Raw genomic sequence first — 128292 nt, forward strand, 5'->3', positions numbered from 1 at the left:
CTAGCTGCACACATTCTATGGAAAACATTCATATTTATGTTAACACAGTTATAATTCAAAGCTAATTTGATAGTTTCTGCTGCTTGCATCTGAGCTAGGAACACATTTCATGCACATTTTAACTTTTGTAAATAAATAAATAATGACCTCTTTTCCTTGGTTATTTGTGAACCACCTCAAAGCTTTGCCTCTGCTCACCTGAAACAAAATAGAAAATGAATTATCTTTTAAAAAAAATACTTATTAGAATGTAAAACTGCCTTTCTGCTACAACATAACGTGTTGCTGGTTATGTTCCACATTCTGGAAATAACTGACGTTTACTGTGAAATACATTAGCTTTCCTTTTTAATGTTCAGTGTCAAAGACTTAACAGTCTTTGATGTTCAAAACTCTAATAACAACATATTTCTATATCTGTTGTGACACTGATCCTATATGATTCTAGTGAAAAATAGCTGTATTAGAGGAACAAATTATAAAAAATGAAAAACTTTGATAACCACAAGTGTCGTATCCTTGAATTAATGATTTGCTAAAGTACCTCTTGATTTGGTTTGGGTATTTAGCTTTCTCACATTAAAAAATACTAACTGTATTTACCCATATATAGCACTTTGAATCGTCTTGTTACTGAAAGGTGCTCTGTAAATAAACTTGCCTTGCCATAAATAAAGTCCAGCAGTTCTCGAAAGATGGGATTTTGACAGCGATGGGTAGACTTTTCGGAGCCTCTGTAACTCCACTAAAAGTAAAAAAAAACAACAAAAAAACAAAGTATAGTTTCATCCATGAAAGGCCTAGTCAAAGTCCAGATCTAAATCAATTTGAGAATCTGCGGTAAAAAAGATTGAAAGTTGATATTGACATGCATGTGCTGACAACGTCCCTACACACACTAACCTGGTAGAAACCCAAAAGACTCCCTGCCGTAATTTGTAGCATTGCAAAGTATTGACTCAGATAAGCTGTGTATTAATGAACTTCACAACTTTCAGAACGTGATTTGTAAATAAATTTAAAAAAGCCATTATTCTAATTATGCTTCATGATTATGCACTACCCTTTGTTGGTCTATTGCGGACGTGTCCAAAGTGTGGCCCAAGGGCCTTTGCTGCCCCAAGACTGATTTTGTGTCACCTTAACAGCATTTCAAGAAAGATTTGGTCCACCAGGACAGGTGGCTGGTGTAGATGGAAACTTAGTTATTATTTATTTTTAATTAGAAACAAAATTATTATAGAAAAGAAAGGGCCCAGAACACGTCCTTTAATCGAAAATGTTAGGTACAACACAAGGCATTTGTCTTTTCTAACCAAACTTCTTACATTCTCTTTGATTTCATAATAAATGGGACCACATATATCCGATGACATTTACTCAAATGCAGAGTCTGGTGCATTATAATCTGCTTTGAAAATGCAGCAAGTGTTTAAAAAAAAAATGCAGACCCATATCCTGTTCTTATATTGCTAGAGCACAAAATCATTTTGTTTCTCTTAAAGCAAAAAATAAAGTAAAGCAAAAAGGCAACATCCATTTTTAACTTCTGGATCTGCAGTGACATTATGCTGGTGAAGATTCTCAGTCGCCCAGGTCATGATCGATCCAAAAGAGGTTAAAAAACCAAAACAACTGGACTTCTATTCTGATGCTGATTCCTGGATGGGAAGCGAAAGGTCTTAAGCTTAAGAATAGAAGTCCAGTTGTTTTTATTTAACCTTTTTTTTTTTGATTAAACAATGACATTGTTACTTGAGGAGAAAACGGGAAAAGTGATACAAAAGTAATGTTGCAAACATTAAACAAAGTTATTTATTTACTTGTGATGATATGAAAAACCAACCAACCAAAAAAATAAATAAAAATCTTTAAAGAGCTAAACAGCGCCCTCCTTTGGTGTCAGCACGAAACTTTCTAAATGGGTTTTTTTACTTTCTGATATCATCCCACGTACCAGTGGCCCCTCTGGCTTCTACATGAACGGCTTAACCTAAAGTTTATCATGTAAAGACATGACTTTGACGTCTAATTGCTGAGAATGCTTCATGAATGATGGGCATAAAGGAGAGGCGCAGACTCTCTCTCCATGTGTCAAACGCACTATTTTAATCCGCAAGTGTGACAATATTTAAGTACGTTGACGCAAGAGCGTTCCGACTACTGTAGAGAATACCCAGGAACATGTGAAGCTTTATTATTATTATTTTTATTTATTTATTTTATTTTATTTTTTTAGCAAAGCTCCCACCATCTGATCTGATCTCCACCCATCCCCAGGGAGTGCTTCGTCATTGTAGCTGCGTCACCTCCCCTCTCTCTCTCTCTCTCTTTCTCTCTCCCTCTCTCTCTCTCTCTCTCTCTCTCTCTTTCTCTCTCCCTCTCTCTCTCTCTCTCTTTCTGTGGAAACCCGATCGATTAGTTTCTGAGTTGACCCAAAAGCGAGCAGCGGGATTGCGACATGGACTGAAGGTGGGCAGAGCCCACAGAGGAGCCACCTATCAGCTCAGGTATGACTCGTCTGTTGCGGGACGCCGCCGTGGCACACCTTGTCTGGAGCGAGGTGCTGTTCTCTGCCTTGGCCGCGCAGACGGCAGGCGGTTCGGGTTGACTTCAGACAGACGAGCCTGCTCTGCGGGATTATGTCAACCACGGCCAGGTCAGGGATATTTTTGGCCCCAGACTGGAGAAAAGAAAGAAGCATGGGGGTCCAGATTAATGCAGCGTTTCAGTGGCATAATAAAAATGAGAAGAACTGGCGTGTTCTGGGCCTTAAATTTGAATCCGAAGATAAAGCTGCAAGAAATGAGCTAAAAATGCACCGTTTATGTAATAATGATAGCAGAAAGTCAAAGGCAAACTTGTTAATGACATTTTTTTTTAAAATATATAGGCCTGTCTGAGCAAGCGCCTTTCTGTGCTCCATCATTTGTTTTTTTTGCTTTTTATAATAAACGTTTCTAAATAAATTAATACTATTGTTCTTTTAAATTAATCCGTGTGATTTGTCCACTTTAATGAATCTTTATTTTTCATGATCTGATTCTCTGTTTTCTTCGTCTTCCCACACCGACTGGGGCTGCCAACACCAACCTGTAATGACCTGCCAAAAACATGTGAGTACCAAATATATTTTAAGCTTAAATGAAAGGCATTTGAGCTGCTGATGGATTTTACGTTGCAGTTCTGGTATTGCAAATTAATCACAGACCCTTGCTTTAGCTCGGGAATCTGAACATGAGGCCGTAATTGTGTTGCTCGGCTCTACGCGTGTGTTAAGCATTTAATCTGAATTTCAAGGCATTTCTATACTGTCATACCTGCTCAATATTAAAATGTGTTTTGATGCCTTTAGCTCTTATATACTCTAATTAGAGCAATCGTTCCTCCATAGTTAATGCATAGTACTTAACTATGTTGTTATCCTCATTATGGAAGGGAACACCACTTTTATTTATTTATTTTATTTTTTTCCATGACTTATCTGACCAAGATATAGATCAACAGTTGCAGGGAAAGTTTGGCGGTAACACAATTCAACAGCTATATGTTGACCAGCTGTTAATTCAGCCATCAGCTGAACCAGCTTTGGGAGGGGTACAGTGGCTGAGTCAACCCGAGGCCTTCAAGCGCAAACACGTCTTTATCTGTCAGGACCACATGCTCCCTGGGCGCTTCACCCTTCACTGATAAAGCAGTCGGCCTGATGTGGAAGCCCTCTCTATTAATTGATGTTAAAGTAACCCATCTATCTTCCAAAATAACAGCAGTGTTTGTTTGTTTTTTTTTTTTAAAAAGGGAGTTAAGCCCAAGAATCATATTATAGTTTTTTATTTTTATACAAACGAATGCAATAGGAACACTGCACGTAGACATATAAAAAAACATATACAAATTATCATTCTAAAGCAAGTGAGGAGAAACAGAATAATTAGGATGTTTTTACTTCATAAACTCAAAAAAAACCAACAGATTTTCTTGTGAATCACCAAACTACGGTTTGTATGAATCCTGTATGTGCGAGCGGCTTCACATCTGCGCTGCATGGAGTCGACTCAGGATCGTTGGCACACTTTCCACAGTTTCCTCTAAATTTCTTGGCTTTGCCTCAAAAACAACACGCTTTACGCCACCCCACAGGTTTTCTGGTAGAATAAGGTCCGGGGATCGGGCTGGGCAATATGGGCCAAAAGTTATATCTCAATATTTTTAGGCTGATGTGTTTTTCTTTTCATAAAATAATTATAAAAAAAAGGCATCTCTGAATCAAAGCTTTATCCCCAATGTCTCACAGGCACATTTTTTAACAAACAGCTGTAGGTAAATATAAGAAACAGCTGAAACAGAAAAAAATGTATAATTCTAACACAACCTAGACCCTCTCGACATAAACGACATAGTGTTATCTTATATCGCTTTTTATATTTCTTGATATATTTCCCAGCCCTGGCTGATGCAGTCCATAACACTATCTTGTCTGTCTGGAGTAGTGGTGCTAGTCAGATTTCCTTTTCAGCAGAAGGCATCGTAACCTCTTTTCAAACAGAGCCATAATCCCTGAGATAAATATAACGATGCCTGGGCCAGTGTAGGGCAGCTGGAATCCAGTGGGTGCGGCTCATTTGACAAACTATCTGCTCCGCCTGGACCCAAAAACAACGGTCTTGCTTTCACAAGCTGTATATGTTGCACCTATTCACTTTGAGCCGGCAAACGCGTTCTTTGGACTTAAACCTCAAACCTCAAGATGCCACCCTGATCAGCAGATTTGTATATGAATATGTTAATGCTTGTGGCTAAATCTGGCTATGTAAAGCAGAAAGAAATTCTGTTTATTTACCAATCGTTTGTTGTCATCACGTCTTTTATTCACTAATAGGACTTTGCATTTTGTTTTTTTAGATCTTAATGATGCAGAGTACAGTAATTATTGTGTCAATTTTGATATTCGTCTCTTAGAGTTGTCAAATTTTTGTCATTGCAATACCAATATAGGAAAGAACTAGTTTGAGCGACTGAATATTTGCTAGTGATGCGGGAATCTAATGATAATCAGCCAATTTTTACTTAATTGGTTGTTAAAGCCGATTGGCAGGTCAGACCTCAAAGAAAAGCAGAAATAGATATTGGCCAGTGTAGGGGCAATTTAAAAGCCACATCGGGGCATATTAAAGACGTGTTTTTTAAAATAAATATATATTAGTGATTATACCTATTGTGTTGCTAAACTTTGAAGTATTAGACGTTGTTTTAAGATGTTTTACAAGTCTTGGCAAACTGTGTTGTTGTTTCGGTGCTGAAACAGGAGCTCTAAAAATGACATTGCAGCATCAGCATCATCGTCTCACAATTTGGGATCTATGTTTGCAGCAAACTGAAGGCAGAAAAAGACATTAATGCAAGACATTTAAGCTTTTATTATTTTTTTGCCCATCATATTGTCGTAGCCAGCCTTCAACCAAACATACTGCTGGTTGCAGCCTTTGATCCAAGGCTCAGAACGTATTGATTGTTCCTCAAACAAGAGTAAAGGGGACGAGAGCTTTCAGTGTGGGGCTCCTAAACCTTTTTCTCTGGGCACTATGACAAATGTGCACTGCAAACCTTTTTTGTCTTATCGAGCTGTTGTGTTATGATTTTATTGTCATTTGTTTTGTTCTTGTTTATACTGCTTTCACTTTAATTGTATCTATGTTAACTATGTTGCATAGAGATTTGGATCGTAAAATTTATCAGTTTCATCAAGGACAAATGGCTATAGACAACGAATAGATGGATGAATACTAGCTGAAACATTTGAGTGTTAATACAGTTTGAGAAAACAACATGATTTGGATATTTACTTTTTTTTCTATGAACCTGGAAATTCTGCTCCAGCAATTGTCTTGTAGTTTATTCAATTCAATTCAATTCAATTTTATTTAAATAGCGCCAATTCACAACACGTTATGGCAGTGGTTAGCACGCACAACCCATGTACAGAGGCTTTAGTCCTCGACGTGGCTGACCCAGGTTCGACTCCAACCTGTAGTCTTTTGCTGCATGTCTCTACCCCCTCTCGTAACCCCTTTCCTGTCAGCCCACTATACGAAAAATGAGCCACTAGTGCTGTAAGTCCCTATCTAAACCCAGCAGGTTGCATCGTGTCTTGAAAAGCAGCGTTCGGTCCTCATGAAAGAGCGTATAGCCAATGTGGACAGTCGTCTGCGTTGTCGATGGCTTTTTAGCAATCCCTCATAGGGAGCATGCATAAAGCGACAATGGAGAGGAAAACTCCCCTTTAACAGGAAGGAAAACCTCCACCAGAACCAGGCTCAGTGTGAACGGTCATCTGCCTCGACCAACTGGGGGTTAGAGAAGACAGAGCAGAGACACAAAAACCACACGAGCACACATTGATCCAGGAATCCTTTCTATGTTATATGGTAATGGAAGATAGTCTTCCCCCCTGCATGATGTTACAGCAAACAGAACACCAGACCAGGTGTACCTACTATGAAGGGAAAAAAAAGACAGAGAACAAAAAGTTAAAAGTTGAAATAACAACAAACAATGCAAATTGGAGAACAGTAGGAGAACTCAGCACAGTGATAAAAATAGATCTTGATGTCATCCAGCAGCCTAAGCCTATAGCAGCATAACTACAGAGATGGCTCAGGGTAACCTAAGCCACTCTAACTATAAACTTTGTCAAAAAGGAAAGTTTTAAGCCTAGTCTTAAAAGTAGACAGGGTGTCTGCCTCACGGACCAAATCTGGGAGTTGGTTCCACAGGAGAGGAGCCTGATAGCTCCCATTCTACTTTTAGAGACTCTAGGAACCACCAGCTGACCTGCAGTCTGAGAGCGAAGTGCTCTGTTAGGAATATAAGAGGTAATCAGAGCTCTGATATATGATGAAGCTTGATTATTAAGGGCTTTATACGTTAGAAGGAGAATTTTAAATTGTATTCTTGATTTAACAAGAAACCATTGAAGGGAAGGTAAAATAAGAGAAATATGATCCCTCTTGTTAATTTTCATCAGAACTCTTGCTGCAGCATTTTGGATTAGCTGAAGACTTCAAACTGCATTTTGTGGACTTCCTGAAAGAAAAGAATTACAATAGTCCAGCCTTGAAGTAACAAATGCATTGACTAGTTTTTCAGCATCACTCCTGGACAGAATGTTTCTAATTATGGCAATATTCAGGAGGTGAAAAAAGTCAACTTTGGAAACCTGTTTAATATGGGATTTAAATTACATGTCTTGGCCCATTTAATGCCATCCGTTTTTTGAGAACTCTGGTCCAAAGATGACAACGTCTATCTTGTCATAATTTAAAAGCAGGAAATTTTAAGTCATCTAGGTTTTGATGTCATCAAGACATGCCTCAAGTCAAAGTAAATGATTGAATTTGTCAGGCGTCATCAGCATAACAGTGGAAATTAATTGCATGCTGTCTGATAATTTTACCACTCAAAATCATATATATATTTGAACCAACCTAATGCTTTCCCCTAAATCCCTACAGTATGATCTGTATTTTGTCAAGTCATCTTGATCAAGAGAGGGTTTCTTAAGTAAAGGTTTATTAACAGCTACTTTAAAAGCCTGTGGTACATATCCATTTACTAAGGATAGATTAATCATGTCTAAAATAGGGGCATTGATCATAGGGAATACCTCCTTAAACGACTTGGTTGGGATTGGCTCTAACATACAAGAAGAAGGTATAGATGAAGCTAAAATTTTAGATAGCTCAGAAAGCTCTACTGCTGCTAAACAGTTGAAACACTGATCAGGTTTCCCTCTGTGATTATTAAATTATTTTTTTCTGATTCTGAGGTTCTAAAGATTCGTCCAACGCTGCCTCACTTACTGAGGATGAGGTGATCATGTTTGGGAGAATGCCAATGATTTTATTTTTAATAGAATCAATTTTATTTATGATGAATCTCATAAAGTCATTACTGCTGAGAGTTGAGGGAATGGATGAATCAACAGGGCTATGACTCTGGGTAAATTTGGCAACTGTACTGAAGAGAAACCTGGGATTATGTTTATTCTCCTCTAATAATGATGAAAAATATGATGCTCTAACTCTGCAAAAGGTTAGGGTAGACTGTTTTTCCAGATTAGGTAGGATTACTCTGGATGTGGAGAATTCCACTTTCTCTCCAATATCCTAACATTGTGCTTCAAAGAACGCAGGATTTTGGGGAACTAAAACAAAAACTTCATGATGGGGAAACTGTGCATTTGACCAGGATAGGCTTGAAAACAAGGATTCTGATTACAATACCCACAAAGAGGAATCAATTTAGAGGAGTATGTAAATGAAAAAAGGAGCCTCCATTTAAAGAGATTATTATAATCCAAAATTGCGCCAGCTTTATGCAGACCCCCACTCCATGGTGCTACAGTAAGCTCCTTGGCACAGTTTGTGTTTGAAGTGTTGATGCTTCCAGGGTGAAAACAAAACATTATTACTTTACGTCTAAAAATTTTACGTCTCAAGCCCTAAATTTAACAATCATGAAAGTTGCTGTAACCCTGATTAGCAGAAAGGTCTTAGAGAAAGAAGTTAAAAATCAGAGTAGAAACTTGATGCCAAAAATCCTGTGTGGCTGCCATTCATGTTAAAATTAGCTGTTCAGTTAGTGAACTTGTTAAGAGTAGAAAAGAAAGTTTTATATGTCCCTGAGTGGGGAAATCTAATGTATCAGCAACATGGGGAAAGAGGCCAATGTAAGTGTACAAGTGCGCCTAGAATGAAGAATAGTTCAGTGATAAATGGAACCCAGCATACATTTACCCACCCACTGCCCTCTGACTCATCACATGTTTGTATTTGTTTGTATTAGCCTTGCAAATAGCTGATACCAGAGGTGGTTTGAGTAGCCAAAAAGCTACTCAAACCACCTCTGGTATCAAATAAAAGCTCAAATAAAAGTATTCTATAAGAAGACTACTGAACGACTGAATAACTAATCATAATGACTGACAGAATATCTAAAAATAATGACATGGACAGGTGAAAAATATAAATGTATGTACAAATTCTGATATTTTAAAGACTAACATAAAATATATACAAACAATAACATAATTGCAAAAAAAATTTTTTCACATGGAACTTATGAAGCCATACTTACAGCAGCTAATGTATATACAGCATGTTAGAACAGTACAAAGTATTTCCAGTGATAACATTTACTGTTTACTGTTTGTTCAAATGGCTCAATGAGCTCAATAGGTGGATAAATAACACTAAAATAACAAAGCTTGTGTACAAACAAGAAGTCTCACTTTAACATAAACTGTACGCGTGTCTTTCTGGTGGACTTTTGGTGAAAACTCTGTTCTTTATTTAATGAAGTTACTCACAGTGAGTAGAGCAGCCATAGACTATACCCAAGTGAGAGTAATGAAGTCTGTATTAATATTATTCAAGTAAAAGTAAAAAGAGCAGTAAAACTACTCCTAAAAGAATATTCTGTTAAAAAAGTTACTCAAGTAAAGGTAACTGAGTAAAGGGAGCCACCTCCCTGCTACCAAAGCGTGTTCTGAGAGCCGCTCTGTCTGCCGACCTGCTGTATTTACTTTCTCCACCAGGTGGCAGTGTAAACCAGTTTGGCCAGCACCGCAGTAATCCGACTGAACGCATCGCAGGAAGTACTTAGTTGGCCTAGAATCTCTCCTAGAAATCCTTGTGTCGCTGCGCTGCGGAGCTCTGGGATTGGTGAAGTGTTTTTAAACAGGATTTTGAATCGCAGATAACATTTGGATGTTATCTGCGAATGCAAATAGCATTTTTATTAGCCGCAGAAACCAAGTCTCTCTCGCTCTCTCTCTGTTTTTTTTTTCAGGAGTAACATGTGATTATTTATTTCCAAACTCTTTCCTGTGGCAAAAATCTTTAATAAGGAGTTAAAATTCCAGTTTATGGTAAAACAAAACAGCCATGTCTGCTTGCAGAAAAAGTGTATAGGCACGAACCATTCCCAATGCATAAATCTTTCATAACATAATGGTGCTCTATGAATATTAATGCCCAGTTAACCCCCCCTCCCTCCTTCCCCATCCACACCCACCCTTGGAGTCTCCGAGATCTCGGCACGCATAAAACCCCTGCAACCAATGCCTCCCATACGTGCAATCTGATTTTTAAATTTAAAGCCTGTTTGAAAGCTGTGCACGGCATTTTTACATAAGACCCGGAGACAGGGCGATGCTGCCGCGCATGAGTGGATCTGTACCTAGATGCAGTTCGGATAGTCAAAAGGAGAGAGACGAACCGGGCGGAAACGCTGTGATGGGGGGCCGTTATGTAATCAGCGAGTGGCCGTGCCAGGGGAGGGATAAAGATGTTCGAAACAAACAAAACAGCCAAAGCACTCAGCTGGAGCGATGCACTGCACCGTCGTGTGTTTGCCTTTTGAGCAGCAGAGGATGAAGAGGATGAGTTGTTTGTGTCAGTGTTTTTTTTCTTTTCTTTTTTTTCTTGGGTGTGTCCACAGTGTGAGTGCACGTTGAGGAGTGGGTCGTCTCACTGTCTGTGGTTCCAGGCTGTCACTGTCTCAGGGGACTGTGGGTCTGTAAAGTGCTGCTGCTGCTGTTCTCCTCCCCTCTGCTTTCCGTCTCTCCTCCCTCTCCGGGGCCCAGCTAAACACCTGCTCCTTGCAGCATAGGCACAGGGATGGGCAGGGGTTTCCAAGCAACTGTAGGCCTCTTTGTTATGGTTCACCAGGTTGCTCTATAGATTCAAAACTAAAGGAAAGGGAAACAGATTTTCCCCCAAAAAATATATAAAAAAAACAACAACTACAGTGCACGCCTTCCTGTTTGCTTGTTCCCTTTGGGTTGTTTTTTTTTTTTCTGTAAATGTTTAACACCAATGTTTGGCGTGCTGCGTGTGTAGTAAGTTTGCTCTGTGATCAAAGTCTAACAGATACCACTGAACAGAGTTTCTCTTAGTTCAGATTTGTTATTACCATCTCTTCCCGCTTGCTGTCGGGTTTACAGCAATCGCTTATTGAATTTATGAAATAACGTTTACAGTGGCAAAACAGTTCCTTTTTGAAATGACAGGAGTTTGGCTATTTGAGACAAATGATAATAATAATAATAATAATAATAATAATAATGCAGAACCCCGTGCGGTTGAGAGAATAATAAACCCCTTTTTCCTCCACACCCCCCCCCCCTTCCCCACTCTGCCTATAAGCCGTATGTCCCTAATGGGGTCAGGCAGATGGGTGGGGACCGTGGCGGGCTTCATGAAGACAGCTAGTGTGTGTGTTTCATCAGGCGCATATGCTCGTTTTTGAATTATGGCGTGCTGGTCTAACATTTCCTGATGTAAACTGTATCACTTCCTCACATTTTCCAAGAATATCTCCCTTCCTGTACCTCACTGCACTATAAAAGGGGATTTTGGATGGAACAAATACACCTATTCATACCGAAATATCCAATAATGGTTGAATTCTAACGTAGACAATGCAACTAGACATTAGGAGGATGTTAGTTGCTTTTATTTATTCTGATGTAATGTTCAGTAGAGTCCAACAGAGAACACCAGGTTGCCACTGTATGCTTATATGGGTTAAAGTCTGAATCAATGTGTAACAATTTAGTTAAGGACAGGACTTGAGACTGGTTGAGGGTTTGTATTGGACCGAGAAGTTAAGTCTGTATATCCAGCTGGAACAAATTCCGTGTTAACTTCTAATGTCACACTTGCTGTTGAGCTTTTAACCCCGAGACAGGTTTTTATTTTCTTCTGCACATCACATAATAGTTTTGGCTGTCAAGGAGATGGTTTATGTGACAGATTAGAGTAAATCTGAAGAAGTTTATTCACATTTCAGTGACTTTTTATGCCTTGAATGCAGTTTAATGACCGCACTGAAGCTGAAGTCATGCTTGCTAGAAAGCTGCAGTTCTTAACCCTGAGTAAGTGTTTGCTAGTGAATGGGAACTTCTTAGCTCTGGTAGGCATAGCTATATTAGAATGATTGTTACCATTTTAGTGACATTTTATGAATTAATCACAAACAAATTCTTATTTTTTTTTTGTTTACTTTAAAGAAACCAAATCATCTCATGAATGAAATGGTGACAGTTTCTGTTATTCGTCATTGTACTGCCAAGGATGAGACATCAGAGCTGTCTGCTTTAATAGAGGCTTTCCTCTGCATCCATAAAACTAATTTATGTGCACTATTGGCTGCAGTGCTTAAACTGTATCAATCTGAACATGCAGGTTGTAAATGTGTACAGTAGGAGGATCATGCGGGCATTGGGAAACGTTAAACTCACAATATTAGACTGTTTCTTTATGCTCTTTTGATTGTCCAGAGGTCTGCATATCCATTTTAATGAAACATAAGCTGACAGATATCGGCTGTTGTGTCAGAAGTTTTTAAGTCAAAGCCTATCAGAGTAGCCTGAGCTGCACATGTTTGCAAACATTTCCAAGCTATACGTCAAAACACAGAAGATTTTTTTAAAATCTGATACAGCAGAAAAGAAGTCACTTTCAAGGGATTCCTTCCAAGGTTGTTCATGTTGAGGAAATGTAATAAATATAGTAACAGCATTAGAAAAACTGAAAGTTGCCGGTAATTTCTGTCCCTGTGACACACACTCTTACAAAACTACTTGAATTTAGAACATCTTGAGATATTTTCATGAAACATTTCACAAGCAATCCTTGATTAAGGGGCTGGCTTTCTGGTGGATATAATAAATGTCAGTTAAATGGCTATTCCCTTTATTCTGCCATAAGGTTAGGCTTGTTAATGTGGAATGTATTATCAGTACTAAAAAAGCAACCACAAGATTTTGCCTGGAAATATAAAGGCATTCTTCTCATATTAAATAAGACTCTACCATTTATTTCCGAGTTTTCCCCTCTGAAACAGCAATTCCAGTTGACAAAGTAAACATATTCACAAAACGATTCAGAATAAATCTCATAACACCCAAAGCTGTAGCACATTCTTGAAGTTTTGGTCCAAATAAAAACTTTTAGTTTCATGTACCTGAATTCAAGAAGGATTTCAAGAGATGGCTTGGATCTTCTGAAGTGAAGTTCTGTGGAGTTATTATAATATTGTTTGAAATTGTAGAGATGTAAATAACTCCTCAGAGTGCTGGAAGGTAACATCAGGGTCTGCCCAAGGCACAAGCAAACTAAGCGGCTGCTTAAGGACCTTGGGCCACTAGGGGGACCCCAAGAGCAATTTAAAAAAAATAAAAAAAAATAATATATATTTGCTTGTAATGATTTCTAAATTATTATAGTAACAATTACAGACACTTTCTTTATAAAATTGTGCATTTAATTTTTTACAATAATATCCATGATCATGTAGAAATCATTATTTATACATGCAAAAGAAAAAATTATTCATTGGTTCTTGGGTTCTCCCCTAGTGGCCGCAGCAGGTCACGTTGCTATGGTAATATGAGCTTCTCGCCATGCAATGCACATCCAAACATCCAAAAGCACAGGTGCAAGGCAAGTAGGCAAAACGTTGTCACAAAAAAAATGGCATGTCCTTCAGGGGCAGAGAAAAGAAAGAGGAAGATGAGTAAAACCAAAGGGTTGTTTGCATGTCTTGGTAATGTTTATGTTCAATATTTATCAGAGATTTATGTGGCTATTACTAGAAAATTAGCTTGCTAGTGACCTTTAACGGCTTGGGTAAATAGTCAAATACTTTTGCTAACATGCTTATTTTTGTATAAAACTGAGCTTTAATTTTGATCGAGTAAGTTCTCAGGGTTAGCCGTTTGAATCGTCTTGTTATTGAAAAGAGCTAAATAAATAAACTTGCGGCCTTTTCGGCTTTTTCTTTTATTTTGGCCTCAAAACAAAGTTTTTGCTAATGTTTAATAGCAAATCCCTATTATTGGCAGAAATAGAGGGCCCCAAAATCAAACTTCTCTTAGGGCCCCATAGAGGCTTGGGCCAGCCCCTGCTGAATGTATCAGCAGTTTTATCAAAACATCACTGGTTGGGTTTTTACTCTCAATCCAATGTTAATTAAGTAGAGCCTGTGCATTTGTAAATGACAGATACAACATGTATATATTTAGATATTGCAAGTTTTTCTTTTTATATGATACGTATTTAGACAGTACAATTAGGTTATATTTCTCTTGAGCAATAATGGATTTACTGACCGAAGACGCCTATAGTTGGTGTCTCAGAGGGTGATCAGTCTGAACTTTACTTTTAAAAATCCAAATTATTACTTTAGTTCCTAATGTAATAATATGACCTTTCATTAAAAATCCTGTGTTTTGATGTGCCACTCTTCTAAATATTTTTCCAAAGTATGAAGAAAAAACAGTTTATTTTAACAGTGTTGTTGCGCTGGGACTGAATTAATAAAATAATTAAAATTGCTGGTGACGTTTAACAATAAAGATGTAAAGCAATAATGCTGCAGCTTCTGCTTCTGGACATTGAACTCTGTTAATAATTGCTCTCTTCAGCTACTTTATGACTACTGCTACACAGTCACAGACAGTGGCCAGAAACCTGGCCGTTTCAAATAGCCCACGAGAGTATCAATTGCCTGTCAAACTTCAGAAAACAGAATTTCCTGTTCGATCTGGATTCCTGCAGCTCTGACCAACATTTTCAGTGGCACAGGGAGGACCGCATGAAAGTTGTGCCCGTCTCTGTGTGGCTGCTCGTTGCGCTGAGCCAGAGACTCCGCCCCTTTACGAGCATCAGGACACCTTGAGCACAACAAAGCATGTGTCGCTGCGAAACGTCGTTCCTCCCCTGAACGTGCGGAATATACGCCAGCAGATTATCGGATATTTTTGGGGCTCCCTTTTCGACTCCCTTGATGCTACACCCAGAGTAGGTAAGCCCAGTTTTAAGGTGCAAAAGGTGGGTGCGTTTGAACGGGTGTTTGTTTTTGTTGTACGTTCGGCGCCATTTTTTTCTAACACAGATTTGTTTTTGTTTTTTTAAAATGCCCCCTCCGAGCTCGCGCTTGTCCAAGACAGCCCCGCAACTGTGTTGCGATAAAGAAAAAAAAATCTAAAAAAAAAAAATTCATAGTTGTATTTTGGGGAAAACTATGCTTTTTATTTGTTACGCCACATTCAGACTAAAAAAACAAACAAAAACATTTACAGCATTTTAACTTATAGGACCCATTCCAGACCCCCAGCAGCATTAAAACTAGTCCCTCTGGGCAGAGGCAGCGCTGTTGTTGTTTTTCTATGTTTACGTTGGGTGTATAAATATGAGTGGACATGCCAGATAACACTACATTTAAAGATCACTCAGCTTGCTAACAAAATAAATGGTAGTAATAGGTGTATGTGTGCGTATTTAAGTTGCAATATGGTAGTCAAATGATATTTTGGTCCATTTTCTGTTGATGCCCTCGGTTCACTAGTACAACCCGCCGTGCAAACTAGAGCTATTTTTAAATGCTGTGTAAATATAGCGGGAAACTGATGTCTCTGGTCTTTATAAATCAATAAAAGTTGAGATTTCTAATGCTTCACGATGGTGGTATAATAGCTTGAGTTGAAATCGGTGCTGCAGGGGTTGAATCTCCTATGTGACTGGAATGGTATATAATATAAGGGACATTTCTGGACATGAACTGGATCTGTCTGTCTTGCAAAATGCTTTAAGATGGCATTGTCGACTGGCGCTATAGAAATACACCGCATTGAAGGGATCTGCTTGTATCTGGGATGTGCCTCAAACGCTCTGATGTTATTGGGGGGGGGGGGGGGGGGGGGGGGTTCTGTCTCTCTCTCCCACTGTTTCAGTAATGCTTTGCATCTTACTTTCTTTCCGCTTGACCTGCCTTGCTTTTGCCTCCCCGAGGAATGTAGGGGTTAAAAATACCCACCTCATCTGTAAAAAAAAAGAAAAAAGAAAAAAAGAAAGAAAAGGCGGCAGCTTGTGAAAACTGTGTAGGTTTTTGTGCAGCCCTCCCTCCGTTTAACGCGCTCAACAGCATCTCATCCAATAAGCCTCATCTCCATTGATGATACGGCTGAATATTTATAGTCAGATAATCTTTCGCGAGGAGCTGCAGATGTGACGCAGGGCGGGGGATGAGGCAGAGTTAATGCAGCAGGACTAGGAAGTTTTTCTTTTTTTGTTTATTTATATATATATATATATATATATATATATATATATATATATATATATATATATATATATATATATATATATATAAATTACAAGCAACAGAAGTAAACCCAGAACTTAAAGGAAATAATAGCAATGACAGCCTGGTAAGATCTCCCGTTCGGCTGAATCAGCTGCGATGTAGACGCACAGAAAGCACCTGAGGGGATGTTGAACAGTGTTTGCGGCTCTGCTGTATGAGAGTGAGGTCATTAAGGTCCCAGAAGGGCTTGCTGGTGTAATCCTCTTTTGGGAGTTATGATGCATTCGGACAGTTAGGCATCCTACCCTGTTCTATGAGGCGATCCAAGCAGGAAACCTACCCCACACCCTCCATTACTATTCTTCTTCTTTCTGAATGAAACGTGTAGATTCAGGTCGGAGTCCACTGAGGCACCTTCCTTTCAGCTCCGCTTTTAAGATCTCTCAAAAGTGTTCCCAACTTCTTTTTTTTTTTTTTTTCTCGGTGCGTGCCATTAGCTGATAGCTCTGTGGGCTGAGTTTGATGCCCAGAATGGCTTTAAAATTGCTTTCAGCGAAGCCACACTAAATCAATCATGCTGCCTCAGTCTTTTCCCATGTCGTTTCATGTTACAGCATCCGGCTCACAGGCCATCTGTATGTATTGATCATTCTGAGACAGACAAAGACCTGGGCTAAGTTTTCTGTTCAGAGAAGATTTATATTGTATTTGTACATTAGTTTTTCCTATCAAGTTTTCTTTTTTTATTTTATTTATTATTATTTTATGGTTCTATGGTCATATTGCCTCAATGATATTTGGTATTTTGGCAGTTTTTGTTGTTTTTGGTGTAAAATCTTGGATTTGGTGAAAAATATCTATTTTTTTCATTGGTAATAATTCTGTGTCTTTGCCATTGTCACACCCGAATTTCCCCATTGTGGGACAATACAGGAATTCTCACCTTATCCTCTTACCTTATCTAAAAAGGATCCTTTCTACACTGTGTGCTTGGAAAGAACCATCATTCAATTAATAGCTCTTCTGGGGACAAAGCGTAACAGGGTTTTGCTGGCAGGCAGCTGGTTGAAAGAAAGCTGCTACACTTTTCCCAAGCTTGCAGGATGGAGACAACAGTTTGCCGGTTAGGGAAATATTTCTGTTCCTAAAAAAATACAGTCATGATGTTGAAAAAGATGCGGCACCCATTACGCTTTTTAAAGTTACACTGTTTTAAAACTACAGTTGGCTACAATCTGAATATTTTCTTCTTTCCTATTTTTAAATAAAACAAATTAGATCATGTTAAACCATTTTCTTTTAAATCTTAATGTTATTCTTCTCTGAGGTTATACAGTGATAATTTTATAGTGATCTATAACCTGGCCAGCCAGATTGATAATGTGCGAGCTCTCCGTTCTGCACATTATCACTGCTTCTATCGAATCCATTCGGGAAAGGAGGGACATTGAGCAGAAATTTCCGAACTGATTGGGCAAAGCAAAAAATTTCCTTCCTTTTGCATTGTAGCCGTGTAGGTTAATATTACAGTCATTACATCCTCCCAACCAATCACAAATTCAGACCCAGAAACCAAGCTCCGCCCCCTTCAAAGAGTTCAGAGAGCATACATTATTTTTTTGTTTTACTTTTTAAATAAACTTGCAGTTTGGGTAAAAAGTTGGTTGAATAAAGGGTTGCTTTTTAATTCAGTGTTTGTGTATTCTGTATCTTTTTTTTTTTTTTTTTTTTTTTTTTTTTTTTTTTTTTTTTTTTTTTTTTTTTTTTCCCCAGTGTCCTGTCTAGCACTATGGCAATAGGAATTGATATCTCAATGCCAGATGGAGCTCGACAGATTTTGCTTTTACAAGTGGAGCAAACAGCTTTCGCCATAGTGCTCCACTTGATTTATGCTTTTAAATAGCTTTATTATGATTCCTGCAAGGAGAATTTCAAATTATATGGACATGACAATGGGAGAGTAAAGGAAGAACAAAAAGTGAAAGAAAAGAAAAAGAGTAGAGGTGAAAGAAAGAGGAGATAAAAGGAAGAGGATGATAAAATGTCCTCTGTCTGCTCCATCACCTGGAAAGAGACACAAAAAGAACAGCACAACCAATAGACATAAAGCAACAGATACACTCGAATAACACCTAGATGCCATTGCTAAATCATATATATTATTATGTAAGCTGACATATGTAATGTGATATTTGAAAAAAGAAAGTGACACAACATAAATAAATAAATAAATAAATTATAAGATTACTGTATATAAGTGAACACTTAATACCTGGGACCCAGCACCAGTGGGAGATGTGAAAGTGCACTAGTTTAGGTGAAGATTATCCAGAAATAGCTTGATAGTGATTGTGGAGAACCAAAGACCCACCTTCCCCGAGCACAGAGGCAGGCGTCAGGGGACCCGTAGCCCCGGACTCCCAAAGGGGCCCCTAAAGCAGGTCGCCCAGGAGGGGCCGACACAGGATATCTGCAACCCCCCCCCCAAGGAAGGGGGGGGTGTATTCTGTATCTAAAAAAGAAAGGTCGCTAAGCAATAGCATAAAATGGTCAGGGCTGCACTTAAAATATATGTTTTGAATTTGTTGATAATTATCGGTATCGAGAAATATGATTTCTGTTATCGATGTGCTTCTTTTCTATATCACCCAGCCCTAGCAGCAGCTGCGCACCCGTTCTCCTGCAATGTTTATGTTGGTTCAGCTGTGGGCTCAGCCGCTGCAGCGGTATGTCCCGCCTTAAGCCACAATACTGCACCGTGATTGGTCCGAACCGTTTTTGGTTCGGTCACAAATGGTAGAAGCTGGAACGGTACAAGATGGGTTCTCGTTGTTTGTGAACGCACCAATACCATGATAATTCAGTTTGCAGGCAAGATTACATGACCTAATCCTGTTTACAGACTCTATGTACCTGTTTTGATAATCATTTAATTACGATCTTTGTGCACACCACCCTCATAGAAATGTGTAGAAAAACATTAGAAGTTCCCTGCTACACCTGTAGCAGTCTCTGGCGATATGATGTTTGAAAGTTAAAAACATGCACGTGCCTACAAACAGGCTGGCAGATTCCCTTATTACTGTATAGACGACAACGGAGACCAGGACGTTTTCAAGACTAGCGTTGTTGTGCTGTATGCGAACAGTAGAAATGCAACATAACCTTTCCCGTACAAGAAAAACAACGTCCCATGCACAGGGACAAGACTTCCACCAATCTGTTTGCAGGAAATCAGAACCAGATCATTTTCCACTGATTGGCTCTGATTGACTAAAGATTGGCAGGTCAAATACAATTTTTTTTCTTCACTTAGTCAAAACTAGGAAATCTCACAATGTTTGGTCCACAAATCCATCAACCATATGAGGGTGAGAATTGAGGTGATGATTGGTCTTATTGTCAATGTGTTACGAAATCTTTAATGGCCCTTTTCTGTAAATCCTTCCTTTTTGGGTACATTTTAAACTCCTATCTACTGAGAGAGAGAGAGACCTATTTGCAATGGCTAAGTAAAGGAAAATGGAGGGGTTTGTTTACAGATGCAAAAGGTTAGCATGTCGCATCCAGGCGGTCCTCTGCAGTTGTGATATTGCGCAAGCAGAAATTGCACTGACAGTTGCATTTGAATATGTTGTGCAGCTCTAACACAGAGTTTTTTTTCGTATACCCAACGAAGTGTGTGTTGCAGGTCAGGGTTGCATGTTGACAGAACATCCCATCAGTTCTGCAGAGCCCACCTTTATACGTTGGCTTGCATACGGGTCCGTGTTTACTTAGAGAGCTGACAAGTTAGTCTTTTATCTATATTTTTGCTGAATTCTTTTTGTCAGCTAGGTAGGTGGGACTCCACATAAAACCATGAATCAGCACAGTGTACCACTATCTCCACCTCTACCCCCCCCCCCCCCCCCCCCCCCCACACACACACACACACACACAATTGCAGGGGCAGACAAAAAGAGTCGATAGAGACGGTGAGATGGATATTGCAGGCAGGTAGAAGAAGATAATCTCACTTGGTTACTTGGGGGCTGATTAACTCTAAACTCCTTCTAATTCCTTAAGCCTGCTCTCAGCGTCCAGGAAACATGTTTTCTTTATGTTCACTCATATGTGCTGAGAACTTCTTTTAATATTCGGCCCGGTCGTTTAAAGAAAGAGCAGTATTAAAGGTTCAGAGGAAAAATAAACGGATCGGTTTCAGCTTTGTGCACGACGAGGACAAAAGTGATGTGTAAGCGCGTGCCTCTGTGCACACATGTTTGCACATGTGCACATGCGTGTTGTGTGAAGCAAAGCGTGAACAAAAATAGATATATGAGCTGGGCCAACTATTGAGTCCCCCGCATGTTGCGCACATGTAGCTATTTTTAAACTGTTACCTCCTCCTGCTTTGATGCACAGGCTTTAAATGAGATCAAGCCGGTTTTTCTGAAGTGCATTGAAAAGAAAATGCATCTCGTTTATTTGGGAAGTGGATCAAACGTGTCTTTATCTGCTTGGCTTTGGATTGGATTTGATTTAGTTGATTATTAATATTATTGATCCAATTACAAATAGTTGGATCTTTTACCTTTTTATTTCTGTTTTTGTTTTTATTTAAATGTCCACTGATTTTGGCTCATATTTGGTGTCCATATTATATTTTTCTGTTTATTTATTTATTCTCAATACACGACTGCATTGTCCCAATTCCTTTTGTTGATTTAAGTCATGACTTCATTGACAAAAAAACAACTTAGTTTGGCAATTTCTAGTTTGCATTTTTTATAATCCTCCATCTTTTTTTTAACCTGTTTCAGAGCTCTTTGTTACATTACTTTCTATTAAAGTTGCTCTACAACTGAACTTTGATGGGAAATATACATGCTTAAGTTTTAAATCATAGGGAAAACGCTTCCTGTTAAAATTGGTGTTAACCTAAAATGAAATCCCTCAGGACCTCCCGTCTCTGTGCTCGCACCTGATCAGGCGGCTCTCTGTCAGCTCTCTCTTGCTTTGAGGGTGGCCCACTTCATCTGTGGTTCATCTGATTACAGGCTCTAATTGTGTGTTATTGAGGTCAGTCTTATTCTTTTTTTTCTTCTTCTTAAAACTATCGCATTACGTCGCTATTCCTCGCCTCCGCATTAAAGTGCAGGAATTATTCGTCGCGTTACCAGAGATTGATGGCCTGTCTGGAGAGGCAGCGCCGCCGCCGCCGTCTAACTTTGGTCCTGACGCGGGTCGGCCCTGCTCAGCTGGCTGATGGCAGAGATGTTAGATGGGCTAACACAAAATGGAGGAGGCAGCAGACTCAAGCTCAGCTGGTCCATTAGGACCGTGTCTGTTTCCTGACACTCAGAATTGAGATGACGGAGCATCAAGACGCCCGCAGGAGGCCGGGGGCATTGATGCGTGAAGGTGTGCGCGTCTGTGTGTGCGCGGCGACCTAGGGAATAGACCTATAGAGTGGTGGCGGTAGTGGGGTCTTATGGGGGGAAGGGCAGGGTGGATTAGTAATAGAGTGCGACGCAGTTATTGGTCACTGGACACAAACAATGGGAGGGCTAAAGAGGATTTGGTCTGCTTGTGTGCCCCCTCCTCCTGTCCTGGAGTGCCAGTGGGAAGTGTATGGTATAGCGATCCGGGATGCGCCCCTTTGGGCGTCCCTGTACATCTGGAGGATCGGCCTTGTCTGTTACCCCCTCCCACCCCCCCAACTTTGTGAAAAAAAAAAAAAGAGGCTGGGCCTGCATATCCAAGAGACAAAAGCATTAGTTACCAGTTAGACAGTGGCCAGACATGATGAGTGTCTGTCGTATCAAAGCGAATCGATTGGACAGTGAAGCCCCGTAACTGATATGTATCATTTAACAGAAACATTGGGTGATTGTGATGTCAGCAGTGCATTCTGTTTGGCCTGCTGGGTAATTTAATCAGCAAGTTTCTAAAAATATGAAGTTTGACTCGTTGGTGCTTGAAATAATGATTCACTCAGACTCAATGAGACTAATCATTAACATTTTAGTGAAACAAAAATTGATGGGATCGCACACTGTCTCTTTGTCCTGCATTGTTTACATTTCAATTGTTGTACTGTTTAATTACCGCTGCACTTTACCCTGTAGCTTTATCCTGTAATTTACCTGATCCTGCAATCTACTGCAATTCACTGTAAATTTCAAGCTGTATGCAAACAAAATTTCGTTCTGTACGCACTCTGTGCACACAGAATGACAAATAAAGTTGTCTAAGTCATGTCTTTTACAGACTTCATGTTTTTTTTGTCAAACATCAATTTTCTGATTATCAAATAGATTTTAATGTCAGATAAAATTTTCAGGGCAAATGCATAAAGCAAGTTACAAGTTTTGTTTATTAAGGGAAAACGTATATCAATAGCAACCTGTTCCTATGTAGGGAAAAGTAATAATCTTCCTTGTGTTATAAAGAATTACCTGTAACTAACCACACTTTTGGGGAAAAGCTGATTCAGTTAAATTGGCCTCAGACAGGCTTGATTACTGCCAGACCAGCTTAATAAATGTAATCTTAATCGTTTAGGCTGACAACATAAAGCAGTCAAAAATATCTCAAAATGCTACATATGCCACTGTCTAAGGAAATCATAAGGACAGATAAGAAGCAAAATCACTGACAGCCTTCTGGAAAAAGTTACAAAGCCATTACCAAGGCTTTGGGTCTCTGTTGAACCATGAGGAGAACTATTACCCCACAAATTAGAAGAAAATGAACAAAAGAATCCAGAACAACATCTAAAGCACTGCTGGCCTCATTCGCCTCAAATCAGGCCAGTGTCCATAATTCAGCAGTTCACCCTAACCCTAAGACTTGTGGGAAAACGTTCTGTGGACTGAAGATAAAAAAGTGGGCCTTCTTCCAGTAGGTGCGTTTGATCTGGCAATCACCTAAAACAGTCAGACATGGTGGTGGTAGTGTGATGGTCTGGTCTGCTTTGCTGCTTCAAGACCTGTAGGACTTAAATTCTGGTCTTCACCAGAACATTCAGAAGAAGAACATCTGATCATCAGTGTGTGATCTTGAGCTCAAACAAGCTTGTTTTCTGCAGAGGGACAATGATCCAAAGCACATCTGAAAGTCTAGCTGAATGACAACCCCCCCTCCCTCCTCCCAAAAAAAAATTACAAAAACAAAACCACAACAACAAAACAAATCAGGTATTTGGGGTGGCCTAGTCAAAGTCTGGACTTAAATCCAGTTAAGATGCTGTGGCAAAACCTGCCTACGTCCCCTTAACACTTCAGTGGGGCTGAATTGGACGAATACTGCAAATTTCTTGACAGTGATCGTGAAAGACACATTTTCAATTGTCCCAAATGCTTAGTGTCAACTGTTGCTGCAAAAGGCGGCACAACTAATGAGATTAAGGGGCTATTTCTTTTTTGTTCTTTTCCACTTAAGCAATCATAAATTAAAATCTTCTTTTTGTATTTACTCAGACTGTCTTTCCGGCATTAAATTAGTCTGATCTGAAACATTTAAATATAAAAATAAAGCAAAAACAGAAGGCACCCATAATGGGCCAAAGCTGTTTTCACAGCACCGTATATCAGTGTTCTCTACATACATCATCCTGGTTACTGTGTCCCAGAGTGTTTGTTGACCTGATCAGAAGAGGGGTGTGTGCGATACCCAGAGCCAGGCATGCCTGCTGAGGACGACCCAGGCGGCGCTAATATGCCGACCCTGAGCAGAATGCCTCCATTGTGTTGGAGCGATTTAATGAGTCCGTGATAGGCCATCAGAACTCCATGTTGGCTCAGTCTCCTACAAGGAGGCCTATTGTGGGATGGGCTGGTGGTTGTGTACGTGTCACTGCTAGATTGTGAACTATGGGTCCCGGTTTGTTGATAAAAGAAGTCCGTAATGAAGTTTGGCAGAAGACAGACGGTGATTCATTTGAACAGCAGCGTGGATTATTGGAGAGGTTTTGTTTTACGCCTTGTAGAGTCTTATGAATTAGACTGGAGCTTCTGGGTTCATGTTATTGCAACAACAAAACATGTCCAACGTGTAATAAAGAAATATGCCTACATGAGCACCCTTCATATATATATATTGGCACCCCTGGTGGAGATGGGTATAAAGGTTTTAAAAATGAATCCATCTTCTGTTGCTGTACCATGATCTGACAATAAAGAAGTTCCCACAGTGAGCTTTGAGCTTTGGGGATTTTCTATACCCACCATACCATCGTCCTCACTGTGCTTGGTGTCATAGACGTACTTAGCTCTTGTTTGTCACAGTTTTACTTGTTCTTTTTAATACTCTGACTGTTGGTATGAGCAGGTTTAGCAGAGCAGCTATTATCTTACAGCCACTTCCTGACCTACAGGTCACATCTGTTCTACTGGATTGCAAAGTTCTCTTGTTTTCCTCCTTATGAGGAGTGTGTTCATCAAAGAGGAAAATAATAATTAAGCCTTGAATTATGGTTTTGCAATAAAACAATTGAGATGCTTTTAACACCTCTTTTAAGATATTTAAGTAAATAAGGTGCTGTGAAATGCAATCTTTGCAAATGTCTTTATATCTTGCGTTCAAGGAGTCACACTTTATTGGTATCTTTAAAAATGCTCTTGAGCATTTTTGAGCATTCTGGCAATCTTTCCCCCCTTTTTTAACAAGGCAGTGGGTGCTGGTTACTTTACCTCTTTGCAATTTAGTGTTTTTCAAATAAATAACATCCACCAGCACTAGGGTCCTAAGGAAGATTTTGGTTTGATCAGTGGTAATAATCTTGGCATGCTGCAAAAGAGTCAACTGGTCCAAATGGTAAGCAGAACTAAAAATACATTAAAAATACGGCCTAATACTAGGTTTTGTGTAGTTAAATCAAATTATATATTATATTTGAACTTTATTATAACCACTTATCTTCATAACTCTCCAAATTATCTAACAACAAAGAAAAATGACCTGATGTGCAGAGGTTTGTAGTATATAATAAAGTAAGGAGGGGTGACATGGCAATGCATGGGTATGGGGATAGAAAAGATAACAGTAGGGGAAGGGGCAAATTAAGCCAAAGCCAGTCCAGTACCTTCCCATTTTAGAAGTCTGTTTGTTTGTCGGCTACACCACTTGATTCTGACCAATGAATTAACTAAAAACAGTGTTACCAGGTAAGACAGACAGCTAGAGTGAGAGCCAATTTTTATCTCTTATGAGAGGATTTGTTGTCTGGATTGTTTTGAGCATTCAGGGGTAAGACATTTTTTTTAAAATCACCAACAAGCTGATTCCCAGAATAACTACTATCTAAAAACATAACTTAAAGTAGATGATCAGCAGCTGGATGATTATTATCAGGTCTTCACTAGATTTCTTTCCCCCTTACTCTTAAAGACACGATGTAAAGATGTTGTTCATGTGCTTTCAATGGCTGTGTTGGTCAAAAGGTTTTAGCAAACGTAAAGATGCACATCCATGCTTCACCACATGAATATAACTTAGGCCAGGCAGCACAGTCTCCTCCTAGAGATGCACCAATCAGAGATTTTGTTTGGCAGATACCTGATCATCAATTCACCAAAGCTTCGAGCTACCGATGTGGATTTCAGTGGATTCAGATTTCTGTTGAAGGAACATAAACAACAACAAGAAAATGCTTTTTACGATTTAAAATTCAATCATGGAAAAATGTTTATTATAAAATAAAACAATGGCTTCTTACAAAACAACCTTAAGGTATTGGGCTATTTTTCTCTGCTTCCCTAATAAAATCAACAGAATCAGTAAAATCTCATGGCTATGGGACAGAGATAATTGTTATATCTCCTTAACAAGACAGACTATTTCTTTTCACCTATTTTCTAGCTATTTTTTAGCATACTTGAAAATGTAGCGTCTCTGTCATTAATTCTTTCTACAAGATCCATTTGGAACAGAGGACACCGTTCAACATATTACTTGATAGTAAAAAGCTTGGGCTGTTAGTTTACAAATTAATTTGTAGCTAGCGGTCCAATCAATCGGTAATTATGGTTAGGAGAGGAGAGAACGTCACATGTGTGAGAGAGGGAGCAGTCTGTGTTACACAGCTGTAAAACGGCACAACTTTGCTGCCGTATTTAGATTTCTGTTATCAAGAATCAACCGAGAGCCTTTATTGTCATTATGAAGCTATGACAAAGTTTACCAGAGGCCCATGTCTTAGACTTTACATGCGTTACACAATTTAAAACACTTGTAGAAGATATGAAACATCCTTAGAATAACAATACAAGCATAGAAACGTCATGTCTGTTGAAGTCTGACTCCGTGGTGTAGCGCCCTGAATGAGCCGCCAAGATGCTTCTGAATAAAATGCAGTTTGTGGTTCATTTGACTCGATTTGAATCACTTCAGTGACACTAGAAATACCAGTTTTCTTCACTAAGTAACAGCTTACACACCGAAGAGTGTTGTCGGTGGAACCTGGTACCTCTGAGCAGAAAGATTTGGACTTTTTGTCACCGACCAACCAGTCGGTCACTAGACGATTTTTTTCATTGCATCTCTATTTAAAACATTTGAAATGTACAGTTTCTTTCTCCAACCTTTTTTACGGCTCTTGTTTGTGGCGCTTCATGAATCACCGTGCCGAAAAATGTGCTACACTGGGCTGCGCTGTGACCTTTCTCCATCTCTGACTCCCCTCTGTTCTCCTTCCCAGTGGCTACCATGACAACAGAGGCGAGTGCTGTGAACGAGGCCGACACCGAGGGCAAGCAGAAGAGCGGCCGCGCTCCGCAAGAACCCGAACCCGTGCAGCAGGAGGCGACCGCGACTGAGCAGGAGGGGGAGCCGTCAAGCAAGAAGGCCCAGGAGCAGGCGGCTGAGCCTGGGCCTGCACCTGTAGCCACCTCCCCTGAGGAGGAGCAGCTAAAGCCTCGTACCAGGACCTCTGCCGGCAAGGGCCTCTCGCGCCTCTTCTCCTCTTTCCTCAAACGGCGCTCTCAGTGCTCGGAGGGCGAGGGCTTCGAGGCAGAGAAAGCCAGCGACGAAAAGGCAGACAAAGAGAAAGCTGACAGCCCTGAAGGAGAGAAGGTGGAAGAGGTGAAGAGTGAGGACAAGGAGACTAAAGCTGTGGAGGACAAACCAGAAACCAAAGAAGTTAAAAAGAAAGAAGAAGAGAAAATACAAGAAAAAGAGGAGATAAAGAAAGTGGAGGAAAAGGTTGAGAAGAAAGGCAGTAAAAAGAAAAAGAAAGAAGGGAAGAAGAAAGCCGAGGAAAAGGATGAAGTCAAAGTGAAAAGGGACGAGACACAAAAGGAGGAAGAAAAGTCAGAAAAGCAAGAGGAGAAAAAGGAGGAAAAGGTGAAGACAAGTCTAGAGAAGGAGGAGGCAAAAGCTGAGACAAAAGAAGAAGAAAAGAAGCAAACCACTGAGGTCAAAGACAACAAAGGGGCAGAGGCCAGGAAGAAAGACGAAGGAAAGGTAGACAAGAAGGAAGCAAAGAAAAAGGAAAAGGAGGAAAAGCTGAAGAAAAAGGAAGAGGAAAAGGCCAAAAGAAAAGCAGAGGAGGAAGAGAGGATAAAAAAGAGGGAAGAGGAGAAAGCAAAGAAACGAGAAGAAGAAAAGGCCAGAGAGGCCGAAAGGCTGAAAAAGAAAGAGGAGGAAAAGGCTAAAAAGAGGGAGGAGGAAAAGGCGAAAGAAGACAAGACAAAAAAGAAGGAGGAGGAAAAAGCTAAAGAGGACCAGGGAAAAAAGAAAGAGGAGGACAAACCAAAAGAGGAGAAACAAGAGGAAAACTTGAAACAGCTGGAGAAGACAGAGAAAGAGGAGGAAAAAACAGAAGAAAAGCAGCAGAAGGAGGAGGAAAAGGGGAAGAAAAAGGAGAAGGGGAAGAGCAAAGGAAAGAAGGAGGACAAGGAGGAGAAAAAGCCAAGCGAGGAGCAAGTGAAAGCGCCGATTGCTGCTCCAGAGCCAGAACTCAAAATAGAGCCGGACACTGAACAGGCTGCGGATCTGCAGTCAGTGAGCAGCGCTGAGACGCAGGTGAGACGGGCTGAGAGCGCAGTTAGCGCCGCGCCGACTTACTGTGGGACAAGCAGCCGTTTCTGTTACCCAACTTATAACAGACGCGTACCAATGAAAGAAAAAAAACATTCTCACTGTAAACATCAAATATCCTCTAGCCTTAACTGTGGCGCAGAGCACGAAGAAAGGTAACAAGAAGCAGGGCTGGACACAGGCATGGTTACTGCTACCGGGTTATACCCAGGTTTTTTAAAAGTCCCACTTCAAAAACGTTTATAATTTTCAGTCCTGTATGTAAAATCCTTTAAATGAGATACCAGAAAGAAGTGCCAGACGATACCAGTCTGTGTGGAGCAGCAGAGCCGTCTCCCACCTGTTGCTTTGTGCTTCCTTCTTTATAGTTTTCATCCTAGTGGGATAAAAAAAAACAGCCAGTAAATGTAGGCAGTAATCAGTTTTATGCCTGAAGTGCTAGTTCTGTGTATTGAAATCACACTGGCAAAGCATCAAATGTTATGTCATTATCCCTGTAGTGTAATCATTGCTTTTATGCTTTCAATGAAATCACTCAGAATACATTGTTAATATTGGCTTCACATTTTTTGCATAAAGGCATTGATACGGTATGTTTTATACCCTTACACCGGTGTTCGGTCCATGCCAAAAGCAGAACCAATCACAACACTGCAAAAAGAGAACTAAAAGTAAGTGATTTTTTTTTTTAAATCAGTGTATTTTTCTTTGATTAGAGCAGGTAAATAAGACTATTTGCCAATGGAATAAGATTTTCGCACGTAAAAGAGGAACAATTCATCTCCATCATCCTATTTCAAGTGCAGGATGTCTAATTATCTAATTTTAGGGGTAAAAATACAAATATTCTTATCTAGCTCCTCAAATCAAGAAAATATATAGTAATTCCAAGAAATTTTAACTTACTTTTAGTTCCCTTTTTGCAGTGAACCTGCAGGGTCGCATTAACTTGTGGTTAATTTGGACAGCAACAAACACCCCTTTCATCCATTGATGATGATGACGTTCTTTATGCAAATCTTGTCTGGTACTTTTATGAGTGAAAGGTGTACCTCCCAGAGTTTAAATTCTAGATAATGGTTGTGGTGTTTTTGCACGCTACCTTAGTGTCACTTTTAGCACCACATTACTAAAATTTCTTCGAGTCAGTTACTAAAAACCTTGATATCAAGTTTGTATAGAGTAGCCAAGCATACGGACGGGAAGTGGATGTAAACAGTTGAGATGACTTTCCCTGAAGATAAGAAATGCATTAAAGGCTAAAAGTCGAAAGAAGATTTTTATTTTTTATTTTTGCTGTTTAAGAAGCTCGACTGGAACTTGTAAGCAAAAATCTTCCATCTTGGGTTATTCGTGCTAAACTAACTTGATGCCTAAAATGCATTGTACAGTTTCAAAAATGACATTTATTTACTCATTTCTGCACATTCAAGCACTCCATACACCTTCATGCTTTTACACTAAAGCTGTAGTGGAGATATGTTTTTGGGGTATAAATAATTCTGTGTGCTCAGCAAAACGTCAGCTAAAAGCTTGGTTTGGCGCAGAGTTCACCCGTGCAGGTAGCCGTAAGATTATATAAAGCTGGCATAAACCCCTGCTGCCGTCGTTTACATTGCATGTTTTGACATGTTGTTTTCCATTTGTTTCGTTTTATTTTAATCAGCCTGCTCCAGAGGAGCAAAAGGAAGAGTCGGAGATAAAGAAGGACCCTGAACCAGCAGCAGAAGCAGCAGCAGAAGAAGAAGACGTGAAAAAGGAGGGCACAGAAAAAAAGGAGGAGCCAGCAGAACAGCAGGAGGTGACCGAAGGAGAGGAAAAAACAGCAGAGCAGGCGAAGAAAGGGAAACCTTCAAAAGAAAAGAAGACGGAAAAGAAGACAGAAGAGGCCAAAAGCCCCAAACGTCCAAAAACCATGCAATGCAAAGTCACCTTACTGGACGACGCTCTGTTTGAGTGTGAACTTGATGTAAGAGAAACGCCAAACTATAACTTGTTCACTAATGTTTATATGATGCTGTTCCCTGTAAATGATGAATGCACGGCTATGCAGACTGACGGGTCTCTGTTATGTCCACACCACTAGAAACACGCTAAAGGTCAGGAGCTTTTAACTAAAGTGTGTGATCATGTCAACCTGCTGGAGAAGGACTACTTTGGCCTGGCCATCTGGGAAACCCCGACCAGCAAGGTAGGCGTGTTTCTGTGTTTATTTTTATTTTGGACATTTTAGAAAAAAACTAAACCAGATGAAGACACTGACCAAAGACCTGTGATCGTTTTTTTTCCCTTCGCCTAAAGACGTGGTTGGAACCCACCAAAGAGATCCGGAAACAGGTTTCAGGTGGCGTCTATGAGTTTACATTTAATGTGAAGTTCTACCCTCCTGATCCAGCCCAGCTTACAGAAGACCTCACCAGGTATATATATACACATTTCTATTACGTTTGCAAGCAAGTAGTTTAAACGCTACTTCAACTAACAAGTTATCTTTTACATGTTGGCCTGAGGGTGCTGACATTATAGGGAGAGTCGAGGACTTTCTAAGTGAGGTTTTCTGTAAATAAGCAGACTGATATCTGCCGTGGTGACAATTTTGACATTTTCACTTAGTAGAAATACAGATTAGTTGTAAGAGGTTCAAGTTTACCACTAGTCTGAGAGATGTCGAGACCAAAGTGAACAACTATAATCTCAAAAGCATCCTGGTTGTTTATGCAAATGCATTTTAGGAACTTTTAAATTGTCGGGCTTGCGTATGGGGTCAGTGGTTGTCCATAGATGATAATGGTGATGAAGGGGGCGTGCCAATAATTTATCTTCCAGTGTGAAACGTACTGAGGACAGAGCATGTAAAGAATATAAGAGTTACTGTCTGACAGAAAAGTAAGTGATGTGTGATAGAAAAGCAGAAAACATAGTGGTTTACGTTTGAATATTTTGATATTGGCACGTTTCACACAGGAAGATAAAAGTTGACGCACTGCCTCCATCTTTAATTTCCCCTATAAAAATACTAGGGATATCAGGGTTAACTAGTTCACAGCAGTATGTGGAGGCGCATGTGAACTCATGAGCAGAGCGGCTGTGAAAATGTGCAGTTTGGAGAATTAAATCCCAAAGTATCGTTTTTCTCCTCCCTACACTGATAAAACAGGACCAGTTTAATAATCGGATACTTTAAGCTTTTATTTAGAAACACGTTCCACCCAATTTACTGGGTTTTGGGGGTTATTCCTCTGACATACTCTGTTGGAAAGGAGACGACGATGAGCACAGCTCAGGAGGTGTCAACAACAACGGCGACGTAAAGATGGTGGAAGCGATAGTAATGCACACACCAGCTAACTTTAGATGAGCACAGCTTACCTTAACGCAGACTTGAGACGGCGGCATGCAGTGAGTCTGGAGGTCCGTCGAGGAGCTCTGAAACTGGGGAGCAACTTTTTTCCAGTCCTCGTCTTATAACACCTCTGCTAATTTAAAGACAGTTTCAGATACAACCAGCTGCTTTAGAGAAATACAGCCTTATATTGTTCCAGAGAACAGGGCTTTCACCGCTGCAGACAGGGAACTAAAAGGAAGTGAAATCTTCTTGAATTGAGTGTTTATGTCCTTGATTTGAGCAGGTAAATAAGATGATCTGCCAACGGAGTGAGTATTTTGACCCCTAAAATAAGATAGATATACTACACTTGAAAAAGGATGATGGAGATGAGTTGTTACCTATTATAAGTGCAAAAATCTTATTCCATTGGCAGATCGTTTAAACTTGCCTGCTCAAATCAAGGACAAATCAAATACAAATACACTCTTTTTAAGAAAATGTTACTTACTGCACATTCGACTTGTTATAAGTTCCCTTTTTACGTTTTATTTCTTTTTTTGTTACCTCCTCCATGCCTCAGAAGTGCCTAAGAGCAACACTTTCACCACAGCTCCTCGCATTCAACTGGACTGTGTTGTGATTTAGGGGTAAATCGTGTCGTATAACCTCGTTTCTTCCATCTGTGAATCTAAACACGAATCAGATCCGGTGCAGTGTGTTGAGAGATCATTGACGTCTTTGTAAATAACCACCCAATTAAAATGTGACAATGGTTTAAAGGTTATTAAAATAAGCGTTTTCTTAAACCGCTGTTTATTTTAATATTGGAGCTGTTTTAAGACAGAAGTATGTCTTGGTGTTTACCGGAGTCAGGCTAGGTGTTGGCTTCGACCTCTGGGATTAACCCGTCTGAATTTATTCATCATGGGTTATCTACTGTTAGTATGATATTAACCGCCTATAATCTTTCAACAGAACCTCACTTGAACAATGCTGAACTATCCATTTTAATTTCTTTCTTCTGCAGATACTTCCTGTGTCTCCAGCTCAGGAAGGACATTTTGCTTGGCGTTCTCCCTTGTTCCTTTGTCACCCTCTCCCTGCTGGGCTCCTACACGGTCCAGTCCGAGCTGGGCGAGTATGACCCTGAGCTTCACGGGACGGACTACGTAAAAGATCTCAGCCTGGCACCCGGGCAGACCAAGGAGCTGGAGGAAAAAGTGATGGAGCTGCACCGCACTTACAGGTCAATAAAGGGTCGTGGACAGCGATTTAAAGGAAATTATCTGTGGGATGATCTTCATTGCAGTCATTAAGTACTAATGAGCATTTTGTAGCTCAGCCGAACAGTAAATGTATATGTTCAACCTTCGAATGGTTCTCCTTTGAAAACATTTCCCTTTCCCCTGCATATTAAGGTCAATGAGTCCGGCCCAAGCAGATTTGCTGTTTCTGGAAAATGCCAAGAAACTTGCGATGTACGGAGTTGACCTGCACCAAGCCAAGGTGGGGAATTCTTGTTAATTCCAAATGTTTATTTGGAATTAAAAAAAATGTCTGTGGTAATATTTGACAAATAAACTGCAGATGCAGACTTTTCTCTTTCCTGTTTTTTTATTTTTAAAGTGCATAGTATATATAAAAAAAAGAAAACAGCAGCAGTCGTGCTTTGCATCATCAAAATTTAATGACAAAATTGATGTCATGTCCCTCTGAGATAAAGATGGAGGGATTATAACATTACATACCCCAGTGACCTCAAACTACATTAATTAGGAAAGGAAGACTGCCCCCGTGTGACTGTTTGCTGTAAGTGCCAGGAGATGATGACACTTTATTTTGTTTTCTTTATCTCCTGCAGGATCTGGACGGCGTCGACATCACGCTGGGTGTTTGCTCCAGCGGCCTGATGGTTTACAAGGACAAGCTGAGGATCAACCGTTTCCCTTGGCCCAAAGTGCTCAAAATCTCCTACAAACGGAGCAGCTTCTTTATCAAAATCAGAGCGTCAGAGGTACGCCCCATGCATTCAATTAGGTTTTAATTCCAATCCCAACATTAAAAAGAATTCTAGAAAAACTGAAATCTCATAAATCTTTGAGTGAGAAATGTATTATGTCTGTGATAAACTGTGGCTGATAGTATATTCTTGGTTTTCTCACCCATTTTTTTCACCTTTAAAACTGGACTAAAAATCTTACTGTTCACCTGTAATCGTATTATCTTATCAACATATATTCGTATTATTGGAGTTGATGCTTTAATGTCCACACAGGCATATCATTTTGAGATGCGCACGTAAATGTGATCGTCATCATTTACAGCCGCTTAAACCATCTATTTTGCTGTGGGATGCAGGCAGTAGCATTTGATTTTGACTTGTTTCTTCTTCTGCAGCAAGAGCAGTATGAGAGCACCATCGGCTTCAAGCTACCCAACTACAAAGCCTCAAAGAAGCTTTGGAAAGTTTGCGTGGAGCATCATACGTTCTTCAGGTAAAGATAAATCTCTCTGCACCCTCTCTGAAGGAACGTTTTCTACCTGGCAACGAAGGATCATTCTCAGCTTCTCTCTGTCCTCTAGACAGCTAATTGCATCTCAATAAATTTGCAGTTGCTCTATTCAAAATGTTCAACCCGTTTATTGTTTATAAATTGATAGAATATATTTTTCAGGGGTGTGTATCTGTTTTTTTGATGAATATGGCTTACAGTTAATGAAAATACATAATTCAGTTTTTAGAAAATTTTTATATTTTTAGATTAATTAAGAACGATTTCCAATACATAAATGTAATGTAACAGACTACGCAATTTGGAGCACTGCTGACTTGATAGTTGTCTGATTGACAATCACGGTTATCTTTGAAAGTACAATCTCTGCCGACTTACTCAGCAAAATATTATAACAAAACGTTCTTTTACAGACTGTTCCTCCACCCATTTTTTTTTTTGTTATAATCCAATAAATGAGTTAGTAGAAAATGCCATTCTAAGATTTCAGACATTATCGATTCCATTGCTCCCATTCAAGTGAAGGTTGTCTCTGGTAGGAAGAAATGCTCTATTAGTGAGATTTGAAAGAAAACTTTGTTGTGGGGCTCAGCTTCACGTTTATTATGAAATCTACAAAGAGAGGCTGCAAAGCTATCACTCATCAATAAAACATGCGAGGGAAAAAGTTATTTGCAGAAATCATAAACGAAAACATCAACAATGCTCGTGCTTTATTCACCTCAATTGAAAGATTTACAAACCCTCATGTGATTATACCACCGGAGCTCCACTCTACCAGGGCCTGCAATAAATTTGACAGTTTCTCTGCTGAGAACATTTAAAACAGTTAAAGGGTTAATCTGCACATCCACACCAAATGGAAACTTTACACCGTTGAATTACTCACTTTATTTCTCACATTTCTGATTCTGATCAGTTTAAGAAAAAAAGACCTGAAAAAACATGTCTCTCCCCTCCAGGGTTTCATCAGTGGAGCCTCCATCATCCCGTCGTTTCCTTGTCTTGGGTTCCAAGTTCCGCTACAGCGGCCGTACTCAAGCCCAAACCCGGCAGGCGAGCTCCATGATCGACCGCCCGGCCCCACGCTTCGCACGCTCCGCGAGCAAGAGGCTGTCGCGTAACTTAGACGGAGGTAGGTGGAAGCGTGTGTCTGAAACCGTTTTCTTGCTATGAGCCGAAGGGGTTGACGAGAGGCTTTCTGACTTGTTTCACCCTTGCAGCTGGAGATGAGACTCTCCAGTTTCTGCAGCTGCTCTCTGCGTCAGGCAGGTCTGAGCTTGATGATTGGTCATTGTTGATGGCTGCAGAGAAATCCCTGCCTTCTGCTGAATTTCCAGGTACCAGGATGCGCATGCAAGCGCATACGTCGCTGGTTTCTCACTAATTGCTTTCGCCGTCATTGCTTTCATCAACATGCGTACACGTTTTCCGTTTATTGCTGTTCAGCTTGGTAACGGTCAGATTTTGGACTGGACTCCGCTATTTTTGGTTGCTGTGCACCGTAAAAGAAAAATATCCAGCTTTCCTCTTCTATTGCTCTGTTCTCAGTGATTTCAAGTATTGAACTTGCTCTTCCTCATTGTAAAAGTGGAAAACTGAATCTCACTCATCGCTTGCGACTCATAATACCTTCTAACTGAAAAACTCACTCTTCACGTCTGCAGCAGCTCTCATTATTAGAGGTCTAATATGCGGTTTTGCTCTTGTTCTAGGAGATGAGAGGCATATTTCATTTTGCTGGCACTAACTTCATGTTTTTGGTCTAACAATAGTCCAGCTTGTCCAAAGGGGAAAACATGCTTGCATCCAACTAGGTTAAAAACCTGCTTGAAGCACCGTGAAGCATCCGCAACAGTCGTCGTCTTTTCTTCAGAATTGCTGCATAAGTTCAATCACCTCACCATCTCTTCACAGTCAGATGGGCGTCCACTGAGTCCTGGGAAGAAGGACAGTCTGTTCACACAGTCACAACAGGCTGGAAGGTCTCTGAGGCCGCAGACGGCGGCTCTCAGATTGTCAGTGAACAGCAGCAGTGGCTAAAGGAAGGCGAGTGGTCCGACCTTCTGTGTCGTCAACCTGTAGCCGCTGTCCAGACTTTTGATTTTGTAAAAGAGCAAGGTATCTGCACTAATAACCACCAACAGATGCTCGTCCATATTTTTATTGTTTTCTATTTTAACCATAATGTGGTTGTTTTAAAGTGTTTAGATCTAGTCAGGATTCAGTATGGGTCGGTATTAGATTCCCACAGCATGATAAACTCAGCACTACTGTTTTGCAAAAAAAGCTATAACTGTTGATTATAATATTCAGTCGACGTGAATATTTTTAGTCAACACAAAGTTTTAGTAATGTATTGTTTTTATTCTCTAAAACCTTTAAGGCAAAGCTACAGCAATTTTTCTTCACATTGCTGGATGTGGGAAGAGTCGCCTGGCTGCAGTGTGTGGACATATTTGTATGCCTGTCGGCATGTGCAGGATGCATACGTCCTGTCCCGTTTGGGTCCTATCATTGGTCGGTTTCATCCATTTCAAAAACAAAAATGGTGGCTAAATGGTCTGCTTGAAACGTTTTCAAAGGCCTAACGGGCCTAAAGTATAGATGCACACGCAAGGTATGATAAAATGGGAGGTTTGGGACATTCTGTAAAGTCTTCTGAGGAACTAGAGCAATGAAAGCGTGATGCATGATGAACATCTGAAGGGACAACCACCAGGGCCTACTGATGAGCTGTGATAAATACTACATGAATGTGGACATTTTTGATCTGCTGCAGCTACTCTAAGATCTTTGAAAAGGTTTCCTGATCACTACATTTTCTACTCGATAAATGTAATGTAGACTTGGACAAAGGTTCAGTTGATTAAGAGCTCTACCCCTGCAGACTTTATGCAGGCGACTAAATAAGTTTTCCTTCATTCCGTTTTAATGACGTTTTAATGACGTTTTACACGTTCTACGTGTTTAGATTTTATTGTTCAAATTTAAGCAATAAAAACTCCTAAATAATACATAGAGCCCATAAATACAAGTCGTGGCACAGGGTAAATAGTTAGATTTCAAGTAGAGAGTATAATACATAGATAGATGTCTTGTTTTTGCTTTGGAGTTGTGCTCATGACTGAACTGTGGTTTTCCAGTATAATCACTTTATATTTGACATTCTACGTACTCTGTTTATTTTTGTTTGTAAGTTAGTGAATAATACCAGCTTCATTTTCTTTGCTTTTGTTGTACTAGAGATGGCAGTCAATACTTGAATTTCATTCTTTTAAGGGGACATGCTTTCTAATGCCTTCCGTTTCAGATTGAAATCATTCAGTTGTGGTTTATATAAAGGGGAACAACAATATTTTGTTCTGAATTCCTTGTCATTGTTGCCCTACAGCCCGTCTTTTACCCCTATTCTGAGGTGCGTCTGAGAAAATCTCGTTTTGGTGCTGTCTCTTTATATACAAATGAGGCACTTAACACTTCACCTCCCCTCCTCCAGGTCGCAGAACGTTCCACTCCACCTTGTTTGGCTAGTTTTGTAATAAGCTGGGGGATGGTGTCATGAATTGTGCAAGTTAATACACCCAACAACCGAATATTTTCACTATAATATTTATAATATTTATGCCAGCTTCGGCATCCTTTAACTTGGACTACAAAATCCTGGCGGGAAAAAAATGGCAGATTTTGCAAAGTCGCTAAGCCAAAAGTCCATGACCTTGTTTAGCAGCTACGCAGCAAATACTGTGATGTAATTGTTCAAAAACAGTAATAGTCAATAGAGAAAATTGAAACAAATTGAAAAATACGACCCAAAAAGCATATAAAGATAACTATTTTTCTGCATTCCTAGAGACTCCAAATCAAAAACAAAATGTATTTAAGGGCTAAAAAAAGAGAGGATTTTACATGATACGTCCCCTTTAAATGCTTGCTCGGGTTTACCGGCCCATGCCCAGATAGGAGAAAATTTATTGATCAAGCAGGACCTACATTTATCAGTTTGAGGTGTGTGGAATCTGATCTTCTGGTTCAAAGTTGTTGCGTATTGTTTCTCTGATGTCAGCTAAACCGAGCTTGACATACTCCTCCTCTACGGACCCTCAATCTGCACCATCACGGCAGGATGACTGGTACCTGTACTCAGACCGGCTCTCATCCGGGTTTGAAGAAAAGGCTGCGAGTGAGTTGTTGTTGTTGTAGGGAATTATTGAAATTTTCAAACCTGCTTAATAAAACTCACCAACCACCTGTCACTTGTTCTAGAGTATTGCTCCTATTGATAGTTAGATGTTTGTGTTATCTTTTTGCCCTTCTTAGCGTCTCGTGAAATCCAGTCCCAGATCCGTGTGGAGGAGCTTGTCACATCAGAGGCTGAATGGGAAGAGACTACCGAGCAAGTAACTGAGAGACTGCAGGAATCTGTGACCTTGATAGATGCCTTGGAAGAGATTAAAGATCTGCAGGGGAAACTGAGGAAAGTGAGGGACTTGGAGGAAAGGCTGCAAGAGGCGGGTGAAGTGACAGAGCTGATTCAGAGGGTGATCGAAGAGGAATTGGGGCAGGAAGAGGTCGATAGGTTAAGAGCAGAAGAGGGCGATTTGGAGCAGGTAGTTTTACAGAAATTTCAGAAGAGGATGGGGACCGTCGAGGGCGACATAGACGAACTGGAAGAACAAATAAAAGAGGTGTTTTTAAAAGGTTTGGTGCCTGAGGAGGAAAACAAACCTGATCAGTTGGACGATAGCGTGAGGGTGAAGCTGCGGAAGCTGGAAAAGGAATGGCAGGAAGGAGTACAGGAAGAGTTTGAGTCTGCGGGTGCTGCTGGTGCCACATCTGTTGTGACTCTGCAGAGGGTCGAGCAGAGGGGTGGGAAGAGGGTGACAATTGTGGACGAGCGGGGGGTGTTGGAAAAACAGACTCGGCGAGTGGTTACAGAGAGGCTTGATTTTGGAAATCCGGTTCAGGCGGAAAATGAGGATGAGTGGTACATACTGCTTTACCGCCCTCCGCGCCAAGAAGTTCTCAGCCCATCAGGTACAGTATGTTGCTCCATGAACCATTTTGGCGTTCAACTAATCTTTCTAATACTCTAACCCGGATTACAAGAGATAATATTAATAATATAGATAATAATAACACATTGACCAACTAGTTCTGTTTCTTAAACTACGTTTGTGCTCGCTGCTACCGTGTTCCTTAGAAGATTTGCCTGACATGCTTCTCGCAAAAACAGCTTCAAGTGTGAACTTTTGCTGCTCCTGCCAAGAGCCTGTTTGACCTGTGGCAGTCATTGCCACCCATGTTCAATTTCTTTGCATCTTTACCCTCATGATCAGTCTCTGCTGTGGATGAGAGTACATATTCGAGCTCAGTGGAGACGAGACAGGTAGGAGAAGAGCAACCGTCACTCATGGAAAAGGTGGATGACTGGTTTGTGTTGCTGGCTGGAACTCCAAGAGAAACCTCCTATGTAGAAGCAGGTACTGCTGAAATGGTGTGTGCTGTTTTCGCAAACGATCCATGCTCTTATGCACTGCATTGCTGCTTGCTGAGAAAACATTGTCATACTACTGCGGCTTGAGAAGGTCTTTTTTTTTTTTTTTTTTGGTTCCATTTATCAGTAATAATGAAAACCGTCCAGATGGAAGAAGAAAGGTTTGTGTCTGAGGCTGAAGTTTCAGAAGATTACAAGGTAGAAGTTGAAGAGAGACAGACGATACAGGAGACTCCAAGAGAAACCTTTGTAGAACGAGGTACCGCTAAACCAGATTGTGCTGTTTTTGCTGCTCTGCATTGTATTCCACTTGCTTACTGATAAAACATGATTAGACCTGATACTACTGTGGATTGAGCTAGTCGTCTCCTGGTTCCATTTATCAGTAACAATGAAGGATGCCGAGCTGGATGAAAGAAAGCTGGTTTCTGTAATGGAAGTTTCAGAAGATTACAAGGTAGAAGTTGAAGAGAGACAGACAATACAGGAGACTCCAAGAGAAACCTTTGTAGAACGAGGTACCACTAAACCAGATTGTGCTGTTTTCGCTGCTCTGCATTGTATTCTTGCCTTAACAATGCTGATAAAACGTGATTAGACCTGATACTACTGCGGATTGAGATAGTCTTTCCCTGGTTCCATTTATCAGTAACAATGAAGGATGTCGAGCTGGATGAAGGAAGGCTGGTGTCTGTAATGGAAATTTCAGAAGATTACAAGGTAGAAGTTGAAGAGAGACAGACAATACCAGAGGGTTCAGGACGTCTGGAACCAATCCAGCCAGTGACTGAGAGGGAGGATGACTGGTTTGTGTTGCTGGATGTTCCTTCTAGACAAACTACACTTGTAAAACCAGGTACTGGAAAACGTACTGTGTCCCACGCTGCTTTGCAGTTTTATTGGAGCAGATTTTTACTTGCATCTCTTTCCTTTTGCAGTCCGGAAAGACTAAAGTTTTTTCTTTTGGTTTTGGTCTTGAAGTGAGTCTGGCAGGTGTTGTCTCCAAGTCCCAGATGGAAGTTGCCCTATCTGTCCCGGCTGTTGATCTGGGAGATAAAAGAGCGGAGATTTTTATTGAGGATGCAGAAATGAAACAAAGACAAGCAAAAGATGACTGGTTTGTGCTCCTTGATCTTCCAGATAGGAGAACATCGTATATTCAACCAGGTATTACAAATATGACCTTGCCTTTTGTTTATTTTCCCTTGCCATTTTATTAAACAATGCAATGGTCAGAGATTTTTGGGCCAATTACCAACTTGCAGTTTAACCTGCTAATTTGGATTTCTCATTAGGAAAAAAATAGTATTCCTGTCTTTCTAGACGTGAGCGGCCATGAATAGTTTGTATCAGGAGCAGAAATGTTGTCATTGTTAAACGGGTTTGCCATAGTTTGAAACCAAAACAAAATGATGAACTGACATTTTAAACTACCTTTGGGATCTTATATTAGTGATGGCTAGCATTGCTGAAACCACAGTCTGTATATTTTCCTTAAAAAATCTAAACTCTAACCTTAACCTAAGATTTAAGAAAGGCTGCCAACATTAGCAAATCCAACAGAGCTGCACAATACACTGAATCACTGTTCTTCTCACTATATCAGTGTGTACACTATCATAATCACAATTAATTTATTGAATGTAGTATTTTGTAGGATTGCTCATTGTTAGTGTCAGGCATTCACATGCTGCATATCAACAACATATTTGGCCTGTTGGATGGACTAAGTACCCGTAGGGCCCACACTTGATCTAGCTCTCCAATGGTTGAGATGCTAAACCTCAGAGTGGTTGGAAGATTGTGTAAGGGTGAAAGAAAAGTGTGAAAGAAGTGAAAGAAAAATGTGGATAAATTCATATCATCAATGCAATTTTTAGCAATATCATTGCAATTAAATATTTTCCCGATATCGTCCATCAACATGTTCCAGGAGCGAGGTTACAGCTCAAAAGTGCATAAGACAGCCATGTCCATGTACTCCTGTCCAGATTGCCTTGCAGTAATTGAGTACAGTACAGTCACAGATTGGAAAATGGACAGATTTCTGAATTTCTAACCAGTCACTGGTCAAGCACTGATTTTTCAGCCCTTTACTAGTCTCTGACGGCACGCTATTTACTTCTTTTTTTATCCATAGCTCCGATGGCTGAGTCTGTTGAGGTTCTTCACAAAGAAAGCACGTCCAGTGTGACTGTGTCTGAGGAAGTGGAGAAGAGGAGGGAGGTTATAGTTGAGGAGATTGTGATTCAGAAACAGGATGAGAAGCTTCCAGAGCAGAGAATATTGCCCCCAGTAAGCAGCCAAGATGATGATTGGTATTTGCTGCTGGACATAGTTACCAAAGTGGAGTCTTATATACCTCCAGGTACCTTCGCCATTCAAATCTCTTTATTTGCCTAAAAGTAGCACAATATGTTTGACAGGAGTCAAAATTATTTTTTTCTCTCTCTCAGTTTCTATGCCACAGCCAACTAAAGTCAGTCCAAGTGTTCCACCTGAAGCAAAAGGTATAGAGGAAAAGTTAGATCCAATTAGTCCACAGCCTCTGCCAGAGTCGGATGATGACTGGTACATTCTGTTTGACTCTGTTGGTGACAAGTCGGTTATCACACCTACAGGTATAGGATCAGTTTATGTTCTTGTAAAATATTTTTTGGCTTTGTGTACACACGTGTAATTCAATGATTTGGACGCTTTGTGTGTGCCAGTTACCGCGGCTGAGATTATACACGAAATGACAAAGACGTTTGAAGTTGAGGCCAAAGCCACAGAGATCGCAGCAGACACGGGCGTGAGAACCATGGAGACGAAAACATACGAGGAGGTGATGGTTGGTGCGGCCAGCGGGCCAAACGGTACTCGATTTCCTAAAACGGGGCCGAGCCAACCCCTGCCGTTGTCAAACATGGAAGAAGATGATTGGCCCGTCATGTTTGGCATTACTAAAGAAAAACCCATACCTGCTCCACCAGGTACTTTTTACTGGCTAAAGGCAGCGTGTAATCTGTGCTACTTGCTTAAAGTGTTCTGAGTCCTAATTTCTCTGTGCCAGTTGCTGAGGTTCAGAGGGTTGTTGAAATAGCCGTACCCAGTGAACCGAAACCAAAATCCATCATGGAGGATTTGAGGGAACCTGCAGTGACTTTGGTTAACCCGCCACAACCAAGACATGTGGATGATGATTGGTTTGAGCTGCTCGATGTGGCAGCGAAAGTATCAGGTACTGTGCTGTTGCTACTTGCCTGTTGTAATGAAACAGAGCTAGTCTGAGTGGGGTATGTTGTTTGTGCCACATTTTGACAAGTAAGCCGATACTTGGAGCTAGAGGTGCACCAAATGCCAATTTTTACCTCTGGATTTTTTTCACCAACAAATAAAACTTATGAAGTAGTTTAAAAAAATTCTAGTTAAATTAAAATTGTGGTTTTGTTAATAATAATACGTTTGTAAAAACAAACTAAACAAAGTCAAATATGATAACTTAAACTGGTATTACAAGAGAAAGTTTCTTGTCTCTTTTATTTAGGATGTTAATTACCAGTTTTCTATCAGTTGATCAACAAATCATTAAAAAAAGCATCAAAGTGGGTAAAAATCAACTTACTTTTAATCAAGTGGCTTGTGGAAATTTTAAACAGGCTCTGATTTTTCCAACTATGCATTGCAGCTAACTGCGCTGCAGTAGTAATCCTGGCTTGTATGTGAACAGGAGTAAGTGAATTAATTTTTTTTAACCACATCTAAAAGTTATGTTTATTGATGTGGTTTTATTTTCCTTAACTGTAAATTTTCTGCTGAGTTAAGTGAGTGCATCCGTTAAAAACACCAGGCTGCAGTTCTGGCAGCGTCCAATTCACACACCTACATTCTAAATGGCTACATTTATTTTTTCCTTACTCCGAAAAAAATTTATCCAGCTACGATATGACTAGCTTAAGTTAGCGTATTGTTGCGTGTTCACGGAATCAAAGGAAAGCTGTTCAATTCCCATCATATGCAGAGCAATTGGTGCATCTTTACTTGAAGTGCCGACAATGCATAATGGTGTAAAATACCTAAGGTGCTGTATTTGGGTTTCGTTATAGCTTTTTGAGATTTACATTTAAAATCGGTAAGAAAAACCCCTGGAAAATTCATGATGCAAACAGTAGATACATTTGCCAACCCTTCATCTTAGCTTTTCCTTTTGATTCTACGCCAGTGTCTGTGGAGCAACGTGACCTCCTTGTTCCTGAAGTGAGCAAAACGTTTGTAGCCACAGAGCAGAGAACACAGCAGAGGGTCACTATAGTGGATGAGACGTGGCAGGACAGAGAAGTGGTGACGGAGAGTCCCCCGCAAATAGAAGTGGAGGATGATTGGTTTGTTCTCCTGGATCGGACTCTAAAGACATCAGGTACATTGTGAGAGAGAGGTTCAGTGAAAGTCGTACACATTACCTGTGGAATTTCCTCTGCGGCATGAAGTTTTTAGCATTAATGCTGATATTAAAGGCCCTGAAGGCCGTCGATGCTTTGCACTTCTTCGCACAATAATACCTAGTTTTATATCTATGTTAGTCGCTGCACCTGAACGCCTCAGGTTGCCATCAGAGGTCAGAGTCCCAGCTGCTGTGGCTACAAGGATTGAAGTTCCTGAGAAGAAGCCACAGTTTGAGATGCGGATCCTGGAGGAAAGGCGTCCACTCATACATACACATGTCACTGATGATTGGTCTGTCCTGCTAGATCATGGTGCCAAAGAGTCAGGTACTGTTTGTTTGTTTTTTGGTGTGTGGAGTGTTTTTTTTGTTTGTTTTTTTGACTGACTGACCAAATGCTCACTTGTGGATTTGTTTTGCTTCGTTAAACACAAACTAACATTTGCCGCCTGGACACACTGGCTGATGCACAGCTGTCTGCTGACAGTTACTACCTGACCGTTTTTGCAGGCCGTCTCTCTCTCAACGTTTGAATGAGTCGTCATCGTTTTGCCTAATATGCAACTTAACAACCGCTTTTTGCGCCACCGTCGGATTGAAACGCGCCGCTTCCATCATTCCACCTTGAGGATGTTTGCTTCCTGCCCAAATTTCATTATCATATGTGCTTTTCTTTTCACAACAAAAGCACTTAAAAAACACACGAGGTACAGTATACGCTTGCTGTATTTGCATTTATCCCATTACAGGGCGACCGATTGCGGTAAGTATGGCTTCTGATTGTTAGTGTTGCTAATAAATGCTTGGTGGTCAGTGGAAGCATTACCAAATAACTTTATTACTAAACCCGTTAGCCTCCAAATTTAATAGTTATTTCTGTTGATGTCAGTTTTCCTTCCATTTTTCTTTAGTTGTGAGCACGCAGAGGGGCACCCGTCCTGTCAGTGCCCCAGTCTTCTCCCAGGCTGCTCTGGCAGAGGCAGGCATCCCCATGATCCCCTTCGACCAGCCCCAGACCTCCACTCCCATAAAGACCAGCCGCCTGGAAGAGAGGAAGCTCGAGGTTACGGTGGAGGCAACGGAGCCCTCAAAAATAGAAGCGTTGTCTGAGGTCAAGGTAATGGGCTCTTTTATTTACTTAGAACTGTCTGGAACATCAAAAGAAAAGATGTCTGAAAGAAATATAATATTATACAAAGGCTGGAATAAATCTGTTGACACTTAAGCAAAGTAAAGTGAAGCAAAAAGTTCTAAAATAGAGACAGTTTTCATGGCAGTAGCACAATCTCGTACCATAACAATATAGAAAATTTCTAACTTTAATTCAATTAAGAGATTTTAACAGACTCTCAGCAGACATAATTGTTGTTATTCCTGACAATGGCTTTAAAATAAAAGTAACTGGAGTATTTTCTTTTTAAATATTCCAGCTCACTTTTGGAGAACTGCAGCGAAGACTTGCCTATTTTTGTCACGATGTGTCCATAGCAGCCATCAGTTATAATTTGCATACCAACCACTTATTTGAGAGTGATTCCATAAAAAAAAAAAACAGCCGTTTCTGTTCTGCCATTGCAAATATTGACATGTCATGTTTGCCAAACTGAACTTGCAGTTTTTTGTGGAACTGGGTTTAAACAAATTATGAATATGTCCAAAAGCACATCCTCCTCTGTTCTTAACAGTGGAGGACGTTTAATGCTCTGGACCTGCTTCTTTTCCATGACGTTGCCCTGTCAGCCATAGTTTCAAGAAACTTTTTAAAATATCTGAGACGTTTTGCATAAAATCTGATTTTTTTTTTTCTCCACGGTCTGAGATGACCAAACTTAAATCCTGTTTTACATATGAGGAGAGCTGAATGAAAAATAAAGAAATAAGAGGAGACTTAAGATGATCTAGAGAGATTTTGCAAAGAGAAATGGTCAAAGATAACTCTCTGTATGCTCTTCTTTTGGGAAATGTTATAACATATTAAGGGCTGCCCTACTGAGAATAGATAAATGTAAAAATATATACATTTTAAAAAGAGTTATAACAATATTCTGCTGATGTCTGGTTAAAAATAAAGCAATTACTGTATTTTTTGGACTATAAGGCACACTAAAAATCCTCAAATCTTTTAAAAAAAATTGATGGTGAGCCTTATATATGATTACCGTACTTGTGCTTACTGACCAATTTTATGTAGCACAATGCGCTCAAAAATCTGTTAAAATGTGTAAGTACGACTTTGGTTAGCAACAAAGCTGTTCTGCTCAATGAATATTCGGAGCATTACGGTACACTGTGTCACTACCTGATCGGCCCCCTGAGCTGTCTACAATACTGCCTGACTGTAATGCCTAAACTAGAAGTGCATTCATGTAAGGCAGCCCACGCCCAGAGTGCGCCCTAGCAACAATAAACCTAGTAAGTTAATATAACTTTAATATAACTTTTAATATAAAAGTTGCGTTGATTTTGGATTGGCAGTGTAGTCCAGCTACTCTGTCCTCCCAGCAATGACGGATAGCTCTCTCTCTCTCTCTCAGGAAAAAGCTGTAGATGTGAAGGGGTGGAGTGATATTATACACATGGGAAGAATATTTATTGCGCATTATAATCCGGTGTGGCTTATGGTCCGAAAAATACAATAGTTGAATTTTTTAATATTTGTGTTTTTCAGTGTGAAATGGTGCTGCTGCGATAAAATATGAATCTGTTTTAAGACTTTTTGCACATCCCTTACCAGGGGTCCCAATGAATTTGTCTGCGTCTGTATTTTCATGTCAGCTGTATTTTTGCAGTTAAGGTGACCCTTTTATCCATGACCTGGCTTAGTGGTGATTACTTGAATATTGTTACTGATACAGAAAGAGAGCTTAGTCTGCCGAGAGCGTTCTGTGATCAGAGATTTTTCTCTGTGCCTGAGCGTAAACTGTGTCTCTCTTGCTGCTGTAGCCAGCAGTGTGGAGGGAGCAGAGAGACGTAGACTCTTCACTGATCTCCACCGTCAATGGGGACCTTCAGGTCAGTGGCAGGCTCAGACCTCCTCTAACATGCCGTCCCTCACAGGACATGGTTTTTATGAGCACAACCAGCAGAGGCGGCTAACACATCTTCCTCTCTCCTCCTCCCCCGGGGTAGCACGAGTCTGAGACCGAGAAGACGAACGTGGAGGGGGTGCAAATGCGAAAGGTCAGACTCTCGGTGCCGCACATGCTGCCGTAGACATTTCTCCACTTCCGATCTTTGCATCTGAAAGGACTAACGGCGCCCTCTACTCATGTTGTGCTTCCTTACAGCTAGGTGTAAAATTAAACGTACAGCAGGTTCAAAGCTAATAGAAATGCCGTTATGGGCAGAGTACGTAAACAGTAAGAATCTGATCTTGAAAGCGACTCTAAATCCAGGATGATTAGTTACGTATTCTTTCCTCAGCTCAGTACAAGTTAGCGGTTTAAACGTTTTGCTTGCCGTCTCAAACACTGGAATGCACACATGCATGATCTTAGACTAACAAGTGTTCTTTTGTTCAGGCTTTCACTAGAGACGTCCTTCTTCTTCACTAGTACAGTAGATTTTTGGCACCAAATAATTTTGCATGAACGCCTCGCTCTTTCCCATCTGTTGTATTGAACGCAGTAGTGAACTTCATACTATGCATGTCTGATGTGTGGCAGTGCGATGCCGTTGTACAGGAAAACTGACACAAACCCACACTTTTTTTTTTTTTCTTTTCCGTTCTTCACAGAAAAGAGCTAAGAGAATTGAGGGTGACTCAATTTATATCAGACATAGCCTGTTAATGCTGGAGGTTTGTATCTGTTTCAGAGCTCTCAAGCTGCATTTTTCTTGTTCTTTGGCACACCGGCTGCTGCTGCTGCTACTGTTTAATCTCACGCTTGCATGTGGCATGATTCACGCTCTCTCTCGGATCGGCGACGAATAATTCTGAGTGTGTGGCGAATTAACTTGGTTGACTCAGGAGAGTGCTGCAAAGTGCCGCTTTGTCATTCCTTTTGTTTCTAATCACGACTCGTCAAAGTTTTGAGCATAAACATTTTTATGGCTATTTTTAGTAGAGGTGCACTGAGAAATCGTCTGCTGACCAGAAGCCGCTCGACCGGTCCTGATGGCTGTTTGGCTGCCTGGAAACTGCTTTTCTGTTCAGCGAATACACCGTGCATAAAGTTGAAATCTGATATTTACATACTAGTATAGATCAGTGAGGATTACCAAAATTTCAGATTGCTAAAATGCAGAATACAGAGAGTGAAAAATTAAGATATTCTTAAGGAGATTCTTTCGAAGTTTCTTAATTCAGAAATCTACATAAGACTGAGATTATGATGCCTTTAAGGAATTTTGGGGCACTCAGAAAATTATGTCATGGCTTTCTAAGCTTCCGATTGGTTAATTCACACTTAAATAGAGGCACACCTGCAGATGTATTTTAAGGCGACGCCTCAAACACACTGCTTCCTTGTGTGACGGCATGGGAAAGTTGAAAGAACGCCCCCACCCCCCTACCCTGCATTACCTTGTGTGTAATTTTCAGATGCCTGAAGGTGTCACATTCATGTTTTCAGACAAATCTTAATATAATTGCCATCAGAATGTCCAGGCCTGCCGTTCAGGAAGGAGACGGATTCTGTGTCCCACAGAAGGACGTGTGTTTGTGTGAAATGTAGCAACCAGCTGCAGAACTAAAGGAAATGCATGCTGGCTGGAGCTGGTTAGAGAGGTTATGATTATCTACAGTGAAGCATGACCAACACTAGCTGAAAGGCCACTGAAGGATTAGGAAGCTTTCACTCCAAAATCCACATAAAAAGACAGATTAGTGTTTACATGTGCACTAAGGGATGCATACTTTAAGATTATGCTGTGGTCAGATAAAACAGAAATGGTGGCCACAATGACCATCGCTATGTGTGGGGGAGGAAAAGGAGGAAGCATGCAAGCCAAAGTGATTGGTTCATCTCTAGTTTATAGGTGATCAAGCTGCTTCCTTTTTTCTCCCAGATACAGACTTATTCTTGGTCATCGGTATTCTCCTGCTTCTGCTTTTGCTCGTTGTCTTTTCTTCATTGCCAGAAATGCACTGCACTTTTGCAACAGGCCTAAGTAATAAGTCTTTGGCTGTAGAAGTAAAATCCACGGTAATTAAAGCCCTCCGCTCTGTGTGATGTGTGCAACGACTGGAGAAACACGCCTTTCAAGGCCAACAACCGGTTAAAAATAAACATCGGCGGTTGGTTTTGCAATTTGGCTGCCACCATCTTCTTGTCCATTAATCCCAACTTGCTGCCAAATGTAGCCAAAGCAGCGCTGCTTCTCTCGCACCGGTTCATTTCTTCCAAATGAACGTGTCTCCTTCTCTACCGGGGCTTTGTCTTCAGCGATCTCGACCTTATCTGCTGTCATCGCTCCTTCTGCCTTTTTATTTGCAGCCTTTTTTTTTTCTTGATGTTTTAATTGCACTTCTAATGCTGTGGAATTAATCCCTTATTGATCGATTACTGCTTGTCTAAATCTCTAAATCAGTCAGCTGCCAGACTTCACTTGAAGTCTGAAAAGCACCGCTGATGATCTGTCAATCATTTGTGCTTCTGTAAAGAAATGCAAACGTGGATTTATGTCCCCCCCGCAAAACTACCTGTTAACTCTGCTTCTGCTTATTTGTGAACTCAGCTAAAAAAAGATTCGCAAATAGACTAGTAAAGCGACATAATAATCTAACCCTTTTTTATTTTTATTTTCTTCTATTCCCAATATTCCTCTCTCCCCGTGCATCTGTCGTCGCCCTTCCAATCCCTCCTCCTGCTCCTCTCGGCTTTCTCGCGCTCCCGTAGGAGTTCGATAAGCCTCAGGAGGACCTGATTAAGCACCACGCTAGCATCAGCGAGCTGAAGAGGAACTTCATGGAGGCCGTGCCGGAGCCGAGGCCGAGTGAATGGGACAAGCGTCTGTCCACGCACTCTCCGTTCCGCACCCTGGGCATCAATGGCCAGCCTCTGCCCAGTGCAGATGGGGTAAGTTCTGGAGAAATCATCAAATTCCTTTTTTAATCGACCAAAATCGGCCAGTTCAGGAATAGAGGCAATTCTTGATGCTCATTTCTGAACCGACATATTGTCAGCGCTGTGCGGTCATAGGTACCAACTATATCTTTATTTTGCTGAGAATGTTGCATAAGATATCTATTTTTGGTCTAAATCTGGTGAGACCTAGTACATAAGATGAAGACTTGGTCTCTTCAAGCTGCTGCTCTTGAATATCTTCATGTGGCACCTCGTACACAGTGTATGCATGTACTCTTCTGATGAAACTGATGGCACGTGTTATGCAGCACACGCATGTGTATGAAGAATGCAGTTGGATCGATGGAATGAGGCCTGTGCTTTTGTTTTATTTACTGTTGAGACTGACATGCGCGAGGCGTCTGTCGGACAGGTCGCCCGCTGTCTGCGAACTTGGCCTGGGTCGTCTCTGCACCGGATGTGTCTGAACTCCTGACATGTTTGTGTTGCATGACTGACAGACCTGACTCAGGAAAAACGCTGCATGACTAAAAGATGAGCAGTTTTTCTTGAAGGCTTGCGCGTTCTGACTCAGAGCGGTGTTTCCTGTATTCTCCTTTCCTCTGTTCCCCACTCATCGCTTTCTCTCTGCTCTTTCTGCTTCTAATTCACTTTCTTTGCTTCCACTTTTGTTTGGCTGACGTTTTTAATAAATAAACAAAGTTTCATCCACTTCTGCATCTGAACTTACTGTGCCTTGCGAAACTATTCACTCAAATGTTGCAAAATTGCCACATTACAAATGCAAAGTTTACTGTATTTTATGGGGATTTTATGTGTATAAAGACCAACATAAAGTGGATCGTACTGTGAAGTGGAATCAAATGCAAGATGAACTTACAATTGAAAATATTCAGCCTTCTTTATTCTGATACACATAAATGTTGAGGCCTCTGAGTTTTTTTTAGGAAGCATTAGGAACAAACAGCATCACAAAGACAGTTCAGGGAATAAGGTGGAAAAGGATAAAGCAGGGTTAGGTTACAGAACGGTGGTCCACATTTTTGGAATCTAATGAAGCACTGTTTAATCCCTCATGTGAAAATGGAAAGCACACCACCTACCAAGACATGGGCATCCACCCAAACTGACAGGATAAGAAGAACGTAGATTAACTCTGGAGGAGTTGCTGAGACCCACAGCTCAGGTGGAGAATTGTGCACTCCACAAATCTGTATTTTCTGGGCGAGTGGCAGGAAGAGAGCCACACAGCGCTCTAATTGAATAGTTCATGTGTTCATGTATTCTCACCTAAATTCAATTAAGAATATGTAGAAAGAGTTAAATATTGAGATTGATGGATGATCATCATCGAATCTGACTGAACTTGAGCATTTTGCAAAAAAAAAGAAAAAACATGTAAAGAATTGGGAGTCTGTAGAAGTGCAAAGCTGGAAACACACCCCAAAACGATTTGCAGCTGCCAGGCACCTTTCTTTCCACTTCACAATTACATGCCACTGTTTATTGGTCTCTCTCACCAAATCTCATTAAAAAACATGGAGGACTGCGGTTGTAATATGCGTCTTGAAGAGCTACGTCAGCATGCCACTGAGTCGTACAGAAATAACAGTGAGGAAATGAAACAGGCCATGCTGAAAGGGCTTAAAAACTATCAGCTTGACACAGCTCAGATGTTCTGACACAGATTGCTGCTGATTTCACGCACTAGTTCATCATTCTGCGTTTACCGTCAAAAAGAATAAAAAATGTTGACTGACTGCTGGTCTCTGTCAGAAGGGAAATAGCTCTCTAAGCAGACTGAATCCTATTTACTATGGAAACATAACACTGCATAATGTGGTATTTGATATTACTTCATCGACCTACAGTTCTGAATTTTTCTCAACTTTAATTTTGTGCTAATTGCATAAAAAGATGCAGCAAGTGCGGATGACTTTGCCGTTTCAAAACCAAACTTGTATCCGTTGGACATGGAAATTAAAGGAGTGCATGTTAAAATGCATGCAGTGGTAACATTTCCATGCTCTGAGTAACGACAACAACATTCAATTTTTCTTTTTTATAAGAAAAGCCTTTTAGAATTTAAATAAGACTTTGCAAAAATACGCTAGCAGTTCTATATCAGTCACTGCAGACTCTTCAGAATTCCTTCCTCATTTCTCTTCCTCCCTCCTCCTCCTCCTCCTCCCCCCTCTCAGTTTGTCATCCGCCTCCCACGCGGCCCTCTGCTAGACTTCTACTCCAAACGCAGCTGAAGGGGGTCTTCTCGACGCTGCGTGGCTCCCTGCACACAGGTGTGAATGTGACCACCGGAGGCCGCGCCTTGCCCGTCATTCTCTAGCTTTCTTCTCTGTTCCTCTCCTCCTTTTGCCTCTGCTGCAAACACCTCTCCAGCATTCTTCATCCTCCATCCTCTGCTCTCCACCCGAGAAGTTCCCCCTTTTGCTCAGACTTTTGTCTGAAAAGACTTTCTTTGTTTCTGGATGCCCAACAATCTCTTGGTTTCTCCAGCCAGAAACAGACCCCATCTCTAAAGACTGATCAGGACTGAATTGATTTAACATTTTCTGCGATGATAACTACGGTTGGTGTTCATCCTAAAGTTTCTAATGTCTGACCGGATCACTTTGAGCCTGTTTTCTACACGTTTGGGATGCGTTTATATCGTCAGTAGTACTTAGGGTTTTTGTCTTTGGATAAACTGATCACTGTGACTTTTTTCTGAACACAGACGAAGTACAATCTCAAAACCAAATGTTTCTGGGAATTTACCTATGCTCTTTCTCACGGTTTAGTATTTCCTGTTGTAGGAAACCTCGAGGCAGCTCAGTTGTAATACATTTCTGTCCTTCACCCCAAGAGACTTCTTGTTGCATGATGTTCCGACAATCAACTTAGACCAATGAATAAAAGACATTCCATCGACAGCTCGGTCTTTTTCCTTTCATTAAGCTCGGTTTTATCATGGAAACATCAGATTCTGGAAATTACGCTGAAATGCATGGTTGCTCTACCATTTTTAAGGTCTTTGTTAATTATATCAGGTATATTTAGCACAACAACAACAACACATGACTATGGGTTGACCAAAGTACTTTGCAAAGTAAAGCTAAACAGGAAGACAACAAAATACAATATAAAAACACAAATTACGGCAAATAAGACTGAAGATTATCTAAATATAGCAAAATGGTATAAATCTGTTGAATCATCCCGCTCTATTTTAATCAAAAGCCAAAGAAAAAATATTTCTGTGCAGTTCTGGGAGTTAGAACATTTCCAAATTTTAGCCAGCAACTAAAAGCCCATTAACCTGTATTTACTCATTTAGGTGAGCTATTACTGACGTCTGGATGCTACGAAGATCAGCTAAACACAACGAGGCGTGTTAAGCTAAAAAAAAGTAATCAAGAAAGTGTTCAAATTAATTTATTATAAACAGGAAGGACAAAAGAAGGGATGTGGGAATGCAACAGTTTGTTTGCATTTGAAGACCCCAAAGTGTTGTTTGAACATGGATTGATTTGTTTAAATGACCTAATCTAGATCTTTGAAAGGGAGATACAGCTTCAGAAGAAAATTAGGTTGAGGAAAATGTATTTGGTTTTTACGTTCAGTCCAAATAATATTGATTCAGTTGATGTTATAAAATAACTGTCTTAACTTTTGAACTCAATCTGAATTCAAAATGATATAATTTAAAATCAGCAGCGGAGGTTGAAATAAATTGTGTAGTTCTTGGCCATGATCCTGTGCAGTCTTTAATATGGAGGTCTTACTAATACTGATCAGAGGCTTTTTTCGATGGTAAAATCAATACAATTTAAATGTTAGAAGGTGCTATCGCTGTTGTCCAACTTGACTCAATCACCAATTCCATTCCTCCTAACGGTGACTGGTTGTTGTGCTGACAGTAGTCCCTCCAGGGCAGCCTTAATGCACTGCTGCTAGCTAAAACAGCACCTAAAAATAGCTACTTTATACAACTCAACACAAGTAGCTGCAGTCTTCAATAATCTCATGTCCAGCTCCTGCAGATGATGATTTTGTACCAGCAGTTCGCTTCAATGCTACGCTAATGATAGCATGTTTTCTCTGTTTTGATATGACTCTTTGATATTTCATCCCTTCTAATATTTTTGTCCGGTTCCAGTTAGTCATGGGCAGCAGTCGCTTATAGGAATAGTTGTTTTCCTCATTCTTAAACTTGGCTCTTTACTTGGAACATTGTTAAACGTCAGGGTAAGCATGTCGATTGTGATCCCTGAAACTGGAAACTGCAGCAGCCAATACGCTCTCTTTCACTGTGAAAGTTATTTGAAATGATGAAAAATAGATTGTTAGGCAAAACCCATTGACAAAAGAATATGCAAGGCCTATAATACATGCGCAGGTTCCAGGGGATGTGGCTGCCATAAAATCACACACAGTAGACCAACAGGATCCGGGGGTGGAGTTTAGTTAGGGATCCCGGCCATTTAAAAAGGCATTGATCGCGATCCCAACATCCCTGATCTTAAATCTGTTTTATATTAATTTAATAAGGAAACCCCATCGCAAAATTGTTGGAAAAAAAATAATTTACATAATTTTGATGTTTTAAAGCTGTAATATTCTTAAAGGAATGTAATGGGTGTAATATTTGTTTTGCAATTTTCTTTTGTCAATGAAAATACATCATGTGATCTGTGGGGGTTATTTTGAGGCATTAAAATAGACCAAAGTTATATTCACAGAGGAAATTTAATATATCTAAAAAAAAAATCTGGGAGGGTCAGTCATCTAGATTTAAAATGTACTGCATCATGAAAGGAAATGGCTAGAGAGAAGTTAGCTGATACGCTAAACGACTCGTTTTTATTCAAGAAAACAATGAGTTCAAACCATTTCTGTTGACATCCTACGCTCTGATATCTCTGTTTTATGAAGGAAATGGCATGCTAACATGTTTGTGATTCATGTAAATGTCATTTGTTACTCACAACCCTTTGCCTGCTCATGATCATAGTGACTGTGTTTGTGTTTTTTTAGAGTGTGTGCGTTAGTCCCCGTTTCAAAAGCTCAGAAACAAACACTCTCCATGAGGAAACCGGCAGTAATCTCGGGGTGTCAGAGGCACCCGGGCCCTCTGGGAGCCAGCGGACTGAGCCTGATGGTGTCGAAGCCCTCAGCGCTCCCGTTGAAGAGGAGTCGTGCTGTGACGAGGAGGTTGTGGTTTTTGAGACGCTCTTGGTGCCGCTCGTAGAGGTGGAAATGGCACAGCTGCCTCCTCCAGCTGGGTCCTCCTGTAAAGCTTTAGATGAGATCCAGGAGGAAGAAGGAACATGTCCTGTAGCGTCTGAGTGCTCTGGGGGAATAGTTGGATCTTCCCCAGCTTCCTATTTCTGGAGCGATGGTCCGCAGGTCATACGCAGCTTCCAGGTAGTCTCCTGAATCCCTGAAAGGGGGGGAGATGCTGTTTCTTTTTCTCCCTGGCCTTCAGCTTTCACACTTGCTGACTCCTTTGCAGCACCAGGACACACAAAAAACACGCTAATTTAAAAAAAAGAAGTAAATGCTGCGAGAGGGGCATTTGTATATTTAAAGTAAACTGAGTGTGCTGCAGAGGTGTTGCTGCAAGATCCTGATCAAGGTGACGGGTTGCTGTAATAATAACACTTTCTACTTTGACACGCAGTGGTTAAAATGACTCTACAGGTGGCAAAATTGTAAGTGTTGGCAAAGAAGCGAAGGCGTGATTGTATAGCTTCACAAATAATCAAATGTAGTCTGGCCTGGTGGTGGAAATGATTCGCACTAAGAGGGATTGCATGGTGTGAAAGAAGAGCTGATTGCTGTGAAGTGTCTGGTTAAACGGCCGCTCACGGGGCTATGCTCCCATCCACAGCCCCCTCTGGTGCAGACCCAGACTGTCACCATCGCAACAGTTTCCAACTCCCTGCCCGGTGACATCTCCACCACAGAGGTCCCCATCGTCCCAACCAAGACCTTCACCTATGAGTCTTCAAAGGTAGGGGCTCCAGGTCCAGCAGCAGCTCGGTCCAGATCTTTCTGGCCTCCAGAACTTGGCAAGCTGACAATAGGCTGGTAATGGTGGGGGGGAGGGGTTTGGGGTGGAGAAGCTGCCGTGCATCTTCCTAAGCAAAAGGTCAGAGTCAAATCCTCTTGAAATGATTTTTCACCGCAACAACTTTTTTCTTCCTTTTTGTGTTTTTTTTTTCTCAGCTGACAGATGAAGGTACAGATGAGGAAAGAGAGAGCTCTTTATCCACTTCCAAGAGCATTACCTCCGAGGTGACCGGCGGCACCACTGTCACCACCACTACCACCCAGATCTCAAAGGTTAGCTGTCCAAACCGCCTTCCACTCATCTCTTCAGTTTCAGCGCTTATTGCGGACCTCTTAAATACATTTCACCTCTGTTTAGGTGGTAAAAGGTGGATCCTCAGAGACCCGTGTGGAGAAGAGAATCGTCATAACAGCAGACTCTGACGTTGACCAAGAAAAGGTACATGACATGAAACACCGTTTGCGCTCACTAAATATGTTTCCATCCAATTGTCAGGCGAATTTTGAGCAAACTTAAATTGTTGCAAAAAAAACAAAATGTGAATTAGACGTGTTTCCATCTACTGGTTTAGAGCAAATTAACCAGGCAGTGCAAAGCGTAATGTCGCATGTCTCTAATAAAGAGAAGGTAGAGGTTACAACCTAGCAAGGACATTGTGTTTTAAAAATGGAGAGGTTTTCAGGAATGTGTTGCTGTCTAGCAAGATGAGTTGACTGGACAGAACGATTGCAACTTGCCCAAGTTACTTACAGTCCAGAGATGTTGAGAAATACATGCAATTCTTTGTGCTTTATGGGAATATCCAGGAAGATGCCGACAGCGAGAACAAATGCGGCAAATGTCTTTCCATTTGCCGTTTTGCGCATCAACTCTTTTTCACAAAAATCCAAAACCCACCTCAAGCAAGCGTAAAAGCTTTTGTTTGCAAAATTGAGGAAGTTATTGTGAATTTTTCCGTTTCCATCAACCTTTTCTAATTAGATACTTCAAACTTTGATGGAAACACGGCTTCTGTCATAAAACGGGTTTGCCTTTGGAATACGAAGTTAAAACTGAATCAGAAGATCAGAAATCAGGTGTTGCAAAGAACAATGACTTGCCATACAGTACCTTTCAGACGTTTCACTTAAGTTTTCCACATTTTGCCATGTTACAACGACAAATCAGATTTCTATGGGAGAGTGGATAGAGGAAAGCCATTAAAAGTCATGTTTGCAGTTTGCTACGAGCCATTTAGGGCAGAGCAAATGTGGAAGAAGTTGCTCTAGTTAGATTGCAGCTCTAAGCGTCTTGGGCTACATGTAAATGCTAGGTGTGTGTGCGGGGTTTCCCCGGAAACTCTGGAAACATACATAGCGCAGCACTTTTCAGATTATCTGTAAAATGTCTATTTTTCCCTGAAGACACTGAAGTTTGTTTCAGAGTGCTGCTTACTGCATTATTATTCTGTCATCAGTTATTTTTGGACAGCTTTGAAAAGTACCTTCGTCTGGTCTTATCTTGTTGTCGCACCCAACACATTGCTTCACTTTCACCTTAATGGACCCTTAAAATGATCGGTGATCTGTATCAGGGTGGATAGTTGTACCAGTTATAACCCTACCTATCAGAGCTAAAACAGTCTTTAATAAAAATAAGATATGAAAAAATTAAACTTTCAGTGCTTAATAATGTACATTTGGGTGTTTGAAGGCCCAAAACACTGTTTAAAAGTAAAAAAAAATACATATTATCTTTTTATTCTGGGTTCCTAGGGTTTGTAAATATTTCTTTTGGTGAGGGGTTCAGGTTTTTGAGGGGAAAAGTCCACTTTTTGTTATCCTAATAATAATAATACAAATGTTTGTCTTTCAGAAGAAACATGGCGGAGCGTCAGCATTGTAACAGAGCCCTCCCTCGTCCCTGTGACTCACCACCTCCAACATCCTTTAGACCGTGACACTCAACACACAGTCTGACCAAGTCTGTTTGCGCACAAAGGAAAGACAGCAGAAATCTGCCCCTGAAAGGACTGATAACACAGTAGACTCCTCCTTTTAGACCCCGTTTGTTTTCTAAGCTGAGCTCCTCACAGTAGGTAGGGGCTGCTGATCGAATGCTTCAAATATCATCCTGGTGTTTAGCGTGATCGCTCGATTGATTTAAAAAAAACAGCCTTTATTTTTTTTTTCAGTTGAGCCATCTCAGTTGTGTTTGCTTTAAAATGCTTTGATTTATTATTTTTTTCTCAGTGGTTTTCTGCAGACGCAGAGCTTCAGCTCAGAAACCATGATTAACAGTGATTCCCTTGGTGCTACACGGGGAAAACGTTAAGACCACATTCAAGTGAACTCTTTATTTTTTTGCTTTTGTTTACTTGTCTACGAAATTCAGGAGAGATTTTTTATTATTATTATTATTATTATTATTGAAATGACATACCTCACAATGAAAAACGTGAACAAAGATATTCTGTGCTCCAATTTGAACAGTTTCTTCGGCTTTGTTCACTGCTCAGGTACGAAAAGCGAGGTCCTCATTCTCCGCTTCCCCAACCAGCATGGAACCAGTAGCCTACACGTTTTTTTGTAAAGTTTGAACTAAAAAAAAAAAAATTGATCTATTTTCGAATATTTCTCTATTTTATAAAAGTATGCTTTTTATAGTATATGTAATAATTGTGAGGTTTTTAAGTTATTCATATCCATTTGCTCATTGGATTTGTAGGGGACCAGCTGTTTAAAGACCTGTTCTGCCTGAATCAGCCTGAATCATTCTTATTAGTTTCCTCTTGTAGTCCACCGAGTTCACCATACTTTTCACCACTTTACAAAGAAGTGCTCCCCTCAGCCACCATTTGCTCTTTATCATGAGTCACAGCTACCTTTTTACGTACAGTGGCTTCCAAACAAAAACAAAAGAGGAAACATCCATGATCTGCCAGGTTTTTTATGCTATAAAAATTGGACTTTGATCGACAGTTTTTAATTATTTTTCAATACATGTAATATTTGTCCTGTACAATTCAGCTGAAAGACCAACACACTTAAAGGGGAAAAATAAAAAGGCTGCAACAACCTGGTAGCATGAGTGTTCACACCCTTCAACACTTTTATGCGAGGTTCTGTTATTAGTAATAATAAAGCATAAAGGTAATGTTGTTATTTGTAATATTTGCACTTGTCCATGCATAAAGTCTTAGGATCTTTCAGATAGTAAAGGCATCTCTCCACAGCCCTCCTTAGGCGACCCCCGTAGCTTTTCTGTCAGACGTATTTTTGAACTCTGGATAGTTTAAGTGAAGCTATTATTTTGTTGATTTACTTTTTTTTTTACGTATGCTTTGAATCCCAGTGATGCTGAAAAGGAAAATTCCTCTTAATCTTCAGCTTTCTTGCAGTGACCTGAAGCTTTGGGTCAGCACTGAGTGTTATTTAGAACCTTTGTGGTATTGCCCAGCTTTGAGGAAAAAAAGGTAATTTCCTTCTGAAGAACTGCATGATGCTGCCGCTACAGTACATCACTTTGAGCATGGCATTCTTTTGGCCGATTGTTGTGTTGTTTAGCCTGTATGCTAAACCTAGCTATTAGTTTGGGGAGATCTTAGCCAGGTCTGGGTGGGGTTTTTTTTTTTTTTTTTTGGAAGAAAGGGCTTCTGTCTTTGGGCCACAATCTCCAAGGGCAACACATATCAGCAACGTTGCAGTTAGCTAAAAAGAACCCTCCTCCTTTTTATCGACCATCAAACAACCGATCATCTGGTTGGCCGTAGATGCTCCAAGGCTCCCAGCTATACTTTTTGAACTCGTTATATTCAGAAACAAACACTTCTGATAAAACTAGCCGAGGCTAGGAAATCTTATATGATCGTTGTGTGTCTGTGTAAAACAACCATTAATGAAACTTCCTGCAGCTCCTATGGTGTTGTCACCCTGACCCGTTTATCTTTTCAGCAGTTTTAGTGAAATGTCCAGTTTTCGTCAAGCCCCTGGTGTCCCATATTTTCTCCAATTATCAAGGACACACACACATCCAACCAGGTCATTGCAGCTCTTTGTTTTGTTTTCCTCTAATAGTTCTTTTTTTCACTTGAATTATACAGGATATGTGTCACAGTATGTGTGGATAAAGGTTTTCTAACAAAAACCTGGCAATTTAACAGGGGGCTGAATACACTATCGAGAGCCATCGTATCTGGTCAATAAGAAGTTTTTCTTGTTTTTGGTCGGCTTATCTCAGGTTTTGATGTTCTACATAAGACTACAGACCTCCTTATGATTGTATGAGGAATTGCCATCTATGTATATCCACCTCTGTTGTAAATGTACATTCATGTTGTCCAGTGAGGTCAATGAAAACTTGTCTGTCACTATTACCATACGTGTAAGGGATGAAGGCAGCTGCCCGAGTACATGTGGCTTCTTTCTTTTTTTCTGTCACAGAAGCACGGGTTGTCTTTTTTTTTTTTTTAATGTTCTGCTATACAGTAATTTATTTGTAAAGTCGGAACCGTTTCATGTGATTTTGATGTACTGTGGTGTTTTAACGAGCTTCGAGGCTTCAGGTAGAGATGTCGTTGTCGCGTTCATTATCAAACAAGTTTGTAAAGCCTTTTAAGCCACATAGTTTTGATTAGATTTGCACTCACTTGCTGTTTTCCAGTACCTTTTCTTTTTCTATAGAGTGGAAACGTTTGACTAACTTTTAGAGAACCTGCTTACTAACATTTCCTTTTTTTTTTTTTTTTTTTTGTCCTAAAGTCCCAACAGAATCTGTTGTTATTGTAGTTCTATTCATTAAAATACCCACAATCTTCCCCAGGATGAAAAAAGTTGTATTTCATATTAAGCAAAAGTAGATTTTAGACAAAGAAACTATTGTTGCTTTGTGAATTCTCCCTGTCTTTTTATGAAGAAAATAAAATATGCATTCACTTGCATTTTTGTCGCCCTGTCTGTGTGACCTGTAGCCTACTACCTAATACTTACTGTTATTCAGATCATTGTATCCTCCACAAATATTGGTACCCCTGGTAGAGATGGGTGTGAAAAAATGTTTGCCAGAATTCTGGATATCCTCAGCAGTCAAAAATAAATGAATGTAACCCAGTAATGTTCTAGTTTATCTAGTTATTAAGCTTAATCAGTGTTTAGGTACCTTTCATTTGCTACCTTTTACTATAATTTAAATTTAAGTCTGTTTTGGACAGATGAAACATACATGGAGTTTTGTTGTTACCTAACACACACCTGTGCAAACACAACATATGGGTCGGTAACAGAGCGAAGAATTAACACATGGAAAACCGTCTTATGGCCAAAGTTACGAAAAGTGGAGGATCTGTGATGCTGTGGGTCCGTTTCTCTTTCAAAAACCCAACAAATTATTTTTTAAACCCATGGATTGAGCTGAAGAGAGGATAAATGAGCTTCCAGAACTTCGACAATCTAGGCATGAAATGTTATTAAATGTTGTTATATTGGCAAGTATGGGTTGCTGGATGCCAAAAAGATTTACATAATTGCATGTAAAAAAAAAAAAAAAGTGAATATTTTCCCCCACCAAATTCTCTGAATTTAAGGATCACATTTTCCAGTTTTTTGATGTAAGATTATGCTGCAGCCATAAGAGGTGCATTGGATTGAAGGCTATTATATTGCAGGTGTGCAAATAGTTGTGGAGGCCACTGAATCACCTTATGTATCTTTTGATAATTTCTAAAATAAGGTGCACAACTACAAAATATCAGTTATTATAAATGTGGTAAAGGTTTATATTTGTGTCCCTGTCGCTTGTATTAGTGATTACTAAAAGTAGCACACATACAGTTTCCGATGGTGGCAAATAGGGAAACAAAGCATCTGATGCAAACTGCTAAAACTAAGTCTTTCTACAATTCTAAGTAGTCCCCCCCCCCTCACCCACCCACAACTTTAGAAAGATTCAAAAATATTTAGTGGAGAACCATCAGAGTGGGGGATGAGGATTTTCCATTTCAAAAAAAATCCTTAAAGACAAACCAATCCACTGACTTCTACGTAAAATAAACTTTATAAAAGTGCATTTATTGTAAATTTATCTTAATTATATATATTAAAAGTTTAAAAGTGCACAGACTTTAGTTAATTGTAAAGCTTTTTATTTGGAATATATAGTTCAGTACTTCAAATGAGTCAAGGGATAATGTTTGAGTCCATTGTCATTGCAAAGTTGGTTTCTAGCGGATCGCCTTTGCCGGGCTTTTAAAAGTCGATGCGGCCTGAAGCTGGAGTTGATACGCCATTGGGTGGATTTTGAAGCCATATAGCCTTAAAAAGAAAAGAAAAAAAGGAAGTAGAAATTAGTTCCTGGTCCACACAATGAAGTCAGACCCCTCTTAAACACCAATAAATAGAAATATTTGCAAACAAGAACAAACCTTGGTACAAACTGGTTGGCTGGTCGCTTTGGTCGATACTCTGGGTTCACCATGAACAGCATGTGAGGAAAGCCCGTGCCGAAGTAGGCTCCGTCTGTGTGGTGGTGTCTGGAGGACTTCGGGGTGTACACATCCATGCACTTTGGACAGTAATGCTTCACCATTGCTTCTCCTGGGATGTCTGACAGGCCTAGATTAGTTGGAAAGCAAACAGAAGGAATGGCTGATGAAAATGGAGGGAATATTTTTTAATTATTGTTGCAAGCAAAAAAACACATTTTGTAAATGGAAATTAGAAAAAAGTGCAACCCAGAAATTATTCTTTGCAAAACTTCTAAAACAAAAGAAAAGATTTTGAGAGTAACTGGTGTTTTCAGTTTCTATTATTTCAAAATAAATAAATAAAAAAAAATCAAGTTTTTTTCCAGATTTAAATTTTTTCAAATTTTATTTTCAACACCTTTCCCCCCCGAATTTTATATTTTCAAATTTCTGGTTTCCAGATCACGTTCTCTTCACTTCTTGCTGTTGACCCGCACATTGACCAATAAAGATGTTGCTAATGTCCATGCAGACCAATAGAAATGTGTCTTTGCTCCTCACTCCAGAGGAAAGCCCGCCCCAGAAGTGAAGAGAATGCAATATGTAAAACTCAATCTGAAAAAGAGAGATTTGAACAAAAACAAAATTTCAAAATATAAAATCTCCAAAAAAAAATGTTTTGAAAAACGTACACTTAAAAAAATTAAATAGGGAAAAATGTTTTAAAAAGTTATTTTTTGATAAAGTAAAATCTGAGAAAACAGCAAAGTTACTCTCAAAACATTGTTTTAGTTCATTAAGACGTTTTTCAAAGTCATTTTTTTTTTAATTTCCATTTACAAAATTTTGGAACAAAATTCACTCCATAGATGATGTGAGGGAGAGAACATTTAATGTGATGCTTGGAAAGAGTCAGCCTCACCGATGGGAAGCATCGGCTGATTCTCGCAGTATACCCTGGGACAATAGCCAAAGTCCCCTTGTTGATATTTTTCCAGCTTAAGAGAGAAACAAAAAGGGAAGATTACTGCTGCTGATTTAGGAGCGAAAGCGACATTCCTTAAGGCTTTATGTCCCTGGCCTACCATCTGTGCAATGCCTCTGTTTGTGAGAATGTATCGTGCATGGATCAGACCATAGAGCATCTCAGCCGCCTGCTCAATCAAATCGCTCTGATTCTGGTTATCTTCAGTTTCCTCATCTGTTACAGAAAAGTCATTCGAGGAGTTAAAAACTGATTTTCCTCACTTTAAAAAAAAAACAAAAAAAAAACTAATCTAACGCCTCTATACCCTTACCCTAGCCCACACACTGAATGCTTTCTTTCCTTTATCATTTCGGACACGAGGAACATGTAATCTAACGCCTCTATATCCTTACCTGGCTCCAGGTCGAGAATCAAATCCAGAGCCTGGCGGTAATGAGGCACCTGCTCGTTCAGACCCGTCAGGTTGAACTTGTCCTGGATGTAATCTTCGTCAACCTGAAACACAGCATCATGGGATCATTATTCAGAGGCTGCCGGTCGGGGCAGAATGGAAGAGATTAGAATTAGAAAATTGGATCGTGCGAGTCCTAATGTGCCAGACCAACCAGTGGTTAACTGGATGGATGCTCAGAATAGACAAGCGTTCAGGCTGATGTGCAGTTTTAGTTTTCCACCCCACAAGGGTTTTACATCTTGATTTTAAAAAAAAGTGCAAATTTAGAGTCGTCTACCAGGCACCTTTAGCCACATCTTTGCTGTCACACATGGCATGGGGCAAACTGCACACAGGAACTGATTATGTTTCTACCAAAAATGACTTTCTTTTTTTGACACTCTGCCCATCATGTTGTGTCTGCTTCGCCAATTAATGCTCCTCTAGCTATCCACGTCGGTTTAGGTGGACGTCCGTGTCTTAGTCAGTTTGCAGCGGTGCTAAACCCGGGCCATTTTTGGATAGAGGACAGAACGATGCACAGCGACGTCTTAGAAGCGTGGCACCGTGTTTTACATCCTATCCCCGTTTACAACCTCCTGCCTGAGCCGTGTTCCTTAGGAGGATCCTGTTTCTTCACTAATGTTCTCCAGCTAACTTGCGAGGTCTTCCCAGACCATTCATACAAGCTGAACTCCACCATCATCATCATCATCATAAACTTTTACTCAGTGTCTATATGCTTTGAGTGTGTAAAACAAGAAGTTAAATTCATGTGTCTGTGCTCTTCAATTTCTCCAATAAAGCTAACTCTGATTATATCCCACCCGGTGATCAGGTGAGATCTGAACTCAGCTGTTGCACTGGGTTTTATTTAGAGGTATCGTTGTTAAGGGGGATTAGTAATAATGCATGTGGTGACGTTTGGGATTTTAATACAAGGATGTGTGATTAAGGGGTATATGCATCAGTAGGTACCAGCAGAAGTTAAAGACTGAATGTCATTCAGTTTCCAAAACAAAATTACAACATGATGAAACAGGCCACTATCAAACAGGCCAGTATATCTGCTTGTATGATTTCTTTGCCTTTTATTCCTCACTCTCGTGTCATCAATAAAAAGAAAGATACGCACACTGAGAGGGAATCAGTACACAAAATAACCCTTTAATTATAGATTCAGTCTATGAAAGCAGCCAGCAACCTTCTTTAGTTCAAGGAAACCACTTTTGCCCCTTCTGCAACACGTGGGTAGAGCTGCAAACAAGCTTGAGTTTATTAATGTGCGCTAAACGTTTAATTTTGAAAGCTAATTAGATTAAAATAAAACTTATATTTACTTATTTTAGAACACAATGAATCATCAAGCTTTTGCAAAGGAAAAAAAAGTTATTTTCTAGAATGAGGTCAGCTGAGTGAGCGTGCTTTATAAAAATGGAAGTTCACGATAGACAGGCTGGTAAAAATATAACCTTTGTGGGTTGCAGCTAAAGAAACACAAAGCAGATTACTTTCAAAACCTTTCCACCATCGGTGCCCTTCATTTGTAGACATTCGGTGCTAATAAGGCATACAGGAAAAACAGCTCAAACTACTCTTTTATATTAACTTCTGATTAACATTTCTCATTTGGTTTTGCAGGAGCCACAATGAAGGGCCCAAAGAGCCCCATGAGGCTGCAGACTCCTGGTCTATGAGAGATTTCTTTTAGGATGTTTTTAGCTTTTGTTGGTCTAATACACAATGACTCTGAAAACATAAAAAAAGCTTCCATTTATTTCTCACAGAATGTTCATATTTGCAAAAATTTTTACCCAATCACATTATTTTTTTGCATTTTGACAAGACAAAGATTTCAGTTTTTTTTTTTTTTGTTTTTTTAAGCAATCGACCGGGCAAGCGGGTCAGGCCTGAAAACAAAGGATGCATGTTAGTGGATACCTTACCTCCAGCCTAGGTAGGGTGGAGGACGTGTGATGCTGTGGGACTGCTTCCCTTTCAAAAGGTACCTCTAACCGTGTAAAAAGAGCACGAGGTCACGACCGTGACCCCCGACGTGTTCTGCACGCGTTTCTGCCGTCATTACGCTTAAACACAGACAGTATAACCAGAAGTTACAGGAGCTACATTTACAAGCTTCCTCAAAAGCTGTTTCTGGTTTTCTAGAGATAAGGATTGTGTATTGTCTGAGCCAGCGTGGTATTTTACGCATGATGTACAGAACAAATGTAGTTTTTTCCCCAACATACTTTTCGAACCTTAACCCCAGAATTGCAGCTTTTAAAGTGCTGTTAACTCTCTTAATTTGCAACCTGTCGCTTAGAAATTAATCTAATGCTCGGTTAAATTTAATTACTTTGGTTTGACATAATACTGTTTGTCAGATCTACGTATTTTAACCCCCTCTCCCCCCCAGGTTGTATTTCAGGACCCTCAGTGCCCACCTCTGAGAGCCGCTGGGTCAAGGGACACCATTCAGTGGAAAGTTTGGACACCCCTTCTCATTCAGTGGTTTGACTTTATTTTTATTCCCACCTCTGAGAAGACCTTCAAGTCTGTTGGAAAACCATTCCAGGTGACTACCTCAGGATGCCCAACCAAGACAATGGCCAGAGTGTGAAAAACGCCAATCAAAACAACGAGGAGAGGGGGGCTATTATTATCATCATCATCATCATCATCATCAGAACCACAGCTGTGATCCAGGGTGTATCTATAATATCGAAAAGCAATAAAAATGAGGAAAAGTCATGACATGACAGAAAGATGTGCCCAAACTTTTGACTTGTACAGAGGTGCGATGGGTTTATATAAACTTTTTATTATTATTATTATTCTTGGGTCACATTTTCAAAGTAAAAGTGGGAACTTGCCTCGCAGAACAGCTCGTTTCCTCTGAGTCCGCAGAACCAGGATATCCAGGAAACCTCCTCCGAGCTGCTCATCCTCCTGGCAAACAGAAGAGCTTTCCTTTATGTCCACACACACCGCTCAGCTGGAAACTAACTTGCAGACGAGCCACAGTAACAAGGCGTTCTGCCGCTTATTGGATACGAGTCCAGATTTAGTTTTAGGTTCACCGCAATTTAACGCTAGCTTACGCTAGCTTGCTAGCTATCGCGTTACAATGCAGCTTATGGTTCAGAGCTTGGAAACTTTTTTTTATTTCACTAACGTATTTTCACCTAAGAGGATTTTTTTTTTAACGCCAATACAGTTTTACGTTCACTTACCCGTTAAAACGTGTCCTTTATTATATTAATATGCAGGCTTTGCTAGCTTTTCCTCTCTTCCGCGATGACCAACTTCCGGTGTCGAGGGTTGTTTCAAATTAATAGTCTCAACATGCTAACGCGCTAACAGGAAGTAGAAACATTGAGCGGATTACAACTGGTTTTTAATAAAACAAACAGACAATGTGACTTTTTCTCTCTTTATTTTAATAAAATTACAATTCCAACACACAGGATTTAACAAAAAATCAAAATGACATTGTGATCAAGAATTTTTGCTCACATAAAGCATTTTTCTTGCAATGAACGTTTTAAGCCACTTGGACATCAATTATAATATTATAATTATAATATCTATAATAACTTTCTACAACTAAGCAAATTCTACGTTGTGATTTTCCTTTTAGTATTAAAATAATGCAATAACACCCCTTTTAAAAGTGTTTATGAATTTTTAGTGACATATTGTATTGTTTTAAGCCTACTGCGCCGGAAGGATTTTTAAATATGACAGAAACAGCAAACAAACAAAAAAAACCGTCCTTTCCAGATGCGACAGAGACTTCAGGGAAGGTCTGCAAAGGTTTTGCGTGAAGGTGGACCAGCATCCTTCTGCTCCTGCTCCTTCCCCATTCCTTCAAACATTAGGATCCTTGACAGAAGAAAACAAACACTCTTATTGTCACCATTTGAAAATTTCCCTCATGATCTTTCTACTTTCGGAGGTCCTTTTAATGAGATGCCAGATAAAGAGCCAGCGTGATGGTACTTTTCACTTCGTCACATATACCCACAAACATTTGTGGCTGCACATTGCTGGTCAGATGCTGACAAAAGGGCTGCACTGTATCATATACTTATAGACGAAATGAAAGAAACATGGTTAGTCAAGGGTTGGAAACTCAAGAAACACCGCTTATAACTTATTAATGTAACAGTTTTAAAACTAAATTTGGCGCACTGTTAAAAATAAAAGCTATTAGATCATATCAAACATTCTTGTTTACGATCACTATCAGTACAATGAAAATGTGATACTTTACTAAAGGTTGTCATGAGAATCTAATACTGGCTTAAGTCTGAGTCTGCTAAGTCTGAGTATATTGCAAGAGATAAAGCCAATTTTATTTTGCATTCATGTCTAAAAGTCTCACATAATATTCATACTAAGATTCAATCTCAAGAATCAGATACATTTCAGTTTCATCTAAACCATAACATACTCACAGCTTCAGAATTGCATTTCGTTTCCCCAGCATCATATTCAGGAAGTCATGGTAGCTGATCGTGTCCTTTGATGGACCTCCAGCCACCTCCGACATCATCTTTTTCAGCTCCAAGTGCGTTTTGGCCAGTCCCAGTTTTTCCAGCATACGTTTTAATCCCATCATATCTGGAACAAGGTTTGCGCACACGTAAGGAATTCATTCGACAGGTTGATATGTGGGCCGTGAAATAAAACTGTCACGAATGATCGAGTGAGCAAGAAAACATTTCCCACAGTGGCTAAAAATACTTTTGATACGTAGAAGTCTGGTGCGCATTTACCTATATCTCCTTTGTCGTTTAGGTCAAACTCCATGTATTTCTCTAAAACACAAAGAAATGTTTTACAGAATGTTACGCAAAAATTTTAAATGTGAATAAAGAAGATTTTCATAACAGTATTAAAAAAAAAAAAAAATCCTCACGTTTAAACATGTCAAGTTTTGTTGCCAGATCTTCCTCATCTGCAAACTTTGAATCCGAGAGAAAAGCCTGAGAATGGATCAGTAGAATGGGCTCAGTTCTTGTGTTTGGCCACTCCATGTAACAAATTTTAACTCTAAATATTTCAGTTATTCCAGCTCACCTCATTTATAGAGTTAAGTTTTTCCTCCTGCTGAGACTTAAGAAAGCCATAAGCTTTACCCCCTGTTGAAAACCAAACAGTAATGAACAAGTATTTCACACAGTAAAAAAGAAGAAGAAAAAAGTTAAAATTATTTTAAAAAATTCTTTTGTGGATTGGTTAGAATAGCGTTCAAAGGAAAGCTGTAGCAGAGAAATGCAAGCATACCTTGAGCATTGTTATCCATTTGTGTGAGCTCTGCTGGGAAACTCTAACACTAACAGTGACTTTTTAATCGCTGTGTGTGGCTGTAAATTGTATTTGAAGAGGAAGTGAGGTCTGGGTGAGGTTCCTGCATTGCATTTAGGGCTGCGGAGAGCTTGAGGTCAAATATGTGATGCAAAGAATAAAATTCACACTCACGCTGTGTTTTTTTTTTTTTCAACATGCTGGGTTTGCAAACTTGTGTCATTCAGTAATTTTGCATATTGGGTTCCTGCATCACACTGCCCGGGATGTGCTCACTGATATGGTTCACCTCTGTGCAGTGTATGAGTAAACTTGCTTGACTGTATGGTTTTAAGGAACTGATACTGTTGCAACATTGGAGATTGCTGTCAGTCAATGAAGAGATAAAGGGCCTTGCCTTGCCTTGCCTTGGATGCCTGACATGTTGCTCATGAAGAAAATAAAAGGACAAAAATTATTTTGAGCTTGCACAGTTAAGGTAAAAAATAGACAAATACAGGTACATTTTGCAAACTGGAGTCATCAAGTATAATCAAAGAGTTAGTTTATTTAAAATGTATTTCAAAAGTGAAACCCATACAGATTTATTATATGCATCCATCTATCCATTGCCTTTCATATGTCCAAGATCAGGTCATTGGGGCAACAAGTCTTGGCAACCCTCTCATGTTTGTTCTGAGGGATCCCAGGGCAGTAGGGAAATATATTACTCCCTCCACAAAGTGCTTGGTCTGGTGCCCCAAAAACCTGCAAAGAAAGGCTCCCAGGAGGCCTCCTGGGAGCCTTTCTTTGCAGGTTCCCTGTCATACATCTGACAGGCAGCAGCTTTATGCAACTTGCACTGGGACCAAGCTTGACTTTGTGCTGAGAATCTAGACACAACTCTTGCTTTGGGCATACAAAGATCAGATAGCTCTTTAAAGCCAGCAGGATACTCCATATAGCACTCCTTTAGCATTCTCTAGCTCCACAAAACACACTAGAAAAGAAAACTCCCATCAACTCCAGCAGCAATATGGCAACGGTAAAAATCGAGTCCAGTGCGCCTGGGGAAGGGTGAAAGCCACACTGTCCCTCCTGAATCCAAGGTTTAACAATCAGTCGGAGTCTCTTTCCCAACAATTTACAGGAAACTTTCCCAGGCAGGCTTAGAAGAGAGATCTCACTATAGTTAATTACATGGAACAATATTTTACAAATTTTTATTTATTTAACTTAGACTTAGACTTAGACAACTATATTTGTCATTCTGCATGCACAGAGTGTGCACAGAACGAAAGTTCGTTTGCATACAGCTTGGAAAATCATGGTATATTGCAGTAAATTACAGTAAATTTCAGTGTCCATAGTCCCTTTTGTGGCTTCAGCAGTTACAGAGTCCATTTTGTGGCTTCAGCAGTTTCGGCAGGTCAACAGTCTGATGGCAACAGGGAAAAAGCTTTTGCAGAACCTGGAGGACCTGCAGCGGAAGCTGCAGAACCTCTTCCCAGAAGGCAGCAGAGAGAACAGTCCATGGTGGGGGTGTGAGGGGTCCCCGATGATGTTACGGGCTCGGGACACACAGCGCTGTGATGAGAGGTCCTTGATGGAGGGAAGAGGAGCCCCGATGATCCCTTCTGCTGTCCTCACCACTCTCGTCACGTTTTTCCAGTCGGAGGCACTGCAGCCTTCACACCACACAGAGAGACAGTTGGTCAGAATGCTCTCTATGGTGCTTCCGTAGAAGGTCTTGAGGATGGGCGGGGGCAGGTGGGCTCTTCTCATCCTCCGCAGGAAGTACAGTCGCTTCTGTGCCCTCTTCACCAGTGACTTGGTGTTCACAGACCAGGTGAGGTTGTCCGTGATGTGCACCCCCAGGAACTTGGTGCTGCTGACCACCTCCACAGCTGAGCTGTTGATGAGCAGTGGAGCGTGGTGGGGCCGGTTCTTCCTGAAGTCTACAATGATCTTCTTCGTCTTCTCCACGTTCAGGATCAGGCCGTTGTCTCTGCACCAGCCCACCAGTTGCTCCACCTCCTCTCTGTAGTCCTGGTCGTTGTCGTCTCTGATCAGGCCCACCACCGTTGTGTCGTCAGCAAACTTCACGATGTGATTGGTGGTGAACCTGGGAGCGCAGTCGTGTGTCATCAGAGTGAACAGCAGGGGGCTCAGGACGCAGCCCTGAGGGGAGCCCGTGCTGAGGGTGGTGACATCAGAGGTTCTTCTCCTCCAGGTGTGCCAGGCTCAGGTGAAGAGCAGAGGAGATGGCGTCCTCAGTGGAGCGGTCCGTCGGTAGACAAACTGGAACGGGTCAAATGTTGGGGGGGAGACTAGAGACGATGTGATCTTTCACCAGCCTGTTGCACTGACGGGAGTCAGTGCAACAGGCCGGTAGTCGTTGAATCAGGTGACTTGAGGTTTTTTTCGGCACCGGAATGATGGAGGCAGACTTGAAGCATGCTGGCACTGTGGCTTGGTCCAGCGTTGACTGTTGCAGACGACACCACGGTAGTGGGTCTCATCTCCAAAAATTATGAGACCCATTACAGAGAGGAGGTCTGTAATCTGACACAGCGGCGCTACAGGAACAACCTCATCCTGAACACCAGCAAAACCAAGGAGGTAATAATAGACTACAGGGGGTTCAGGAAGACTGAACATGCTCCTCTCTGCATACATGAGGAGGTGGTGGAGCATGTGGACAGCATCAGGTTCACATCTTTTCCGACCTCTCCTGGACAGTGAACACCTCCCACCAGTTGAAGAAGGCCCAACAATGGCTCTTCTTCCCCAGGGAACTGAAACGGGCTGCATTTCCACAAATCTGCTTGAAAAGTTTTTTTTACAGAACTACAATAGAAAGTGTTTTATGTCTGAGCATAACTGTGTGGTATGAGAGCTGCACAGTGCAGGAGAGGAAGGACTTAGTACGGATGGTGAGAACAGCAAAGGGGATTGTGGGATGCCCTCTGCAGGATTTGGACTCAGGTTAGACTGCACAAGTCCAGAGAAGGGTAAGACGCATCTCCACTAATCCCACCCACCCAGTCAATGCACTGTTTGCTCTTCTCCCATCAGGTAAATGTTTCAGAAGCATCAAATCCAGAACTAATAAACTCAGGAACAGCATCTTTCAAAGAGCTGTGAGGGCTGTCATCCCCTGCTGAGAAGATATGTTATGTCCATCATATGTTACGATCACGCTACTATTATTGCCTATTTGCACACTTTTATTGTCAGGAAAATTGAATTGCACTTTTCTGTAAATGAAGCCTTAAGATCACTGCACAACAATACGTCATTACTTGAGATTCATTGAATCAATGTGTTACATGATACATGTCATCTCAAGGCACTTTCCAAAGTGCCTCGAGATGACATGTATCATGAATTGGCGCTATATAAATAAAATTGAATTGAATTGAACTGCATAAAAGGTTCTTGATGCAGGTCCACAAAATGATCTTTGAGGCGATCAGGAAGTTCCAGTAACATTTTACTTCTGCCAGACGATGGCACTGTTGCTAGATTAATGAACAGGAAAACAGTGTTCAACTATGTTCATTGTGCTTGTAGTTTCAAGTTGACATGTTATACAAAGGAACCGAGAATGACTGGAAATAAAACTAAAGGCACGGAAGCAAATTCTACTCTAACACTGCTGCATTAGTCAGATAATGACTCGTTTGTATTTTCAAGTTTTTTTTTGTGCATTCATATTAGAAATTGCACCCAAATGCAAAGGTGAGTTTTTTCCTGAGCTTTCCTTCCATTAGATTGGATCAGCCAGTACTGGATATAAATATATTTTGATGTTTTTTTTTATAGATTAAAATAGCAGTGATTACCAAATGAGATAAGGCAAACTATGACAACACATTTGTATGCATTGTTGTTTTTTTTTAATTCATGCACTATTTACCTTCTACAGGGTTTGTATTTAATTTCCACTTTTGACTCCTTGAAAATCTGGCTTTGCAGGTGCAGAGACTCTGTCGGCTTTTAAAGACGAAGATGTGGCTCTGTCATGTCTAAACTTCAACATCACGGATTCTCAGAATTGCCACAGAATCAAACTGACGAAGAAGCACCCAGGTGCCAACGACACAGTAGTATTTGCGTATCCGAAGAAATCCCAGGAAGGCAAACACGTGAAACTGGAGGCAAACAAAAAAGGGCAAACGTGTGTTTTTTTGACTAATCTTCAAAAATCGGACGAAGGGACGTACGGCTTTGAAATTTGGAAAGGATGGGACATGATTAATGTCACGAGCATATCACTGAAAATAAAAGGTAAGCTCTTTGTTTTATAACTTAGACAGATGCATTTGTAGATTCTGCGAGGGCGATCACATGCTCCTCCGTAATCCTTTCAGACTGCAGAACCCTTAAACAAGAGACGGCAAAACCCGGCGCACCCGTGAGGCTCAGCTGCTCGGTGGATGCAGAAAAAGCCCCTTCCAACGTCACATGGGCTAAGCTGAAAGGCAGCAACACTGTACCTGTTGACCCGCAAAGGGCTCAAACGCAGGGAGCGCTCCTGACCATCGCCTTTGTGTCTGCCAACGACGGGGGCTGGTACAGGTGTGATTATATCCTCGGACAAAGTCAGCGCTGTTCAAAGATCAATCTGCAGGTCAAAGGTCATCAAGGTCTGATCTTAAGCAGATCTTTTCAGCATCGCCTCGAGTAATGTGTGTAACGCTTACTATTCGTACCCCTTCTTCTGTTTGATTAAGCAGGAGATGTGTTTGTGACCACAACAGTTCCAATTCCTGCGTTTACAAACACCCAGCAAGGTGCGTTTTGTTTTTAGTTTTTTGCACAGACTTTAACGATGCTCCAGCTTCTATGGAGGTGTTTAAATTGCTACCTGTTTGTGTTTTTTTTCCCCCAGTCTTTTCTCAGGTTTTGCAGAGTAATGACAAAGAAGGAAACGAAACCTTCAGTCTGATTGTAGGCCTGGTCATTACCTCGATTATCACACTTGGAGCTCTTACAGGAGTGTTTTTTTACAAGAGATACAAAACCCAGAGGAACCGTGCAGGTGGGATATGTCTATAGGCTTGTTAGTTCCCTTTTCTTACTTTGTGCAGTGACATATGAGTTATATATACAGTATATGCATCAAAAAGCCTTTTCTTTTTGTACACTTTGTCAATCAGGCTGCATTAGAGAGTCTTTGGATGTGTATGAGAATGCAAGTCTTTCATGTTCACCAGGTGAGAGCGAAATCCTGTTCTTGTTGCTTTATGTGGAAAATTATCTGAAACCCACCGTTCATTGACCCGGTTTTATTCTTGCACTAAAAATATTTTAATAAAAAATTGTTTATACAACCCACAGATGCTGCAAACCGGGTCAACAGCTTGTATGCATACCCAGATGAGAGTGTACGTACTTGTAAGTATTTTACATTAAAGTAAATATAAGTATTGGTCATGTCCTCAAATAATAATAAAAAAAAAATCAAAATATTTTCTTCTTTGTTTCAGTTCAAATATAGGAATATTCTGACCACGTGCAGAAAACACTGAAGATTTGTCTCCTTCCTGGCAGTAAAACCACTTACCCCGTTTGATAGTAATGCCATTGTATAACCAATAAGTTTTACTGCCCACTTTATTAGGTCACCTTGCCAGTACTGAGCTGGACCTCGTTTTGCCTTCAGAAAGAAGCTATTCTTTGACGCATAGCTTCAATATGGTGCCCCCATCGGTGAACATTTTTTCTGAGGTGGGTCGATTGAGAAGTGATTAAGATTATTTGAGCTTTGGGGCATGGTGCGGTATCCTGCCTTAATCAGCCGTAAGATGGGTAGACTGTGGTCATTAAGGGATGGACACGGTCAACAACTATACTCAGCCAGGCTGCTGGCATTTAAAAACGTACCGAGGGGCCCAAAGTGTGCCGAAAACACACCATCACACCACCGCTGCCAGCTTGATAACAAAAGGCAAGATTTATCCTTTCATGCTGTCTGTGCCAAATTCTGACTCCTCCATTTGAATGTTGCAGCTGAAATCTAGACCCATCAGTTCAGGTGGCATTTTTCTCTTACTGTTTACTATTGTTATCCCTGCGTACTTGTGAATCGGTGCTCTATTTGTTGTTCATTCAGAGATCGTAATCCTCATTCTTTGCTTCAAACAATAAGTTACTCGACCGACTGTTGCATTTCTATTGTCTCGAACCAGTCCACCCATTTTCTTCTGACCTCTGACATCATCAAACCATTTTCAGCTACCGCTCATCGGATACTTTTTCAGATTATTCTGTGTAAACCCGAGTTAATTATGCATGAAAAACTCCAGTAGATAAGCAGAACTATGCCCCAGCTAACATCACCTAAATCATCTTTCATCCCCTCTTCGCCATGTCTAGGTGCCTAAATGCATCGAGCTGCTACAGTGTGATTGGCTGCTTAGTTTTTTTTTGTGTTAACGTGCAACTAGACAGGTGTGGCTAATAATGTGGCCAGTGACTATATTACAAAGTCTTGTGTTATTATCTTTTAATAGGTTTCATTTTGTACAAAGCATGAATGCAACATTCTCTTGAACAAGTATATTTGCAAACTGTGTTAATGTGTTAAGAAATAAAACAATTTCTGCATTTAAATAAAGACAAAGAGCAGCGTTTATTTTCTTCTAGTTCACAGCTTGTAATAAATTGTAAAGCTGGTCATCAGCGGTGGCCCCTTCCCTTTTTAGCGTTCTCTGCTGTTGTACTTCCTCGTCCTGAATGGCATCATAAATATGAGTCTGGGGAGAAAAACACTGTCAGCACATCTCGATATATGCCAGTTTGGCGAAAATAAAATGCAAAAGGATTTATTTATTTATTTTTTTACCATTGATGGTGCATCTGCTGCACAGAGAGAGAAAACAAAACTTATGACATTTAGTTCATCACCCAAAAGTGAAAGTTTAGAATGGAGTTTCCTGTACCTAATTCAGTACCAGGATCCTTGTTGCGCTTCCTCTTCCAGTAAATGAAAACTCCCAGTGTTGCTGCACATATTAAAAGGCCCAGAAGGAGATATAACCATGTGATGGTCCGCAGAGCTGAGGAGAGGATCAAAGTCTTATTTCCTTTAGGTCGAGCTGAAACAGGATGTATCATATTTAACAGGAACAGGAACATGACCATGCGTACATACATTTAACAGAGTAACAACTTTTTGAAGTCATCAGTGAACCTTCTCTGTACACAGAGCAGATTAATTCATCAGGGCTGACGGGCCAAGCTGGGAGAAAAAGCTGATTGATCAAGGTGTTATTAACATTCGATAAGCTGCCCTTCCAGCCTTCTTGGTTACTTCCAGACCAAGTTAAGTTGAAGGTTTCGTCACATTCCTGAGCACAAGTAAGCACACAGGTCAGAGTGAGATTTCCTCCTGCTGGGTCAGTCTTGGCTGTAACTGTTAGACAAAAAGAAGTGTCAAAAGAAACTTTTTATAACTTCAGCAGTCTCTTAATTTCCTTGTCTTTCCGTGTCTTCCTCACTTACCATCGAGGGTGTGCAGCCTAAATTTGTCAAACACTCTTTGCTCATCCGAGGAGCCCATACACTGGTAGTCTCCAGCATGCACAGGACTCAGTTTGCTGATTACTAAGGATGAGTCTTTGCTCGCACTAAATATGTTTATTTGGCCATTTTCAGGTAACATATCAGTCAGTGGTTCTTTATTTAAAGCCCACTCTATGCCTTCTCCAAGTCCAAGAGAGGAAGTGTTTCTGCAAAGAAGTGACACTGACTCACCAACAGCAGCAAACACTTCCTCCACCCCATCTACAGGAAGAAAACAGAGTTCACTCTTTGTACACATTAAAGCACAGTTTTAATCTCTTACTGCAGTTTAGTACCTCTTACTGTTGTCCTATAACTGGCAGTGGCTTTAACCACATCATTCTGGGTTACTTGGCATTTCCACGTTCTGTGATGGTCCGTCGGTTTCTTGGTGATAATTAGTTTTGAGAAACAAATATCTGAGTTCTTCAATTTAAATCTTTTACCAGTTATTGGGACATCATCCTCGGTTGTCCATTTGATATGTATGCCTGTGTCGTTTTTACAGGTGACAAATCCTACATATGTACTGAGAGAGCAGTGAAGTTCTATAGTTTCCTCTGCTGGAGTTTGGGATTGATTAACTGTTGAATGAAAAACAAAATTGCTCTTTAAACCATTTTTCACTTTAAGACTTTTATAAACTAAAATCGTACTTACCTTCAACAAACCGAAGGGAAACACTCGAATTTAGAGCTCCGCTTTTACAAGTGTACAACCTGGCATCATCACGCTCCATTTGGAGGATGTCCAGAGAGCAATCCTCTAGCAGATGAAACTTGTTTTCTTCTGAAGGCGTCACTTTTCCAGCTGTCACCACGTCAGTGTGCCATACGATAAACGTCTGTGTCCAGTTTATAGAAGAGCAGGATCCACCAGAAGGTAAACCACATGGCAAAGTAACTCTGTCCCCTGGTTTAGCAAACACCATCACAGGATCTGTTTTTATTTTAAAAAAATTATTCAGGTTTTTAGCTGGATAAAATAGATACAGCCTGAGCCCAGGTTTTTGGAGCACACATTTAGCTATTGGTGGTCTTCCAACTTAGATTCTCCTGCAGAACAATTCCCTGCCATTCCCTGTCTCTGTGATAAACAATTAGGACGCAGATGAGGATTAGAATAATAAATGAAACTAAAACTTCACTGAGTAACTTTTAACAGATTTTCATGGTCAGGGATTTAAAAAAATCCTAGATCCAAAGCTGTATTCATTCTGAAACATGGCCCACCATGAGAAAAGGCCAGTTCTTATATCAATTTCTCATGATAGGAATAACAGCAAAGTAACATCATTATAAAAGTATGATTAAGTAAGACATGTTAGCAGAATACACGTTCAGCTTTAGTTCAATAGAGTAGTGTGCATTCTCAAGTTTATAGGATCAAGCAAATCATCATATTAAACAAATACTTAACACAGCATCAGGAAGCTGATTAGATCACATAAAAGTGTTGTTACCTGATGAATAAAGTGCCTCTGATGTCCATGGAACAGATAAAATGAGATACAATCCAAACAACGGCTGCGCATCCATCCTTCTTTCAGAAGACGTATGGTTGCTTCACATATATGACTCAGTTCTCTAAGTGCAACAGTCTCTTAAAATTTCTTTTCAGGAAATTACAATATGACACCCCATGACAGGATGTTCTTTCAATGCAAATCTGAGGCTGTCTCACTACTGAATCCTTCATCTGAGCCGGGGGGTTTTCTTCACTCTGTAGAAGCATGTAATATTTCCCTGTGTTAAGGACGTTTGAGTAAACCTAACTTTTACTTTGAACATTATCTCTTTGTTTCTTAGAATTCTGTGGCTAAAGGATAACTTCAGATAGAGCCCAAAACTTAACAGGTATATGTATTTTCATTAAAGACTTTCCAGAGCAACCCCATGAGGGACTAAGCGGATTAGAAAATGGATGGATGGATGGATGGATGGACTTTCCTGAGCAGTCTGAGAAAGTAAAAAAATCAACTACTTCCAGAAATGAAGGCTGCTTGTCAGAGATGGGACACTGCGGACTTGAGATATGACAAATTGAACACCCACCCAGTCAGTCCCCACTTAAACAGAAGAACTCATTGAAATAATATGAACGTCCTGTAATCTCATCACCAGTAGATGTGATGGGTTTAAGCTCATATCTTGGGAGAACTATTACATATACTGTAGAAGCTATTATATGTAAAGTCTATATAAGATGGGAAATGATGTGTGTATGGGTGTGTGTTTCACCAGAAAAGGCAAATCGGTTTTGACCGCTTGGCCGGGATACTCTGTCACCATACAGCTAGCTGTTTTGTAATATCTTTTGTTTTGTAAGAAAGCTAAAGTGAGAAATAAAATTGGCTTTTAACTGCAAGAACAGCGTCTGGACATTTTATATTTACCATCTCACCCCAGCTAATGCGTGTCAACCATAAGATTCCGGTTTAAAAACACTCCAGTGGCTTTAAGCATCGGCTTAGCCCCTACATATACAACAGTTACAAAAAAGTCATGAAGAATATGTTTTTTATCCTTTAGATTTTTTTTATTTTGTAAATACAATTCTTATTTTGATACTGACAGATTTTTTCATCTTCTTTTAGGGTTTTAAAGTTTTGTAAATGTAACGGTGATCCCAATTTAAAGGGAACATATCATGCTGTTAAAGCCTTTCTTTTTACATTTAAACCTTTCGGTTCTGGTCAATATAAAGTTGAACCGCAATGCTTTGACCTGAATTTCTTGTTATTGTTGCTCTTCTTTCCCCTTATCCCAGGTGCGGCTAAGAGCAACTCGTTTTAGTGTGCTCTCTTTAAATGTAAAGGAGGCACTTATTTCATATTTAAATATAAAACGTCTCCCTGGTTCTTATGACAAAGGTATTAATTTCTTTACCTGAACATCAATTTTCTACAATTGTTTTATCTGAAAAATTACTCACTGAGATTTCCAGAAAGATTTGTAAGGAACCTAGGTATCAGTTCATTATGTGAGATAATGTAGACGGCTTCAGAAAGCTGTCTACAGAATGATGACAACGTGTGTATCAGTTTTTATCTGTGATAATTATGAATTTAAATCAATACATGACCTTATTTTTTATTCTATGGTTGAATCAAGTGGAACTTGTTTGTATTTTTGATCATAGAAATGTTATTGTTGGGATCATAAAAATATTATACATCTATAGATTTGAATATACTTTCCAACAAATCCTGGGATTCAATTCAATTTTATTTATATAATGCCAATTTACAACACATCATCTCAAGGCACTTTACAAAGTCAAATTCAATCAAATCACACAGATTGGTCAAAAAGTTTCCTATCCAAGGAAACCCAGCAGATTGCATTGAGTCTTGACAAACAGCATTCACTCCTCCTGAAAGAGCGTAGAGCCACAGGGACAGTCGTCTGCATTGTTGATGGCTTTGCAGCAATGCCTCATACTGAGCATGCATGAAGTGACAGTGGAGAGGAAACCTCCCCTTTAACAGGAAGATAAACCTCCAGCAGAACCAGAACCAGGCTCAGTGTGAACGGCCATCTGCTTCGACCGATAGACGTGTGGTGCAATAGCAAAAAAAAAAAAAAAAAAGGTCAGAGAAAGTTCTATAGAATAATACTTTTCCTCCCTTTTGGGTTTTAACCAATCCCGTAATATAATACAAGAGTCATTACGTCGTCCCAACCAATCACAAATGCAGACCCAGGTTCTGCTCTATCACCAAGCTTTGCACTATACAAAGAGTTCACAGAGCACGTTTTTATTTAATTTATTCTAAAATATGCAGTTTGGTAAAAACTTGAATAAAGGCTTTAGCTTGTGTTTGCATGTTCTTTATTATAAAATGGCCAGGGATGCACTTAAATAGAAATGTTTAGAATCTTTTTTAATAATTATCAATGTTGAATAATGTGATTTCCATTTTATCGATATGCTCTTTTCCTATAACATCAAGCACTCTCTTTCATTAGTTCTGAAAAAAACGAAAGTCAATTTTTGTGAAATATTCTTGAGATGCGAGATGCTCTAAAAATACCAATAGCACCTGGAAAGGGATTAATCAGATACTGCAAAGAGGTAGAACAAAAACACAAATATGATTTGTGAGTGAACCCGAAGACAACCACAGACAGAGACACGTTTTAAAGAATTTTATTGAATAATGATGAGTTGTGGAAGAAGGAGACCAGAGAGGCTGCACCGGACTGGAGCAGGATGAAGGAGATGGCAGGAGCAGGGATGTGCAGAGGACAGGAGGACGGGCGCTGCACTGTGGAGCCAGGAAGCCTTCAGAGCAGGTAGGTAGCGATGGGGTAGCAGGAGAACCAGCAGCACAACAGAAAGAGTTCTTGGAGTGCAGGGGCTGCAGCAGAGGCAGCAGCACAGCAGAGAGAGAGTTACCGGCAGACGAGGGAAACACAGGCAGGAAGAAGTCTCAGTAACGAGAGCAGAGGTGAGCAATAATGAGCAGACGATCTGACAGGGAAGAGCTGACTGGGGGAAGTTTAAGTAGGAGTGCTGACAGGTGGAATGAGTCCGGGGCTTGATTAAGGCTGACAGGTGTAGGTGATTACTGAGGTGTGGAACCAGAGCTGTATGGGAGACGCAGAGACTGCCATGAATGTCCATGGTGCAGCAGGCAATGCTGCACCATGACATACCCACAGTCTTTTGTGATAAAAATATACTACTAATAAGTCATTTGATATTGCAAAAAATATATATACAATGACTTTTTTATATATACTGGCCAAAATCTAGCTGATAATATTCCCATCCGTTTGAGCCATTCATTAAAACATAGATCAGGAACTTTTCCTATCATGTCTGCTTTTAAAGGTATACTATGCAACCGGGGTTGATTTTCCAGCGAGGCTCCCCCCAGAGGGCGAAAGTAAAAGTGCACTGTCGTAAAGATGCTCAGCTGTTCTGGTTTCTCCGTCAAGCCAGGCGCGGTTGTTTTAAGCTTAGCAGACAGGCGAACGCAACGCAAAGTCGAAAAAAACGGCAGTACAAACAATGACTAACATAGTGAAAGTATGAACATGCACACAGAGAGAGAGAAACCATTCCAATGTTACTTACAATCTCATCAGCAGAAACGCGAGGTCCGCGTCAGCCTTGCAGCCTTCTTTTTCTTTTAGCTCTCGCCATTCAGAAAAAGCTTGCCCGATGTTCACCCGTGTACGACTCCTCTCTCTGTCCAGAGCCCTTTTCCTCTTTCTTGCCTGCTCCGACATGGGCTTTCGCTGTTTTCTCGCTGGTTCTGCCATCATAACTGCACAAATATCGCCACTGCGCGAGCAACGAGCATGCCTTTCACTGGGGGTGTGTAGCAGTTCTCGCAATAAAGAAAGACAGACTCTCGCGATGCACCAGACTTCTGAGCCTGTGAGTGCGGGCCGAGGGCTCCTGCAATGGCGTACCGCGCACGTGACGTCACCATCTCATGAGCAACGCCCCTTGCCGCTAAGGTAGGGCAAACAGTGTGAGAGCGCACGTAGCAACCAGCCATTACACATGCAACAAATACAACGATATGACCGACTTTTCAGCTGTTAAACTATCGTAAGAGGATGTCCCAGGCGCCCGGTTTACTGGTAGAACTGTGTAACAACATACCAACGTTCAGCTCAAACGATGGCTTGAGTGTCGAGGTCTTAGAAAGCCTGGAAAACGGGCCGAGTTGATAGAAAGGTAAGTCGATGTTTTTCTCCTGCTCGGCGTTCATGGCGTCATCTGCCTTTTTTTTCTGTTTGTAGTCACCGTCCAGGAATCGGTATAAATTGTCCGGTCCGCCGAACAATTTTGTTCGGTCCGGTGGTCAAATGCATTATCATTATCCAACGGCTGTATCTCCTCGCTGCATCGACCGGTCTGCACCAGATTTGTTTTGAGTCATGGGGGAGCGCTGCCGAACGCGTTCGTGTGAATCGCCCGGTGGACGGGCCAGGATAATGCGTGACAGCAACTGCGGTGGGGGGCGGCGGGCGGTGCACAAACCCCGCCGGCCAGCTGGCCGGCCGACACCGCGGCGTTGCGCAAACCCCGCCAGCCAGCCGGCACCGCAGCGGTGGCCAATAGGCCGGAGCAACGCTTGGCTGCGAGGGCCGATCAACGCTGCTTGCGGCTTTAACATCCTTCATATGCGGCCTATCAGCGTACCTCGAGTCGCTGTTGCACGTTCCATAACAACAATGTTTAAAAACCATGGTTAGGAGACGTCTTCGACTTAGAAAAAGCGGCAGTTTTACTGAGTAAAACCAAGGGTAACGTACAGCGAAAGAGTGGAGGAAAACGCATATTTGCCCTACCTAGTACCACGTGATATGACGTCACGTTCTAAAAATAGCTCGCTTGCGGTACGCCATTGCAAGTACGGTATTTCCCCTACAGACCACCAGGGCGGCCGAGAAAACCTTTATGCGACCTGAAATGACTCATTTAATCACCCAAAACGGTATGGAACACATTAATTAACTGAAAAATGTTGCATAGTATGCCTTTAAGGCACCTTCACCACCTGCACATACTAATGTCTCAGTTTCTATTAACCAACAGTTTAAACAGACTGTATTGAAACCCTTTAAATTTTTACTCTGTGCCTGTCTTCAGGAGTTGTCCCAGAGGACTTAAAATTGCAAAGATTATACCTGTATTTAAATCAGATGACTAGGACCACTTAATAACTATAGGCCCATCTTCATCTTGCCTTGTTTACCCAGGACTCTGAGTCTATCTTCCTGAAGGACACAATAAAGACAATGGCCGAAAAAGAAAGAAAACCAAAAACCAAAAAAGTTTATTTATAATTGCCAAAATTAGGGCATACAACAAAGAAGTAATAAAGGGTGTATTTTAGACAAACAGCTTGACTACTGTTAAGAATTAAAAATATATCTTAGTTGGGGTTATTGAGGAAAGCAGAATGGTGTCTGTCTCCCCCTGCTCCAGTGTAAGATAAACATAGGGTTTTATTGCCCTGAGGGGGGTGGTCAGAAGGAGAGGGGGTCAGTCATCCTCCCTCTGAGCCATGCAGGAGGAGTTTAAAGTTCATAAAAGGAATGTCTTGGTAAAACTTACTTCAGACAGACAGACTTTTCGACCGCGCGGGGAAACATCTTGATTGGTAATGTAAACTCTGTCTCCATATTTAATTTCTGATAAATTAAATATGTATATTACAATGTTCTACCTCTGATCAACGATTCCTCATTTATTGTCAAATCTTAAACCGGGGTAAAAATGGGCCTTTAGTAGCGAAGCAGGGTTAGGCCAATGATACATAAATCAACACTACCCAAAGAGAATAAGTAGCAAACATCTGCAAAAAGCAGTCTGCCCTTACAGAACCACCTTACTGGCATTTGAGAAAGGTTTGAAAGTGCAAACAGGCTTTACAGTAATCTGCTGGTCTTGCAAAACAGCCCTACTGGCTGAGGTGAAATGCTGCAAAGCAGTTGTGTTCACTCTGAAATACATTGCATTTAATGCACCTTAAATAGGATTTTCTCAGCCAGCCATGCCCTTTACAACGCATGGGATCTTTCAGGTCAGCCATTTTTTTTGGTGATGAGTGGCAGGACATGTGCGGACAAAGACATGTGGCACTGGGGTAACCAGAGATCTTTTCCTTGACTGTGGAGAGTCTGCTTCCTCTCCTTCTGCATCCAGGACATGAGCATCTTTGTTCAGAGCGTCATGCTTGTTGAGGAATGCCTGAGCCACTACCGTGCAAAACTCAATAAACTTCATGATAATCTTTCTGGGGGTGCCAATTTCCTGGTTATCTTGGTGATACAGAAGTCAGCTGTTGACAAGAGCGAGATCAGTGAAGCACATCAGCACGTGAATTGTTCGCTTCTTATTGTGGACACTCTTTCTGGAATACCTTATCATCCTATCCGACAGGTCGACCCCACCCATCTTGGTATTGTACTCTTGCAAAAGGCTGGGCTTTGTAACAGTCACATCTTTTTTGTCCTTTATTCAACCATAGCTAGCAGGTATCTTTGGGCTCTTTTGCATGAGCAGCAGAAACCATAACAATCGACTTATTGCAATACCACTTGACAACACAATTCAATTCAATTCAAATTTATTTATGTAGCGCCGATTCATAAAACATGTCATCTCAACGCACTTTACAAAGTCAAATTCAATCATATTATACAGATTGATTACACAAAGCAAGCATATTAGACAAAGCTTTCTATTAACCCTTGTAACTGTTGCTGAAGCACCTCTTCCTTGCCTTTTCATAATTGGGTCTCTTGACAGCTTATTTATTGCATTGGTGACCCGGTTCTTCATCACTTTGACAGTCAGGTATACCTGCTATTTCAGCATGTGATCTACAGCTGGTATGGTGATGAAGAACTTACCTTACACTTTTTTTTTTTTTACCAGCAGGCACAGTTTCATACCAACCAAGGCCCCTAAACCCAACTTCTCTGAGTCCAGAATTTGTGAGTTCAGTGTATTTGGACCTTGGTAGACCTAGAAGTTCTGCACAATTCCATTACACGACGGCAGAACAAAGTTCTTTATGCCAACTAGACTGGGCTTCAGTGGTGCATACTGTCAGAAAGGGCAGGAGCAAGTGAATGGGATTTGGTGAGTGGGAAAATTTGAATGGTTAAAAGGCAGGAATATGTACACTTGTTAATTGTTCTGAATTCCATCATTTATCTAACTGGAATGTGTGCATAAATACCATTTACATTAGCTATGTAGATTTGCAAACTATTCTCAAAATTCCCAGGTTCATCCAACCGCATGACACAATCAATAACAAAAAACAGTCCCAGTGTCATCACAAATAAAGACATCATATTTACAGACATTTTACGTTGAAACAATTGCAAAAAAGTAAATAAATTTGTTTGCTTTATGAAGCTAAAGAAGTAACTGTACATAAATACACCAGTTCCAACTTTGAAATATAATTAGGATATTTACTTGGTCATTTTGTTCTGACGTGTGTTGCAGAAGTGGTTGATTCCCACCATCTTGCTTTTACTGAAACAAGTGTAATGTTGTCTTGCGGCCAGTAGATGGTGCTTTTAGTGTCTACTAATGAGTTCAATGGAGCAAAGCCAAAAAGAAGTATAAGTATTATGGTTCTGAGAGGCAAAACTACAATGTCCTCACGGGAGGACACAGGGTCTCAGGAGGTTTTAAAAAGATTATCTTACTAATAGACAACAATTTGTTTTCACTAATAATTCTCATTCTGACAAAGCTAGACTTCTTTGTGGAGTCCCACAAGGATCTATTCTGGGACCTTTGCTATTTCTCATTTATGTTAATAATTTATCAAATGTCACCAATACCCTTTTACATTTAACGTTTGCAGATGATACAACACGTGTCTTTTCTCATGGTAATTACAATATATGCACCAGATATCATCGCTTAGATTCCTAGGAAATCTGGCTGAGGAGAATTTAAATAGGAGAGATCAAATTCGGGTAAGTACCAAAATTCATAAATCTCTGGGAATTATTAGACAAATTAGTTACTTGATTAAAACTAACTGTCAGCTTATGCTTTATTATGGTTTAATGTAAGTATATCTTTCATACAGCAAAAAAAAAAAAGGTCTGGCCCAGTACTTTTCCTACTACACTCAAAGGTTCTCATTATTCATAATATTAATATTTATCATACATGTATTTTACTATTTTTACCAAGGTTTTAAAACAGGAAAGCACTCCAGCTCATCTGGAGATCTATTTAAAAAAAAAAAAAAAAGCTTTAGAACTACACCCTACTAAATATCTCACTTCCAGGGGTCATTTCTCATTCCAGTATAGGGGTGCCAAATCATTGCATACATGCTCCTATATAGATAAAAATAGTTAAACTCTCAGTTGTTTTAAAGGTAGTCTAAAATAACACTTCATTATCAGCTCTAGGTAAAATTATAGATGCTAGTTAAGATACACATCTATTTTTATTTTTTCTCTTTATTCATTTCCTCATGTAACTATTCCTAACACAATTATTTTCTTTATATCTGTCCAAAATTTCCTTTTGCTTATCTGTATATCTGTATACTCTGTTTTTTTCTTTCTTTTTTGTATAACAGTGTATTCAATTGTTAACCACAAGTGGAGGCATTTTACAAAACCATTGAGTTTTTCCCTGTTCCAACACTGTAATTTATTTTAATTGTTTCTTTCATGTATCTTAACACTGTGCTAAATAAATAATTGAAAAAATCTGAAAAACAGCTACTATATTTACAGTTGGTTCAAAGAATAAACATGATCACGTAGGAATTTGTATACAAATCCCTGAGTTACATATCAACATTAATCTCTAAAAGTTCAGACCAGACAGGGTGGTGGTGTGCACTGATTCACTTTCAGTACTGGAGAGCATACAACCTACAGAATCTGATAGAGAGATTATTGAACTCTTTTTTTTTTATTGCACAGAGGTGGGATTGACATATTTTGATTAGCAGGGGCGGATCCAGGATTTTTCAAAGGGGGGTGCGCACCTAAGGGTCATGGGGTCAAGGGTCATGGGGTCGAGACAATGTGAGGCTAAACGACCAAAGAATGCCATCTTTACTCTTTCACACTACCCTAATTATTCATCTAAGGATTTTTTAATTGATAATAATTTTAATGGATGAACATAAGTGGAATTAGCATGATTACCTTATTGTAATTGAAAATGGGTTTTTAAGTCAAAATCTCGTTCTTTTTACAGCATGCACAAGGTTAAAAAGTAGTTATCTTTATCCTTATCAACAATTAATCAAACAAAGATTTTCTTTATTTCCAGAAATGATATGTATACAGAAAATTAAATAAAAAGACCCAAGGACTAATGAACAGTTTGGTATGGTTCTAGTGACAAAAGGAGTTTTAAAAATATACATGTATTTTAACAATATATTTTAACCATATAAACTATATTAAGAAAAAAAAATACTTAAAAAGACCCAAGGACTTAAGAACAGTTTGGTATAGTTCAAGTGACAAAGGATTTTTTAACACATTTTAACAAGATAAACCATGTTGAGAATTTTTTTTTAAAGTAAGTTAAACCAATGAACATGTACGGTGAAGTTAAGCCATAAGCCTATAATAGAACTGTAAGACTTGACAAAGAATATTGTTCTCTTCTACAACACCTTCAACTTTATGATGATGATGATAATGGGTTTATGAATGTCAACCTTCTGGGATGCTTCTGGGCAAATATGTCAATGATTTTGTTGATGTCTAAATGCATGTCCTTGTGGACATACATAAGTAGCAAAGCCACAAACCTTTCCTGTCCCATTGTTGACCTCAGCAAAGTTTTCACTGCTTTAAGGCCAGAGTTAGCACGTTCCACAGAAGCACTTGTAAAAGGTATAACTGAAATGTTTGGGTAGCACTTCATATTTGTTATCCTTAGAATTTCAGGGAGAAAGCTGGGTTTTTCCACTGATGATGACCACTTTGTGTGCCACAACTTCACTTCCTGCCTGAATGTTGATCCTGATGGTAGATCATCTTTATATGATGTAAAGATCTCTTTCTCACTCTCATCGTTCATCATATGCAAGATGCTTGGCAATAGTTTTAAGCCTAGTATGTTTTCATAAAGGAGACCATTCTTAGTTTTAACAATAAAACGCATGTGGCACTAAAAGATTTAGATCAGACAATACACACTACACAATAACTATTGTATGCGTGTCAATGTCCACTATTTTTTTTTTACTTTACACTCTTTTTTCATTACTTCTCAAAAACTGCAACAAAAATTTAATTTTCATAACTTTGCCGTTACTTGAAAAAGTTTTCCTGAAATTGCATTACTTTACAACTTTACACAACTTGTGAGAACCCCATGTTTTCTCATTATCAACATTTTCTAACGATCATCATACTTTTTTTCTGTGGGGAGAATATAAGATTAAGGTTGATCCATACTCCAATCTGGAAGGTGGTGGTGCTAAAAGTTGTTTGCCAACCACTATTAAAAAAGAGAAGAAGAAGAAGTAGTAGTTAGTTATAGGCCCATAGCTCTTACTTCTAATTTATGTAAATTGATGGAGAGAATGATAACTAGGAGATTAATGTAAGAAATAGAAAAAAGAGGTCTTTTATCTCCTTATCAGAGTGGTTTTAGAAGTGGACGGACAACGGTAGATCCAATTTTTTGTTTAGAAAATGAAATAAAAAAGGCTCAGGTAAATAAATAAATGCTCTTAGCTACATTTTAAAACTGAAAAAGAGTATGATATGCTTTGGAAGGAGGGTTTATTAATTAAGATGGATAAAATGGGAATTAAAGGAAAAATGTTTAATTGGATTAAGGATTTTTTAAAGAATAGAACAATCGAAGTAAGAGTTGGGGTAAATTATTCAAATATTTATGCTATACAAAATCTGAAAGCCGTCAAGATCTTCTAGATGAAGTCAGTTATTTAATATATGGTATAAAGCAACAAAAAATAAGTATTCAATTTACATGGGTTCCAGCACATAAAGGAATTTTAGGTAATGAAAAAGTAGATAAATTAGCTAAAGAAGCAGTTAAGGCAAGAGAAATTGAATATGATGTCCCGCTAAGTAGAAAAGAAATAAAAGTAATTATTAAAGATAAAATAAATAATATATGGCAGGAGAGATGGAATTTAGAAGAAAAAGGAAGACATTTATATAAAATACAGAAAGATATTATCATAAGATATAATAGTATAATGAATAGAAGAGAGGAAATATGGATAAACAGGTTAAGGATAGGGCATACTAGTTTAAATACTGGTTTAAAAATAATAGGGAAACATCCAACAGGTAATTGTTCTTATTGTGGAGAAATCGAAGAAGTAGAACATGTTTTGATTTATTGTAGAAAATATATAAAAGAGAGGAAAGAACTGGAAAGGGTATTGGGGAGTTCAGTAAAGATTGCTGATTTATTAGGGAAGCATCAATCAGATAAAATATTTAAAGCACTTATTAAATATTTAAAAGATACAGAATTAGCTGGGAGGATTTAGTGTGTATGTGTGTGTGAGTGTGTAAGTATAGATATAATTTAGTTTTATTAAGATATAAAGATATATAGGAAAATATATTTCTAAATTACATCTCCGTCCAGCTGATGGCGGTAATGCACACAGGATGTAAACTGCCAGAAAACACAACAGAAGAAGAAGAAGTAGTAGTAGTAGAAGAAGAACAGGCTCGTCACTGCGCGCTATTATCCAACATGGCGACGACCGGTGCGGCAGAGAGTGATTATTTAGCGATAGTGATGGAGTTTCATGGATTTATCATCATCATCTGAGAGCGATTTGGATTATATAGAAGACTTTCTTGACAGCAACCTGATTTTTGACAAAATCCAGCCATACCAGTTTGAGGCAAGGAGACCAAAAAGGAACAATGTGAGTTGAATCTGTCTGCTGCGGCAGCGGTCTTCTTATTTTTGTGATGTATTTCCACTTTTAACCGATGTATTGCAACATCAAACTGCCATGCACGTGGGCATTGTTGCTTCAACAATAGCTCTAGAAAATTTCAATGGTGAAGTCCTCTGGGAATCCAAAATAATTGTTGTTTATCACAGCTGTGTGAGCGCAGTGCCTCTGCTAAGAAACAACACAGGATGTGACGTCAGGCCGCCATTACTGCCCATATTTGGGCACTAAATGCCGCCGCCAGTATCGGTGATTGCGACGACAATTTATGCCGCGCCGGCGTCACAGTGCGTTCTAAATGACAGGTACTGGCTTTTAATCTTAATTCTATGAAGGATGTTTAAAATTCCGGGCTCTTTAAAAAAATACTTTTGGTCTCCAAAAGGGGGGTGCGCGCGCCCCCTGCGCCCCCGCCTGAATCCGCGGCAGATTAGGGCCAGCCCATGAGGCGGTAAAAGGCAATGACCATGCTGATAATTTTGTAAAACAGGCATTAGACAGAGAAATACCAGTTACAGTTCCATCTGGTGAAGGTGAAAGAAAGGCTTTGATCTGGAAAAAAAGAAATATAAATTTGTCAGAACCACCATGACAAGAATGAAGACCATACACGGCTAAACATGTTATTTAAAATAGGGAAAAAAAGAATACTGTATTAATATTGTAATATTGTGCATGAAATACTCAACAAAGGAGTAGATTATTCAATAAAGTTAGGGAAGTGGGTCACTCATGGAATTTAGCAGAATAACTTGGCACAGAAGGTGATGTGATGGCGATTAAAAACACCAGGTTGAGAATTAACAAATAGAATATGATCCAAAGAACAAGAAACACCATGATACACACTCTTGTACAGCAGGTGGGGGAATGAACCTCAATGTCCCATAAGCCGAGAAAGGAACACTGGTTGTTACGGTTCTGAGAAGAAGAAAACTGATGTGAGCACATTTCAAAAAACTGCTTGATGTAAATGCAAATGTTTGTCATATGTTACCATTGCTTTACTACATATTAGCTGCATAAAAAATGTGAAAATAAGTCAGCAATTCTACATTATTTTTCTGACTGCTACTCTCAAAATATTCAAAACTGACAGCTTATTCGGGCGGTTCCTCAAGCAGAAGCAATACCTTCACTGATGGTATGTTTCCACTTCATGTAAATGCAGAATCCTACTGCAGCTATACCCATTATGAGGCTGATTCTGAGGGCTAAAACCCAGGGGAATATCTGCAGAACTGAAGAGATTAAAGTTTTGTAATTTTTGGGGGAGTTTTATGTTTTCTGCATGTTTTATTTCAGCTGTGTCCATGCATACATACATTTAACAGAGTACCAACTTTTTGAAGTCATCAGTGAACCTTCTCTGTACACAGAGCAGATTAATTCATCGGGGCTGATGGGCCAAGCTGGGAGAAAAAGCTGATTGATCAAGGTGTTATTAACATTCGATAAGCTGCCCTTCCAGCCTTCTTGGTTACTTCCAGACCAAGTTAAGTTGAAGGTTTCTTCACATTCCTGAGCACAAGTAAGCACACAGGTCAGAGTGAGATTTCCTCCTGCTGGGTCAGTCTTGGCTGTAACTGACAAAAAGAAGTGTCAAAAGAAACTTTTTATAGCTTCAGCTTTCTCTTAATTTCCTTTAATGTGTCTTCCTCACTTACCATCGAGGGTGTGCAGCTTAAATTTGTCAAACACTCTTTGCTCATCCGAGGAGCCCAAACACTGGTAGTTTCCAGCATGCACAGGACTCAGTTTGCTGATTACTAAGGATGAGGCTTTGCTCGCACTAAATATGTTTATTTGGCCATTTTCTGGTAACATATCAGTCAGTGGTTCTTTATTTAAAGCCCACTCTATGCCTTCTCCAAGTCCAAGAGAGGAAGTGTTTCTGCAAAGAAGTGACACTGACTCACCAACAGCAGCAAACACTTCCTCCACCCCATCTACAGGAAGAAAACAGAGTTCACTCTTTGTACACATTAAAGCACAGTTTTAATCTCTTACTGCAGTTTAGTACCTCTTACTGTTGTCCTATAACTGGCTGTAGCTTTAACCACATCTTTCTGGGTTACTTGGCATTTCCACGTTCTGTGATGGTCAGTCGGTTTCTTGGTGATAATTAGTTTTGAGAAACAAATATCTGAGTTCTCAAATCTAAATCTTTTACCAGTTATTGGTTACCTGACTCCGCCAGATAGATTTGCTCCGCATATCCATCTGGAAACCTTCCGTTGAAGTAATTTTGGGAAGGGGCGAAAATACTGGTTAGCTGATTGGCCTATGTTGGTGATAGACGGGCCAAATGAACCAATCAGATTCGTCGTCGCTCTGTTACGAGCGACGACGAAAACACAACCACAAGCCAAGCTACTCTTGCTGCTGCAGGTAAAGCCTCGTTAGCTCAGCAAAAAAATACTCTGTAATTCCGATAAAACTTGCTCGATAGCCACGCTAACGCTAGTTTCATCGGGTGAAGCCGCCATGTTCTTTAGACTGAACTGTCGCACTTCTCGTTGCGTCACACCTCAACCCGCTTCAAAGCCAACGCTGATTGGACGTTCGTTTGGTGAACGGCTCCAAATTTTCTTTAACGGAGAGTATCCAGACTGATCTGCGAGTGAAACCTTGAAAGCTTGCGAGATCAGGATGGTCTCACGAGGCTAAGTTATTAGGACATCATCCTCGGTTGTCCATTTGATATGTATGCCTGTGTCGTTTTCACAGGGGACAAATCCTACATATGTACTGAGAGAGCAGAAAAGTTCTATAGTTTCCTCTGCTGGAGTTTGGGATTGATTAACTGGTGAATGAAAAACAAAATTGCTCTTTAAACCATTTTTCACTTCAAGACTTTTATAAACTAAAATCGTACTTACCTTCAACAAACCGAAGGGAAACACTCGAATTTAGAGCTCCGCTTTTACAAGTGTACAACCTGGCATCATCACGCTCCATTTGGAGGATCTCCAGGGAGCAATCCTCTAGCAGATGAAACTTGTTTTCTTCTGAAGGCGTCACTTTTCCAGCTGTCACCACGTCAGTATGCCATACGATAAACGTCTGTGTCCAGGTTATAGAAGAGCAGGATCCACCAGAAGGTAAACCACATGGCAAAGTAACTCTGTCCCCTGGTTTAGCAAACACCATCACAGGATCTGTTTTTATATAAAAAAAATATTCAGGTTTTTAGCTGAATATTTAGTCTTCCAACTTAGATTCTCCTGCAGAACGATTCCCTGCCATTCCCTGTCTCTGCGATAGACAATTAGGACACAGATGAGGATTAGAAAAATAAATGAAACTAAAACTTTACTGAGTATCTTTTAACAGATTTTCCTGGTCAGGGATTTGATCCTTGATCCAAAGCAGTATTCATTCTGAAACATGGCCCACCATGAGAAAATGCCAGTTCTTATATCAATTTCTCATGATAGGAATAACAGCAAAGTAACAACATTAAAAATGTATGATTAAACAAGACACGTTAGCAGAATACACGTTCAGCTTTAGTTCAATAGAGTAGTGTGCATTCTCAAGTTTATAGGATCAAGCAAATCATCACAGTAAACAAATACTTAACACAGCTTCAGGAAGCTGATTAGATCACATAAAAGTGTTGTTACCTGATGAATAAAGTGCCTCTGATGTCCATGGAACAGATAAAATGAGATACAATCCAAACAACGGCTGCACATCCATCCTTCTTTCAGAAGACGTATGGTTGTTTCACATATATGACTCAGTTCTCTAAGTGCAACAGTTTCTTAAAATTTATTTTCAGGAAATTACAATATGACATCCTATGACAGGATGTTCTTTCAATGCAAATCTGAGGCTACCTCACTACTGAATCCTTCATCTGAGCCGGGGGGTTTTCTTGACTCTGTAGAAGCATGTAATATTTGACTGTGTTAAGGACCTTTGAGTAAACCTAACTTTTACTTTGAACTTTATCACCTCTGTCTCTCACTTGGGTGCCACAAATGTAAAAAAAAAAAAAAAAGTCTCAGTTTGTGGTTTTCTCTTTATGACACGTGTGAGTCCAGTTTATTGGCTGCTCTGTGATATGAAAATCAAACACAAAATACCTGAGAAAACATATGATGAACTCAACCCATCATGAGCAGCTAGACATTAGCGCTTCAGTTTTTAGTCCTTCTCTAAAGGTTCTGATCTGAGTAAAATGAGCAGCAAAAATGCACCTGCGGCTAAAATCTAATGCCCCCTGGTCTAGGCAAGGCAAGGCAAGGTCAATTTATTTATATTGCACATTTCAGTACAGAAACAATGCAAAGTGCTTTACATGATCTAATTCTTCATAAAAATGTAAATAGCCAACAAAGTTAATGTCTGGTTTACCCAGACGCCAAATTAATGTGCTTTGTGATGATGAGAGTGATAGGGTGACAAAAGTATTTTCAGTTGTGGATGACTTGTACACAAAGAAGGTTCCTGTTTCTGCTTTACAGTCATAATTTTTTGGTTGTGTGCTGAGTCTGTCCAGGCGTATGGGCTTCGGTTGAGAGAGCTGTTTCAAGAACTACAGAAAAATTATGCAATAGAAGCACCCACTGATACCTACCTTAGGGACCAATTCTTGCAGTTTTTATTTATTAAATCTACCACATTATGCCTGGCTGATTAAGGGTCAAAGTTACCTTTAAATCTTATCCAGCATGTTTTTTCTGACTGAATGTATGTTAATATTTTGGAGGGACCCACCCAGACCTGCTTGAAACATGGCAGAAAGTTGGACGACGGAGCTAAATGGCAAGAAGGTCATCTAAACCAAAAAACCTGGAGATTAAATGTGAAAATAGCAGATAAACATGCAAAAAGCTGGTGAGCCATTATAAGTGGGGTTTGATGGCTGTGGAGTTTGATTTATTGTTATTATCATTTAGAACAGCACCATCAAATACATATCTGTACGGTATTTTGCAAAGGGTCATGAAAGGTGCAGAAATTACACAACGGCAGCAATTTGTATATAAGATTTTTTTTTCTTTTAAATGTATTTTTTTTTCACTTTTTACTCTTTCAAATGATAGCTGTCCGTCTGTCTCCCTCTCTCTCCCTCTATCTCTCTCTCATTGGATTTCAGTGCTTTAAAATCAGCAAAAAAAAGTAACATTCATTATTAAGTAATTAAATAATTTTCAACATGCCACTCTAATAAAATATAAATAATATAGATTTTGAACTCCTTATGCATTGCTATATTGGGAAAGACAAGCCCCGATTCCTATTTAGTGAAAGTATCTAAATCTAGATCTGGCAGAGTTTAAAATAATTTTGTGTGACACTTTATTTAGTGTTCATTTTATTAATGGGGTCGATTTGTGCTAAAAATGTGTTTATAATCAGTATCAGAATAAGAATATTTTATTTGGCGAAATTTCTCTTTGGCTACTCCAGTTATGGCCAATTCATGATACATGTCTTCTCAAGGCACTTTCCAAAGTCAAATTCAATCAGATTATACAGATTGGTCATGAAATGTCCTATCTAAGGAAACCCAGTACATTGCATCAAGTCTTGACAAGTAGCATTCACTCCTCCTGAAGAAGCGTAGAGCTACAGGGAGAGTCGTCTGCATTGTCCATGTCTTTGCAGCAATCCCTCATACTGAGCAAGCATGTAGCAACAGTGGAAAGAAAAACTCCCAATTAACGGAAAGGAAAGAGCAGAACCAGGCTCATATGAACGATCATCTGCCTTGACCGATACACAAAATGAAACTGACAAACAAACATGCAATGAACAAGGGTCACTTTTTTTAGCGTTCAGGAAAGTCACAGATAAAGATAATGAAGTAGTGCAGAGCTTATCAAACAATGATGATCGAGGCTTCGTTTACAGAAATGTGCATTTAGATATTCAGAGATGATAGTGGCTATATAAGGTGTATGTTTAATGAGCTGATGTAAAGGAACGTGTCTATGTAAACCAGCTAAGTAAAGTGCAGGTAGTGTACTTATGTATTGTAACGGTTCTGTGCACTGTGTTGTGTAAAGCAATTTTAAATTAAGACCCATGCTCTAAACTTTTGAGCTTTTCTACGTCAAGACCTATGCTGAAATTCAAATGAATCGCCTCGTTTCTATGAACCAGTTCACAGATCACAATGAGATTTCCTGTGGCTGGGCCACACTATGATTGTAAGACGGAAACAAGTGTCTGAAGAAACTTTTTATAGCTTCAGCAGTTTCATAATTTCCTTCAATGTGTCTTCCTCACTTACCATCGAAGGTGTGCAGCCTAAATTTGTCAAACACTCTTTGCTCATCCGAGGAGCCCATACACTGGTAGTCTCCAGCATGCACAGGACTCAGTTTGCTGATTACTAAGGATGAGTCTTTGCTCGCAGTAAATATGTTTGTTTGGCCATTTTCTGGTAACATATCAATTAGAGTTTTTTTATTTTATTTTTTTATTCACTTGTGGGTTATTTTGCATTTTTATGTTCTGTGATGGCTCGTCAGTTACTTGGTAATTTTGAGAAACAAAGATTTGAGTTTTCAGATCTAAACCTTTTACCAGTTACAAATCAGGGCATGATAAATTAATGATCATGCAAAAGACAGAATATTGTAGCGTTTAGATGACGATTTTACTCAATCGTGTGAAATTTAGTGTTGATAAAAGATCTTTTAGAAAAGGAAACATCCATCCATTTTCTGACCTGCTTAATCCCTCATGGGGTCGCAGGGGTTGCTGGTACCTATCTCCAGCGTTCACTGGGCGAGAGGCGGGGTTCACCTGGACAGGTCGCCAGTCTGTCGCAGGACAACACAGAGAGACAAACAGGACAAACAACCATTCACGCACACACTCACACCTAAGGACAAGTTAGAGAAGCCAATTAACCTAACAGTCATGTTTTTGGACTGTGGGAGGAAGCTGTAGTACCCGGAGAGAACCCACGCATGCACAGGGAGAACATGCAAACTCCATGCAGAAAGACGCAAGTTTGGATTTGAACCCAGAACCTGCTTGCTGCAAGGCACCAGCGCTACCCACTATGCAGGAAACATATATATCATAATTAAATAGATCATAATTAAATTTTATTTATTGAACCTTCTCTTTTAGTTGCCGCTCCAAAAATGTCTTCAATATAAAGAAAGATTTAACCCTCAAACATGAGTAGCTTTTCATCATGAAATCTAAGTTTAGTCATTATTTTTTATATATTAGCAATCTTCTTAACTATAATTATTATTAGTGTCAATTTATTTTTATCTGATATGACAGTAATGGTAGGAAATCATTTGTTTGCAAAATATCCATTTCCATGAAGGAATACAACATTAACTGTGTTCTTAGGTTGCTATTGGATCAAACAAATGCTACACACAAAACTGTTTAATTCAGCTGTAATCAAGTGTTATAATTAACTGATGAATTAAGTGTTTTTGATGCCCATGACAGAGATGAAATCAAAGTCCAAACAACATCAGTGAGCTGATTCTTTTTCAGAAGGTTTATTCTGATATTGTCATGATTTGTTTATGGATGAACCCGGACAGAGCACGCACACACAGAGCTCAACTTGAGAGTTTATTGTAACAGTGGATGATGGATGACATGAAGAACCAGGGTCGATTACCAAGCGGAGTTGTAGGGTGCAGAAGCTGGCTGGCAGGTACAGAGCGGAGCTGATTGTCCAGACACAGGGGAGCTGCGCTGCTGCAGAACTGAGAGTGAAGCCAGAGACCATGGAGATGGGAACGGAGGTACAGAGTCCAGCAGCGCAGCAAACAGGAACACAACAGAACAGATGTGAACCAAGACGGGAGGACAGGCATGGTGTTGGGTTGACTGAAGACGAGCCAGCAACGAAGAACCAACTGAGGTGAGTATTTAAAGCAGGGTGAGCAGGTGGAGCCAGTCACAGGTGATTGCAGCCTGACAGGTGATCCTGATCAGCCTGCGCTGGGAAGGAGGAGGCAGGAACTGCTAAAAATACAGCCATCAGGCTGCATCATGACAGATATTCTTTAGAAACATTTAGAAATATTCTGAATAAAACAGTTGCTCATAATACATCTTCAGATTATTTTTGGTGCCCCATAATCAGAGGAAACTAAATCTGATTTATTTCCCAATCAAATTGATAACAAATGTCTGTCATATCAATTAGCAAATAAGAAAATTCAGTCTGTCTCTGAACTTATATATTCCTTTTCAAGAAGGATAACATGCGTTTCCTTGTCAAACATCACAGAATTTGATTTATTGACTGATGTATAAGAGGATAAATGACTACAAGTTAACACAGGGACTTTGTGATGAAATACTTAGGAAGGTTCCTAACAGGAAACTGTACAAAAAATTACATACTTTATCTGTTGTTTTAGGATAGCAGTTTTAATTTTGTGTGTATTTGGTCAGATTAATTGGCAATATGGATCAGTTTCCCTATGTTTCTATCATTGTTGCTACTTTTTAATTCAACCTTTTGGCAACAAAATCCAGAAAAACATGAAACATTTTCTTAAAGTATGATTTCCTTTTTTTTGTCAATATGAGATTCACCCCACACTCCCCGCTTCCACCTTTTGGGGAACAATGTAGAGGTGAGTAACACGCATGTGCAGTGTTTGTCCACTGGGTGGTGCTATCATTGTTGCAAAGTGAATACAGCCGGTACATAATCTCAATTTTGGCTTCCAAACCCCAGAATTGAAGAGATTAAAGTTTTGTAATTTTTTGGGGAGTTTTATGTTTTCTGCATGTTTTATTTCTGCTGTGTCTATGCATACATACATTTACCAGAGTACCAACTTTTTGAAGTCATCAGTGAACCTTCTCTGTACACAGAGCAGATTAATTCATCGGGGCTGACGGGCCAAGCTGGGAGAAAAAGCTGATTGATCAAGGTGTTATTAACATTCGATAAGCTGCCCTTCCAGCCTTCTTGGTTACTTCCAGACCAAGTTAAGTTGAAGGTTTCGTCACATTCCTGAGCACAAGTAAGCACACAGGTCAGAGTGAGATTTCCTCCTGCTGGCTCAGTCTTGGCTGTAACTGTTGGATAAAAAGAAGTGTCAAAAGAAAGGTTTTATAGCTTCAGCTTTCTCTTAATTTCCTTTAATGTGTCTTTATCACTTACCATCGAGGGTGTGCAGCCTAAATTTGTCAAACACTCTTTGCTCATCCGAGGAGCCCATACACTGGTAGTCTCCAGCATGCACGGGACTCAGTTTGCTGATTACTAAGGATGAGTCTTCGCTCACAGTAAATATGTTTATTTGGCCATTTTCTGGTAACATATCAGTCAGTGGTTCTTTATTCAAAGCCCACTCTATGCCTTCTCCAAGTCCAAGAGAGGAAGTGTTTCTGCAAAGAAGTGACACTGACTCACCAACAGCAGCAAACACTTCCTCCACCCCATCTACAGGAAGAAAACAGAGTTCACTCTTTGTACACATTAAAGCACAGTTTTAATCTCTTACTGCAGTTTAGTACCTCTTACTGTTGTCCTATAACTGGCAGTGGCTTTAACCACATCATTCTGGGTTACTTGGCATTTCCACGTTCTGTGATGGTCCGTCGGTTTCTTGGTGATAATTAGTTTTGAGAAACAAATATCTGAGTTCTCAAATCTAAATCTTTTACCAGTTATTGGAACATCATCCTCGGTTGTCCATTTGATATGTATGCCTGTGTCGTTTTTACAGGGGACAAATCCTACATATATACTGAGAGAGCAGTGAAGTTCTATAGTTTCCTCTGCTGGAGTTTGGGATTGATTAACTGTTGATTGAAAAAAAAAAAATTGCTCTCTAAACCATTTTTCACTTTAAGACTTTTATAAACTAAAATCATACTTACCTGCAAGAAACCAAAGGGAAACACTTGATTTTAGAGCTCCGCTTTTACAAGTGTACAACGTGGCATCATCACGCTCCATTTGGAGGATCTCCAGAGAGCAATCCTCTAGCAGACGAAACTTGTTTTCTTCTAAAGGCGTCACTTTTCCAGCTGTCACCACGTCAGTATGCCATACGATAAACATCTGTGTCCAGGTTATAGAAGAGCAGGATCCACCAGAAGGTAAACCACATGGCAAAGTAACTCTGTCTCCTGGTTTAGCAAACACCATCACAGGATCTGTTTGTATATAAAACATTTATTCAGGTTTTATCCTTTAGTTGGATAAAATAGATACAGCCTGAGTCTCTGTGTCTCCCTGTCTCTGTGATAGACAAAATCAGGACGCAGATGAGGATTAGAAAAATAACTGAATCTAAAACTTCACTAAATATCTTTTAACAGATTTTCCTGGTCAGGGATTTGATCCTTGATCCAAAGCAGTATTCATTCTGAAACATGGCCCATCATGAGAAAATGCCAGTTCTTATATCAATTTCTCATGATAGGAATAACAGCAAAGTAACATCATTATAAAAGTATGATTAAGTAAGACATGTTAGCAGAATACACGTTCAGCTTTAGTTCAATAGAGTAGTGTGCATTCTCAAGTTTATAGGATCAAGCAAATCATCACAGTAAACAAATACTTAACACAGCTTCAGGAAGCTGATTAGATCACATAAAAGTGTTGTTACCTGATGAATAAAGTGCCTCTGATGTCCATGAAACAGATAAAATGAGATACAATCCAAACAACAGCTGCACATCCATCCTTATTTCAGAAGACGTATGGTTGCTTCACATATATGACTCAGTTCTCTAAGTGCAACAGTTTCTTAAAATTTATTTTCAGGAAATTACAATATGACACCCCATGACAGGAAGATTTTATTAACACAAATCTGAGGCTGCCTCACTACTGAATCCTTCATCTGAGCCGGGAGGTTTCTTGACTCTGTAGAAGCATGTAATATTTCCCTGTGTTATGGACGTTTGATTAAACCTAACTTTTACTTTGAACTTTATCCCCTCCGTCTCTTACCTATGTGTAATGATTGATTAAACAGAACCCAGAATTCAGCAGGACACGGAGCTAATGCTTGAAAAGGGATTTATTTACAGACTGAGGCAGGCAAATAGAGACAGCCAGAATTGCGGGAAAAAAACAGGCAGGGTTGGCTGCGATGAGCGGAGTTAACAGAGGGAAGTCCTGGTGGGTTACAAGAAGAAGACAGGTGGAACCAGTAGAGGCTAATTGCATGCAGTGTGGAGAGTGACCAGGTGTGTGGAGTAATAATCAGATCAGCTCCAGTGCCAGGAACATCACAGTATGTGCCACAAATGTAAAACAAAATAATTTTTTAGGGTCAGTTTAGATGCTTTCCTGCAGATCTCAGTTTGTGGTTTTCTCTTTAGGACACGTGTGAGCCCAGTTTATTGGCTGCTCTGTGATATGAAAATCAAACACAAAATACCTGAGAAAACATATGATGAACTCAACCCACCGTGAGCTGCCAGACATTAGCGCTTCAGTATTTAGTTCTTCTCTAAAGGTTCTGATCTGAGTAAAATGCACCTGCGGCCAAAATCTAATGCCCCCTAGTCTAGGCAAGGCAAGGCAAGGCAAGGCAAATTTATTTTTATTGCACATTTCAGTACAGAGACCATGCAAAGTGCTTTACATGATCTAATTCTTCATAAAAATGTAAATAGCCAACAAAGTTAAGCCTGGCTGATTAAGGGTCAAAGATACTTTTAAATCTTATCTAACATGTTTTTTTCTGACTGAATGTATGTTAATATTTTGGAGGGACACACCCAGACCCTCTGCTTGAAACATGGCAGAAAGTTTGACGAGGGAGCGAAAGATTAGAGAGATGGCAAGGAGGCCCTCAAACCCTAAACACCTGGAGATTAAATGTGAAAATGGCAGATAAACATGCAAGAAGCTGGTGAGCCATTATAAGTGCGGTTTAATGGCTGTGGAGTATGACTGATTGTTATTATCATTTAGAACCGCACCATCAAATACATATCTGTACGAGATTTTGCAAAGGGTCACAAAAGGTGCAGAAACGACACTACAGCAGCAATTTGTATATAATATTTTTTTTTTTACTTTTAAATGTATTCTTTTTTTCACTTTTTACTCTTTCAAATGATAGCTGTCCGTCCGTCTCCCCCCCCCCCCCCCCTCTCGCTATCGCTTTCTCGCTCGCTTGATTTCAGTGCTTTAAAATCAGTAAAAAAAAGTAATGTAATGCATTGTTATATTTGGAAAGACAAGCCCAGATTCCTATTTAGTGAAAATCTCTAAATCTAGATCTGGTAGAGTTAAAAATAATTTTAATAATAAACATTTTATTTAGTGTTTATTTTATTAATGGGGTTCCATTAATGCTAAAAATGTGTTTATAATCAAAATCAGATTCAGAATATTTTATTTGTCACTGTGTTACTACGGCGAAATTTCTCTTTGGCTACTCTACTAGCCAAATTCAATCATATTAGACAGATTGGATCAGATTATACGGATTGGTCAAAAACTTTCCTATCTAAGGAAACCCAGCAGATTGCATCAAAGTCCCGACAAGCACCATTCACTCCTCCTGAAGAAGCGTAAAGACACAGGGACAGTCGTCTGCATTGTCCATGGCTTTGCAGCAATCCCTCATACTGAGCAAGCATGAAGCAGCAGTGGAAAGAAAAACTCCCCTTTAATGGAAAGGAAAAACCTCCAGCAGAACCGGGCTCAGTGTGAACGGTCATCTGCCTTGATCGATACACATAATGAAACTGACGAACAAACATGCAATGAACAAGGGTTACTTTTTTTTAGCGTTCAGGAAAGTCACAGATAAAGATAATGAAGTAGTGCAGAGCTTATCAAACAATGATGATCGAGGCTTCGTTTACAGAAATGTGCATTTAGATATTCAGAGATGATAGTGGCTATATAAGGTGTATGTTTAATGGGCTGATGTAAAGGAACGTGTCAATGTAAACCAGCAAAGTAAAGTGCAGGTTGTGTACTTATGTATTGTAACGGGTCTATGTACTGTGTTTTCAAAAGCAATTTTACATTAAGACCCATGCTCTAAACCTTTGAGCTATGCTGAAGTTCAAATGAATTGGCTCGTATCTATGCAACAGTTCACAGGTCAAAAAGAGATTTCCTTTTGGTGGGCCACGCTGTGATGTAAGACAAAAACAAGTGTCTGAAGAAACTTTTTATTGCTTCAGCAGTTTCCTAGTTTCTTTTGTAGCTTTCTCACTTACCATCGACGGTGTGCAGCCTGAATTTGACAAACACTCTTTGCTCATCCGAGGAGCCCATACACTGGTAGTCTCCAGCATGCACAGGACTCAGTTTGCTGATTACTAAGGATGAGTCTTTGCTCACAGTAAATATGTTTGTTTGGCCATTTTCAGGTAACATATCAATTAGAGTTTTTTTTTATTTATTTATTCACTTGTGGGTTATTTTGCATTTCTATGTTCTGTGATGGCTTGTCAGTTACTTTATGATCAGTTTTGAGAAACAAAGATTTGAGTTTTCAGATCTAAACCTTTTACCAGTTACAAGTCAGGATATGATAAATTACTGATCATACAAAAGACAGAAAACTGTGGCGTTTAGATGACGATTTTACTCAATCGTGTGAAATTTAGTGTTGATAAAAGATCTTTCAGAAACGAAACATATTTATCAGAATTAAATTGATCATAATTCAGTTTTATTTATTGAATCTTCTTTTTTAGGTGCTGCTTCAAAATGTCTTCAATATAAAGAAAGATTTAACCCTCAAACATGAGTAGCTTTTCATCATGAAATGTAAGTTCACTTATTATTTTTTATATATTAGCAATCTTCTAGACTATGATTATTATCAGTGTCAATTTCTTTTACATTTATCTGATATGACAGTAATTAAAGGAAATCATGTGTTTGCAAAATATCCATTTGCATGGACAAATACAACATTAACTGTGTTCTTAGGTTGCTATAGGATCAAACAAATGCTACACACAAAACGGTTTAATTCAGCTGTAATCAAGTGTTATAATTAACTGATGAATTGTTTCTGATGCCCATGACAGAGATGAAATTAAAGTCCAAACAACATCAGTGAGCTGATTCTTTTTCAAAATGTTTATTCTGATATTCTTTAGAAATATTTAGAAATACTCTGAATAAAACAGTTGCTCATAATACATCTTCAGATTATTTTTGGAGCCCCATAATCAGAGGAAACTAAAACTGATTTATTTCCCAATCAAATTGTTAAAAAATGTCTGTCATTTAAATTAGGAAATAAGAAGATTCAGTCTGTCTCTGAACTTATATATTCCTTTTCAAACAGGAGAACATGTGTTTCCTTGTCAAACATCTCAGAATTTCATTTATTGACTGATGTTTAAGAGGAAAAATGACTACAAGTTAACACAGGGACTTTGTGATGAAATACTTAGGAAGATTCCTAACAGGAAACTGTACAAAAATTATAAACTTTCTTAGTAGTTTAAATTTTGTGTGTATTTGGTCAGATTAATAGTCAGTACGGATCAGTTTCCCTATGTTTCTATGAATGTTCCTACTTTTTAATTCAACCTTTTGGCAACAAAATCTGGAAAAACATTAAATATCATCTTAAAGTATGATTTCCTTTTTTTGTCAATATGAGATTCACCCCACACTCCTCGCTTCCACCTTTGGGGAACAATGTAGAGGTGAGTAACACGCATGTGCAGTGTTTGTCCACTGGGTGGTGCTATCATTGTTGCAAAGTGAATACAGCCTGTACATAATCAGATGCAGATGGAATCGTGTGTATTTTGCCACACAGAAGTTGAGGTTATACATTTTTTTTTTGCTGTTCACGTGTTTCCAGAAGTTGGATCCCCGTAATGAATTTGTTAAAACTTCTTTCTACTCAAATGCAACAAAAAGAAAACCTTCACAGCCATGCAACACGCTCACACTACTGCCCAAGGATTAGTTTAAGGCCTCGGACGTGCAATGACTTTGTAGGCCTTGATCTTGAGCACAACACTGGCGACGCCCCTGAGGTCAGGCGGGGAGCCTTCGCTCTGAGGGAGGACGAACTGGAAATCTCTCAGCAGGTACGCAGTGAACAGAAAGAGCTCAATTTTGGCGACGGACTCCCCCAGGCAGAGCCGAGCGCCCCCTCCAAAAGGCATCGGGAAGCGAGCGGAGCTGCCTCCTCTCTCCATAAAGCGCTCTGAAAAAAACAAAACAAAAAACAAAGCAATAGCAATTACATTTTTAAAACCGATGAGGCAGAACATTTTAGCTGTAGACGTAGACCTGTACCTGGTTTGAAGCTGTACGGCTCGGACCAAACCGTTGGATCATGATGTGCCCCAAAAAGATTAGGAATGATGACTGTGTTCTTCGGGATGAAGTAACCTGCAATGCTGCACATGAGTTTAAAAATAAAGTAGTGTCATATTAATGATGTGTACAAATAAACTGAAAACAAAAGAATCTGTCATTGCAGAAGCATTAAACTATAAAATTAAGAAAAATGCAACCTGTTGAGGAACAAACAAAAAATCCCACATTAATAAAGCATTGCAGAGACCTCTTAGAACAGTAAAGATGACACTACACAGAGCCCTGGTTCTAACGGCAGCTTCTTAGAATGGGAAAGACGTTTTATCCAAGTAAGGCAGGTATGTGTTCATCTTCAAAAGTTGCTTTTAAATTAAAAGTATGTATTTAAATAAAATCCAATTTGAGAAAGTGGTGCCATATTGTTACACTTGTATTTACTGAATTTAATTATTTATAAATATCTACCTGAAACAAAAATTGACAAAACCTTTAGCCCGTAATGACTCTAAATCACAAGCACACCCGTTCACATTTAGTTTGTGCGGTGGAGCTGACCTGCTGTCCCTGATTGCTCTGTGTGGGACGGCCAGAGGAGCGACCGGCCTCAGTCTGAGCATCTCACTGATAACAGAGGACAGCACAGGAAGTCGATGTCTGTCACTGTATTTGGGATACCGTCCCTCTAATGCTGTGCAGAGCTCATCATATACTCTGGTCTGCACCTGAGCCGTAGGGAAAAAAGAGGTGAGACACATATAGAATCTGCCAGATGTGTAAATGCTCTATGCCCTAAAAAAAAATATTAATAGAAAAAGTTCCCAATGCCTCTGGTCTGTGCAGCAGGAAGGCCACGGTCCAGTTGAGCCAGGCTGCTGTGGTCTCTGTTCCCCCAATCAGAAGGTCCACAGTCGCCATGTGGACATGAACATCAGTCAGGAGCTGCAGATAAAAACACATTTATTTAATTTACAGGATTTCTTAATAAATAGTTAAAATATCTCCTATTTATTATTCCCTGGTATGTACCTCTCCATTTTCTGTACTCTGCTGTTTGTCAAGGCCTTGGAGGAGGAATCCTGTTATAGCGTCCTCATTTATTTTGTTTTGTGACTGCAAAAAGAAAGATAAAGAAAAACATGTAGAGAGATAAATATGATAAAACTACAACACATAAACAAACTTAGACACGTTTTCTTATTATCTGAATTTAACCTATGAGACCTCTACAGAGTTTTATGACGGCAGGTTGTCATTTAGTCTCTTTGCCATTTTATACTTTTGCAGTTTCGATGTTACTGTGGCCCACTTTTTCTGTAACAAAAGGAGTCGTCATTTACTAGATATTTTCATTTGAAAATGGAAATAGTTGCTATGGCACAACTGCAAACCTAACAGCAAGTGAACCACAATGTGTTGCATAACAAAAACAAAAATAGTATCCTGTGCATAATACACATAACTCAAAAAGTAACCCTCCCCAACATGAAAGACGGAAGTGGCGGCATCATGCTTTGTAGGTGCTTTTCTTTCAGGAAGCTGGTCAGAGTTGATGGGTAGATAGATGGAGCTAAAAACCGGGCAATACTGAAAGAAATCATGGGGCTGAGGTTCTGAACTATGCAGTTTCTTTGTTTTGATTTATTACATAAAATCTTCCCAAAAAACATTCAAATTTAGGACAAAATGTGAAAAACTCTGGGGAGGTTTGATACTTTTGAAAAGGACTGTATAAATATAGCCTCGTGAGACCACCCTGATCTCGCGAGCTTTCAAGGTTTCACTCGCAGATCAGTCTGGCTACTCTCCGTTAAAGAAAATTTGGAGCCGTTCACCAAACGAACGTCCAATCAGCGTTGGCTTTGAGGCGGGTAGAGGTGTGACGCAACGAGAAGATCGACAGTTCAGTCTAAAGAACATGGCGGCTTCAGCCGATGAAACTAGCGTTAGCGTGGCTATCGAGCAAGTTTTATCGGAATTACAGAGTATTTCTCTGCTGAGCTAACGAGCCTTTACCTGCAGCAGCAAGAGTAGCTTGGCTTGTGGTTGTGTTTTCGTCGTCGCTCGTAACAGAGCGACGACGAATCTGATTGGTTTATTTGGCCCGTCTATCACCAACATAGGCCAATCAGCTAACCAGTATTTTCGCCCCTTCCCAAAGTTACTTCAACGGAAGGTTTCCAGATGGATATGCGGAGCAAATCTATCTGGCGGAGTCAGGTAAGTATAAATATGCAGTCCTTTTCAAAAATATGTATGTGAGATTTTAGGATTGCTTTTACTATCTCTTTTCACATTTCTGAACTATAAATAGAAATAAACTGTGCCAGGGTTTAATACATGGTGCGAAGAAAACAATGGCTATCTGTAGGTCTTAAATGGGAGTATGAGCCGGTGAGAAGGTGTCAGTCACAAACAGGGTTGTTTTTTGTTTTTTTAAAAACTCACCAACCTTGTATTCATTCAGGTGCTGTTTTATGATTGCATCCCTCCTGGCCACCTCTTTGAGAAGACGAGCAAACACAGGATTCGGTAATTTCTTTAAAGGAGGAAATAACATGAAAACATAAATGAAATGTTCCCTTTAATAGACAGGTGACTGTCAGCCATGATTTAAAATATTTACTGACTCTCAGCAGTGGAAAGGAATCCAGGGCTGAAATCCACGAGGAGCCCCACAGGGCAACAATCTCATTTAGACAACTGTGCAACTCCTGCAGCTCTGGTGAGGTCTTATCATACTGGAGAAAAAAAAAAAAAAGATGATGCACACCGTGTTCTAAGCTAAAATGCACTACGGGATCACATTTACGCAACCCGTGCTTCTAAAAACAGCAATCTAAACAGCGACTTTGTCCTCTCCCCAACACAAACAAGCAACCGGTTTCTGGTCTGGCACAATCACAGCTGCTCGTTGAGGCACATTTTACAAACTGTCTTCAGTATTCAAGAGTTCAAAATAAACGGCTGGAGAAAGGAGACCTACTTCTTTCCCAAAAGCCAAAGTGGTGATGACGTTACTGGCTGCCACAGTAAAGTCTTCTGAGAGGTCAACAGCTCTCTCTTGGTAGTCCATCAGAACCTGAGAGATAAACAAACTAAGCTTCATCAGATTGTGTGATGACATTGGAAATACCCCAGGATTTTGTTTGGTCTCGCAGGAATTGTCCTTGCTCTCTGTACCTTTCTCAGATGCAGGGCCTGTCTCTCTATCAGCCCATGCAAAGACTTCTGGCAGCAGCGCTGCAAGGCACTGTGAACGAGACGCCGGTGTGCCCTCCATTCTTCTGTGTAATCTCCCAGAGAGATGTTACGCCCTCCTCCAGATACAATATCGCCTGTTTCAAACGTAGAGCCATTGTCAGGATATGCAGCAACTAAGATTGATAAGTGAAACTCAGATAGTCAATTCATTACAGAGAGCATTAATTTACAAAAAAAAATAATAATCTTGATGATTACGGTTTACAGCTGATGGAAAAACCAAAATTTTCCCCACAAAAGGTTAACAAATAAATGATAGTATGCAACAAAAAGTTAATAAATAAAAAAAGAGGGCTATTTGGAGCGCCATATCCAAACATATATTTGGAAGGTTTAGTGGTAGGAAAAACATTTAATAGAAACAAAAAAAAAAAAAAAAAAAAACACCACAGCCTTGAGAGGATTGGGAAGCAAAACCTATTACGATTAAGAGTCTTTATTGTTGCTGCACAGTCCAACAGTGTAAACTAGTGCAACCAATTTGGTTCACAGTTCCCCCCCTGGTGGAAATATGTTGGATAAATAATAAATAATTAAAAACACCACACTATATCCAAATCAGTGCATGACAAGCGAGAATAAATGGAGACATATGGCATATTATAAATGTGAGAATAATTGCACAAATCATTATTGCACTTGGCCCCTTGACTAAAGAAACACACTGCTGTGCCAGACATTTGGATTTAACAAGGCTATGGCCCTGTTGTAAAAACTGTCCTTCACTCTGTTAGTCCACGTTTTAAGTGCCCTGAAATGTCTGCCAGAGGGCGGCAGCTGAAACAGCTGGTGTCCTGGGTGTGTGCTGTCCCTCAGCTAGATGCGTGCCTTCCTGAGGCAGCCGTAGCTGTAGAGGTCCTTGAGGACCTGGGGGCAGACTGATAGAAGCGAGGCTGCCGTACATCGGCGCCAGCAGGCAATTTGGGTGAAGTGTCTTGCCCAAGGACACAACGACTGATACGGTTGGAGCGGGGGATCGCACCAGCAACCTGCCAATTGCAGGATGAACTCCATAACTCCTGTGCACACCAAGGAACTTGAAGCTGAGCACCCTCTCCACACAATCCCCATTTAAGCAGATCAGTCTTCCTCCTCCCAAGGTCCACAATCACCTTCAAGAGTTTGGAGATTTCCAAGGCGTGGATAGAGTCAATTCTTTAAGGTCAACCACAAATAGATGGATGACAAACATGGGCTATAACTGTTGCACTGAGTTAGAGCACTTCCAAACCCAGGACAACTTAAAATGCATCACACTTGGGCTTAGAAGAAAAAGGCTTAGACCTTATCTTCTCAGATGAAAGTAAATTTTCTATTTCACTTTTCAAATTTTCATTAGAATTCACGGTTTTCCTGTCTCATGGAGGAATGAAGAGGCAGAGAGTCCTGTCCAAGTCTGCTGGAGGTCCAGAGGGACATTTACTCAGTCGATAACAAAGACGAGTCATTTGCTGGCCTTCTCCCATGGTGTGTTAACAAATTCAACTCTGCCATCTATCAGCAAACACTAAGACATTTCATACTTCCTTCTGCTGACATAGTGATGCTCATGTTCCAGCAGGACGTAACACCTGTCAACACTACCAATAACACCTGTCAGCAAACTGGCCTGACCTAAACCCCAAAGAGAATCTATGAAGTATTAATAAGTCTTTTTCAAGAGGAAGATGAGAGAAACAAAGCCAACAATGCAGACGGCCTGGGGGCTGCTATGTGTTGAGTATGTACACTTTACACATATTTTCAGTCAATATTTCTTTATTAAAATAATTTTTTATTGCTCTTATGTAGTAGTCAAATGTTCCTTCACTTCTTTTTTTTTTCTTTATAATTTGTAAGTCATGATCATCAAACCTAACATAAAAACACTTATACAATATATTAGTTTCACTTTTGGAGCTGAATTGCTGACATAAATGAACTTAAAAAACAGTCTAATTTATAGAGATACTGTATTTTGATCAAGGCATTACAGAAAACTAAAATCTTGTCGAACCTGTGTAGGAAATCGGTCGCCCTGCAAAATCCGACCATTTCTTCACCAACGCTTCTCTGATGACTTCACAGCTGTTCAGCACCACCATGGCTTATAAAACAGAGTAGACATCAACGGTTTGGGGAAAAGTGCATGTCGATCACATAAATTAAGACTGAGTAAATCCCGTGTGGATGGTTACTTGTTTTTCCACATTTGAGGCGGTAAATGCTTCCGTAGCGTTGTGCCAGATTGGTCAGGTGAATCGGTAAGTGATCGTGCGTCAGCTCCATCATGTTGCCAATGAGGATGCGACTGGGGGGCCCAGGGAGGGACGGTTGTGAAGAACTGTGAAAAAACTTGTGTAGATGCTGCAGGAGTCCAGATTTAACTCCTTCAAACATTTAGAAAAGAAGAAATTTGAGGCTGAAACCTTTGACCAACACAAACATATAATATGTGGGAAAAAGTGAACACATCAAATAGAGATTTACCTGCAGATGTACTTTTTTCATCCTTTCCTTGTGAATGGATGTCTCTCTGATGGTAAATCAGCACCAAAAGCAGCAATAGAAGCAACAATAGTGCTCCCACACTGACCATTGATATCTCTACTGCCATTCTGTCTCCTCTCACTCATCCCCCACATCCAAAAGCACGTCAGTACACTCCTCTAGTCCTTTATACTTATCAGTTTAATAAGCTGTCAGAGTTTGCACTCAAACTGAGGATAGCTAAATATTGTTTTTGGGTCAACATATCTAATGAGTTTATCCAGCACATGTAACAAGATACAGCCTGATAAACTTAGTCAGGACGTGTTGAAGGGTAAAAAAATACTCCTCTGTTTACATGTCAGCCAGTCATGGTAGTGTTTATCTTCGTGCTAAACACTTTTTCTGCAATGTAGTTATAGTTTGAAAAAATGCAAAGAAACAACACCTGAGACCCACTTTAGCAACATTTATTCCAATCGACAGTGCATAATAATACAATAGTAGTGGGATTATTGTGTGTGGTGCACATACATTTGTTAGAGTTAAAGAGATTCAACTCTAATAAATGCTCATCTGAGCAAAAGGTTTGATCTGCATACAAAAGATACAGTGAATCATTCATCCACTTTGTTGTTTTATTTTCCATAAGAACAGCTCAGAAAAAAAAAAACTTTCACACTGAACCAAATACACTGAGAGCTCCAGAAGTATCTTAAGAATTCCCTACATGGAGCTTAGTTTGGAGGAAAGACATGCAGGTGCAGATATATACAAGTCTTGGAGCTTGAAGTATCCTTAGCCATGAGTTGCTGGGGAGAAACGGGAGGGTCTGAACTTCATCTCAGAGAAGGGAATAGAGGAGTCTTTGCCTTTCCAGTCTATCCAGACTATTCCCTGCAGCAGAAAAACAAAGGAAATCATTGACGTGGTCCATGTGAAGTCCCAGAGGATTTGAAAAGTTTTGAAAAAATGCAGTACCTGATTGTCTCTGTTCATGCCGTAAAGGCCATTGAGGTTGACTTTATAGCAGTTTTTGTACCACCAGCCCCCAACATAAGCCTTGGCACAGTGGATCCCCATAGGGTCTGGTTCCTTGTCCCGGGTTGAGAATGGACGCCCATTATGGTACCTCATTGAGTCACCTGACAGAGAAACATATCTAAATTACGATCTGTTGGATGTGTAATTGGAAAAATTAAAAAAAAAAAAAAAAACATTATCATCCATTTATCATCTCATTTTTGTAATGATAACATTACAAAAATATTATCATTTGGAAAACCTAAATCCTACATAAATTTAGATATTTTAAATAACTTCATATTTTCTTGCCTGTCATCCAATGTGACAGTTTTTACTAATGCGTTCTCGTTGGCTGATCTCTTTATTGCTCATGGGGCACCCTTGAGCAATAAAGAGATGGGCCGGCGATTAGCTAGGGATATAACACAGCTTTAGCTGGGATAAAAATTCAAAAGATTATTATTTCTTGACATAATTAGCCCAAAAGCTGCTCATTTTATTAAGATAAAAGCTTATCAAAATTATAACACCTTACAAGGATACTAGACACTGACATGAAACGTAAAGTGTAACTCACTCAAATATCAACTTTTTTTGCAGACAAACAGTATAAACTGGACCTAAGGGTGCTACCTTAATAATTATATGTGAACTTGTTTAGTTCCACAATATTTGTCTTAAAACCATTGTAGTGCTGCCCTCTTAGGGTTGAAATGTGGCTATTGCAGTTGAATTTTTCTTATTGGTTCAAACAGTACATGCTTTCATCATTGTAGCCTCAGTTTGAATATAAAAGCATGTAAGTCAGGCCGACACCCCTGTCGTCGCGACTCAAACTCATGAGTTGGACTAGTGAGCACTGGGAGCATTGATTAACAGTGTTTAGCGTTTGTTACCGCTTTGAACATCAGCCCATGTCAGCAATCATGCAGCTAACATCACTTCACCACTGAGAAAATGCACCCATTCTGTCCTCTACTGCTTTGGCAAAGACGGCTCCGGGTATTGCTGAGTCGGCGCCTTGTGCCAGCAGCTGAAACTGATAAGGCTCAAGCCCCCTGGGTTCCACAAAGCCTTCCTCAACCTCTGGTGACGAGGATGGTGAGAAATCCTCCACTGCAAAAGACCGATCCATGGAGAAACAGCCAGTGTCGCCCTGGTCACTTCATGTTTCAACGTGTAACTTTCCCTCATCCTGACCACATATACCATCTCCTTTTTTGGGATATTGGAGACACTGTGACAATTTTTATTTTTCTAAATTATTTCTAAATCTTCAACAAAATATTCAACAGCAAAGAAGGAAAAACACAAAATTATCTGAAAACTTTGATCCTTTTCTAGCATTAGCATGGTAGCCTGTTGTTAACATTTTAAAGTCTTTAGCTTTAGAGTGTTTAGTGTAAGTTTCGATAGTTGTAAAGTATTTTAAAGAAGCAAAAACTGATTAGTTTTCTAATTTTATTCCCGAGATTTGTTTGCAAAGAATTTTGTTTTCTTTTGAAAATGCACCTGCAGTTCCTGTGTATCCAGATACAGTAAGAGTATAGTTCCTCTCTTCTGAGGCGACAGAGAAGTTGGTGTAGCGAGCGTAAGCCGTGTCATTTCCAGATCTCAAATCCACTCTCAAACTCACAGCGCCGATATTGGTCAGGTTGTGCAGGAGTTCATTTCCTGGCCACAAAAAAGAGAATCGTAATTAAGTCAGATGGGTGAACACCATTTTGATTTGGACGATACTTCAAACTATAATCTTCAGCAATACCCAGCCAGAATTCTTCACTCAGGTTTCCAAAGCCAGCTTTGTATTCACTCCAGGTTCTGTAGAAATCTGTTTTTCCATTCATCCTTCTCTGGAAAACCTACACAACGCACAAACAATTTTTTTCATTCTGTTGTACCAACTGGCTTGGTAATTGTAGTATAAGTCATAGTAGCAGTTTACTCTACCGTCCATCCGCCTCCATCTGTCTCCATATCACAGTAGACTCTCACTGCTCGCCCCTCTTTTCCTTGAGGGTAGATATTTACTTCTCCTGACTCCAGAGCACCATTCAACAATTCCTGTGAGCATTCAGTAGGGAAAGGGAAACGCAATTTTCCTAGAAGACAAAGACAAAATGTTTCCAAGAGTATCGTGAAAATTTCACTTTAACTAATCCAACTCAAATCGTTCAAAAAAATTAAATAAAATATGCTTACCGGTGAAGAATTGTGAGGTGACAAGTGAGGTATACTTTCCATTTTTCTCTCCTTGTACCACCACAAAATAGGATGATGAAGGCATCAGGCCAGTCAGTTTATACTCTGTGATGGCTGGCTCCAGGATTACTTCCTAACACAGAAATGCTCATTGAATTATGTTGGACTTCTAAAACTGCAGGACCTCTATTTTGACTATCTGGTCCAACTAAAAGAGGATAGTCACCCACCTTTGCCTCCTCTTTTGCTGCCTGATAGATCACTCTGTAGCTGTGATAAATAACAGGCGTTCTCCAAGCAATCACTGCGGAGCGAGCACCTACCTCGCTGGCCTTAACCACTGGGGAACAGGAGAAGTTTAAGTTTACTAAGGTAAAAGTGTAATCAGAATCCTTCAGTCATTCCCATTCTGCTCACCGTTTGCCGTAGTAAATGTAGTGGAGATTCCCATACTCTGGAGGCTGTTCTTCTGGGATCGCACTTTGACCTTATACAAAGTACCTCTCTGTAGGCCTTTCAGCTGGTACTGCACTGAGTTTCCTGACAGCATCACTGTTACTGTCACATTGGGAGCTGGATTAAAAAAGCCAACAAACGTAATAAAAAAGCTTAGATCAATCAGTTGCATTGTTATTTTTGTTAATATTGCCGATTCCAAACTCACTTTTGGAGGACTCATAGCTGACGATGAAACGGTCTACCTTCCCCAGGCTGGGTGTCCATCGCAGCATGGCTTTGCTATCTGTTACGTTGATGACTTGAAGATGTGTTGGAGGGGCAGGTACTACAATCAAGAAATCATCAGCAGCCTATTAATTGCCCTTCTTGTATGCCAAGTCATGAATGAAAATGGCTGAGCTTCTCTGACAATACCTGTAGTGATAACTGAAGTGAGCTCATCACTGTGAGCAGTTCCTTTGGTTGTGGTAACACTGATGATGTAGGATGACCCAGCAGACAGGGTGGACAGAACAACATTTGACTGCTGAGGGTCCACAGTCACAAACTGGCTCTTCCCTGATGGTATGAACACAATCATCATATTACATGTACCTCTCTTTCTAACAATATGGCCAATATTGGAGTGTTTTGTCCATATTTAACAGACTTGTTCTTGTGTTTATATCAGTATATTTAACCAATAATAAAGTTAGTTTGACTAACCTGTTGCAATGTTGATGTATGTTACTCTGAAACCTGTAAATCTGGTGTTTGGTCTGGTCCAGGAAACAGCCAAAGAGGACTCTGTTACATTACTGAAAACCAGTTCCGTGGGTGGCTCAGGACCTGGAAAGAGAAATAAGTAGTTGTTTTATTCATCAGTTAGTATTTCATCGTTCACATCAGGTAAAGCTCTTTTGAGTCTTGAAAGATTTTTTAAATTAATTTCTTCAATATTAACCTGTGATTGCTGTAACTCTGTGAATCTTGGATCTTTTCTCTGCCGTAGTGCCATATACATGCACGACATAACGCTTGTTTGCCTTGAGATTACTAAATTGAAAGGATCGTGCACTGCCAGGCACTACTTTTGAGATCCTCTTGGTTTCAGATTTACTTCTTGATTCAAGTCTTTTACCAGAAGAGACAGATGAGTTGGTGCTCTCACTTTGGACTTCAGTCAAGTTCCTAGTGCCAGACACCAAATCTATTTCAACAGTTTCCTCTCCAAGTCCCCCATTGTCATCCTTGTCACTGTCTGTATGGGGCTCCCTTCGGATCACAGTGAAATTCTTGAACATATGTTGTGGAGCTAACCATGTGATGGTGAAGCTAGAGGAGGATATATTCACAGCCTTCAGGGACCCTAAACCTCCAGGTCCTCTGGCGCTCATCCCAGAGTTATCAATTGCCGTTTTGTTCTCAAGAACTTTGGTGTTTTCCTTGGGAGATAGAATTGTTGAAGTTTTTCTGTTGTCATTGGAGGACTCATTTTTCTTTTCAGGTTTTATCTTGTTCGTTGGTGTCGACTGCTCCACAGACTTCTTTTTATCATTCCTGCTTGTACGTGTGCTGTTGGTTTTCTTCTCATTACTTATTGTTACATTTGATCGAGGATCATCTTTTAAATGGGGAGCTTTAAAAGATGGTTTACCAGTAGTTCCTTCCTTTCTGACATTTGGATCAATTGGTGAAGAAACCTTAGTGATCTCTGGTCTTCCTCTGCGGGCCTCCTCTAATTTTGTTTTGTCATTGTTTGAAGGAAAATGGCCAGTCGTTGGGAGACCAATTTTGGGGGGAAATTCCACAGAAGACTTCTTGTGTAGAGAGTCTTCTTTTAGATTCACAAATCCCTCGGTGGTATTTGATTTTACTTTTGGTGCAGTGTCGGTCTCTTCAGAACCCTTTTTCTTGTCATTTTCTAAACAGTAAAATTCAAGAGTCAGTCAGAGGTAAAATAAAACATACTTTTGTAACATAACAAACTTGCACTTACCTTTAAAACACTCTGCTTCTTTTGCACACTTGCTACAGTCAAGATCCACAAATCCTTTATGGCAAATACATTTCCCCTTTACACATTTCCCATTGCCACTACAGTCATTTGGGCAATTTGCAGAACATGGACCTAGGTAGCAAGAGAAGAAGCACAAGTATTAAATCCAATCTGTAATGAGTGATGTTAGACATAATATACTGGTAAGGTATAGCTACATTTATCCTTTAGAGATGACATCTCTCTTTCCAGTTGCGTCAGTCGTTCTTTCAGAGCAGCCATCTCAGCTTCACATCCCCCGGTACACCCACCAGGTAGCAGCTTGATCTTATGTGTCATCACCAGTGGAGCACCGGGCTTCAATGTCAGCTCCTGCTCCTTTGTGTGGCTTGACTCACCATCATTGCTGATGACCACTTTAATAGGCTGAGAAGGAGTAACATTGTCTTTGCAGGGGCCACGGATTAAAGGAGTATGAGTAATAGCAGTGGTGCCCGTTTCTTTATCTGTCACGGAACCACCAGCTCTTTCACTTTGACCTTTCTTTGGACCAGGCTTATCTTTCCTCGTCTCATCATTGATGTGAAGGTGGGTATCAACAACTGTTTGATTATCAGACGCTTTATGTTTTTCTTTGGTAGTTTTAGTGCCACTGACAGGTAAAGACAGAGTAGTTGGAGCAGACTTGTCTTTAGATTTTTCATCACTACTAAGAAGGGAAGTATCAGGAACGGTCTGATTAGTTGACACTGTAACTTTGTTTGGAGAAGATTTGTCTTTGGACTTCTCATTACTCTTGTGGGGATGCATGTCAGCGATTGTCTGGTTACCAGGGGCTGTAGTCTTGTCCTGGGTAGTTTTACTAACACCGGAAACTAAAGATGGAACATTTGGAGTAGACTTGGCTTTGGACTTCTCATTACTCTTGTGGGGATGCATGTCAGCAATTGTCTGCTTACCAGGGGCTGTAGTCTTGTCCTGGGTAGTTTTACTAACACCAGCAACTAAAGATGGAACATTTGGAGTAGACTTGGCTTTGGACTTCTCATCATTCTTGTGGGGATGCATGTCAGCAATTGTCTGGTTACCAGGGGCTGTAGTCTTGTCCTGGGTAGTTTTACTAACACTGGTAGCTAAAGATGGAACATTTGGAGTAGACTTGGCTTTGGACTTCTCATTACTCTTGTGGGGATGCATGTCAGCAATTGTCTGGTTATCAGGGGCTGTAGTCTTGTCCTGGGTAGTTTTACTAACACTGGCAGCTAGAGATGGAACATTTGGAGTAGACTTGGCTTTGGACTTCTCATCACGGTTTGTGAGGTGAATATCAAGAACGGTCTGGTTACCAGAGGGTGTATCCTTGTCCTTGGTGGTTTTACTTCCACGGGAAGGTATATATTGAGCACTCTGATTAGGCTTGTCTTTGGCATTTTTCTGCTCACTGGATGAAGGAAATTTTTCTGATGTAGTTTGATTCTCCAAGTGTTTGTTTTTGGTGATTTTCAAAGTACTGCCCAAGGAAAGCTTGGTGACTGTTGACTGGTCCTTGGGAGCTCCAGCAGGTCCAGGTTTGTCTTTGCTAGCTATTTTTTCACTAAGTGACAGCTGCTTAGCTGAAACAGTGTGGCTTACTTTATGTCTGTCTCTGTTAGTTTTGGTGCCAGTGGCTTTAGGAACCTTTGCTGCTGGTGGTGGAGTGGTTTGAATTACTGCAACACTAAGCTTGCTTTTGGCAGTTGTTGCAGGGTTGGTTGTTGTAGATTTTTGGTTGGAGGCTGCTGTGGGTAAAATTGTCACAGTGACTGTGTTTGGCTTTAGGGTGGGGTGCACACTCTGTTTGGAAGAGGCAGCAGTGGTTTTTGGTTTTGAGAGGGTGAAAACAGCATTGGCTTTGGTCACATTGCTTCCTGCTGCATCTCTTTTCTCATTTATCGTCGTTTGAAAAGAGGGAAATGGGGTTAGAAGGAAAATAACTCCTAAGGTAAACAGCATATTAGAAGGTTTGTTTTGCATTAAAATTTAACAACTTTTAGAAGACTTAGAAGTTAGTTGTGTAGATGGAAAAGTTTAATCTCCTTCTTCTGTACTAACTAAGGAGACGGAGGTGACTTGGGAAGGTCTTTCCTAGAGAAAAAAGGAAAATCATTATTATTACTACTGATTTATTCATTTTTATGTGTTTCAGTTGTTAGCAGGCTGTTTCTGAGCATAAGGGGCCCTTTTAGTAGTTGCCCGCCACCTTTTCACAGAGTTCCATTTCACACTATTCAGATAGAGTGGCTTTTCAGAAGGTACACTTGCATGAGTAGGGTGATATAGGGTGGTAATTTGCCAAGAAATGCTGCACCACATTTCTGAAGCTGTTTGAGAAACTAGTACACACATCTTCTTTGTATGTCTTTACCTTTTTTTTAACAGGCTGCATGATAGACAAAATTGAATCGGCATAATAGAATATGTCTTTGGGCATGTTTCAGCTTAAATGCCGGTCTATGAATTTTATGTTAATATTACAGAGGGTAATATCTATGATGCTCTGACATTTTTCATAAAAAGTCCTTCAAACAAATACATTGTGCATTTTATATGGAATGACCATGTGCGTTTCCATAATTCCAACAAAGGTTTCTTACATAGACATCACAAGCACAAGCCTGAAAAAACAAACAGTTGCAACTGAACAGCTTGCCTAAGTTTCTAAATAAGCAAGAAGGAGCAAGGCTTCAGTGGAAACTCTACAGAGTTAACGAGTGAGGCTACGCAGAGCAGTAACAAAGGATCACTGTACAGGTCTGTGAGACACTGTATACCTTTCAGGGTACAGAAAGCTGCACAAACCACTAATTCCAAAACTCAAAAAACACATACAAATGTCCAGTCACCATTACAAATTAATAAAGAGTCAAAGTGGAGAATCATTAAGGCAATATATGTACCTTCATTATCTGCAACATAATAACCCAAAGCTTTACCTGTTGCAACATTTTTTGTTGTTATTTCATTATCAGAAGCATTACATTTAAGAAATTTGCACCAAACAAAAAAATAAATTCTCCATAGATACGTCAACACACAATGTGATCACTGCCTTTGGAACAAATGTTATATATTATTATTTGAAATGATTCTTGTTATCTCTTTGAAATACAGAAATGAAGACCTACCTGACTGATTAATGAGTTGTTTGCTTTATGTCTTTCCCTCCATCAGAGTAAAAGCAACTCTTGCTGACTGGGTCTGATCTGAGAGGAAAGAGTTGAAAATGGACCCCCAATATAAAGGAGGTGAGCGATAAGGTCTGGCCCTACCAACACCTCCCACAGGCCCCTATTGCAAACACACACCTCTACCGCGCCTACTGGTCCCTCTTGCCTGACCACCATAAAAATATTTATTTTGGACATACAGAGTGACATTTTTACTCTAATTCTTACTGTAAATGTGTCTGTTTCTTTTTCTTTACAAACCATTTTCTCCTATATTAATGTGGTTTTTTTTTTTTCCGGACAAAACCATCACATTAGTAATAACAGTACAATCAGTGCTACAATTTACCACTAGTTATTACACCAAGATGGAAAAAAACAACAACATTGCAAAGCTGCTAGTCTTCCTTCAAGTGTCTTAACTTATTTCGGCGTCAACGCACTGTAAATCCATGATTCAGCTGGAATACAAAGCCCAACACTGTAAGTATCCAACGCTGACTCTGGGATACGGAAACCCCCCAGCTATATGAATTGGCTGTTTGTTGGAGGTAATGAGATGAAACTGTGCGTGAGTTATGCAAGCAACCGACTATCCACAGGATGTTAGGAATCCTTTGTGCAGGTATTGCATCTCTAACCCAGTGGCCACCCACTATCCCACGTTTTGTAAACCACATGAAGAAAACTATATCAAGGCTTTAGAGCAAACGAGGAGTGTATGGACGCTCTCAAGTGTTAACAGGAGGCCAGAAACTGCAGCTGAGATCATTATACCTCTTTTTGCATACTAAGAAGTGCTGCATTTTCTCCATCAATGCTCTAATTATACAACTATATTCTTTATCTGTAGCATAACAAAGCAGGTACAAAGCATGTCCTCTTTATATGTTCTATATGATATACAGAACCCTCTTATTGCTTCTATTGACAACCATGATAAATAAGTTCAATGTTTAGTGCAGAAGCATAAAAATTCAACCTATAATTGGCTACTTGAATCCTGTACAGTTAAAGCAATCCATTGACAGTTTAACAGGGACTGTGACGAACAAGGCTGGGCGAGGTTTGTCTTGCCACCACATACAGTAAACAGGATGGAAAGGGAGGTGAAAAAAGTCTTTTACGTCCCAAAAGGGCAGTAACCATTATATCCATCGATTAGGCCTTTTCTGAACGCCAAATGGTTGGTTGGGATGAACACTTGCTACATGTTGTGTGCCTTTCCCAATGTGAATGTGGGAAGTTTTCTAAACACTACGAGGACTTTGACAGGACCCATGTGCTTTGATCAGATGAAGTGAAAATTGAACTTCTGGACGGCACATCCTGTCCATCAGGGATAAAACAATGGATCATTATGTGGAAAAATAACTCATGACCACTGTTAATGATGCGGGAGGATCTGTGATGCTGTGAGGCTGTTTGTCTTTCAAAGGCCATAGACATTTTTTCTATAGTGGATGGCATCACAAACTGTTTGAAATAGCTGCATTTTTAAAATAAAAATCTGGTGGCCTTTGCTAGGGAATTGAGAATGGGTCATTAATGAGCCTATTGCCAGGACAAAGATTACAAACACACACAGAAATAACTCACCAGAGGAAAAAAAAAAAAAAAAAAGAAATAACTCACCAGACACAAAATCAATTTTAATTTTTTTTTTATTTCTCTGCGATATTATCATGATGTATTGATAGACATGTTTATTTTAAGGCTTTGTAAATTATTTTATTTAAGGGGTACCACTAAATTTAGGGGGTGTTACAAGTTGGTTTTAAATGAAGATAAAGACATAATGTGAGGGGGTTAGATTAATAATTTATTTTGTATGCTCTGATTTATTCTGTTATTTTTCAGTTTTGTTCTGTTTTATATGCCTAATATTCTAAAAGAGAAAAAAAGCGACTCAGCTTGCCACAAGAGAATTAAAGAACATTTAAACGGAAAAACTCCTCTCCATATGTTCTAATAGGATTGTTCATTGTTGAGATGCTATTGTGGTACCAGCCGGTTCTGACAGACATCTTTCTTATTTTTTAAACAAATAAAACACTACCTCATCATTCTGCCTGTCTCCTGTCTGTTCTTGGGTCCTGCAACTCTACAAAATATGTCATTTTGTTGCTTAATTTCTTTGCAAACATATGTACAGAACTGGAATTAATGCACAAGATGACTCCGAAAATATGTGTCATCATGAAGTCAAATCCCTCTTGGACGAAATAAATAAATAAATAAATAAATAAATAAATAAATAAATAAGATGTTTACAAAAAAAAAACAAAAAACAAAACTAAGATATTGTAACTTTTGCTCCACTGTTTAACTAATGACTTAAACAAATGTGATTTTAAAAATAAATGTCTAATGCAATAATCTACCTCCAAAAACAAATATTGCTGATATGATGCAGGTAATATATTTTTATGTTTTAGTGACATTTCCTGAAGAAAATTGCTACCGACAACCTCTACTGAAAACCAGAAGCCATGAACTCCAGAGTGGGTGGTCCATCTCTAGTTGATGGCAGCCTGTAGGAAGAGCTCCGACGTTACACCTTTCTGCACTTTGGACCACCATCATGCTGCTGACGGTGACCTGGCCTTTAGGCATAACTTTACCACTTACCAGCTCTTCCACACCTGTCAAAATACACCTGATCATGCAAACATGTTCCTCCACATGCTGTTTGAGCACATTGGGGTGGGGTGGAGGGTGTGGGGGTCAGCATCTTTATCAAATATGCATGCATTTAATTTAAGTTTCACAGATGTAATAAACTAAAAGAGAACTTTTACAAACATTGTTTTGCTGAAACCCATCCATAACTAAGTCAATTTTGATCAAAAGTTAAAATCCGTCCCAAAATTGTGACCAGTTTTTTATTTATTACAATAATAATCAAGGGACTTAAGTGTACTCTTCTCACTGTTGATGAGACATTAATTATTCTAAGGAGGCCTCAGCAAAAAGTTCCCTTTCTCAAACGGCTGCTGACAGTGACCCAAAAGTATTTGAGAAATCTGCATATTTATTTACCTTTTATTCGTCTGACTTTAATGAAACGTGGAATAGTGAAGCCGAAACAGTGTGGGCATTGAACAGGCTGTGATTGAAGTGACGGTCAGTCCCCCCGTGTTGCTTACATTGGACCTGCTCTCTGAGATTGGAATAATATAAGCACATAAGCCTTTGCTTGTTCACAGTCTCCTCATCTACGACCTCCCCGCTCCTGTTCGCTCTGAGTTATGTAATTGCACTGAGAACCTTCTGCATCACGTCTCCTGCTTGACCGCATTTGAGAAGAGACATAAACTCTCTCTTAAGGGGAATTTTCGTCCTTATGAGGGGTATGATTGATCCAAACCCTGCCCTCCAATAAGGGTGAGTGAATAGACCTGAAGAAACCAAAACCACTCTCTCCCACCTCCTTTTCCTCTGGCTGCAGATGTCAAGCAGGAAGAGGAGGGCAGGTTGAGCACAGAGACCCCTCTTAGATCCTTAGCTGCCCGTAAAGGCAAAAGAAAACAAAAAATGAAAGTATTTCACATGGACGCTAAATTAAACCATACTGAATCATGTTGCTGGGTGAAACGTGAAAGATCACTTCTACATTTCAGTAGAAGTATTTTACAGTGAGATATTTACTGTAAAATCAGCCTAAATAATTCTTATTTGTCACCTGGAATGGAAGTAACATTCCCTATAAGCAATCGGTCCTCTCCATCAACAATATCCCTAACCTTACCTAACCCTTAGTCAAGTTTTTCTCCTATCAAACTTAGAGGTAAGGTCCAGAAATACTTCAGTTCAGTGTACAGCCTGTGTTTACTTCCTGGTTCCTGAGTCAAATATATGAAAGTTCCCAGAGTTCTCAAAATGGAGCGCAGCATTTGGTATTTTATTTTGGCAAAAGAGCAGCAGCCTGCAAACATAGAAGCCAGTAAAAGATGCGGACCAGAAATGGAACAAAATCCAACATCATATACCTATCCTGTGAAAGTAAAAATTCAGTGCAACAACAGATCATTGAGTAAATGGCAGGTGTCCATGAAAGACATTGTGTATGTATTCTTTTGATTTTAACCACTAGGTGTCATTATTACTTATTGTTCCTTTAATGTTTTGTAGCAGCCCAGAAAGAGTACAAACCTGAATCTAAAGATTGTAAAATAATAATTGTAATCTCTATCTCTCATTGCAACACACATTCCAATGAAATTTGTCCTCAGCCATCAACCCATCCCTTAAAGCCAAAGTTGGCGATTTTTCTGGAAGTTTCCCCAAGTCCCTTTTTGAATAACTGTGCAAACGCAAGGCCACCTTACCTTGCTCTTCCTCTCCTCAGGAGTATCGTGTAAATAAAATCTCCCAAATCCACTCTGGTCTTATTTCTTTCTGCTGAGGCCTTCGTCTTCTTCTCATACATAAACATGAATCTTCTGCTTCTTGCGACTCTCAGCCATACAATGAATGGCTAACACTAAAGCTAACCACTAAGCTAACTGGATACATAAACACTGCAAGTGCGCATGCCCAGCCAGCAAGTGGAAACTAACAAGGAACTTGGACACACATTGGCGTTGCGTCAGCGCGACAGAATGATTGGCATGTGGGACAAGCAATTGATAAGGCAACACCAAGCTGCCAAAACAGCCGCTGGATTTACGCTTCAGATGATGATGGTGACTGTGGAAGAGGAGCTGAGAGAAGAATTGATTACAGAAAGAGAGAGTTGCAGAGCAGCCCCAGAGGAGAAGAATAGGTGGAGGATTAGAGGAGTTTCAGAGCAGGAAGGGTGTTGGAGAGGACTGGATGGGAGAATGGTCTTTCCTCCAGGATTGAAAGAGGAGCTTTTTACTGAAGCACACGGAGTAGGACATTTCGGTGTCAAACAGATGTTGGAAAATTTTGAAGGAGTGGTGGCATCCACTTATGTCGGACATGGTGAAATATTTTGTAAAAAGTTGTACGGGGTGTGGTCAGTTTAATCCAAAGAAGTCTCTGACACTGTTACAGGGAAAATTTCTTTTGAGTATAAACCCTGGGAAATAAATAATTCTTGATTACACGGATATAGTGACCCTTGTCAGAGGTTTCAAGTATTTGCTTGTGTGTGTGAATGCTTTTACAGGATGGCCAGAGGCCTGGCCTGCTAAAAGAGAAGACAGCAAAATTGTGATAAAATGTCTCATTAATCATTACATTCCTAGGCACAGGTTCCCTGAAAAGATAAGGACTGACAATGGAACCCACTTTAAGAATCAGGACCTCCACCGAGTGGAGTCCAGTTTAGAACTCAAACATAGGTTTGGTATGGTGTATCATCCCTAATCACAAGGGAAGGTGGAATCAAAACCTGAAAAAAACTAATTGGCTAAAATCTGTGCACAGACAAAATTATCATGTACTGATGCCTTGCCTCTTGCTCTGATGTCAATCAGGTGTTTGATTAATTCCACCACAGGATACACCCCCTACGAGTTATAAACCGGAAGGAGTTTACCGGGTTCCCAACGTCGACCACCGGGATCCACAGGTGACTCACAAAATATGACATACAAGGATTATTTTTCTCAGTTAGACTGTCTTGGAGACATACACCAGAATACAAAGAGACCCTAAGGAAGGAGAAGGAGGTGCACCACCGCCAGAAGCCGACTAGGTGTGGCTTAAGGTCATTTAAAGAAAGTGGTCGGGGCCAAGGTTCACGTGGTCCTCCCAGGTGATGTAAAGGACCTCATATGCGGTGAGGTTGAAAGGAAAAGGTGATACGCTGTTCCATTGGAGTCAGTGTGTGGCTGCACCTGAACCTCAGCGGTCGCTGAAGGAGGTGCAAGAGGACCTAAAAGAGCAAGTCAGCTGATTGGGGTCAGTCAGTAGCAAGCAGGGTCAGAACACAGGGGCAGAATAATTCCCTCTCATTCCTGAAGTGACACAACAGGTAGTCTACCTTGTGTGTTGAAGACCCATCTTGAAGATTCACCGTAGGAGCAACAAGTGGGCTGTATAAGCCACCACCGTTATTAAGAGCATCCGGAAGAAAGAAGAACAACCCGTGAACTAATTAAATAGATTCTAGTGTAAAAAACAAAAAAACAAAGCAATTTTGTAATCACTTAAATGGTCTTATACGTTCTTTATTCCTCATATTTTTATTACAAGAAATGTCGGGATATTGGTTGTGTTTTTTTCCATAATATTTTGGTGTTTTATTTGTGTGGTATTCTTGCTTGCTCTGATTAGAGTACTGCTAACAGGTTACACCTATCTGTGAAGGACATTCCTGTCAATATGGTTTAAGGTTCCTATAACCACATGGCTTGTGTTAACTGAGCTAATATTTATATTGTATCATGGTGCAGCTTTGTATGCTGCAGCATGCACATTTCAGGGCTCTTTTCACCCTCCATACACCCCAGTCTCCTCTCCACCTCAGTAATCATCTGCACCTGTCAGCCACTAATCAAGCCAATACTCAGCACACCTGTCATCCTCCCTATGTAAGCTCCCTTCAGTTAGCTCTTCCCTGTCGGTTTATATTGTTTACTCCTGTTGCTTCTGCTAATTGCTGCTCACCTCATCCTGTTCTCGTCCAGCCCGTGTTCCCTTCATCTCCGCCCGCCTGCTGTGGTTCTGGTCCAGCTCTCACATCGGTCCTGCAAGTATTCATCCAGTCGTGCTGCTAAATCCTGTTGTGGTTCTGGCTTCTTGGTCTTCATCCTACCGAGCAGCTGGTCTAGCTATTGGCTTCCAAGTCTCCACTCTGCCGTGCTGCTGGTCTTGCTACCTCCGTGCTCCGGCTCCATCCTGCTTGCCAGTTCCTGCCAACACCATGCTCCTGCTCCAGCCCTGTACAGACTGTTGGTTTATTCATTCTCCACTGTCCACCATCTTCAATAAACTCTCTAAACCAGCTCTGCTTGTGTGTGGTTGTATTCGGGTTCAAATAAATCATGACATATTGTGGATCATACTTTCAGAAGGAAATCCCTCAGGTTGGGGAAGTAAGTGAACCCCTCCTCAGGCAAGAAGTTTAAAAGTCCCCTGATGGCTGCAAAGGTCTAGTAGGATAACAGACCACTTATAAAGATGGTTTCTTTTATTGATTCTGGTATATCTGTAATAATAATATATAATATAATATAAAACCTGAAGCCAGAATATAATATAATAATTCTGTGGGTACATTTTCAATTTATAGGTTGGGATAACTCACTCTGAACTCCAGGACGTAAGGGGTTAATTGTCTGAATAAAGAATATTCTGTTTAGCATAAATATTTTATTATTTCTATGATGTTTCTGTCATGATTTGTCTTAGATTAACCTGGACAGAGCACACACACACACACACAGAGCTGGTTTGAGAGTTTATCGCAAGTAGTGGATTGTGGATGACAAAAACCAGAGACAGTTACCAGACGGAGAGTGAAGAATGCAGGAGCTGGCTGACTGGACCGGAGACTCAAGACAGGATCTTGAGTCGGACTGCTGAAAACCCTGTGGTGCAGCGAAAAGAGAGTTCCTTGGACGCAGGGACAACAGTTAATCCCAACTGAGCTTCGACAGAGTTCCTTGGACTCAGATGCTGCAGAAAAACCCACAGGGCAACAGAGAGAAATCCGGAGGCGCTGGGCTGCTGCCGAAACAGGATTGCAGATGAGAGAACCACAGGAAAAGGAGCTGAGATCCAGCAGCGCAGCATAACGGGTACTTAACTTGGCAGATGAGTCGAGACGGACAAGAACTGGACTTGGCAGGCTTGGTGTTAGTATTGACTGAAGACAAGCCGGCGACAAGGAACAAACTGAGGTGAGTCTTATAGCCAGGTGAGCAGGTGGAGCCAGTCCATAGTTAATTAGAGCCTGACAGGTGTGCCTAATCAGGGCTGCACAGAGGAAGAAGGAGCCAGGAAACTGATTATGGTGCAGTCAGCAAGGCTGCACCATGACAGTTTCCTTATCTGTGTTTTTGGCAATTATGGTTTCATGTCAGGAAACCAAGACAGAGGACCCAGCATTCGAACCAGACAGCAAGTAAGATTAAGAAGGTTTAATAAAGCAGATGTTGGTGAAACCAGTTTTACAGAAAAGCAGACCGGCCAGACAAGGTCAGGCATGTTCGGTGGTCAGAAAAGAAAAATCAAAGTCGGAACCAAAAACAGGCTAACAGGTTCGACGAGGACAGGCAGGCTCAGTGGTCAGAAATCAGTCCAGATCGGTACACGGGCAAGCAGGC

General features: G+C 40.1%; 9 protein-coding genes and 1 long non-coding RNA gene across 22 annotated transcripts; 3 read left to right on the top strand and 7 right to left on the bottom strand.

Annotated features, from left to right (window-relative positions):
• The first annotated feature begins 14630 nt into the window (after positions 1-14630).
• Positions 14631-29742, top strand: LOC118557530 (ABC transporter F family member 4-like). Its single transcript, XM_036127672.1, has 3 exons — positions 14631-14871; positions 26837-27689; positions 29739-29742. Exons 2-3 carry the CDS (start codon positions 26845-26847, stop codon positions 29740-29742), a joined length of 849 nt encoding a protein of 282 aa, XP_035983565.1. The 5' UTR covers positions 14631-14871; positions 26837-26844.
• On the top strand, positions 27851-60957 carry LOC105926323 (titin homolog). 13 transcript variants are annotated; one of them, XM_012862579.3, is made up of 34 exons: positions 27852-28161; positions 29843-30145; positions 30263-30367; positions 30478-30596; positions 32532-32750; positions 32923-33010; positions 33366-33518; positions 33902-33999; positions 34980-35152; positions 35241-35357; positions 35935-36138; positions 38084-38200; positions 38338-39054; positions 39357-39500; positions 39642-39773; positions 39901-40032; positions 40164-40370; positions 40496-40681; positions 41655-41882; positions 41971-42135; positions 42226-42489; positions 42570-42737; positions 43719-43913; positions 44077-44265; positions 44849-45054; positions 46881-46949; positions 47067-47117; positions 47674-47736; positions 49778-49957; positions 55001-55390; positions 55857-55979; positions 56195-56311; positions 56397-56477; positions 57894-60957. In XM_012862579.3, the coding sequence occupies exons 2-34, from the start codon at positions 30092-30094 to the stop codon at positions 57921-57923; spliced, it is 5484 nt and encodes a 1827-aa protein (XP_012718033.2). In that variant the 5' UTR covers positions 27852-28161; positions 29843-30091; the 3' UTR covers positions 57924-60957. The 13 variants fall into 13 exon arrangements, with proteins under 13 accessions (XP_035988360.1, XP_012718033.2, XP_035988349.1 ...); XM_036132456.1 differs by lacking the exon at positions 55001-55390; XM_036132439.1 differs by lacking the exon at positions 47674-47736.
• Positions 60958-62140: 1183 nt separating this feature from the next.
• Positions 62141-67248, bottom strand: LOC105926383 (casein kinase II subunit beta). The gene is made up of 7 exons (XM_036132484.1): positions 67133-67248; positions 66773-66848; positions 63859-63961; positions 63564-63679; positions 63401-63476; positions 62437-62626; positions 62141-62326 (listed from the first exon to the last, which is right to left on the bottom strand). The coding sequence occupies exons 2-7, from the start codon at positions 66842-66844 to the stop codon at positions 62236-62238; spliced, it is 648 nt and encodes a 215-aa protein (XP_035988377.1). The 5' UTR covers positions 66845-66848; positions 67133-67248; the 3' UTR covers positions 62141-62235.
• A 70-nt stretch (positions 67249-67318) lies between these two features.
• LOC105926384 (allograft inflammatory factor 1-like) lies at positions 67319-69297 on the bottom strand. Its single transcript, XM_012862689.3, has 6 exons — positions 69192-69297; positions 68985-69046; positions 68824-68890; positions 68681-68722; positions 68360-68525; positions 67319-67784 (listed from the first exon to the last, which is right to left on the bottom strand). Exons 1-6 carry the CDS (start codon positions 69208-69210, stop codon positions 67697-67699), a joined length of 444 nt encoding a protein of 147 aa, XP_012718143.1. The 5' UTR covers positions 69211-69297; the 3' UTR covers positions 67319-67696.
• A 3465-nt stretch (positions 69298-72762) lies between these two features.
• On the top strand, positions 72763-75816 carry LOC105926373. Its single transcript, XM_012862676.3, has 8 exons — positions 72763-72935; positions 73173-73484; positions 73568-73843; positions 73934-73990; positions 74089-74238; positions 74357-74413; positions 74538-74594; positions 74687-75816. The coding sequence occupies exons 1-8, from the start codon at positions 72869-72871 to the stop codon at positions 74695-74697; spliced, it is 987 nt and encodes a 328-aa protein (XP_012718130.2). The 5' UTR covers positions 72763-72868; the 3' UTR covers positions 74698-75816.
• Positions 75689-78357, bottom strand: LOC110368551. Its single transcript, XM_036132495.1, has 8 exons — positions 78226-78357; positions 77424-77702; positions 77060-77347; positions 76704-76985; positions 76354-76614; positions 76142-76258; positions 76045-76061; positions 75689-75955 (listed from the first exon to the last, which is right to left on the bottom strand). The coding sequence occupies exons 1-8, from the start codon at positions 78299-78301 to the stop codon at positions 75842-75844; spliced, it is 1434 nt and encodes a 477-aa protein (XP_035988388.1). The 5' UTR covers positions 78302-78357; the 3' UTR covers positions 75689-75841.
• A 12272-nt stretch (positions 78358-90629) lies between these two features.
• On the bottom strand, positions 90630-91226 carry LOC110368552. Its single transcript, XR_004929697.1, has 2 exons — positions 91051-91226; positions 90630-90753 (listed from the first exon to the last, which is right to left on the bottom strand). It is a non-coding gene; the product is annotated as an uncharacterized LOC110368552 (long non-coding RNA).
• A 7888-nt stretch (positions 91227-99114) lies between these two features.
• LOC110368063 lies at positions 99115-101100 on the bottom strand. The gene is made up of 5 exons (XM_036132503.1): positions 100785-101100; positions 100048-100326; positions 99682-99969; positions 99326-99607; positions 99115-99175 (listed from the first exon to the last, which is right to left on the bottom strand). Exons 1-5 carry the CDS (start codon positions 100858-100860, stop codon positions 99168-99170), a joined length of 933 nt encoding a protein of 310 aa, XP_035988396.1. The 5' UTR covers positions 100861-101100; the 3' UTR covers positions 99115-99167.
• A 2781-nt stretch (positions 101101-103881) lies between these two features.
• LOC105926308 (steroid 21-hydroxylase) lies at positions 103882-111333 on the bottom strand. The gene is made up of 12 exons (XM_036132513.1): positions 111191-111333; positions 110887-111078; positions 110706-110795; positions 108629-108783; positions 108432-108527; positions 108076-108186; positions 107898-107984; positions 106475-106558; positions 106274-106387; positions 106004-106170; positions 105425-105528; positions 103882-105332 (listed from the first exon to the last, which is right to left on the bottom strand). Exons 1-12 carry the CDS (start codon positions 111303-111305, stop codon positions 105091-105093), a joined length of 1557 nt encoding a protein of 518 aa, XP_035988406.1. The 5' UTR covers positions 111306-111333; the 3' UTR covers positions 103882-105090.
• Positions 111334-111632: 299 nt separating this feature from the next.
• tnxba (tenascin XBa) lies at positions 111633-120107 on the bottom strand. The gene is made up of 15 exons (XM_012862673.3): positions 120008-120107; positions 117062-118967; positions 116844-116975; positions 115809-116768; positions 115571-115693; positions 115280-115423; positions 115071-115190; positions 114824-114979; positions 114637-114746; positions 114407-114539; positions 114155-114306; positions 113970-114066; positions 113717-113878; positions 112160-112323; positions 111633-112075 (listed from the first exon to the last, which is right to left on the bottom strand). The coding sequence occupies exons 2-15, from the start codon at positions 118854-118856 to the stop codon at positions 111977-111979; spliced, it is 4347 nt and encodes a 1448-aa protein (XP_012718127.3). The 5' UTR covers positions 118857-118967; positions 120008-120107; the 3' UTR covers positions 111633-111976.
• Positions 120108-128292: the final 8185 nt, after the last annotated feature.

The sequence above is a fragment of the Fundulus heteroclitus genome, chromosome 3, assembly GCF_011125445.2.
Source record: "Fundulus heteroclitus isolate FHET01 chromosome 3, MU-UCD_Fhet_4.1, whole genome shotgun sequence".
Classification (NCBI taxonomy): domain Eukaryota; kingdom Metazoa; phylum Chordata; class Actinopteri; order Cyprinodontiformes; family Fundulidae; genus Fundulus; species Fundulus heteroclitus.

What these genes read in the sequence shown, in the direction of transcription:
- LOC105926373 (XM_012862676.3), top strand. Translation starts at nt 72,869, where the DNA reads ATGACTCGTTTGTATTTTCAAGTTTTTTTTTGTGCATTCATATTAGAA. An exon ending in AACCCAGAGGAACCGTGCAG is followed by an intron (nt 74,239 to 74,356) that starts GTGGGATATGTC and finishes TTTGTCAATCAG; the next exon opens with GCTGCATTAGAGAGTCTTTG. An exon ending in AAGTCTTTCATGTTCACCAG is followed by an intron (nt 74,414 to 74,537) that starts GTGAGAGCGAAA and finishes TACAACCCACAG; the next exon opens with ATGCTGCAAACCGGGTCAAC.
- LOC105926323 (XM_012862579.3), top strand. Translation starts at nt 30,092, where the DNA reads ATGCAATGCAAAGTCACCTTACTGGACGACGCTCTGTTTGAGTGTGAA. An exon ending in AACTACACTTGTAAAACCAG is followed by an intron (nt 40,371 to 40,495) that starts GTACTGGAAAAC and finishes TTGGTCTTGAAG; the next exon opens with TGAGTCTGGCAGGTGTTGTC. An exon ending in AGGTCATACGCAGCTTCCAG is followed by an intron (nt 55,391 to 55,856) that starts GTAGTCTCCTGA and finishes TCCCATCCACAG; the next exon opens with CCCCCTCTGGTGCAGACCCA.
- LOC105926308 (XM_036132513.1), bottom strand. Translation starts at nt 111,305, where the DNA reads ATGGCAGTAGAGATATCAATGGTCAGTGTGGGAGCACTATTGTTGCTT. An exon ending in CCTCAAATGTGGAAAAACAA is followed by an intron (nt 110,796 to 110,886) that starts GTAACCATCCAC and finishes CTGTTTTATAAG; the next exon opens with CCATGGTGGTGCTGAACAGC. An exon ending in AGAGCAATCAGGGACAGCAG is followed by an intron (nt 105,529 to 106,003) that starts GTCAGCTCCACC and finishes ACTCATGTGCAG; the next exon opens with CATTGCAGGTTACTTCATCC.
- LOC110368551 (XM_036132495.1), bottom strand. Translation starts at nt 78,301, where the DNA reads ATGGATGCGCAGCCGTTGTTTGGATTGTATCTCATTTTATCTGTTCCA. An exon ending in TTCCCTTCGGTTTGTTGAAG is followed by an intron (nt 77,348 to 77,423) that starts GTAAGTACGATT and finishes TTCATTCAACAG; the next exon opens with TTAATCAATCCCAAACTCCA. An exon ending in TAGGCTGCACACCCTCGATG is followed by an intron (nt 76,615 to 76,703) that starts GTAAGTGAGGAA and finishes TTTGTCTAACAG; the next exon opens with TTACAGCCAAGACTGACCCA.
- LOC105926383 (XM_036132484.1), bottom strand. Translation starts at nt 66,844, where the DNA reads ATGAGCAGCTCGGAGGAGGTTTCCTGGATATCCTGGTTCTGCGGACTC. An exon ending in ACAGAGGCATTGCACAGATG is followed by an intron (nt 63,477 to 63,563) that starts GTAGGCCAGGGA and finishes TTCTCTCTTAAG; the next exon opens with CTGGAAAAATATCAACAAGG. An exon ending in TCAGCCGATGCTTCCCATCG is followed by an intron (nt 62,627 to 63,400) that starts GTGAGGCTGACT and finishes CAACTAATCTAG; the next exon opens with GCCTGTCAGACATCCCAGGA.
- LOC118557530 (XM_036127672.1), top strand. Translation starts at nt 26,845, where the DNA reads ATGACAACAGAGGCGAGTGCTGTGAACGAGGCCGACACCGAGGGCAAG.
- LOC110368063 (XM_036132503.1), bottom strand. Translation starts at nt 100,860, where the DNA reads ATGGATGTGCAGCTGTTGTTTGGATTGTATCTCATTTTATCTGTTTCA. An exon ending in AGAGGCACTTTATTCATCAG is followed by an intron (nt 100,327 to 100,784) that starts GTAACAACACTT and finishes ATATACAAACAG; the next exon opens with ATCCTGTGATGGTGTTTGCT. An exon ending in TTCCCTTTGGTTTCTTGCAG is followed by an intron (nt 99,970 to 100,047) that starts GTAAGTATGATT and finishes TTCAATCAACAG; the next exon opens with TTAATCAATCCCAAACTCCA.
- LOC105926384 (XM_012862689.3), bottom strand. An exon ending in AAAACTTGACATGTTTAAAC is followed by an intron (nt 68,723 to 68,823) that starts GTGAGGATTTTT and finishes TTTGTGTTTTAG; the next exon opens with AGAAATACATGGAGTTTGAC. An exon ending in CGAAATGCAATTCTGAAGCT is followed by an intron (nt 67,785 to 68,359) that starts GTGAGTATGTTA and finishes TCTTCTGTCAAG; the next exon opens with GATCCTAATGTTTGAAGGAA.
- tnxba (XM_012862673.3), bottom strand. Translation starts at nt 118,856, where the DNA reads ATGCAAAACAAACCTTCTAATATGCTGTTTACCTTAGGAGTTATTTTC. An exon ending in GTCATCTCTAAAGGATAAAT is followed by an intron (nt 116,976 to 117,061) that starts GTAGCTATACCT and finishes CTTGCTACCTAG; the next exon opens with GTCCATGTTCTGCAAATTGC. An exon ending in AGAAGCAGAGTGTTTTAAAG is followed by an intron (nt 116,769 to 116,843) that starts GTAAGTGCAAGT and finishes TTTACTGTTTAG; the next exon opens with AAAATGACAAGAAAAAGGGT.